General features: G+C 32.4%; 12 protein-coding genes and 1 pseudogene across 19 annotated transcripts; 5 read left to right on the top strand and 8 right to left on the bottom strand.

The window, feature by feature from the left end:
- Window positions 1–11: 11 nt before the first annotated feature.
- Window positions 12–1299, top strand: LOC128192053 (glycine-rich protein 3-like). The gene is made up of 2 exons (XM_052864463.1): window positions 12–98; window positions 820–1299. Exons 1-2 carry the CDS (start codon window positions 41–43, stop codon window positions 1026–1028), a joined length of 267 nt encoding a protein of 88 aa, XP_052720423.1. The 5' UTR covers window positions 12–40; the 3' UTR covers window positions 1029–1299.
- Window positions 1300–17970: 16671 nt separating this feature from the next.
- LOC128156577 (MAM domain-containing glycosylphosphatidylinositol anchor protein 2-like) lies at window positions 17971–31974 on the bottom strand. Of its 2 annotated transcripts, XM_052818751.1 has the most exons (16): window positions 31840–31974; window positions 30977–31187; window positions 30208–30324; window positions 29700–29978; window positions 29254–29571; window positions 28931–29100; window positions 25955–26099; window positions 25354–25479; window positions 24817–24930; window positions 23823–24101; window positions 22767–23051; window positions 22069–22230; window positions 21438–21614; window positions 20835–21152; window positions 20185–20385; window positions 17971–19615 (listed from the first exon to the last, which is right to left on the bottom strand). In XM_052818751.1, the coding sequence occupies exons 3-16, from the start codon at window positions 30296–30298 to the stop codon at window positions 19566–19568; spliced, it is 2715 nt and encodes a 904-aa protein (XP_052674711.1). In that variant the 5' UTR covers window positions 30299–30324; window positions 30977–31187; window positions 31840–31974; the 3' UTR covers window positions 17971–19565. The 2 variants fall into 2 exon arrangements, with proteins under 2 accessions (XP_052674711.1, XP_052674712.1); XM_052818752.1 differs by lacking the exon at window positions 30977–31187.
- A 16655-nt stretch (window positions 31975–48629) lies between these two features.
- On the top strand, window positions 48630–69770 carry LOC128192593 (proteoglycan 4-like). Of its 3 annotated transcripts, XM_052865385.1 has the most exons (11): window positions 48630–48781; window positions 53132–53329; window positions 53591–53750; window positions 54319–54454; window positions 57071–57193; window positions 64553–64630; window positions 65193–65268; window positions 65907–66046; window positions 66554–66656; window positions 67012–68639; window positions 69344–69770. In XM_052865385.1, the coding sequence occupies exons 2-11, from the start codon at window positions 53266–53268 to the stop codon at window positions 69464–69466; spliced, it is 2631 nt and encodes an 876-aa protein (XP_052721345.1). In that variant the 5' UTR covers window positions 48630–48781; window positions 53132–53265; the 3' UTR covers window positions 69467–69770. The 3 variants fall into 3 exon arrangements, with proteins under 3 accessions (XP_052721345.1, XP_052721346.1, XP_052721347.1); XM_052865386.1 differs by lacking the exon at window positions 57071–57193; XM_052865387.1 differs by lacking the exons at window positions 48630–48781; window positions 53132–53329; window positions 53591–53750; window positions 54319–54454; window positions 57071–57193 and adding an exon at window positions 58776–59181.
- Window positions 69771–77043: 7273 nt separating this feature from the next.
- On the bottom strand, window positions 77044–85384 carry LOC128156611 (glutaredoxin domain-containing cysteine-rich protein CG31559-like). Of its 2 annotated transcripts, XM_052818804.1 has the most exons (5): window positions 84529–85384; window positions 81678–81704; window positions 79203–79439; window positions 78811–78876; window positions 77044–78254 (listed from the first exon to the last, which is right to left on the bottom strand). In XM_052818804.1, exons 1-5 carry the CDS (start codon window positions 85042–85044, stop codon window positions 78066–78068), a joined length of 1035 nt encoding a protein of 344 aa, XP_052674764.1. In that variant the 5' UTR covers window positions 85045–85384; the 3' UTR covers window positions 77044–78065. The 2 variants fall into 2 exon arrangements, with proteins under 2 accessions (XP_052674764.1, XP_052674765.1); XM_052818805.1 differs by lacking the exon at window positions 81678–81704 and having other exon boundaries at window positions 84529–85376.
- A 1161-nt stretch (window positions 85385–86545) lies between these two features.
- On the top strand, window positions 86546–87233 carry LOC128155613 (keratin-associated protein 19-2-like). Its single transcript, XM_052817412.1, has 2 exons — window positions 86546–86703; window positions 86791–87233. The coding sequence occupies exons 1-2, from the start codon at window positions 86577–86579 to the stop codon at window positions 87057–87059; spliced, it is 396 nt and encodes a 131-aa protein (XP_052673372.1). The 5' UTR covers window positions 86546–86576; the 3' UTR covers window positions 87060–87233.
- Window positions 87222–95080, bottom strand: LOC128155612 (GA-binding protein alpha chain-like). 2 transcript variants are annotated; one of them, XM_052817410.1, is made up of 12 exons: window positions 94927–95080; window positions 93707–93783; window positions 92637–92826; window positions 92265–92436; window positions 91923–92007; window positions 91737–91811; window positions 91225–91377; window positions 90730–90942; window positions 90525–90590; window positions 90176–90259; window positions 89656–89879; window positions 87222–89164 (listed from the first exon to the last, which is right to left on the bottom strand). In XM_052817410.1, the coding sequence occupies exons 2-12, from the start codon at window positions 93765–93767 to the stop codon at window positions 88952–88954; spliced, it is 1536 nt and encodes a 511-aa protein (XP_052673370.1). In that variant the 5' UTR covers window positions 93768–93783; window positions 94927–95080; the 3' UTR covers window positions 87222–88951. The 2 variants fall into 2 exon arrangements, with proteins under 2 accessions (XP_052673370.1, XP_052673369.1); XM_052817409.1 differs by lacking the exon at window positions 94927–95080 and adding an exon at window positions 94596–94813.
- Window positions 95081–96704: 1624 nt separating this feature from the next.
- On the top strand, window positions 96705–101749 carry LOC128156815 (ATP synthase-coupling factor 6, mitochondrial-like). 2 transcript variants are annotated; one of them, XM_052819116.1, is made up of 4 exons: window positions 96705–96856; window positions 97686–97864; window positions 98236–98366; window positions 101406–101749. In XM_052819116.1, the coding sequence occupies exons 2-4, from the start codon at window positions 97692–97694 to the stop codon at window positions 101588–101590; spliced, it is 489 nt and encodes a 162-aa protein (XP_052675076.1). In that variant the 5' UTR covers window positions 96705–96856; window positions 97686–97691; the 3' UTR covers window positions 101591–101749. The 2 variants fall into 2 exon arrangements, with proteins under 2 accessions (XP_052675076.1, XP_052675077.1); XM_052819117.1 differs by having other exon boundaries at window positions 96813–96860.
- A 140-nt stretch (window positions 101750–101889) lies between these two features.
- LOC128156814 (PIH1 domain-containing protein 2-like) lies at window positions 101890–104561 on the bottom strand. The gene is made up of 6 exons (XM_052819115.1): window positions 104468–104561; window positions 104166–104379; window positions 103883–103975; window positions 103572–103692; window positions 102644–103227; window positions 101890–102482 (listed from the first exon to the last, which is right to left on the bottom strand). Exons 2-6 carry the CDS (start codon window positions 104259–104261, stop codon window positions 102345–102347), a joined length of 1032 nt encoding a protein of 343 aa, XP_052675075.1. The 5' UTR covers window positions 104262–104379; window positions 104468–104561; the 3' UTR covers window positions 101890–102344.
- Window positions 104562–105562: 1001 nt separating this feature from the next.
- Window positions 105563–106983, top strand: LOC128156482 (uncharacterized). Of its 2 annotated transcripts, none has more exons than XM_052818652.1 (2): window positions 105563–105819; window positions 106099–106983. In XM_052818652.1, exons 1-2 carry the CDS (start codon window positions 105691–105693, stop codon window positions 106966–106968), a joined length of 999 nt encoding a protein of 332 aa, XP_052674612.1. In that variant the 5' UTR covers window positions 105563–105690; the 3' UTR covers window positions 106969–106983. The 2 variants fall into 2 exon arrangements, with proteins under 2 accessions (XP_052674612.1, XP_052674610.1); XM_052818650.1 differs by having other exon boundaries at window positions 106096–106983.
- Window positions 106984–109204: 2221 nt separating this feature from the next.
- LOC128155860 (tripartite motif-containing protein 3-like) lies at window positions 109205–111183 on the bottom strand. The gene has a single exon (XM_052817738.1). The coding sequence runs from the start codon at window positions 111151–111153 to the stop codon at window positions 109483–109485; it is 1671 nt and encodes a 556-aa protein (XP_052673698.1). The 5' UTR covers window positions 111154–111183; the 3' UTR covers window positions 109205–109482.
- A 5359-nt stretch (window positions 111184–116542) lies between these two features.
- On the bottom strand, window positions 116543–123915 carry LOC128156337 (uncharacterized). The gene is made up of 15 exons (XM_052818434.1): window positions 123811–123915; window positions 123379–123711; window positions 122528–122809; window positions 122223–122342; window positions 121450–121468; window positions 120692–120765; window positions 120525–120552; window positions 120350–120411; window positions 119709–119736; window positions 119545–119609; window positions 118900–118927; window positions 118731–118798; window positions 117997–118024; window positions 117833–117891; window positions 116543–116663 (listed from the first exon to the last, which is right to left on the bottom strand). Exons 1-15 carry the CDS (start codon window positions 123869–123871, stop codon window positions 116656–116658), a joined length of 1263 nt encoding a protein of 420 aa, XP_052674394.1. The 5' UTR covers window positions 123872–123915; the 3' UTR covers window positions 116543–116655.
- A 3482-nt stretch (window positions 123916–127397) lies between these two features.
- LOC128191292 (netrin receptor DCC-like) lies at window positions 127398–134734 on the bottom strand. Its single transcript, XM_052863374.1, has 16 exons — window positions 134643–134734; window positions 134208–134540; window positions 132900–133202; window positions 132403–132666; window positions 131927–132202; window positions 131524–131829; window positions 130961–131242; window positions 130678–130785; window positions 130410–130431; window positions 129737–129813; window positions 129563–129590; window positions 129392–129442; window positions 128631–128707; window positions 128457–128484; window positions 128288–128338; window positions 127398–127419 (listed from the first exon to the last, which is right to left on the bottom strand). The coding sequence occupies exons 1-16, from the start codon at window positions 134701–134703 to the stop codon at window positions 127398–127400; spliced, it is 2289 nt and encodes a 762-aa protein (XP_052719334.1). The 5' UTR covers window positions 134704–134734.
- Window positions 134735–141952: 7218 nt separating this feature from the next.
- The window catches only part of LOC128191291 (uncharacterized), an 11763-nt pseudogene continuing 9536 nt past the window's right edge, over window positions 141953–144179 (bottom strand).

Here is a 144179-nt window from a genome sequence, read left to right as displayed (position 1 = left end):
ACATTTTTCACTGAGAGTACCTGTGTTCTTTAGAATCAAAATGAAGACCACTACTGGTGTATTGATTCTCATGATGTCTCTGGTAGCCATTGCGATGGGTAAGTTCAAACAGGGTTTTTGTATGATTTGGCCTTTTTTTTATTGCGTTTTTCAACAAAAACTTCAGTTTTTTCTGATTTAAAAATTGAACTTGTTAGCAAATTGATTAAACAAAAAAGTAACAAAGAATGCGTTTTGAACTTTCCCCCCAAAAGTATTCATTTTAATTAACACAGTTTAATAGTGTAAAAATGTTGATGGCAACAAATATAAACAGGTTTGTTTTTGCTTAAAACTATCATAACTGTCTTTTGTTGAAAGATAACTTCATAAAACAGCAAATATACATAATTTTCATTAATATATTAGCGAATGTATTTTTTAAACAAACGTGTATTTTTTTAAAAATTAGTTTATTCTTTAAGTGGTATATGACACCTGTAAAATATAATGGATAAAAGTACATTATAATCGAAATACTTTCATCGGTCAAGAATTTTAGAATTTCAATAAATTTGACCGATTCGAACGCATGACTTACATATCAGTAGGTAACGCCCTTACTCATTGCGCTTCGCTGTTAGGTTACTGATTTGGAAAAGAAGGAAATATTTAAAATGATAGCTGATTTTGTTGTTTATTTGTTTAAATTATTTGATTTGTTTGGCAACTTGACAATAAAATAAATTAAAACAAGAGTAGTTTAAAACGAGGAATGATGTAAACGCACTCGAAGATACTTTGGTGTGAAAAAAATAGTCGCCTCATAATTTTTTGTAGGGCGTGGCGGTGGATACGTCGACGATTATGACAGAGGATATGGCGGTGGATTGGGCGGTAGATATGGCGGTGTATACGGTAGATACGGCGGTAGATATGGCAGAGGATACGGCGGTGGATTCGGCGGTCATTTTGGCGGTAGATACGGCGGTGGATTAGGCGGTGTTTTTGGCGATGGATTAGGCGATAGATACGCCGGCGGTGGTTAGATCGGTGTTTATGGCGGTGGTATTGGTTAAATATCGATGCCTGTGGTGACTACAACTGCGGATATTGACTTGATTTTTACCGAACCAATGAATCAATAACGTATACTTTACATTACAACTTTTAAATCAATGATCAGTTTGTTAAAAAACACTACAGGTGTATATACTTTGGACAATTTTCTTTTATGTTATGAAACGTCAATAAGGTTAAAACTTTTAAGTATGCTTTTATCTATAATTTTAACAGCCTTTGTATGGAATAACATGTACAGAAATGTATCGACAATTTGAAAATAAAGTGAACAAATTATTGCATCTGCAAGTTACATAGTTCTTCCATAAGATGAGTCGATTGTTTGTGTTTTTCATTAAAAAAACAGACCATTTCAATCTTATGGTTCACTAGAATCATTAGCACCTTTAGAATTTTAAAATCAAACCTTTAGAAAAAGCAATACACATAAGAGGATTAATGTCACTTATGTATGCATTAGAAATACAAGTACAGTCAATCAATCTTGAATATAGTTTTTCCTAACAAGGCCAGGAATGCAATACCAATACAGTAATGTACTCCATATCTGTCTGGTGAAGAGGAAGTTTATAATTGCATCAATCTTCACCCAATTTACTTAACACATGATATATATCCAATCGAGGGTTGTTAATTAAACATAAATGTAATATACATGCTAGGAGCATTCCTCTTACTGATAATAATATTAAACATAGGTAATCACAGATTATAAAGCTCACCGAGACGAGGCATCAGCTTTATGAGACCACCTTTATCATTTTATATGAAAATCATACTTTATGATCTTGGATATTCATGTATACTGTTTTGATACAATATCGTATATCATCTTTAAAAAAATTGTATGATAATCATATGCTTATTTCATACGGTATTATAAGATACAATGTTTATCAATACAATAATATAAAATGCAATATTGCATCCTATCATACTTACAAATATATATCATATCATACAATGAAATACTGTAATAAACAATGATGAGATATGATATTGTAACATATGGTATGACATTGTATTGTGTTATGAATAATTGTATTTTATCACATAATACAATATCATAATATGTACTATATAATACATTGTTATATTCAGTAGTATATTCTCACTATATAACTCTATCTAGACAAATAGTCAATATTTGTAATATTAGCTCGTCCGAAAAATATTGACCGGTCAATATTTTTTGATATTGACCGGCTAGGAATAATATATAGACAACATTCCCTCTATTTGAAATCATCGACTCTGATTTGTAGTTTAGTGAACGATGACGTAAATAATTCTTTGCGACTCCAAAACAAGGTGACGTCATAAAAGTCAATCAAGGCAAGTAAATAACGGACGCGCAATGCGCCGGTTTGCTATCATAACGGATATAAGGATTTGCGAATTACTGTGAAGTAAAATCAGGTAGAATTCTTACGGTCGGAGGAATATCACCAGTGACCTTTTGATGCTGAGGATATTTTGGAAATGAACTTTGAACAAAATTGAATTTGTGAATTCTTTGTTGAGTTGAGAAAATTACGGCGATCTCTTTTCAATTACTTTCTTAAATTTTGGTTTGTTTCTTCATATAACAAAACAAATGTTGACTGTGTTTTCGGGCAACTTTGATTATATTGGCCCCCTTGGGACGAAAATATTGCCCTCCGATTCGTGTCGTGCAATATTTCGTCCCTCGGGGGCTAATATAATCAATATTGCCCTCAAACCCAGTCAATATTGTATAATATAGAGTTAATCAGATAAAACATCATAATATTGCAACATATGGTATTATATTGTATAATTTAGTATGATGCTGTATTGTATAATACTGTATCAAATTTGATACATAGTATTATATTGTATCATATGATACTATATAATTTGATACAACAACGTATCATATCAAATGATAAAATATCATGTGTGATGGTAACTAAAATATTAAATAATACAATATCATATTTTACATATTGGATCATATGATACAATAATATATATTAAAATATCATATTAAAGGGACTTAGATCCGCCGTGTTAACATTTTGAAAAAAGTTATACAACATTGAGAAGCGTAATGAATAGATAGGCGCTTAGCGAATGGTTCAATTGCTTATCGATTTGTTAATAAAAATCATTGCTGCTTTTAAACAATGTGGCCGGATAGCGTTGAGTTAGAAATCAACAGGCCAGGTCAAACTCTTGTCGCGAGGGGCTATTTGAAGATGTTGGAAGGCCATATCGGATGAACTGACACACTTTCTCCTGCTGATTTGAAATGCACGTGCTCAGAAATCTATTTACTGTCATGCATTTGTGGATTACAAGGACGGAAAATCGGAACTGAATTAAGGCTAATCATGTATTTCAGCCAAGTCGGGAAATAAAGAAACTGAAAGAAAATGTAAACTAAGTCATATAAAATCGGGGTCTGAGAAGGAAAAGTTATCGTTCGTAGAACTTCAACACACATCGTCACAGGTTGCTGATAGAAATGTAAACACAAATTTTCAGTGAAATTTGAGCATGAATGTATTAGATACAAATATCGAAGCGTTGAAATTTCGTTTCTCGGGATGATTGTTCGATGCCGCTGGAGTGGATAACTTTCTTCAATATGGTTCATTTTGTTTGAAATTTGGCAGGCAATTAGATTCAGGTGTGAGGAACAAACCCATAAATTTTCTTCAAGTTCTACAGAGTTTTACTGGGGTTGGAATTTTTATTTGGAGGCGTAGTCTTAAATGTAGTCTGGAGTCAAATCGCAGGCAGAGTTTCAGACTTATCTACAAAGGGGCAATAACCCATTTACCATTTCAAGGTGGGAGCTGAAGGGCTACATTTTGAAATGTTTTAAGAAGTCCTACTGCATTTTTGATAAACTTTGTCTATAACACCCTAAACAAAAGAGATACGAAAGCTCATGAATACACAGATTTTCAAATGACCTTGACCTTTGACCTTTATGTCATTTTGATCGGTCAAGGAAGATACTTCCATCCCAAGTGGTCCGAGATCTCTATGACAGATAGTAAAAAAGTTGGAAGTGATTTAATAGAAATTTAAATACTTTCAGGGGCAATAACTGATAGAAGGGGGTCTTGGACCCTTTCGATATGAATAGACTGAAGGAGCGTCTAAGTGAACTACAGACGTTAGTAAAGGTTTCAAGTCTCTATCTCTTATGGTTTCAGAGGAGTAGCGATAACAATCATTTCCTTCTCAAAGGGCAGTAACTCTGTAAGTTCTGGGAGTTTTTTGACACAAGGTCATAACTTTTAATGAGCAATTACATCAAGTTAAAATTATTTAGATAACCCTAAAAACAAAAAAGTGACTCCGAGGTAAATAGAAAAAAAGAAGAAGAAAATTAAAAAACATAAAGAAAACAAGAGGTCTTTAACCTGAAAGGTGGAAAGAGCTAAAAAGGAACCAAGGCAAGTATAGAATTCTTCGTTTGGATTCTGATAAGCTCTAATATTTTTGTTTAAAGTCAACACGTCCTATATATGCATTCTGTGTACAAGATTTCACCAATCAACGTGGACTAAAACTAAACATTTCCGCGTTAGTATTATAGCCACGCATGTGATGATGTCTTTTCATCTATTAGTAAATATCTTACATTTTCAATTATTTTATGGCTGTATTTAAACCATGTATTGATTCTAAGACATTTTTCAATAACGGAAATTGGCAGATCATAAAGATGCACTGTTTTAAAAATGTTGTAACTGATTTATGTAGAAATTTGAGTGCAGGGATATTTTTATACAAATTCATTGTTACTGATTGTTGTTGATGTAATCTATCTATATTTAAAAGTATTTTACATTATTTCATTTTATATTTAATTGAAATTCAATCTATCTATCAATTAGAATGATGTGAATATTTTATGGTACTGAGCTAGAGTGTAAAAGTTTGTCTTCATTACTACTAAAAATAATGTGTAGTACCGAAAACTACCAAACATTTAAATCTAAGTGCAAAAAGGATTTTATAGACATTAATTATCCATTTTGTTTCATGATTTATGCAAACACTAGCTCATGATTTGAATTCTAATTTCTTATCTTTGAATGAAATGGCTTATTTATTTTTAACCCGACAAACGCTTACACAATTATTTTAATTAAGTTTATTTCTTCGATGTCTGATATGTAAGCCTTGCATGTTTACAAAGCCATTAATACACTCAGACGCACTGAAATTTTATTACTAGTATCCAGTCTATCAATTGCATTTAGAATTTATTTGCAAAGAACCGAATCACGTTTCTTTTTGAAACAAAATGAATGTTTTGGAATCAAAGTTTACTTTATCGGCCATACAACGAACTTTTCTACTCATAATTTAAATCATAGCCAGTGCCATGATATTGAATATTGAAGCATACTACAAACAATTAACGTTTTCCTTTTTAACGTTTTGTTATAGAATTAGTATTAACGATGCTTCGTACTGTTTAATTCAAAATGTATGATAAGATCTAATATCACTGTTTGTGTAAATAAATATTTCTACAAATTAAATAGCCTTCCGTTTGTTGCCATGAATTATGTAGCAAAAGCTTTCGGGAAAAAAAATATATAATTTTTACAATATTTTAAACTTCTACTTTTAAGATTTAAATTTTATAAAAAAATATTAATTTATGAATTTTAGGTTCCTGCTGTCGAGAAACGGTTAGACCTAAAAGTGCCAGCCGTTTCTCGACAACATGAATCTAAAATTTAAAAATTTTAAAAATGTAAAATGCTTTATAATACAAACGAATTTAACATGGTTTTAGTTTTATCTCAAGAAACATTTTGATTAAAACCTTTCTTTTCCAACCCCCTACTTCCTTAAAAAATTAAAAATAAAAAACCGCAGCAATAAAAACCATAAAAATTACGTGCAAGGGTTCAACCGAAAGTAAAGTCAAGGTAAATGAGCTAAATGCGCTTGAATTTGTGTTCTGCTATTAAAACCAATACAACATACATCATGTATTAAGGATAACGTTTAGGGAAAATCCCACTGATACTCATAACAAAAAGCCTCTTATGTATGCAACAGAGCTTTGATTGTAGTGTTATCTTTTATTTTAGACAATTTGACGTTTTGTTTTCATATCAAAACAAAAAAAAGTCAGTTTGAAACAGTTTTTGTTTAATGTGTTCAATCATTTTTGTTATTAAGTTAGATTTTTTTAACCAGAAGAAAAACTAAAGTTTTTGTTGAAACAATGCGAAATCTTACAAAACAAACATACTTAAAAAGGTTGGCATCTACCTGAATTACTAGTGATGTCAATCATCCAAAAACATCTTGGATATAAAGATGGGGACCTAAGATGTTCATTTGTTTTATATGTGACCTATATCACATGCCATTTTTTTTTAAATATGGGGTCCCAAACATAAATGATAATGTTCCCGAAATTATTAATGGATCAAGGATATTTTCAAAATAAGTAAAGGAAAGGCATATTTATAGTTTGAACTATTATTAAGTCTCCCAAACTAAGTTTGGAGACTTAGTGTTTTTGTACGGTTCTTCTTCTTCTTCTTCTTTCCCGCTCTGAACTTGTCCGTCGCGTTTCTTAGAGATGGCTGAACAGAATTAATCAAAACTCTAGGATACGATAGCCCTGCATATCTAGATGTGCAATCTGGTTTGATTTTTCTCATTTGTGGTTGGCCAACCACTTTTCTGGGGGGTCAAAAGATTGTGGGGTCTAATATTGAACCTTATGGGAAAAATTGTAGACTCTATTTAAAGGGGCATGGTCACGATTTTGGTCAGATTTTATTTTTCTGTTTATATTATATGCAATGCTTTAGGAATGCATTTCTAATGATGAAATGAAATTAAGGTGTCATTCGTTGAGTTTTAAGCAAGATACAGGGCTCACAATTCTTCGTCATGTAAACAAGGCTCGTGCCCTGTTTTTGTTTACATACGTTCAATATACCAGTGAAATATCTTTTTAAAGCTGGTTTGTCTATCTTATTATTCATTTTAAGCATAAATAAACAGTTCCTACCGATTAACACATTCATTTTAGGTCTTTAACAGGAATTTTTACTTTAACATTCAAAATGTAAACAAACGCTTTGTTTACAAAGCGAAGAATTGTAAGCTCTGTAACTCACTTATGACTCATCAAATGACACTCAAATTTTGGTGGCCTATTAAAAATGTCTTACTGAAGCATTGCAAACATTAAAATCGAAAAAATGATTTTTGACAAAAATCGTGACGATGCCCCTTTAAATGGTTGTAACTTGAAAACGGATATAGGTAATAATATAGGGTTTTCAGAATCATGTATTGACTGTTACAGGCAATATATAGGGTTTATTAGATCTGACCCCTGGGCTCATCCCCACCCCTCGGGAATTGGAAATGACCACATATATTCGTGTTCCTCGTGTTAAGGGGAATCACATGGTATGTAGGTCATGGGCCCCCTGAGGTGGTCCTGACCCCCCCCCCCCTCAAACAGGAAGTGCACAAACAACTTGAAACGGTTACGTTAATGTTGTTGTATCAAGAATTTCTTTGGAGGTATACCGTTGAAATCTGAAATCTAGACAAAACATATTTTAAATAACAAAAAAATGGCTACCAGACATATCTTGGGAAGTTCTAGAAGAATTAAGTAACTATATATAAACAAGAAGACAAAAATATCACACATTTTTTCAAATTCTAACGACATGAACGACTAAACTAGTGAATAGAAGAAACCACAACCAACTGACTGAATACATGTATATCTTTTAGTGATATAATCTAAAAAGGTGTCAGTTACACCTACGATATATACACGATACCTTGAGTTTTGTGTCTATCTCCAATTTGATACAAATTCAAGAATGCTCTATCGCCTTCAATCAATTCAACAGTTTACTAACGGTCACAATGATTATTTATAAACTTAGTGCACATTTATTTATTCTTTTATCAATTTGTAATTTTCTATCTCCAAACTCACTAAAATTCTTCAAAAATGTTTAGATATTCAATGTAAAATGTTATATGTCCATGTTAAATCTCTTGATTGACATACTGCAAGATGGAGACTTAAATCATTTAAATATGATTGATAGATTAAAAAACATGACTTTGTAACCTCGTCAATGCTGACCCGGAAACTAACTGTTTAAAGCGACAATGATTGGTAAGACCATGGACATAGAATGCATATAAAAGGAACGACGACTTTCACAGAGAGTACCTTTAGAATCAAAATGAAGACCGCTACTGGTGTGTTGCTTTTTATGATGTCTCTGGTAGCCATTGCGATGGGTAAGTCTACGTAAGATTTTTCTAAGATTTGGCTTTTTTTTATTGCGTTTTCAACAAAATCTTTAAGTTTTCTTCCGATTTAAAAATCGAACTTGTTAGCTGAATGAAAAAACAAAAACCTACTAAAGAATGTGTTTAAAATTTTCCTCCAAAAATATGTAGTAGTTACCCCATATAAAATTGTTGGTTATATGCAGATACCCGATGGGCGTGGTCATAATGACACGAGGGAGCGTAGCTCCCGAGTGTCGTTATGACCACGCCCATCGGGTATCTGCACATAATCAACAATATTATATGGGGTAAGTTACTTGTACCATAGTTTACGATTATTCATTATATCTTATTAACACAATTTCATATGTACAAACCCTATATTATGTTTAACCCTAATTTGTGCAATGCTTCTGAAATTAAATTTAAATTAATGAAGGTGATTAGTTTTTAAAATCCTATTTTATACTCTGTATTAATAATATACATGCATGTTTTTAAAAAGTGGCTGAAAAAAACATGCACATGTACATATAAATATATATTGAACAAAATCAATCAATAGGCAAAAAAAAAATATTATTTGAGAAATGCATGTCGCGAAGCAGTGAATGGTTAATGTCAAATTCAATTGGATACCGCTATTCACTCTGTCCACAAAACAAGTTTTCTATTCAAACGCTCTCCTATCACGTGATTGACTTTCTATAAAACCTTCAAACAGGATACCCCTATTTCATTTAACACGCGTTTCTCTACTTGTCCGCACACATGGAGAGGAATATTAACATAGAGTCTTTCTGACAAAGCTATTACCGATATTGTTTGGCTCAAGCTAAAAATGAGATTTATTCGACGAATTTAGTTAGTCGAGTCATTTATCCGTGTTGAGTTTTGGCAATTTTGATCTGGAGGAAGCTCTTAGTGTGGATTATTATGGACGCGATAAAAACAACTTTGTTGATGTTTGTTTTACTCGAGAAAGTGGGCGGTGTTAAAAAAAGAAGTGTTGGGTATGTACATATAACCCATATTTTTAACAATAGAAAACTCGCCAAGATATGGTACAATCATTTTAAATAGCACAGTTTAATGGTGTAAAAATGTTAATGGTAACAAATACAAAAAGTTTTATTTTTGCTTGAAACTAGCAGAATTGTCTTTTGTTAAAGGATGATAAGTTAACTTAATAATACAGCAAATTAAATATATATAATTTTACACTATATTTTTTTTTATTTATATATTAGTATTTTGTTAACAAACGTATATTATAATCGAAATACTTTCACCGGTCGAGAATTTAAATATTTCACAAAATTGGACTAAAAATTAAGTTTAATTTTTTTTTAAAAAGTCCGAGTGGGATTACATATCCCTAGGTAACGCTCTTACTTATTGCTCTTTGCTGTTATGTTACTGATTTGGAAAAGAAAGAAATATTTAAAATGATAACTGATTTTGTTGTTTACTTGTTTATTTTTTTTTTTAAATTTCTTCCACTTGACAATAAAATAAATTAAAACAAGAGTAATTTAAAACGAGAAATGATGTAAAAGCGCTCAAAGATACTTTGATGTGAAAAAAAAAAAAGTCGCCTCATGAATTTTTTCAGGTACCTACCGAAGAGTTATATATAATCTCCACGGCCGCGGTGGTTATGGCGATAGCTATAGACACGGCAATGGTTATGGCGGTGGACTCGGTGGTGGTTATGTCGGTGGTCTCGGTGGACTCGGCGGTGGACTCGGCGGTGTACTAGGCGGGTTACCGTCGTGATTATGGTGGCCTTGGTTAAAGATTGATGTTCATGATGGCTACAACTGCGTATTTTGACTAATTTTTTTACAGAATCACAGAATCAACAATGTATACTTTACATTACAACGTTTAAAGCAATGATCAGTTAGATCATTAGAAAAAAGAAGAAGAAAATTAAAAAACATAAAGAAAACAAGAGGTCTTTAACCTGAAAGGTGGAAAGAGCTAAAAAGAACCAAGGCAATTATAGACTTCTTCATTTGGATTCTGATAAGCTCTAATATTCTTGTTTAAAGTCAACACGTCTTATATATGCATTCTGTGTACAAGATTTCGCCAATCAACGTGGACTAAACCCAAACATTTCCGCGTTAGAATTATAGCCACGCATGTGATGATGTCTTTTCATCTATTAGTAAATATCTTACATTTTCAATTATCTTATGGCTGTATTTAAACCATGTATTGATTCTAAGACATTTTTCAATAATGGTAATTGGCAGATCATAAAGATACACTGTTTTAAAAATGTTTTAACTGATTTATGTAGAAATCTGAGTGCAGGGATATTTTTATTCAAATTAATTGTTACTGATTGTTGTTGATGTAATCGATCTATATTTAAAAGTATTTTACATTATTTCATTTTATATTTAATTGGAATTCAATCTATTTATCAATTAGATTGGAGTGAATATCTTATGGTACTGAGCTAGAGTGTAAAAGTTTGTCTTCATTACTACTAAAAATAATGTGTAATACCGAATACTACCAAACATTTAAACCTAAGTGCAAAACGGATTTTTCAGACATTAATTATCCATTTTGTTTCATGATTTATGCAAACACTAGCTCATGATTTGAATTCTAATTTCTTATTTTTGAATGAAATGGCTTATTTATTTTTAACACGACAAACGCTTACACAATTATTTTAATTAAGTTTATTTCTTCGATGTCTGATATGTAAGCCTTGCATGTTTACAAAGCCATTAATACACTCAGACGCACTGAAATTTTATTACTAGTATCCAGTCTATCAATTGCATTTAGAATTTATTTGCAAAGAACCGAATCACGTTTCTTTTTGAAACAAAATGAATGTTTTGGAATCAAAGTTTACTTTATTGGCCATACAACGAATTTTTCTACTCATAATTTAAATCATAGCCAGTGCCATGATATTGTGGGAGGAATATTGAAGCATACTACAAACAATTAAAGTTTTCCTTTTTGACGATGCTTTGTACTGTTTAATTCAAAATGTATGATAAGATCTAATATCACTGTTTGTGTAAATAAATATTTCTACAAATTAAATAGCCGTCCGTTTGTTGCCATGAATTATGTAGCAAAAGCTTTCGGGAAAAAAAATATATAATTTTTACAATATTTTAAACTTCTACTTTTAAGATTTAAATTTTATAAAAAAATATTAATTTATGAATTTTAGGTTCCTGCTGTCGAGAAACGGTTAGACCTAAAAGTGCCAGCCGTTTCTCGACAACATGAGTCTAAAATTTGCATTCATATTGTAAATGTAAAATGTTTTATAATACAAACGAATTTAACATGGTTTCAGATTTTTTAGTTTTATCTCAAGAAACATTTTTGTTCATGACATGCATTTTGATTAAAACCTTTCTTTTCCAAGCCCCTACTTCCTTAAAAAATTAAAAATAAAAAACCGCAGCAATAAAAACCATAAAAATTACGTGCAAGGGTTCAACCGAAAGTAAAGTCAAGGTAAATGAGCTAAATGCGCTTGAATTTGTGTTCTGCTATTAAAACCAATACAACATACATCATGTATTAAGGATAACGTTTAGGGAAAATCCCACTGATACTGATAACAAAAAGCCTCTTATGTATGCAACAGAGCTTTGATTGTAGTGTTATTTTTTATTTTAGACAATTTGACGTTTTATTTTCATATCAAAACAAAAAAAAAGTCAGTTTAAAACAGTTTTTGTTTAATGTGTTCAATCATTTTTGTTATTAAGTTAGATTTTTTTAACCAGAAGAAAAACTAAAGTTTTTGTTGAAACAATGCAAAATCTTACAAAACAAACATACTTAAAAAGGTTGGCATCTACCTGAATTACTAGTGATGTCAATCATCCAAAAACATCTTGGATATAAAGATGGGGACCTAAGATATTCATTTGTTTTATATGTGACCTATATCACATGCCATTTTTTTTTTAAATATGGGGTCCCAAACATAAATGATAATGTTCCCGAAATTATTAATGGATCAAGGATATTTTCAAAATAAGTAAAGGAAAGGCATATTTATAGTTTGAACTATTATTAAGTCTCCCAAACTAAGTTTGGAGACTTAGTGTTTTTGTACGGTTCTTCTTCTTCTTCTTCTTTCCCGCCCTGAACTTGTCCGTCGCGTTTCTCAGAGATGGCTGAACAGAATTAATCAAAACTCTAGGATACGATAGCCCTGCATATCTAGATGTGCAATCTGGTTTGATTTTTCTCATTTGTGGTTGGCCAACCACTTTTCTGGGGGGTCAAAAGATTGTGGGGTCTAATATTGAACCTTATGGGAAAGATTGTAGACTCTAAATGGTTGTAACTTGAAAACGGACATAGGTAATAATATAGGGTTTTCAGAATCATATATTGACTGTTACAGGCAATATATAGGGTTTATTAGATCTGACCCCTGGGCTCATCCCCACCCCTCGGGAATTGGAAATGACCACATATATTCGTGTTCCTCGTGTTAAGGGGAATCACATGGTATGTAGGTCATGGGCCCCCTGAGGTGGTCCTGACCCCCCCCCCCCCCTCAAACAGGAAGTGCACAAACAACTTGAAACGGTTACGTTAATGTTGTTGTATCAAGAAATTCTTTGGAGGTATACCGTTGAAATCTGAAATCTAGACAAAACATATTTTGAATAAAAAAAAAATGGCTACCAGATATATCTTGGGAAGTTCTAGAAGAATTAAGTAACTATATATAAACAAGAAGACAAAAAAATCACACATTTTTTCAAATTCTAACGACATTGTGATATCACTCTGCACACAGTCTTTATGAACGACTAAACTAGCGAATAGAAGAAACCACAACCAACTGACTGAATACATGTATATCTTTTAGTGTTATAATCTAAAAAGGTGTCAGTTACACCTACGATATATACACGATACCTTGAATTTGTGTCTATCTCCAATTTGATACAAATTCAAGAATGCTCTATCGCCTTCAATCAATTTAACAGTTTACTAACGGTCACAATGATTATCTATAAACTTAGTGCACATTTATTTTATTTTTTTTTTATCAATTTGTAATTTTCTATCTCCAAACTCACTAAAATTCTTCAAAAATGTTTAGATATTCAATGTAAAAAGTTCTATGTCCATGTTAAATCTCTTGATTGACATACTGCAAGATGGAGACTTAAATCATTTAAATGTATTAAATGTATGATTGATAGATTAAAAAACATGACTTTGTAACCTCGTCAATGCTGACCCGGAAACTAACTGTTTAAGGCGACAATGATTGGTAAGACCATGGATATAGAATGCATATAAAAGGAACGACGACTTTCACTGAGAGTACCTTTAGAATCAAAATGAAGACCACTACTGGTGTGTTGCTTTTTATGATGTCTCTGGTAGCCATTGCGATGGGTAAGTCTACGTAAGATTTTTCTAAGATTTGGCTTTTTTTATTGCGTTTTCAACAAAAACCTACCAAAGAATGTGTTTAAAATTTTCCTCCAAAAATATTCATTTTAATTAGCACAGTTTAATGGTGTAAAAATGTTAATGGTAACAAATACAAAAAGTTTTATTTTTGCTTGAAACTAGCAGAATTGTCTTTTGTTAAAAGATGATGAGTTAACTTAATAATACAGCAAATTAAATATATATAATTTTACACTATATTTTTTTTTATTTATATATTAGTATTTTGTTAACAAACGTATATTATAATCGAAATACTTTCACCGGTCGAGAATTTAAATATTTCACAAAATTGGACTAAAAATTATGTTTAATTTTTTTGGGAAAGGCAAAAATTATAAAAGTCCGAGTGGGATTACATATCCCTAGGTAACGCTCTTACTTATTGCTCTTTGCTGTTATGTTACTGATTTGGAAAAGAAAGAAATATTTAAAATGATAACTGATTTTGTTTTTACTTGTTTAATTTTTTTTTTTAATTTCTTCCATTTGACAATAAAATAAATTAAAACAAGAGTAATTTAAAACGAGAAATGATGTAAAAGCGCTCAAAGATACTTTGATGTAAAAAAAAAAATTTAGCCGTCTCATGAATTTTTTCAGGTACCTACCGAAGAGTTATATATAATCTCCACGGCCTCGGTGGTTATGGCGATAGCTATAGACACGGCAATGGTTATGGCGGTGGACTCGGTGGTGGTTATGTTGGTAGACTCGGCGGTGGACTCGGCGGTGGTTATGTCGGTGGACTCGGCGGACTCGGCGGTGGTTTTGTCGGTGAACTCGGCGGTGGTTATGTCGGTGGACTCGGTGGTGGTTATGTCGGTGGACTCGGCGGACTCAGCGGTGGTTATGTTGGTGGACTCGGCGGTGGTTATGTCGGTGGACTCGGCGGTGGACTCAGCCTTGGTTAAAGATTGATGTTCATGATGGCTACAACTGCGTATTTTGACTAATTTTTTACAGAATCACGGAATCAACAACGTATACTTTACATTACAACGTTTAAAGCAATGATCAGTTAGTTGAAAAAAAAACCACTATATGTGTATATACTTTGGACAATATTCTCTTACATTTTGAAACGTCAAGAAGGTTAAAACTTTTAAGTATGCTTTGATCTATAATTTTTAACAGCCTTTTAACAATTTGAAAGTATGGAATAACATGCACAGAAATGTATCGACAGTTTGAAATTAAAGTGAACTTATTTTCATTGTGTTGATTAGATACTGTCAAACAAACTATTGGTCTTTGAATAGTATTTATTGAACTTGCTCGACTATGAAATATTGTGCTTTTGAAATTTACATGCAAAATGAACGTTTTTAAAATTGAGGTAAGTAGATGATGCAATACCAAACTAAATTGTGAAATACTAGAACCTGTCTTCAAATAAATTCGAACCGAATTCTTTTAATTTATTCAAATGTATTGATATTTAAGTTAACTTAAAATTCTGAATTTAACTATTCTATAGAATCTTAGTATCCATTCAAATTTTAAATCATTTTGAAGGTAGCGAACAAAAAGCAAAGGATCAGTTTGTGAAATATTTTCCCCCAGATTTATGTATTAATTTCTTGCATTTAAGGGTAACACGATCAAGTGTAAATTTTACAGATTAAAATGTAAAGTTTACAAAATAATTTTTCGTTGAAGTGTAAATTTTGGCAATTTGCACATTTGAGTTTAAAAAACCTAGACTCTTGTTGCTATAGCAACAAAAAGGTCTTCCGTTCTTCCTGTACAAATCTGTAAAACAAATTGCATTTCTTTCTTTTGTAAAAAAAGGAAAGTAAATATAATATATATTCCAAAAGACTTTTCCAGTAATTCTTTCTATGTAAAACAAAGCAAAAAGATAAAGTCAATTTTTTAAGTTTAATGAAAATTTTGCAATGTTGTTTATCATATTTTTAGTTTAAAATACTCATACGTAGATAGAAAGAGTTTTGGGGGGAGTTAATTCTTCTATGCAATTTCTCGGACCAAAAGAGTGATGGACTTGTACATTCATCAAATTATTGAATCCGCAAGTTACATAGCTCTTTATAAAGATGAGTCGATTGTTTGTGTTTTTGATAACAAACACACAGTTTCAATCTTATGGTTCACATCCAGAATCATTAGCACCTTTAGAATTTTAAAATCAAACATTTAGAAAAAGCAATAAACATAAGAGGATTAATGTCACATGTATGCATCACAAATACAAGTACAATCAATGCTGAATCTAGTTTTTTCCTAATAAGGCCATGCACTCCATATCTGTCTGGTGAAGAGAAAGTTTATAATTGCATCAATCTTCACCAATTTACTTAACACATGATATATATCCAATCGAGGTTTGTTTAAGAATTTCCTGGTAAAGATTTCCATTCCACCATTATAAATAAAATACTTTCATAACAACTGAAATATATGCCTTGTATTCTTAACAAGGCAATCATCATTAATGCTAATGTTTTGAAAATGATAAATATCTATTATTTCGCTTTTAAAACATACCAAGGAAACAAGAATAATAAATAAGTGCAAATAAATAAAAATAAATAATTTGTCAAAAGTGATATCGATGTACAGGGGACTATATTGCGTTTTGGATTAAACATAAATGTTATATATCTAGCGTAACTATGCTAGGAGCATTCCTTTTACGGATAATTTTATTAACAAAAAATTCAATTGAATACATTGTGGTTAAATTGAATTTCTTTTTTTATTCTTTTAAATATGAATCTGTAAAAAAAAAAAAATACTGAAAACTGTACTGTCAAAATGTACCTTCATCCAGTTTATATTTTCTTACTTGGAACGGAAAAAAATATCTGATCATGCACCTATGAACCGTCCCTCTACATTTTTTAGGTGTCTGTCATTGATATGCTTGGTGTCCTCATCCAACCAATTTCAATCAAGAGAAAAAGTTTTGATTAAAAAAACATTTTCTCGAGAAAATAAAGGAACCAAGTAACATGTACGTTTACAAGATCTATGTAAGCTTTCTGATGCAATTATCTCTAAGAAAGGGAATAATTTGAAAATTACGAAATAAAATAATATGAAATTTTCAACAATACGTAACCGATCTGTTTTATTCTTCCAGTAAGGATTTAGAGAGGGATTGTATTGGACACTTGTCATATTTGTATATATTCAAAATGTTCTCCTGTCTAGAATTACTAACTTTTACAATATTTGACCTAAAAATATATGACTTTTTGTTTTAAAAGTTTTTTGGAAAGTAAAAAATTATAAAATCCACAGCTGGTTTCACATTCATGACTTATTTATTCATTGCTAACATTTTAACCCATTGCGCTACGCTGTTAGGTACCAAAAATGGAAAGAAAAAAATATAAAGTTATACTTGATTTTATTCATTCTTCGTTAGGAGGAAAGTCATACGTACGTCATTTGTACATTGTAGGTGTCCCATACCACCATATATTAAACAATCTTCTTTTAATAATACAAAGCACAGAACAAATAAAACAACACTGATTATTATCAGTTATTTGTGACCAAGAAGAAATTATTATTATTTTAGCACGTGTTAAATATAATTAGCATTCTTTGCAATAGACATTTATTAAGTCTTAAGTAAAAGTCTGAAAATAAAAATAATTTTTCAAAAAGTGCAGAATGATCATTGAGAAAATAACCAGAGCGCTGTTTGTGTAGGATTTTTTCTTACGACAGGTTCTACTCGCTATAATAATTATTATTGCCTCGATATACTTTTAAATATCTGGTAATCCGTACAAAAATGTTTTTATATTCTTTTTCAACGCGATAAGTTTACTGTCATTTCCATCGACAACCAACAACATTCTGAAATCTCTGAGATAAACTGTTCAGCAAAAGTCAAGGTTTTTGGTCACAAGAGGTCAAGGTTGCTACATCGTTCTTAACCACTTGACTGTTGGGTAGAAATAGTCATCCCAACGGCAAAACAAACGGATGTGTTTATTTCGTATAATCAATACATTACATGGGTGAAACACCTATAAACTTTTTTCAGTGTAGGGTAGAATTCGAGTTTGTTCAAATCATGATCCTAATAGAGTTTATTTCATCATAGAAATGAAAAAAAAACAACTTTCCGTAACTTAACAAACAAGATCAATATTAACAAAACGTAACTTTTATTGATAAAAACCACTGTATATATATGTGATAATATGGTATGAGGTATTATGTGTATATTCATAGATTCTCTTTGTTAATTGAAAATATGAGTATAGGTTAAGATATGAGCACAACCAAAATTGACATTAAATTAAAGAATATGGTAATCAATTTCAAATTCCTATAAAACAATTTCAGATCAATAACGATATGTCAATTATTAAAAAAGTAAATTTAGAAACTGTGTACAGGCAATTTACAATTCATGTTCAACTTGAGGTAGGTAAAATCACAAATCATTGTAAATTGATACAAAACTTGGGGTATTGAACAACAATCATACATTCTGAGAAAAAGTTCAACAAGTGCCCTAGAAAAGTTTATGTCCACTCAACTTTTTTTCTTATATAAAAAAAAAATGGAAAAAGAGAAACAAATGTATTGAAACAACATATTATGAGAATTCTGGTAAATGGGGCTTGCACCTTGAAACATTGAAAAACTACAATTTATAATATAACAAAATTCACGATTTAAAAGAAAACTATAATGAAGACACAACTGACTATTGTTAATGAAAATATCTGCACAGTGTATGACAATAAATCAACCTATTACTGTAAAGCACCAGGAAATATAGAACATGTTCTTCAAAATTCAAAACAAATTTGCTCAAGTGACAGATTGACTTAAAATAAATTGACCATGAAAAAGTGGTGAGCAATTACATGTACCTCTAAAAAATGTTGACATGTTATACAATGTGAGTTTCTGTTACAACTTTTTCTATAAAATTACAACCATACTTGAATGTCTCTAAAACCTCTTTAAAAAATAATAAAATAACAATTTAACCTCTTAGTATTTAAAAGATCCACAATAATTATAGACACCTGATTTGTATTCCATATGTGTACTGGGTGGAAATAGAAAACATATTTCAAAACATGCCACAATTTATGACTAAAATTGTGCAAAAAGGCAAATAAAGCATAAATTAATATTTTTTTCTTTTCTTGTATATATTCAATTTTTCAAAAAAGTTCAAAATTCAACTTAGAAAAAGATGTAGTTAAAGTAAAAAATAAAAAAATTTAAATAAACACACTACATATGTACTTCAGATAAAGTGTATAAAGGGATCATAAGTAAACTTCATTCAACTCTATACTACATCAATACATGTGTTGCATATTATATCAACATTTATACACCTACTGAAAAAAACCTTACAAGTAAACAGGGGACTTTAAGGGGACTTTTAAAATTAACGCTTAGTGGAATAAGACTATGAAATTATGCAGTCTCCTACGATGGATATTGAAAACTAAAAAATCTATTGAAAAAAAACCTGCAACAAACAAACAGAAATTTATTTACAAAGATTGTTTCTGTTGAGCGCTAAAAATGCTCAAATTTTGCTGACATTTTAGATATTTTAGATGATTTTTTTTCTCATGGAAAGTACCAAATAATATGGTATCCCATATGAAGTAACAAAAGATTGTTTTAAAAACTCATATGATATGCATAAAACATGAACCTTGCATCACTTTTCTATGGATAATCATTATGCAGACAACTGTTAATCTCTGTCATGTCTTTCTGGTCATTCCTAGGTCAAACTGGTGAAGCTTTATATTTCCTGAAAATCAAAATATCATAAGACTAGTTTGGTCTAACGTTGCCAAATTTCAAGGCTTAATTTCTTTATTCCTTACAGGGTCCTATAGCAAGATCAATCCCAGATGGGGAAAAAAAAGTTTTCTCAGTGTAGTAGACTATTAAAGCCAATACCAAAATAAATCCCAATTTTGATAAATGTAAGGATTTAACTCAAAATTTCATCTCAATTTCAGTTCCATTTTCACTAAAAACATGATAATTTCTAAAAATGTAATAATTCTAAAGCATAAAAAAGACAACATCATATTTTTTTCTGATTTCACAATATAAAATTTTAAAGGTTATAAAGCCTCAAAGGCATATTCAAACAGGGACAACTTGCTTAAAACTGATGCATAGTACTTTTAAAAAAAAAATTTCATTACAGTAAGATAAACACAACCACTTTTCTAAAGATAAAGACGAAATACTCAATGGATCCGATGTAAATATCAAAAGATGATTCAAATGAAAATGAGCTTCTTACCAATGACTGTGTTAATACATAATATGTAGTATGATAATTGATTGAAAAATGATTTTTTATACCTTTTTGATTTTTGCGATGCCTCATAAAAACTATGGCTCCACCTACAATAATGGCTATCAACAGGAGGGACCCTATGACTGACCCCACAATGACCCCTGTCTGACCCGACCCCTGGGAGGGGGCCATGTTGCCAGCACTCAAAGTTGTAGACTGGACTGAGGTAGTGGTATGAGGTACTGAGAAAGTGGAATGCACATTACCTAGCCAATAGGAAAACTGAATGTGTTAGTAAATAAAGCAGAAAAACGATTGATGTTATACATGTGTACATATAAATATAAATGATTGTCATACAGAAACTAATTAAGGAGGAAAATATTTTTTAACTTTGCATTTTTTTATGCAAATCTAGAATTCCATGGGTCTAACAATGAGAGAACAGATGCAAAAGCTATTATACTGTAAGATATAGAATACAGGTATATACATATTAGTTATAAGGAAATTTTCATTCCATTGATAATAAATCACTTTCTAGATTTTCAATCCAGGTACTTGATCAATACATGTGCATGTACTTAAGTATCAGTGGGTAGGTTTTGATTAGTTTGACATAACATCTGCACAGGTATATAAAACAACAATTTATCATAAATAGCAAGTCAAAAAAAAAAGGAAAACAAATTTAAAGATAATCCCTATTCTGTACCTGAGCAGTTTGGATGCTGAACTACTTCAATGTAGGCCCTCCCAACTGGACCTCCTCCATAGTTCTCTGCCTCAACAATCCAGGCTCCAAACATATACTTATATACAAAGGGAATGTGGTAATTTGTGTGGTGTATAATACTACCAAATCCGCGTTCATCTGTGTAATACAGAGGTATACCACTTGTATCAGGAGACAGGTACCACCCCATCCAAGGTCCCGGATTAGACAGAAATGAGGCTGTCATGTTTAGCTCCTCCCCTTCACAGGTACTGTACGTCTGATTGGTCAGACTGCTGTTCAATGGACGAGGACTGCCTAGAAATGTTTGAAAAAATACATGTAATAAAATTGAATTCTGGTTTCATTACAAAATATGATTAGCTGAAACAAGTGAATTAAAGATATGTTTTTTCATGCATCACTACACATTGTGAAATGCTGTTGCATTTGTTCATTTCAGTGCTATTCCAAAAGGGGAACAACTGAAATTTTGAATGCAATCAAATTGAATTATTCCCCTTTTTCGATTATCATTGTTTAAATAAAAACTGAAAATTATTACCTTTAGTCATAACTTTAGAATTATTGTTTTGTACTCACATCCCACATAAATGCTATTTAATACAGATTGCACTGTCGAATTTCCTTTTTCATTTTCAGCATACACAGAGAATTTGTTTCCTGTATCAGTACAGGAGGCGGAGCTAAGAGTCAGCGTCTCTGTGACTTCACAGTCATATGAACACTCTACTGATTGGTTGACACTGTATCGAGAGTCTGGAAATAAAAGAAAGTTATCATTATGCATGCATATACAGAATGATTATGTCCTTGCATGGACTGATTTGATGAAAGTTCATTTAAGGTTTAGGAAAAGATCATATAAATTGATATTAGATGATTAATCATATAATTATTTTAAACTATTGTCTGTATTAAATGTAGGATCATTCATATATTTATTCAAAAAGTTCAAATTGAATGTCTTAATTCATTCATAAAAGATAATATGAATTTATATTAAATGATTTATCATAAAACTTTTTTTTAACTAGTATAAATATATTGTCTGTAAACGTATGATCACTGATATATTCATTTTAAATGTTTAAATTGAATGTCTTCATACATGTACAATATAGAACACCAACATCTTTTGCAAAATAGATATGCTTTAAATCATATGTATGTTTGAAGAGACTTCTGTATTTAATACATGTAATATATTTACCAAGTGGCAAAAATTGGTTGGTAAATTGGTCATTCCTGATGCCCCAGGTCAGTTTCGCAGCAGGATAGGCCCTGACCTTAGCTGTTGTTGTGATTGGGGTACCCTCACTGTACAGGTTTATGTTGAAGTCGTTAACAGCAACAGATTCTATCTTTGGTTTGTCTGAAAATCATAAAGTTAGAAATGTTAAGTTCTTTATTACAAATGCTGAATGCTTTTGATTCCGATAATAATCATAATATAGTTTATGGGGGGAGGGGGGCTGCAAGTCTAAATGCTAATGGTTCTTAAGCTTTGGCTTGCAGACGAATTCATTTATTTGAGATAAAAATCTATAATTTCACTTTCATCACAGTTTTTCTAGGACACAAAGGTGTTTTGATTAATAATGAAGCTATACTACACAGTGGCCAAGATTCTCTGCAACCAAAGATAGAACTAGGCTAAAATATTAATCCCTGCTTTTTAACAGCATCACTGTCAGTTCTGTGTTCATTCATTGCTTTAAGCAATTTGTTATTTAAATTAAGTTTTTTGAAAGATTATGTGTGATTAAAAAACAAAATTGTTGTACCTGTTTTAATGTACTTTGCAACTATAAGTGACATATACCACAATAGACACATACAATCACATCCAACTATAATTGACACCCTAAATATCTGATGTTTGTTCCAATTTAACCAGTCCATACTTACATTTCACCCGAAGTTCAAAGGTCACATTTCTCCTAATTCTATTTTGATCACCATTATAAATTGCTTCACACATGTAAATTCCGACCAGAGCAGAGGAAGCATTGCCGAGGTCAAGTACAGCATTAATTGAGCGGTGTCTCATGGTGTTCCTGTAGTATTGATTCCATTTGAAATCACACTCGGGCACACATTCTGCTAAACAGGTGATCTGGGGCACAGGATCCCCCTCATTGAATTCTATCATTGATATGTTGGGTGAAAGGCTCAATGTCTCTCCTAGTCCATCTAAATGATAAAAATTTTAACTTCATAAAATTATTATTATCAGGGGGGAAGACTTCCATATCAATTGTGCAGGTGTTGAATTTTGATATTCTGAAATACTGGGAATATTGAAGCATTTAGTTCCAACTACTGTTTCTTAATGTACTTTAGCCTCAGAGTCTGTATCTCATAGCTATTTGAGAGTCCAATAATGCTTCTGCGGCCATCTTGTATATCTGAGGTCAAGAAATGTAAATATTTCCTGAACTGGCTTGTTTTTGCATGAAACTGACCAAAACTGTTGCCAAAAGATAAAACAGCAATAAATATTAGGTTCTACCCGCTGTTTTGCAGGCAAAATATGCATACAAGAACTGAACAATGCATTTTTAATCACTTAGAACAGCTACAGACTTTTCATAGTAAGGTACCCTATTTTCATCAGTCGGCATGGAGTCTATTTTTGGAACAAGAAAAATCCAGTTTACACTTAGAACTCTTGTGTCTATGGAGACACATTCACGTGAGATTTTTATATTTATAGAAAAAAAAAATGTCAATTTAAAACAATTAATCTATTACACGTGACACACATTTATTTTATATACCAGTTATAAGAGGGTTTTTTTTTTCTTTTCTTCAAGTATAAATTTTAAAGTTAATTCTTTTTAAAAGAAGGGTAGTGGTCCAAATTTGTTTTAAATAAAAACATTCTTATCCTCTAATGTAAAAAATGGCCACACATCCCCCTTAAGTACAATATCTAGCTCTATATAAGTGAAATTCCCTTACATTTGACTTCTACAATGATAGAAGCATTCCCTGTGACTTCCTCGGTGGCATTGTTTTCTCGCTGTCTGACACTGGTGGCCTCAAAGATGTACACCCCAGCCTGCTCCCTGGTGGCATTTTCCAGCAAAAGATTCTTGTCTGTAGATACCACTGCATCACTTCCTTCTCTCTTCCATGTAAACTTTACAGGCTCTGGATTTCCTCTTATATAAGGTTGAATTGTCAGACTGGTTCCTTCATTTACTGTTCTTATCCATGAAAGATTTATATCTGGTCCATCTGTTATTATTTATAATAATAACCAGTAAATAATGGTAAAAAGTAAAATGGCTTAAAATTAAATGTCATGTTGAATACTTTGAAAATACATGACTGTATCATCATTACACATTGTATTTCTGATGCAAAAATTTCTCTGTAATGGATATATGCCATAGAGTTCTTGTGAAAAAAAATACATGAAAGTTTCGATGCGATACTGTGATAGGGCCGAAAACAATCTGATATTTTTCCATACAGAAGTGTTTGAGGCATTTATCATACCAGTACTTAAAACACTCCTATCGAAATTCATTGTTGATTTACCTGAGACAGTCTGATTTTGAAGGATATCAGCACTGTAACCACTAGTAATGATCTGATATTAAGAAGCACAGTAATATTAGACGGTCGCAGGTAAAATTTTAGACTGCCGGAACAAAGGAATGACATCACAGCAGTGTTTTTGTAATTGCATATACACCTAAGCTTCAGAACTCCCATAAACCTTCTTAAAAATTAACTGCTGAACTGTTCTTTTACAGGGCAAATTGATATAGTTTGACAAGGTTTTGGTTGGTAGATATAATTAAATACTGTAGATTAAGCAATTGACATGACATCGTATTTCACCAAACAACGTCAATATGCCCTGCAAAAGGGCAGTACAGAGGCTGCAGTGAAGGATCTTTTTTAATTCCATGCAAACTTTATTGCATATAATGTGAACACCTACACTGCACAGTAAGACGGACATCTTTATAGGACTTGCGTACCAAGTTCTCAGCAAAGCAATTGTAGTAATTTCCGTCTTGATTTCTTTGAACATTAGCTATTACTAATTCATCACCTATGAAAGACACACAAAAACATAAGGTATTATAAAGGAGCTTTCCCCATCAATTGACAATTAAGGATCAAATTACAATGGTTTTTACTCTGAAAATTTCATGTTTTTGAGCTAAAAATAAAATTAGTCGCTGATAGAGATGGTAATGTTCAAATGTGTACTGGTGTCATATGATATTTCTAAACTGTGAAATATTGAACCCAATTTCAATATATTATGCAATATTCGGAACCTGGTACAATATTTTGCTGTGAAAAACTGAACACCCCATGAAATGTTGAACCAGGGGTTTAAAATATTATTGCTGCAAAATATTGACCCCCACCCCCTCTGATCTTTTTATTCCCAATAAAGAGGCGGTTCACGATTTTACGGCTTTTCTCTTCTTGCATGACAATTATAGATTTTAAAATCTTATTTTACTTCCATCAGAAATTGGTCCCCATGATGCATTTGTCATAGGACTGGCTGCAATCACTTCACAGGTCAGATTCAAAGTGTCTCCTTCATCTATGATGGAGTTTCCCAAGATAACTAGCTCTGGAGCAACTGAAAAAAACAAAATTATGTACATTTCCATTTAGTCACTTTACTCTGGATAAATGTTTTTTGAAGTGAATACAGTGACTGAATGAGGATTGTTTGTTGTAAAATTTTTGTTTTTTCATGGCTAAATTGATTTAAAGGTATCTAAAGGTAGATAAAAATTAATATATGGTTTTTATATTTCCTAACAGACTTCTAATGTAAATGATGATACAAACATGCAGTACATTCATTTCTTTTTGCGTTGATCTATTTTACACTTTCTTTAATTATGTTATTTTTTTCTATTTTGCAAAAAAGTGCAAAAGTTCACAACCATTTAACTCTCTATTGATGCATTAACCCTACCAATTTACAATCTACTCTGATCTATACCCTGGGCCATTGTTCAAATGAAATATGAAATTTAAAACTCAGCCTTAGGGTGTGATTTTGATTCTGTACATTCATAAAGGTCAATATCAGCAAAGTTGCTTACAGTGTATAACTCCAAACTGCCTGGTTTTGATGACAGTTTTGTTTTGGTGTCCTGTGGCTACACAGCTGATATTGGATCCAGAGAAGTACCTACTGTATTTGAAATCCCACTCCTGGCGAGTTTCATAGTACCCATATGCACTATTCTGAATATTGACAAAAACACATTTATAAATATTTGTTGAGTCAATTTGTTGCAATGATAAAAAAAAATCAACACCCAATATTTTGTCATATTTGCTCTCTGTAAGTGTACAGAACACAACAATGATTTTCAATACTGGTTCATATTGGGAATAAAGAAGAACTGCTCATATTTCTTAACAGCTATCAAAACAAGAGGCCAATAAGCCTTAACAGTCACCTGAGTATCATAGCCCATACAAAAACTTATTGAAGAGTCTCATATAGGCATTTAATTAAGTTTCATTCTGGAGTAGAAAAATTATAATATTTAATGATGACCACTTCCCTGCCTGAAATCTTTCAAAAAGGACTATGAAACCTATAATTTTAGCGAAAAAAACAAGATCATAATAGAGTGCATTACCTAGCTAGCTGATATTGAGAAAATGTAAGACTCTGATAGAAAATAATTTTTCCATGTCTGTTAACTTTCAAGATAGGATTTATGTGTATATGTATTCATAAACTAAATCAAGGTGGCTAGTATACCGGTACATATTATAATTTAAAACAACCTCCCATCCCCCATCCCCAGGGGCAGACCGAAGCTCTCCATGTGCATGCCATATGAGCAACAACAACAAAAAAACAGCTTAAAAGCCATTATAATTAATTACTTACTTCTGTTCCAGCTTTTGAATATTCAACCTTCATTGAGAATTAATCACCATCTGCCATTTATACCAAAATCATTTTACATGTACTGCTTATCAGTGCTTTTGGTTAGCCATGCAATTACCATGCAGGTATTACTTTACTATTAACAAGTCTATTTGTTTGTTTAGAAAGTTCAAAAACTGGTTTTATTTCAAATGATAAAAAAACTTGCATAACTCTTTTGATCATACAACTTCTTAATTACATTATATTCAATCATTTCAATGATTAATTACTAAATATGAACAAGCAAAGGAAGATAATTCCATTATGAAGAAGAAAGGAAAGATAACTCCATTTACACCCCCACCCCTAAACTCTCTCTTAATCATAAATGCTTTCACAATATCTTAACTTTGACAGACAGCTTCATTCGTTCCCTCATCTAAATATTTGAATTTACTCATTTAATTCTTTCATTCAAATTCCTCAGTAGAATAAAATGATAAGACAAATATATATATTTACATTCTACTGTGTTTTTCCATTAAATTCAGTGATGGTTAAATGCCTCTAAATGCAACACCTATTCACTGCGTATGAATTTACGAGTAATTTACATAAGTAGTTCTCAAACAGTGATTTCTATGTTATCGGTTAAAAAATGTATTTTATGAATGTTGTCAAAACACCATGTTTTATAATTATTCGACAAAAAAGTTGACTTTATTGTAAAAAGCAACATTTCAAGAGTTATGTATCATGGATTATATTTCCATGCTCGTTGATCTCCTCTCAACAGTCTATGTGAAAACCAGTTTAAACCGGTTTTACAAAACAGCTGTTCTTGCTGTTACTTATTCACTCCCTCCGTGATCTGCACTTAATATCGATTTATTTACGTAAACAATTGATTTCTTCAGTAAGGGAATGTAAATATAAGTATTAAATGATTTATTTTTGACGTCGTCGTGTCAATAACTGCCGTCAGGTGAACAGACAAATTATCATAACGCGCTAACGCGCGTTATTCAATTTGTCTGCTCACCTGACGGCAGTTATTGACACGACGACGTCAAAAATAAATCATTTAATGCTATAAACCCCCCCCCCCCCTCCTCCAGCCATAACCCTTGCCTAATATGTAGGTGGCATGAAATATTATTAAAGACGATAGCAAAATAGGGTGGGTTTTTTTTGCATATTTGGCCCTGTCCATAGTGCCCCGGGGATGGTATAGCCATGAATTTCACACTTTAATAGTTTCTTCTCACCACAGAGATTCTTTACACCAAAAATGGCAACAATTAGCCTAATAGTTTTTATGTAGAAGTTAAAAATGTAAAATTGTTAACACACGACGACTGACAAAAACAGATAGCAATTAATAAAAAGAAAGGCACAAGCACGAAAGTCTTAGAGATTAAGATTTGACTATCGCTCGGTCACACCGATCATGGACTGAAATTTTTTAGTCGATTACTTGTAATAAAGGTGAATAGGATTTTTAAACAAATTTTATTTTTTCTCAATGAGGCATTTTTTTAATCTACAAATGTAGATAAAAGTTTTCTTTTTTCAACATGTTTGATCCGTATCAATTTACACTCTTTTCAATAAATGTCCCTGGTGTATTTTTGAAGCAGCTAATAATTGATCTCTTTTGATTTACTTATAGGTAGACATATACTTAATTGAGAATAATTTGTGTTTCTTCAAATCAGTAATTTAATGGAATAGATGTTTGTATAATCAAAAATTTAATCATATCAAAAATTCTTTCAAGGCGTTTGTTTTTATAATCATAATTCTTTGATTGTTGATTAGGCACGGACAATGACTGAGTATCATGGAACATTTGATTTTCCTAAGATGATATGGAGCACAATTATATTTAAGCATCATTAGAAAAAAAAAGGAAAAGCCAGGGCAATTTCTAACGTTCGATATTCAATTTATTTTAAATCAAATACATTTACAAATGTAGTATATGTTTTATAAGTTTTTAAATAATCTTTAGTTTAAAATAAGATGTTTGTGGCAGTAGCATTATTTGATTTATAAAAGACTCGCAGTTTCAAATAAATCATTGAGTACTCAACTATCGCTAAACTAAAGCCTCTGATTAATCAACTCAGCCAACCGAGTAAAATTGACATCCCTAGTTTGAAGGCTTCAGTGCATTAAGTCCTACCCTCTTTATAACAGACACAGGTGTGTCGGGACTGAATACGGTGGAGCCGTTGTACCAGGTGAGGGTCACTGCTGGGTTACTTAAGGTTGAATAACATGTTAATCCTCCAGGATATCCCTCATACCAATCTGAGGATCCGGTCAAATATACACTGTCCTGGTACGGTCCATCTGAAAAAACCCAGAGACCTTATCTATCTGATCTGATCACTATTTCCCTTTTTACCGGTAAATAAATTACCAGTAGCCACATAGTCTAGATAGAGTAAATATAAAATTCTTATTTGTTAGATAAATTAATTCATTATTAATTTGTATACTTACAAAACACAGACACATTGTCTCTACTAAATAGAACTGAACCATTTAAGGAGACAGGGCAAATTATCCACACTTCATTCAAATCGCTGGTCACTGAGAATGGAGCGGCCTGAAGAACTGTCGTGAATGTCTCTGATGCATTGTCATATACTGTGTTTATTGTCTGGGATGTCTGGTTCATAAGACTGGTACATGCAGAAGAAATACATACAAACATCACACTACTGGGCTCATACAGAGAGCCTGATACTGTACAGGAGATGTTTGCTGTATCACCTTCTGTAAGGTTCTTGACTCCGTTGAGGGTAATTTTCACATCAACTGTAAGAATATTCAACAAATCAAATCAAAAACTTCAGTAGAAAGTTATGTTTTTAAAAATGAATATTTTTTTTTCAAATCAAAATTTTGGAAGAAAAATTTTTTTTGCACAAAATTGCTATACTGACCTTGAACTCTGACCTTGGCTTCAATTTTCAAACTTTCACCTGTAGCATTGGTAGCTCTACATGTAACTATCTGGTTGTCATCATCCCTCACTGCTATTTTAGTGAAACTAACTGTGTAAGAACCATTAATCATTTTTGTGTCACTGTAAATGACAGATGCATATTCCAAGGTCAATGATTCAAGGTCACTTCTGCAAGTCAAGGTCAAATTTTCCCCTTTTTGCACATTGATTGTATTTGTATCATTAGTGGCTCCAACAACTTCCACGACTGACTGGGCTGTAAAATATATAGATATATATCATATCACACAATTCACTCAAAAAAATTGTCTAAAAGAGATTACATTGAATACATATTTGGAGAAACAAAAATATAATATTTAGTTTCTTTTGCCTGCATGTGTATAATATATCAAAATCATTTAGATAAATTAAAAGCTAATCTAAAACAATACTTTTCATGCACCCTAGCAAACAGCTTAATTACCCTCAGTTTGTGAACTTACATAATGTTGATTTCACTAACAGAACCAAAACAGCTGTGAGGTACAGGATCATTATGTCTCTGAATCTATAACTACAGTTCTGAATATTCATGACATCAGTATCTGCATGCACCAGTCCTGAAATATGAAATTTGCATGATTGGAGTACGGTAATGGATTATTTAGATACAAAACTCATATGTATCTGACTAGAATATTTTGAGCATGGATCCATCAGCATTAAAAGCACCATATGTACATGATGGCAAAACTACTTGGGTTAAAAGACTATCAAAATACAGATCTCTGCTTACCATGGTTCTGTTTACGATAATAGCTGCATGCTGACTATACAGAAATATTTACTGGTACATGTACCTTAATTACCTAACATTTTTTTCATGTTAAACTAGGTACATGTATATGGTAGAATTAAACATGCATTCTTTTTTAAAAAGAAGTTGTCATAAAAACATACAATATTTTTAATAAAGAATGCATATAATTTAAAAGAAACTTATACAAACTTTGAATACATGTTCTTTCCAATAGACCAAATGTCCCTTTGGAACTTTAAAAATTTCTTCATCATTGGCAATGCATTCAGTGACCTGTAACACTTCACAGGTGAATTATAAAGTGTGTCTGTGTCTGGTGATTTCAATGCCCCAGATAACGGACCAATCACTTTATTCATCCATGTTATACCACGTACCATATTATACTCAATTATAATCAGAAGATAAGCTAGCTAGCATCTATACCTTATAGTACCTTTAATTAAACTTACTAGTGTGAAAATCAACATCGATCAAAGCCCTCAGGTGCTTTCGTCTCTCGATCTAGATATTTTAGTATTACTGCATGTTCATGACCTTTTAACATGTAGAATGACCAATGCCCCATCTGATTGCTGGCTCAGTTGGTGACAAATCCTTTCAAGGGGAAAAATGCCTTCAAGGTGTTTTGAGCATTACAATGCCATTAAAGCATTCCATATCCTGTAATTAAAGTAAAATGTGTGTACATGTAGACACATACTGTATATCTACCAGGTAATCTATAAAAATGAATTTTAATTATTTAATGTATCATTGAAATGACGTAATATTCAGCGCACTGCCGAGGAATCGTCACGTACTATAGGCAAGAATTGGTCATAGGCCAGTAGAGAAAATTAAAGCAATTTAGGATATATTAATTTTTTTTTTTTTACTGAAAACAGTAACCAACTTACATGTAAATAAACTGGGTGGGAAGGATATCAAGAGGAGATGTTTAATTTTTATTTTTTATCTAAATCTCAGTTATTGCTGCATAAAATATAAGGCCCTATAGATCAGAGATTGCATTTAGGCCCTATTTGAACTTTTACAACACATGCAGCTTAAGGGACGCATGAGAGATATATTTTCAGTTTTTGTATTCACAAAAATTATGTTTAAGTTTCAGCTGTAGTATACACATCAATACACTTGTTTGTATTAGCTCTTATTTTGGGAATGTTTATATCACAGGGTACGAACAGTAGAACTGCTAAAATGGAAATGTTTGTATGTACAATGCATTGTACAATGTATATCTCATTACCTGATTACCTGTAGCATACAGAATTTATATAGATCGTTCAATACTCTGTTTTTCTCCTCTTACCTTGAAATTTCAGTTTTGTATCATTTGTATCGAATAGATAATATCCGTTCACAGCTGATCTTCTTCTTGTTTTGCAGTTTTACGATTTTTCACGAAATAAATCACATCAATGATCTTGATGATCGTGTTGAACTGTTGAACTGCAAGTCGTCTAAAAATAAATCGAGATCGGCCTTCCATAATTTTTAAATACCGGTATCAATCAGGGCGCGGATCAAAAAAAAAAAGGTTCTGTCTTTTTCACATAATGATAAAATGATTTACAGCCGATCATACATTCCTGAGATGTGATGAAAACAATTTAATGTCGAGACTCGTATCTTGATTACAAAGTATATATTGTAAAACTCTAAAGATTTATTTTTATTTGGTATTTAAAATACATAATTTTAAAGTTGCCAGAAATACAGAGGTACATGTACTGCATGCGCAGTAATGTCAGTTCAAAAACTCTTTAGATATGTTAATAGCTAAGTGACATCAAATCAGTTATATAACCGAATAAAGGTTTGTTTTCAAACGAAATATGTAAATTAAAAAAATATAAAAATTGCAGTACCACTGTTTTTCTCATCTTTTTTTTTTTTTGGGGGGGGGGGGTCGGTTTTGTCCTCAAGCACCTGCATGTGGTTTGATAGTTAGTGTACCTGACGCGACTGTTGTGGAAGATGTATGTACAACAACAGCATCACACATACATATATGCTCTTTTGAGAAAATTGAGTACTTCGTGTTCTAAATTGAAATATGTTTATCAATAAATTACATCATACATCCTTGTACCATAGCTTGGCGAGTTTTCTATTGTTAAAAGTGTGGGTTATATGTATATACCCCACACCTTTTTTTTAAGTCCGCACACTATCTCGAGTAAAAACAACATCAACAAAGTTGTTTTTAGCGCATCCATAATACTCCACAGTAAGAGGTTCCTTCAGATCAAATTGCCAAAAACTCAACACGGATAAATGACTCGACTAACTTAGTTCGTCGAATAAATCTCAAATTTAGCTCGAGACAAAACAACTCCCTCGTGTCATTAAGACCACGCCCACTGGGTATCTGCACATAAACAACAATATTATATGGGGTAACTACTACGTAATATGGGGGTGTCTCATGCCACCATAATTAAACAATGTTTTTAAGAATACCAAATAACAAGAAATTATTATTTAAGCACGTGTTTCATATTATAAGCAATTTTTTTTGCAATCGACATTTATTTAGTCTTTAGTAAAGTCTTAAAAACACCATTTTTAAATGTTATAAGTTTACTTTCGTTTCCATCGACAACCAACAACATTCTGAGATCTCTGAGATAAACTGTTCAGCATAAGTCAAGGTTTCGGGTCACAACAATTATAGGTCAAGGTCGCTACATCGTTCTTAACCTCATGATTGTTAGATAGAAATAGTCTTCCCAGCGGCAAGACAAACGAATGTGTTTATTTCGTATAGTCAATACATTATATTGGATGAAACACTGAACTTTGGTATATATATGGTAGAATTCAAGTTTGCTCAAATGATTACCCTAGCTATTAAACAGGGCTTCAAAACAAGTTCAATAATATAGCAACAAAATATAACGTTTTAATTAAAATTGATAAAAAATCACTGTAAATGATATATGTGATAATATGGTATGATGAATTATTTGTATATTCATAGAGTCTCTTTGTTACTTGGAAAGAAGAGTATAAATGTATATATAGGTTAAGGTATGAGTACAACCAAAATTGACATTAAATTAAAGAATATGGTAATCAATTTCATACAAACCAATCTCAGTTCAGTATAACGCCATGTCAAATGATAGAAAAGTAAATTTATATACTGTATACAGGCTAATAAAAAGTCATGTTCAACTTGAGGTAGGTGAAATCACAAATCATGGGATCGTCGGAACCCTCGGGTTTTCTGTGGGTTCCGACGATGAAATCATTGCAAATTGGTACAAAACTTGAGGTATTATAAACAACAATGATTCACTATAAAAGCTTATTTTTTCTTTAAACCATTTTTTCTTACATAAAACAAATGAAAAGGAGGAACAAATTTATAGAAACAAAATGTAAATGAGAATTCTGACAAAAGGGACTACCACTGTTGTATAGCAGTTTTCACTATATAGTAGCTTTTCCCCCATAGTAGGGTTTCTCCCTCATTTTTTGGGGTTCAGATTTTATAAAAAAAAGATTGATATATAGAAACCCAGTAAAGATTAAAGACAATGTTTCTACACTACCAGGTTCACATGTACAGGCTAAGTTTCGTTTTGCCGATTTATTTCTTTTTATAGACAACGCTGAAAATTGAACATGTGTTTAATGAAATTAGATACTTACATAGAACTTAATTAAGGTAATTTTATTGAAAAAGTACTTGGTTTTACAAGATATACACTTATATGCATAACTCTGTGTTCTGAATTTGTAAGTGAAAATGTTTTCAGAATTTTTTAGATAAAATTTAATGTTAGTTCGTCTATCAGTCCGTCTGTCTGTTTGTGCAAATGTTGTCCAGACTTAACCTCTGTATTAGAGAATTTATGGAAGAACTGAAGAATCGCTCATGAAGTAATAGTGTGTTCAGATCTTACCGAATTTTCAATATTTAAGCGTCCGTAATAACTATTATGGATGTAAAGTGAACGTATCATAGATGTAGCTGCGCCCAATAGAGCGTCCTTAATGACTATAGACTGAATGTGTTCGCTGCATAGATGTAGGTGCGCCCCAGTAGAGCGTCTTTAATGACTTTAGATGTAAAATGTATGCTGCCTACATGTAGCTGCGTCCCAATAGAACGTTCTTAATAACTATACATAAAAAAAGTATACAGTGCCTACAGCTGCATGCGTCCAATTAGAGCTTACGTGATATTTTTGGTTTATTTCCTTGATTTTGAAGATCTATTTTTTTGCAATTTTATATCAAAAGAACTACATCATTTTAAAAAAACACACTCACTCATATATTTTTTTTATTGAAGTGGTTGAAAATTACGTTTAATTCAGCCTTCTCATTTTGAATTTACGAACAAAAATTTAAAAAAGGTACGCGGGTAAATTCATTATTCTTCAAAATATCTATTCAATTTATAAGACTAATGATATAATTAATAATTAGATAAATAAATCAATAAATTCTTATTCATAAAAGTAGCAACCGAAATACAAACATAAATTACCGACAAAAGAGCACTTGATATGCAACATTTTTTACTTGCCAATTGATTAGAAGAACAATCTTATATTTAAAAAAAAAATAAGACAGCTCATCACAAAAAATGTGTTAATTTATTTAATTTTCAGTTACCTCTTTTTCATTGTTTGAAGAAATAATATGATAAACAAGTAATTCTTTATTGCAAAAATATGATTAAATAGTTAAATAGCATGATAAGATTTTTAGATAAGTGAATCGTATACATGTACATGCATCTTGTTTTAAATGGTATAATTTTCAAAATTGTATATTTCCAAATCACGTTGCAATATAAAAAAGCGGAAAAATTAGCACGCAGTGAATGCCGATAATATATACATAAGGTTAGTTTAGGCTCAATTTCACATTTTCCGAAGTAAACAGCAAAGATACCGACTTTGTTTGGTTGTGAAGCCATTTCATTTTTTTTTTAATTGTTTACATCATAAAACCTTGCGTTTCGTAAAATAACGTGCTTAAAAACATGAATATGTATATGCGTGACTTTAAAAAAATTGTTAATACTATCTTTGCACATGCCTTTAATACATAATTAAATATGATACCCCTTGCCCATGATTTAGAACCCCTCAATCAAAGTAAAACATTTCAGTTTCTCATCATATCATTGTACCCTGTCTAGATCTCTCGTTTGATATTTAGAAGTAGAAATATATGATTATATTTAAGATCGTCAATTCTAACGGTATTAGTTTAAAATTATTGGCCTTTTGGACAAGGGGTGTAATACATTTCCACTTCTTATTCCTCCCTCTACAAAATTAAATCAAGATTGGTCATGCAGTTAGTTTCCTGGGAAGAACTTAAACATAGATGATAATCGTGGCAAAATCAAAGTTCCAAGCCGGTGTAATGAAGAAAAATGACCCCCGTAGAATAATGACCGGGGTCATTTTTCGACGTAGAATAATGACCCCCCGGTCATTATTCTACGTAGAAATATGACCCTTTTGCCTGAAGAATAAGTGTCATTTTCATAAAAATGAGCACACTCCACATGAAGAAAAGTGACCCCTGTAGAATAATGTACGAAAGACGAATAGGGCCACATAAAAAAATATTTTTATCTCGTAATTACGAGAAAAGATCTCGTTATTACGAGTTAATTTTCTCGTAATTACGAGAAAAGATCTCGTTATTACGACTTAATTATCTCGTTATAACGAGAAAAGATCTCGTTATAACGAGTTAATTTTCTCTTAATTACGAGAAAAGATCTCGTTATTACGACTTAATTATCTCGTTATAACGAGAAAAGATCTCGTTATTATGAGTTAATCATCTCGTAATTACGAGAAAAGATCTCGTTATTACGAGTTAATTTTCCTGTAATTACGAGAAAAGATCTCGTTATTACGAGTTATTTATCTCGTAATTACGAGAAAAGATCTCGTTATTACGAGAAAAGATCTTTTCAAAATGGCGCGTTTCATTATTCTATTCTCTTTATGTCAAGTGTATGAAATACTGCAATGTCTTTTATTATACACATACTTAGCATTATCATCGCTTAGTAGCATAAACAGAATTTGATATAAAATCGGACCAATTAGTTTTAACGAAAGTTCAGAAGAAGGAGCAAAGCAGGTTGATTGATGAATTGATTGAACTATATATTGATTAGAAGGATACATGTAATTTGTTTTCAGACTCCAAAATGTTGATATACAAAATCAATGATTTTCAATATACATATAGGTTGTGTATGAACACAATTCAGGTTAATCCTGTATATCAATGATTGAAACTACATAGTCATTAAAGTCAACTGTAACAATAGAATTGTGTTTTTACGACAAGGGCTACCTGGTATTTACTTCGGAGTTGGATTATAGTATATAAGATGAAATGAGAATTACATGAAGATCTTTCCACTTATTCATATTAGTTAAATGTCAAATCCGATATTTTTATTTCAAAATTAATGAATAATGTCCGGTGTTATTTAATCATTAATCAGAATTGAACTAACGTTTATGGAAAGAAAAGGAGTGAACCAGTCGACTTGGAGGTGTTTTCAGAAATGCACCATTTATATAAATCTTTTTTCGTAATAACGAGATCTTTTCTCGTAATAACAAGATCTTTTCTCGTAATAACGAGATAATTAACTCGTAATAACGAGATCTTTTCTCGTAATAACGAGATAATTAACTCGTAATAACGAGATATTTTCTCGTTATTACGAGATCTTTTCTCGTTATTACGAGATCTTTTCTCGTTATTACGAGATCTTTTCTCGTAATTACGAGATAAATAACTCGTAATAACGAGATCTTTTCTCGTTATAACGAGATAATTAACTCGTAATAACGAGATCTTTTCTCGTAATTACGAGATAATTTACTCGTAATAACGAGATCTTTTCTCGTTAAAACGAGATAATTAACTCGTATTAACGAGATCATTTCTCGTAATTACGAGATAAAAATATTTTTTTATGTGGCCCTATCCGTCTTTCGTAATAATGACCCCTTTGTAGATTAAAGTTTTTCAGTATATTTTTTTATTATTTGTGAAATAGTCTTTACACTTTTGTAGTTTTTACTGCTGCAGTTTACAGAAAGTAACAGAAATTATAATTCATATTCAAATAAACTTAAAGTGAAAGAAGGGATATATCTTAGAAAATAAAAATCCTTCCGTTATAACAAGATATTGACGTATTGCATCGGGGTATGGTTGTCATCTTAAAAGGGCATGGTCATGATTTTAGTCAAAAATTATTTTCCCGATTTTAATGTTCACAATGCTTCAGTATGGCATTTTTAATAGGCAACCAAAATTTGAGTGTCATTCGTTGAGTAATATAAGCAATTTACAGAGCTTGCAATTCTTGCTTTTGTTTACATTTTGAATGTTGAAGTGAAAATTCCAATTTTAGACCTTATGATTGTGTTAAACGTAAGGAACTGTTTATTTATGCTTGTTAGACAAATCAGCTTGAAAAAGATTTTTTACCGGTGTTATATAGTGCCTTTTCCCCCTAGCCAACTTTCCCCCCGGAAAAATGGCTATATAGCAGTTTTTCCCCCCGGAAAAATGGCTATATAGCAGTTTTTCCCCCACGGAAAGCTGACTATATAGTGGGGTTTCCCCCTTTTTATAGCCAGATTACCCCCACGGAAAACCTACTATATAGTAGATTTTCCCCCTTTTTTACATTCCGGTCATGTTTATGGCGGACCATTCTTGGCAATAATTTACAATAACTGATATGATATTAATTTCTTATAGTAAAGGATAATTATGGCATTTATTAATACACAGAATAAAATACATGGTTTTTTTCACCCCTGATATAAACAAAGGGGTGTTATAATTGATATAGTATTAAAGGCATGTGTAAAGTTAGTATTTACAATTTTGTTTTAAAGTCACGCATATTCATATTCACGTTTTTAAGCACATTTTTAACGAAACGCGAGGTCTTATGATGTAAATATTTTTTCAAAAAATGAAATGGCTTAAAAAACAGAACAAAGTCGATATCTTTGCTGGTTACTTTGGAAAATGTGAAATGGAGCCCGAACTAACCTTATGTATATATCATAATTCACTACGTGCTAATTTTTCCGCTTTTTATTTTGCAACGTGATTTATGAATATACAATTTTGAAAACGATGCCATATAAAACAAGATATACAATTCACTTACCTAAAAATCGTATACTAGTACTTAATTTATTTATTTCATATTTTTGCAATAAAGATTTACTTGTGTACCATATTATTTCTTCGAACAATGAAGCAAGGGTAATTAGAAATAAAAACTAACACATTTTTTGCGATGAGCTGACTTATTCTTTTAAATATAAGCTTGTTCTTCTAATCAATTGGCAAGTAAAAAAAAGTCGTATATCAAGTGCGCTTTTGTTGGGTATTTATTTTTGTTTTTCGGTTGCTACTTTTATGAAAAAAAAGAAGATGGATGGATAAGGCGTGTAAAATGCCCATACACGGTCGGACAAGCTACTGAAAAATCAAAATATCAATTAATCGAGCTGATATTTTTTCAAACATTTTTTTAAAACAATATACGTTTTTCATATAATTGCTTTTTAACCTATAAACATTTTCAATACTTGGAATATGTTGACTCAAACAGGCGTATACTTATCACAGCCTGCAAATATTGCAATTCTTTATTACCTCAAGGCATTTTCTTTTATAGAGTGGGTCTGTGCTCCATATTTTTCTCATAGTGTAATTAAGGTCTATTGGAAAACAAACCGATTTCAATCAACAAAAATGTGGAGAGATGACCCACTATGCATTAAAAATATACTTTTGTATCCCAACAACTTACCGCTTTGAAAAAATAATAGAAGTCCGTAAATTCGTGGTCAAAGTCACACATAATATTTAAACAGCCCACTTTGTTGTGTCTGAAATGGTCAGTGGTTAGAGTACCTGACATAAGCTAACCTTATATATCTAGGGTTTTTATGTTATGGGTTCGATACCACAAACATTTCTGGCAATATTTTTTTCTTATCTTTTTGTTTTAAAATATATTTAAAACTGAATATAGTTAGAAATTGTGCTTTTGCAAACTTGTATTATAATATATATTAATCGATTTAATTGGGAAAAAATAAATTCAAAATTGTATTTCACTACTAAACCGAATGGGCATTTGCGCCATCTAATTCCCCCATCTTCTTATTGATTTATTTATCTAGTTATTTATTATATCATTAGTCATCTTATGAAATGATTAAATGTTTTGAAGAATAATGAATTTACCCGCGTACCTTTTTTAAAATTTTTGTTCGTAAATTTAAAAAGAAAAGCAGAATTAACCGGAATTTTCAACCATTTTGATAAAGAAATATGTGAGTGAGTGTGTATTTTTAAATGATGTTTTTACTTTCAAATGATTGTAAAAATATGGTGATGTGGTCATCTTTAGTGTTTGAGATAAGGGGCCCTAGAAAATACACTATTGATTATAATTGGATTTCAAACATCGGGTTCCGAAAGATCAAGGGCCCCTACCATGGGGGCTAAAATTTTCAGGGTCATCTACTAGTGGTTTACCACTACCACTGTAAAGATATGGTTAGTGGTCATCTCTAGAATTTGAGATTATGGCCCCCACTTACAGAACGCTTACTATTCAATCATTATAATAGGGTTTTAAACATCGGGCCTTGAAACATCGAGGGCCCCTATCCTGAGGGCTGAAATTTTCAAAGTCATCTACAAGTGGTAAACCACTGCCACTGTGAAAATATGGTGATGTGGTCATCTCTAGTTTATGAGATATAGGGCCCTAAAGAATATAATATAATTTTAAACATCGGGCTCTGAAAATCGGAAACAAAATTTCTCTACAACAGATCGATGTTTAGCCTGGATAAAATGTGCACAAACAGACAGACGGACTGATAGATTTACATTGTGTATCAAAAAATTCTCAAAACATTTTTCACTTACAAATTCAGAACACAGAATTATGCATATAAGTGTATATCTTGTAAAACCAAGTACTTTTTTTCAATTAATTACCTAAATTAAGTTCTATGTATAATTCTATTACACACATGTTCAATTTTCAGCATTGTCTATAAAAAATGATAAATCGGCAAAACGAAACTTAACCTGTACAGATGAATGCAGATATATGCAACCTGGGAGTGTAGAAACATTGATTTTAATCCTTTCTGGGTTTCCATAAATATTTTGTATAAAATCTGAACCAAAAACGTGAGGGAGAAACCCTACTATGGGGGAAAAGCTACTATATAGTGGCTTTTCCCCCCGAGGGGAAAGGCTACTATATAGTAGGTTTTCAGGGGGGAAAAGCTACTATGGGGGAAAAACTGCTATACAACACCGGTATATTGAACCTATGTAAACAACAACAGGGCACGAGCCTTGTTTACATGACAAAGAATTGTGAGCCCTGTATCTTGCTTATAACTTTACAACTGACCCTCAAATTTCAATTGATCAGTAGAGATGCTTTCCTAAAGCATTGTAAATAATGAAAACAGAAAAATAGAATTTGACCAAAATCGTTACCATGCCCCTTTAACAATTACATAAACATATATCTATGGTGTTCCGATAGGGACACTTCGACCTTAGGGCGAAGATGCGAAGTTGCAAAGGCGATAGTGCTAAGGCGAAGGAGCAAAAGTGCGAAGATGCGACGACGAAGCGCGAAGATGCGATGCCTAAAGTGCGAAGATGCAAAGGCAAAGGAGCGATACTACTATCGCTCCTTCCCAACTTCGCACTCTGGCTCTCTCATCTTCGTACTTTCGCCTTCGCCTTATTTATTGCATTCAGCAAGTCTCGGTCGATTACATAGAATTTAATGCAGGCACCGTACTCGCCAAGGTTTTCCGATTAATCCAGGCTATTATTGGTACGCATGCGCTAGGCCTTCGCGCTTACTATGAATGTTTATAAATATTTTAATGTGTACATCTGACATATGTTTACCAGTGCTGGCTATGCCTAATCATTATCTACTCCACACAAAATGTAATGTTCGCAATAATGTGTACATATGCACTTCCAGGCTCCTGTCACTTACCAGCCGTCTGTTTACCGTGGACCAAACACAGTAACATTCTAATTTTATTATGCGACACTCCTTGCTCATGCATGGATCTAGAGGAGGAGAGGGGTCTGTCCCCCCGGAAAATTCAATATTGATAATTCCACGCAGTAAAAGGGGAGAGGGGGTCCGGACCCTATTATGAACTATTATGAACTTGGATATTCATGGATTCTGTTTTGACACAATATCGTATATCATCTGTGAAAAAATTGTATGATAATCATATGTTCATATGTTAATCAATAAAATAATATAAAATTAAAATTGCACCCTATCATACTTACAATATATATCATATAATACCATAAAATACCGTAAAAAAAATTGTGAGATATGATATTGTAACATATGATATGACATTGTATTGAGTATACATTATTGTATTTGATCAAATAATACAATATCTTATAATACCGTAAAATACCGTAAAAAATTTGTGAGATATGATGTAGTACATGTAACGTATGATATGACATTGTATTGTGTTATACATTATTGTATTTGATCAAATAATACAATATCATAAAACATAATACAATATAGTATTATATGAAACATTATCTTATTGCAATAATATATCTTAACATTGAAACATATGATATTATATTGTATAATATAGTATGAAATTGTATGATACTGTATCATATTTGATACATAATATGATATTGTATTTCATGATACAATATAATTTGATACACCATTGTATCATATCAAATGATACAATATCATGGGGTAAATTTAAATATCATACAATACAATTATATTATACATATTGTATCACATGATTCAATAATATATATAACATCATAAAATACAATTTTATGTGATATGATAATATATCATATAAACCAATATCATATTATACAATATCGTATGATACGATATTTTACGATATTACAATATCATATTTACAATTTCATGTGATATAATTCTTTATTACAAAAATCAATATCTTATTATACAATATTGTACGATACAGTATCATAGAATATACAATATTATATCATAGGATGCAATATTATATATTGCAATATCATATGTAATAGTATCATGTGAGTAAATAATTAATCAATAATGCAATATAATATTATACAATACTGTATCATAATATACAATACTGTACATACCAATATCATGATACAATATCATAAAATATCAAAAAAGTTGATACAATATTATATCGTATCATATAACGTTTTACAATATAACATATGGTATTATATTCATGTTTCATATCATACAATACTAAATCATAGGAATCTTGTGATATCATTTAACAACAACCACATCTATCTATCAAGCAGGTTTGAGTAAGGAAGGAGATTTCTTTAGCATCCTTGATAATAGAGACCAGCCACTGCATCTGAAGCAACCTCTGCGTTTCATTTATAATATAGTTAAATCAACTATGCAAGCTATCATCTATAAAACATGTGACCTGTTCCAAAAAACTAAACCTCATCAAGCATCCGAAACCTATGGCTCAGATTCAGCATTCAAGCCTGTTGGGTGCATAAGACGCACCATCCATGCAAGTTTGGTGGAGTTAGGACCAGTAATAACTAAGATATCATCATCAGAGGGCACCAGCAATTAAAACCTTTACCTCCTCCAGCATCCCTAACCTATGGCTCTGATTCAGCATCCATGCCTGTCAGGTGCATCTGTATCATAAGACACATCATCCATTCAGGTTAAGTGAAGTTAAGATCTGCAATAACTAAGACATATTTTTTAGCATCCTTGATAATGGAGATCAAGCTCTGCATCTGAAGCTTCCTCTGCGATTCATTCATATTATAGTTAAATCAACTATGCAAGTTTGAAATAGTACTATTATCAATAAAACATGTGACCTGTACCAAAAAACTTAACATTATCCAGCATCCGAAACCTTTGGCTCAGACTCAGCATTCAAGCCTGTCAGGTGCATCAGTATCATAAGACGCACCATCCATGCATGTTTAATGAAGTTAGGATCAGTAGTAACTAAGATATAATCATCAGAGGGCACCTGCAACAAAAACTTTAACCAGCTCTTAAAACCTTAACCTCATCCAGCATCCGAAACCTATAGCTCATATTCAGCACTCAAGCCTGTCTGGTGCATCAGTATCATAAGACACACCATCCATGCAAGTTTGGTGAAGAACGGACCAGCAGTAACCTGGATATTGCTATAAAAAGGCACCTGCAACAAAAACTTTAACCTGCTCCAAAACCTTAAACTCATCCAGCATCTGAAAGTTAAGAACCAGATTCAATAGGTCCAGATGCATCATCCGTGCAAGTTTGGTGAAGATGGGACAAGTAAAAGCTTAGATACAGGACCTGCAACAAAACTTTTAACCAGCTCCGGACGCCGACGCCGCGGGTCTAGTATAAGCTCCCCTTGAATTCGTCTCGGTGAGCTAAAAAGGCGAAAGCGCGAAGATTCGAAGGCGAGAGTGCGAAGTTGCAAAGGCGAAGAAGCGATAGTAGTATCACTTCTTCCCCTTCGCAACATAGCACTTTCGTCTTCGCATCTTCGCGCTTCGCCGTCGCATCTTTTATATTCTTCATATTGTTCAAGAATTATACTTGCATTGAGGATTTCCACTATTACAAACTGCTGGGTATGCAAGTGCATCACCCATAAATAATGATGAAAACAAATTAAGTTTACTCCACTGTTAGGCATTGTAACCAAGCTGAAGTTAGTAGGCACTGACAGCAGCCATTACGCCAGTAGAGGTTAACGACCAATAAGGAAAATCGTCAAAGTACTGAGAGTACTCATGCAGAAAATATATTTTACTTTATCGTCGGCATACTTTAGTAAGTTTAATTAATATCAAGATGATTAATGCATCAATAGTTTGTATGAGCATTGGTAACTTTGGATACAATAAAGATCGTGTGATCAAAATCAAGGGGGATATAACATGGGCCCTAACCTCTTATCAACGCTTTAAGAAACAATCTTTTCTTATCATAATCGATCAGTGCTTATTATCTATTAAGATTTTTTATAGTCAGGTACTCTTCACACATTTGCTCTAAAAGAATAAAGTCTATTCATGATCACAAATACAATATTACAACAAATGTTTACAATATTGATGTTCATGTATTACGTAGAAGAAAACAAAACTAACGCAAAATGATTTTTCAAAAATCACTTTCCCCAAGAAATGTCCTACGCTACCTGCCCCCTTAGTCTTTTCCCATAAAGATATATACATGTATCCTTCTTCGATTGACAACTCATTCACCAATGAGTATTGCTTATATTATTACAACAATTATTCTTTCATGATTATTGTTCGTTAATTATTACACAATATCCTCATTGTGTATGAATTTTTCTTTATTTGCGTCTTTTCTCGCCGTATGTCGACGAGAGAAGTGACGTAACTGTTAACAATCAATTTGTGGCAATGTAAGAATGTTTTGTGTGTGCTTGCAACGGATATGAAAAACTATATACAGCGATTTATTTACGGTGTTTATAACTTCAAAATCAGTAGAACAGAGTGAAAAATTAAGAAATTTCAAAGTCATATCTTGTATACGGGGTAACCAATTTCTATTCATGTTTACGGGAGGGGGGGGGGGGTCATTTTTCTATGGATGTCATTTTTCTTCATGTTTAACATGAAGAAAAATAACCCCTGGGTCTTTTTTCTTCAGAAAAATCCAATCACTCTTCAGCTGGGGGGGGGGGGGTCATTATTCTACGTCGAAAATTGACCCCGGCAATTATTCTACGGGGGTCATTATTCTTCATTACTGCTATATATAGCCATTTTTTCCGGAGGGGGGGGGGAATTATGCTTCAGGGCTAGCTGCATTTAATGATATTATTACAAAATTCATAATAATTATTTCAAATACCGGTGTTATATAGTGCTTTTTCCCCCTAGCCATCTTTCCCCCCCGGAAAAATGGCTATATAGCAGTTCTTCCCCCCGGAAAAATGGCTATATAGCAGTTTTTCCCCCCGGAAAAATGGCTCTATAGCAATTTTCCCCCCACGGAAAGCTGACTATATAGTGGGCTTTCCCCCTTTTTATAGTCAGATTACCCCCACGGAAAGCCTACTATATAGTGGATTTTCCCCCATTTTTACTTTCCGGCCATGTTTATTGCGGACCATTCGTGACAAAAATTTGCAATAACTGATATGATCTCACAAAGAAGGATAATTATGGCATTTATTAATACATAGAATAAAATACATGGTTTTCCAACCCCAAATATGAACTAACGCATGCGCCTTCATAACTTGCATGTGTCAATATCGTTTATCTCACCTGTTCTCACCCCTTTTTGGAACACATTTTACACGGATTTCGGAATACCTCGAATCTTTTTCATCTAATCTATGCTTATCTACAGTTTTGACTTCGACGTTATGAACACGTGAGAACACATTTGAGTGAAAATACGCTGGTTTGGAAATTTAATTTTCCAATGTATTACCATCAATGTAAAAGCTTCTCCCAGGGTCAATTTAAACATCAAGGGCCCCTACCCTGAGAGCTGAAATTTTCAGAGTCATCTTCAAGTGGTAAACCACTGCCACTATAAAAGTATGGTGATATGGTCATCTCTAGTTTATGAGACATTGGACCCTAAAGAATATGCACTGTAATTATTATAATAGGATTTTAAAAATCGGGCTCTAAAACATCGGAAACAAAATTTCTCTAAAACAGAGGTTTAGCCTGGATGAAATTTTCACAAACAGACAAACAGTCTGATAAATTTATCAAGAAATTCTTAAAACATTCTCGTTTAATACAATTTCAGAACACAGAATTATGCATATAAGTGTATAACTTGTAAAACTTTTTTCAATATATAAATTACCTAAATTAAGTTCTATGTGTAATTCCATTACACACATGTTCAACTTTCAGCATTGTCTATAAAAATAATAAATCGGCAAAACGAAACTTAACCTGTACAGATGAATGCAGATATACATGCATGCAACCTGGGAGTGTAGAAACATTGATTTTAATCCTTACTGGATTTCCATAAATATTTTTTATAAAATCTGAACCAAAAACGTGAGGGAGAAACCCTACTATGGGGGAAAAGCTACTATATAGTAGCTTTTCCCCCCGGGGGGGGGGGGAAGTTTACTATATAGTAGGTTTTCCGGGGGGAAAAGCTACTATGGGGGAAAAACTGCTTTACAACACCGGTACTATAAAAACACAAATGATTATTTTCAATCTAAAAATTTGCACCTTGCATTTTAACAATAAAAACACATTATTACAACACCTGAAAATAAAGAATACGTATTTTTTCAAATGTCACTTGTGCAAATTCAAAACAAAGTTTGCTCAAGTGGCAAAAGGAATGAATATTGTGTCGATTTCAAAAAGCAATGACTGCGTAGCCAGCAATGAAATAGACAGGCTTACGTCACATTGCAGTTAATTTGACACAACTCCCCAAAGTCCAAGCTCTTGTTGAAATGGTTTTATATTAAGTACTGGCCATCTCCAGTCTCTCGATTCACCTTCCTCAAGATCAATTGAAATGGATGTCAGTCACGGCACTAAAATTCATTTTTAAACTAGTATATGTCATCGCAAAACATTAAAAAGATAGCCATTTTGGTTGGAAACATGTACATGTAAGTAATGCATTCCATCAGATCGTTTTAATCAATGCATGTCTTATATAAAGTCGCCCGTGGAATAGCATCATTTTAACAATATACAAGGAAAGCTTGTGACAATAAGGCACTATAAGTAAATCCGGAATACCGGTATATACACTTTGTTCAATTTCTTTATACCAAAGGTTATTCATGTGAACATACACATATTAAATACAGTAAGACATACAAAGTGTACATAATCAAATTTGATTATTCACATTAAGAGTTCGATGCTTGTTTGCATAATATAGATATATTTCCCTAAATTACACTTAAAGATCATGCACGCGAATGCAATTAAATTTTGACGGGCTTAGATTTAATATTTCTTTTAGATCTTAGATCTTAAAAATTTCGTCAGAATTGAATAAATAAGCTAAATTGAGAAAGTTTACATCAAATATTTTGTGTTTACGATTTAAATAAGATATAGCATGTACACTGGCTGGTAGATCCGCTCATTTGCAATACGCTATAAATCTATATAGTATAAAGTATGTTAACAACAAATGTATACAATTAACTCCAATTGTGTATTCTAATTTTGATCAATTTATAGCTTATCATATAGATCTAATTTTAAATATAGACTCACTTTTTATATCATATTTATTTTCATGTTCAAAACAGATCTAAACAAATTTTAAAAATCTTAAATTTGATACATGTGACACGTAAAATTAAAACAGGACTTTTTCATTTTTATGCATGCATGCACGCTGCGTTCAGTTTATTTTACCATCCATGAAAATCCACTGAAGTATACCGCTTACGGTTTCCTGTTATCGTGATATGAAACATGTACTTCGATCATTATTTCAAAGGTTTGTTTTTTTTTGTTTTTTTTTGTATTTTTTTTAATTTGATGATGATGATTTTGTTTTTACCTAACATTATCTTCAGACAACAAATATTGTGTGAGTTATGGCATGTACATGTATATATTGTGAGAGGGGGAAAATAATGAATAGGTGAGATATTATTAAAGAAATATTCGTATTTTATTTACCTTTTTACTGAGTGCAAATATACATCAATTTAATAACATGCACATATTCAGCCTTTGTAAGAATTTGGCCTAAGTACTCGAATGACGTTTCTTATTAGATCTATTTGTAAATTCGATTTATCTCTCTTTTATGCAACACTATAGACACAGTAGACACTCAAGTCATGCAAGAGGTTTTTTTAAAACATATTATTTACTAAACAATATGCATGTATCATAAAATATTAATAAGGCTATTTTGTGTATGTATTTTTAAATAAGCAGTCGTCTGCAAGCGTAGTTTGGTACCGAGTTTGAAAGTGGTCTGGTTCTACTTTATCGGGACACCGCCTACAGGTGCCCCTTTAAGTCACGTGACATCCACGAAAAATTCGCCATTTTTGTTGTGGTTCGCCAGAAAACAATAACCTGAGCATGATACGCTGACAGGAACGAGGGATCATGAAATCTGACATTCACTGGTGAGTGTTAGAACTTAATTCTCTAATTGACCGCTACTTTCGGTTTTAACTATGGTCACTTGCCCCCTGACAACTAATCGTACACCTGTCGCCTTGTGGTGTTTTGATAGTGATGTATACACACACACCTGTTGTTCGTTTAGCCTTTCATTGTGATCGATCGAATGAAGATGATACTCGTTTTGTTCTGGTTGATTTCTGTGATTTTGACCGATTATATAGGCCTATTTTTTTTTTTACTTTCTGTAGACAGAATTGATGGACAAAGTTGAATCCAAGGTGACATCCAAGACCTACATGTACATGTATAATTTTAATTATACGTATAAACACAAAAAAATTGCAATATTTTCACGTACAATAATTGCGATATGCATTGTATAAACATTGTAATTTTCTGTAGAATACATTATCATACAGTATTGTAGATTGCAAGCAACAAATTGAATCATATTACTCTGCAAAAATTCAATTAAAGGGTCCCAAACAGAAAAAATAGCCTACGGGATCATATCAATGGCTTGTATGTAAATCATGGTTTTGACATGATTTCGGTATAGGAAAATTTCACATGCAAATGAGCTAATGGATCATAATTCTCGGGTGATCTGTAAAACTAAACAAATTGCAAGAAAACCATGGTCCTGGTATGATCTGTTGTAACTAACAACTCATATCAAAACCATGATCCTGGTATGATCTGTTGTAACTAACAACTCATATCAAAACCATGATCCTGGTATGATCTGTTGTAACTAACAACTCGTATCAAAACCATGATCCTTATATGACCAAAAATTAGGGCAAAAAAGGGTAAATCCGAACAAATATCGTTTTCGATTTTAAAGCTTATTATATCTGCTACATTGATGACGCGTCTGAGTAGGGATCCACCTTAAAGGACAATTATACAATACTTTCTTAAAGAAAAAAATGACCACTTAATTTATAATTTGCAACAGACAATTATATACTTTTAATATTTGAAATACATTGTCAATTACCAAATATGAAAAATAGTATACATATATGTCACATGAACTGTATCGTTAAACCAATATAATCTGAATTAGAACACAGGATCAAAGTCTTCCATAATTTAGATGATAATTATACTGTTATTTCAAACTCTTCTAGCAATTATTACATGAATTGTACAAATTAAAATGTTACGTATGCATTTCAAAACCTAGCTGTGCAGGTCTGTAGCTCCCGGTCTGAACTTACGTACATGTACATCCATGCATTAGTTGCTTGCTTCACTTAATAAATCACTTGATAGTGTATTGTAAATTAGTCTTTATAAAATATTATTTACCTCAAGTGAATAAAAATATATTCCCCCAAAATACTTCCATAAATTCACTTTATAAATATGCCAAGATAGAGCAAGATGCCCAACAATAACAAATTTTCCTGACATGTACATCACATTTAGGCTCCAAGATGAACATTCAAAATTTGCAACTTAACTTCCTGTTATGCAGAAATCTTAATTCTTAGTGGTCAGTTTATCTGGCAATTAACGAATCATTTCAAACGCATGCTATGTTGCCTTCTAAGATAATAGCACATACCAGAATCACAAGAAAATCATAGCAGACTCAAAACCAAGAAACAAACCACATCTGGATCATACTTCCTTATTTGTCACCTATGATTTAGGTATGATTCATTTAATGGATCATGTCTAAATCATAGAACAAAATCATGAATTTGTGAGTTTGATATGATTTTTAAGTGATTTTAATATGATTTCTTAAGAAAAGTTTTTGTTTGGGGTAGTTTAAAAATGAACATAAAAAGTTCTCAATAAGCCAATACATATATGCATTTTGGTTACCATTATCAATCAGGTGCATCATCAAACTTTGATTCATATATAAAAACTTGTCTACATGATCTTGCTGATCATGATCAGGTACATTGTAGGCTCAATTTAATGTTGATTAGAAAAAAAGATTAACCATGCCATAAATGAGAATTATATTTTTTAACATCATATCAGCAGCTCATATTTTATTTGATGATAGTATATCATTAGACCATGTCATAGTAGTCTATGCAACAGATAAATAAATATTTACAAGAAAATTTAATCAACTTGATCGCTGGAGTTTGCTTGGGTCAGGGTTGGAGATAAAAAATATTTTGATATTCTGTATTAAATGAGTCATTATTATTCCCATGCAAAATTGAAAACATGCATACATATGAAAATTTGTTTTTCATCATTCAGATTGAATATTGAAGAATAATAATATATACACAGATATACAAGCTGTTCCCCCAAGTATATCGATTCCATAGGATGGAGTATGGCCCCTGTGGAGAAACTGTGTGAATATATTGAACATCTTGACAAAGCCTGTATCCCATTGTCTTCCCCCGTGAATTATTGATGAAATGACTAACATGTCCCTGGAAAAATCAAGCTTAAAGCTGATTAGTTGGTTAAAGCTAGCAATATTTGCTCGTAAAAGGATTTATTGACAGAAGTTAATTCCATAGGTTTAGTTTCCCGTTTTATATAATTATCTGCCCTGCAGAAACAGCAGTTCAATTATCGAAAATATAAAAAAAAAGAGGTTCTTGCAGTATCATGTACACATTTATGACAGTGAGAATTAATGTCTTTTTGAGTGATCATATTTGGGTTTTTTTAGTATTTTTCACTATATTACATGTATTTACCAGTCATTCAACAATGTTCAAATGGTAAACTCCCAAAGTTTGTTTAAAAAATTTAGTATTCTAACTACCGGTATCTGGGGTTTTTTTCTTATCAACTGAATGCCTATTAAAATATCTTACAATTTGAAATAAAATTTTTACATGTACTTTTAAAACACTAGGTAGTCTAATTGTCATACATGATTGTATGGAATATGCCTACTAGAATGTACGATGATATAATGGCTGGCAATGTACCAAACCTATCAAATAATGACTAGGAACGCCGCTATCGCCAAATATTGATGAATAATAGTAGGTTAGGTTGATCTTTAATTTCAAAATACTCAAAGCTGAGTCCTACGAGGTAAAGAATTTGACCGATGCAGTGAACCCGTTTGATGTTTTTGTGATTATCTGGAGAGACATTTGATTTACTGCCAGCTGGTGTAAATTGCTTGGGCGTATGATCCCTATTTAAAAGTCAAGTTTTTTCACCTCAATTTTTCATTAATGTCTTTTATCTGGTTTTACAATTAAAATGTCATTGCTTTTATGATGGAAGTGCATACCAAGGTAAATGTTTCCAAACTGGGCTTTTTAAGTACCGGTACGTAAACTTTTGAAATTTTTTTTTAATAATTTTAAGGGTCATGGACAATTTATTGAAAGAAAAAAGGAAATATTTTTCCAAACTTTTGAAAAATACAGATAACTTGTTCAAGTTAACTTGTTCTTTATCATTGTGATCAGGTCTTTCTATATTTTTTCTATTTAAATTAAGGAAAAACTATTTTGTTGATACATGTATCTGGCACATGCAGTCCAATATGACATGATATAATATTAAAAGAAAATACATATAACTTAAATAAAAGGAGAAATTATGTCCTTATAGCTCTTTATATGATAATTTGTTCAGCTCTATTTAAAGTTAAATCTCAGTCTATTCTATTGCTTTTTTTTTCTTAAAAAAAAAATTAAATGTTTATACAAACATGACCACACCCAGCTTTTGTTATTGCACACAAAAAAAATCGAAGGAAAAATGGGCCTCAGCTAGCTACTGATTCTCATTTAAAGTTGCCTTGTCATGTTGGTTTTTGTCGTTGTGTCGTTGATTGTGCAATAATTTAATTCTGTTTTCTCAATTTGTCAAAAGAGAGTAAAAACAGAGATTAGAAATTTGTGCCAATATTTTGCCATAGTGAGAGCACTGCTCTATGGGAGAAATTGAGAGTTGTATGAACTTGAAAGTATGGGGAGCTAAAAGGTTTAAACCAAACAAAAATTTTTTAAACCTTCAGTTGTGAGTTTCTGATGTGAAAGAAATTTACCATGCTGGAATTAAAAAAAAAAGGAAATGTACCTAGCAATTTCTTAGCAAGTTGTAAATACTTTTGTTTATTTTGCTTGTTGTATTGTATATTAGCTGCTTTTGCTGTATCTGGTATTATAAATATGTCAAACTGCTGGGTTGTTTCATTGAAACCCATGATCAAGATATTTTTTATGAAGATAAAATTATCATGCAAATATGTATGTGTATCAAGTGCAGAAAAAAATGGTAAACTAAATATTTAGTGTGAACATCTATTAATAGTGCTATTCATCAAGTTTATTTTGGAATTTATAAATATTTTAAATTTGCCATCCATTATTTTTTTTTTTTTGTAGAGAGTATACATGTATATCCTGAGCATAATTACTTCAGTGAGAGTACATAGCTCAGTGGATGCAGGATGACCGAGGAAAGCAGTCGGCACCATTTATAACAGTATTACATTATTTGAAGAAGAAAATTAAATGCCATGGCCTCCAGCTCTGAAGATATTTCTGGGGCCTCTGCCACACAAACAGCTGTGACAGAGGATGGTAATGAAATTTTAATATGGAGATTAGCTGATGATGACAGGAAATTGTTAAACTTTCATCATTTTCGAAAATAACTTGTTTAAAAATGACATACTTAACTGGTATTTACCTTCATTATTAATGTGTAATTTTATGGTAACTTGGTTCCATAGATTATAATGTTCAACTTCTATCCAGACAATTGAATTACGGTACTACATGTAATAGTTAATCGCAATTTGTATGATATCATATTTGATGAACATGAGTTTATAATTCTAGAGCAAAAAGACAAAAAGAAGAAATTTCGTCCCCTGGAAAAAATGAGAAAATTCTTCAAAAGCTCCAAAAAGTCATCAAAAACTAAGGACTCGGATAAAGCCAAATCTACAGGAGCTCTACACAAGGAGGCAGAGCAGAGTGAGGACGATGATGACGGAGGGTAAGAAATAAAGCTGTGAAAAGTCAAGTGGTCTCCATAACCACCCCCCCCCCACTCACCAAGTGAGTTATGAATTCAATAATGATAATGAGGGAGGGTAGTAAATAAAGCTTTGAAAAGTCAAGTGGTCTCCATAACCCCTAATTCACCAATATATGGACCAAGTGCAGTTATGAATAATGAAAATAAAGGAGTGCATGAGTAAGGAATAAAGCTATTCTAGGTCATATGGTCCCAATAACACCCCCCCCCCCCACACACACACACACACTCAACAATATATAAATGGAATACAGTCATTAATTTTATCCTTGAAAATGATAATGTATTTTTCTATTAAGCATGGTATTACATTAAGAATTTTTCTCTTCTTTTGTTGAAAACGGTGTCTCTTACTATAGAGAATACTAGTATATTAATTTTGGTATTTTTTTTCATTCAAACAAACTAAAAGATGGCTAGTACATGTAGGTTTTCAACTTCTGGGTTTGCAGTACATTACTTACCGGTACATGTACTTATGTAACATTTTTGGTTATCCTTTAATTCAAAATCTGTGTGGTTCCAGGTTTGCTCGGCTACCAATGGGAGGAACTCGCAGTATTTCAGAGGACAGTGTCTTCAAACCTGAGCAAAAGGAAGGGGGCCTGGATCCCTTGAGACAAACAGCAATATCCATGGAGCAAGTCAATCAACAGTTCAAGGTAAGGGGACTAGGCGTGTGTATGGATAGATATTGTACATATAATGTAACAAAAGATATCGATAGGGTTAAAAAAAAAGAGGATAATTTTCAGGGGGTTACTCTTTTAATATAGGTTGTTGAAATCACGAACGTGTGTGTTGGGGTTTTTATTCTGTCCAACTTTTACAACACACCCCAGTCCTACCTTCTCATACTAACAAGATTGAGAATGTGTTCATGCTAGACCATAAAAGGAATGAAATGCTGATAGAATCAGACAAAGCAGGGTTTACAGATCAGCTGTGTCTGAAAGATTGTTCTCCATGTATAGAGTCCTGCAAGCTTATGGCTTATTGTTTCACAGAAACTTTTTGCTCAAGATTTTATGTGATATTTGGGATATCTTGTCATTTAAGATGGGTATTTTACCTGTGTGGTTTAAAGCTTTGAGGTTGTAAAAAAGTCTTGGTTGAATCTTGAGCAGAATTAATGTGTCTGGACTGAAATAGATTACGTATCAGTACGGTTACTGCATTGATTGACAGCCTTCGGTTGTTTGATGAACACCAGTCAACATATACATGTATTCTGTTCAGGATGGTAAGAGTAAAAATTTAGAAATCCCCTTCGCAGTCTACCGTAGCATGAATCAATTAGCAGGTTCATATTATTCTTTAATTTCTCACCTACCAGTCATTTGAATACACGTTCACACTAGCATCCCAGCCAGCATTTAAAAGGATACACATACTCCTTCCATTGAAGCTAGGGGTTAGTACCCAATACGAGACATGAAAATTGTGAATATTCCATTTTGAAAGGCTCTTAATAACACCCAATATATGGAACAGACATGTATCATATTCTTTTTATTTGTAAAAAGTTACTGAACTTAAAAAAGCTCTAATTCATCTCAAAACATAAAAAAGTTTGTTCACACCTTCAAATCTGGTAACTACGTAAAGTGAGTTTAGAGAAACAGTTTTAAAAAAAAAATGTGTTCATTATTTTAAATAGATATTTCAAAGAAAGAAAACTTTTAATGTACTTTTACAAAATTAAGTTCTGTATGATGATTATAATTATAAAATGGTATTTTCTGGTAGGGCTTTCTTAAGGTGATTTTGCAAATGGGTTCTGTCAATTTTATTACAGTATATTTCTAACATTGAATGAATTGTTAACTACATTTTAAGGACACTTCAATCAACCTTTAGATATTTTTGTCTTCTTGTTGAAATAGATAAGCAGACTCAATAAACCTTTTTTATTTACTTCCTTTTTTCAATACAATTGCACACTGGTCAGTTAACTGTCATGGTACATTAAACTTTGTCTGAAAAAAAAACAACATGCAATGACAATTTTTAATGCTAGTTATTCAAATTCCTTGCAATTCAAATCTCATATAACATGCATATTTTTAACTAGGCTTTTGAAAGCTTGTACAATACCAAAGATAGCTTGATTTAAAACACCTGTATTTCGAGAATGATTTAGCTCAGTTTAGGTTGCAAGATCTTATCCCATTTTTGTTTTTAAATGTCATGTAGGCCAGGAAGAGATTGTTTTTAAATGAGATTTTAATCAAATTGTGTAGCTCACTTTCTACATACCGGTAGTTTGATTAATACAAAGTACTTTTTCGTGTCTTGGTTTGATCTGGACAGATAGATTTAGCCCTGGGAAAGGGGGGGGGGGCTCTTTTAAAAGTAAACAGCCTTTCCTGTCTTGCTTTTATTTGTTCGGTTAAGTACCCATATTGATCGCTGGTAAGATCATAGATCACTTTTGGGGTATGGTCATAATATTGGAAGGTATATAGGTATTCAGGATATGAAAGCGTTTATGACTTGGGTTCGTTGTTGACCAGTTGTGTAAAGATAAAAACTGATCTGCTGAATATAAATGTTGAAATTTAGGAGGAAGTTCAGATGGGTTGACAAATTTTATCTGTAAACAACAAGTGACTTGTCATCTGCTTGCAATGTACAACTGGAGAAATGTACACTCCAGCTATTGATAGCATGATGTTGCATGTTATTGACACCTGAAGACATGTAAAATGTATTGTATGATGAAAAAAATTATACTTGCTTAGCATGACTTTGATATGTATTATTTTATATAAAATATTTGATTATTATTGCACAGTTGTAAACACATATTTATTGGCTTTCTCTGACACTTAATTGCAATGCTTTGTACAAGATCATAACATTAGATTTTGTAAAATATTTATGCAGTATATTCAGTTTGTTTCCTGGCTAAAATTTAAAACAATAAAGAATTATTCATCTAAGACTATTAGATAGCTAATGACCAGGAAAACCATTACAGAGGCCTTTATATAATTCACTATTTACATGTACTTGCAGTTTTTCTTTGAATCAATATTAATGGGACTACCATAGATGGTTTTTACCTGATTACTGCATTACAGCTAATCATACTTAATATAGAAATTCTATCATAAGAAATACCGTAGTTAAAGTCTACTGTGATTAATAACATTATAGGCATTAAAATATTCTTTTTACAACATGAATATATCCTCAGTTTATGCATGTTATCTGTAGCTTAGCTAGCTTTCTATGTCTCACAGCACGTATAAAACTAACCCTGTTGTTTACAGAGCGAGTTGTTCAGTAAGCTTAAGCGGAGAACCCTGAGTCACTCAGACGAGGATGACGGCCTTCCACAGAGTCCAGCGCCACATGTCACCACAGCTGACCTTATTCTGGGTGGTGGTCTCAAGGTAGTGCTAATGTCAGAATGGTGTGCTTCATAACCTTATTTTGTCTGAAGGATTTAGAATTGATTAAAAATATTCAGCCTTTTGCCTAAGGCAATAACTTATTAAAAAAGCATAGATAAAAAAGCAAATACTGAATTCATATGAACTTGTAATATTAACCAAATATTCCAAGAGATTGGATATTTCTTTTCCTGCAATAAATAATTGTAAGGAATATTAAGCTAATGTCACTAAATTTTCATCTACCAAGCAGGTTATGAAGGTAGCGATCATTGCCAAAAAAATTTACATAACCCACTAACGCCACCTTCATATCCGGCATGAATCACCAAAGAAAGCATTTTATTGTTTAAATATATACACTATAACCCTGAGGTTTTCACATTCAGAAAATTACTTGTTGGTGTATGAAAATTTATCAGTACAGTATTAAGCTTCTACTGTATCTAAATTCTATATCAAAAAGTAATTTTGTGAATTCTGATTACTTTTTATTGAGAATAGACTAAGTATTGATTTAAAGTGAGCAATTACCGTACACCTGCGCCCTGCCATTGGTTTCATTAATAAGATGAAATGCCTAAGCAAATGGAGTTTTTGCCTTTGGATCAGTTAATAAATTTTCATTACCAGTGATATTCTGTACGGTTTTTAATAAATACAGGGAGACTAGTAATCATTTTTGGTTGAACAATAGAATTGCGGAGAATGTTGCTCGAAAAGCGATGTATATAACGTAATTTGAAAAGGATAAGTCCCTATCATGGTTTATTTTAATTTATACTGTACTATTTATCAAGTTGCACATGCAGCATGCATATATATATTATCACATATATCCAAACACCTTGCATTTGCATGTACCGATATAGTGTGTAATTCGGTTATGACTAATTCCAAAACAAATCAACAAGGATGATATCTTTGTGGTTACATAGATATAAAAAATTGAATGTCTGCACTGATGTAAATGTCAATTAATTAGCATGTAAAGTCCTAGTACATGTAATTACACCTGCCCATGGATTTATCAGAATGACAGATATATGATTGTATTGACTTAAGTCACCAAGTCAGTGTAAGACCAGTCCATTCCCTGGGAAATGGAATTCTTTATTTACCAGTAATTAATACCAACCCTGCATTCCAACCGATACATGTTTTTTGGGGTCTGAGAATTTAGTTGTGATTAGGGAAACATCAAAAAACATGAAATGTCAGAGATAAGCGGAGGGATTAATTCTATCCAGTCATTACTGAACATCCTTGCTTCTTTACTTCCTAGGAAGGAAATTACTATGGGTTTTTGGGTTTTTTTTATAGTCCATCTTGTTTTTAATCAGTTTTTAATGAATCAGACATTCTCAATGATAACAGTTTAGTAATGAAGGTAAAATTTATGCATTTGTAATTTTAGTTTAATGAATTTAAAAGTGTATATAATGATACTATGTTTTTCTTTTGAATTTAATTGGTCTTTGCACGATTCATTGGGGCCAATAATATGATATTGGATTCTACCATTTGGGACTAAGAGAAAAATAATGGAGAAAAAAAATAATTGAAAATGAGAAACATTAAAAAAAAATAAGTTGGATCAGATTTCCTCATGATAGATATTACAAGTATATTTTATACACATGAAAAAATGAGAGATACATATTGTCATGGCAACAGGTTGGTGTGTTGTCAGGTTTTATTGATCCATGTTAGGTATCGGAGACGATCTCCCGCTATCTCTGGGGACTCACCACAATGTCTTGGGGTTGGCTTTTTGCATTATGATAATGATACCGAGTAATGTCCATCTTGTAGGGTCATCAAACAACATTTTGGTGGTCAGTGATTTTACCTGTTGATATCTGGTGCAAGTTTTTCTCCACTGCTTTGGACATTTGGCTGTTTTAAAATTTGGCAATTGAGAGGATTTTTAAATGACTGTGAAATAAGAAACTTTTAAATTTTGTGTGTTATTTTGCATTTCAATGGTAAGTGAAAATTATGCAGCATCAATTTATGTACAACACTGGTGTATTTGTTTAATGTTTTTTAGGGCATCTACTTCAAAAATCAGTTTTTTAAACTTTTTTATTTTTATTTTTTTACGTCTATAATTTCAAAGGTCTCTGATTTGATTTCTTTTCTTCATTTGGTGAAAAGGTTGTTTTAAGAAAAGGTGACAAGACTTTCCTTGAAAGAACTGAGCTCTTAACAATTAATTACTTGTAGAACAGATTCGTTTGCCCAGTACATCCGAGCTTGTCTCTGAGTTGTAAGTTACAGGAAAAGGTTGTTGTTTGGCAACGGAATGGACTGGATAGCAGGCCTGGCCTTCAAGTCATACGTAGTAGACTGTGTATTGATAATTGCATACTGATATACTACTCTGTTTACCAGTAATTGTGGTATGCATTGCTATCTCTATAATTATAGTGAAAGTCCATTAAACTACAAAAAGCTATTCCGTGTCAGTGTGCTGAGGTACTGTTTCATCTCTAATTAGTTGACCTACAGTGTATAATCCCCCCACCACATTGATTATGAAAAAGCAAGTGCACCATATCATTATCTGCAAATGTATCAAATTAATAGTTCTTGTGGCTCTTGATATGATGTTATATAATTATACCAATAGGGTTTTTGCAAGAGATGATGTAAACAGTTATAAAGTTGACTATCTACTGGTAATCACAAATCATGGGTAGTTCTAAATTTGTTTAACAAAATAATAATTTCCATTTTTATATTCATTATAATTTAATTTGAACGGATCTTTCTAGGTTATCATACATGCAGTAAAATTAGTTTAACCTGTATAAATATTTTGGTAGTTTTTGAATCACTTACTGTTGAGTCATATAAATAATGATTCCTACTAAGTCAAGATAACTATAACTTAATTGAAGGTCCATGTAAATTTGGTCTTTTGAAAGTCTAATTATGTAACATGACAAATTTCAGAAATATGTCAGCTTGATATAATCTTTGCAGTGATAAAATGTTACATTCAACAAATGGAGAAACAATTGAAAATTTGAATGGCATCTTAGGGCATGAAGATAATTTAACTAGAATGAAATGGGGTTTTATCTTAATTTTTCTGCTGTATTATATTTTTGATCTGTGCAGTATATATGTAGAGGCAGAGGTACAAGCCTTTGTTCCACTGATTAACATGGAATAATGGTACAACTGATGTAACTCGCGTGTGCTTGTGCACATCAAATTTAAATATTGGGAACATTTAGGCACTTTAATTTTCTGATCAATTCTGACCCACATGATTTTGGGAGTTTTATAAGGTCTTGAATATATCAAACCTCCCACAGTTTCAGATGTTAGATTGTTGTTTGCGAACATTTCATTTCCTCAGGAGGTAAATCTAGCAGGCATCAAAAATGTCACAGTTTGATATTCAAAATATTTTGAAGTCATCCACATTATTACGGATTCCGCAGGATTCAAAACAATGAGATTTAAGTTTAATCTGTCCACAAATCAGTGTTAATGTTGGTGACCTGTATAGATCTAGAGAACACACCTGAGGGCCAGTCTCAGGTAAGGTAAGTAACACACAGGTACCATTAGTACATGTACACAGTCAACATAGCTCTCATGATCGAGTGATATCTACTTGGTTAGTACTTGGATCAACTGATGACTATTTTCTGAAAATGTAGTTTAGAAGGGGTTAAAGCTTCTACATTTAAGAACTACATTGTTTATAGATAGCACATTGTGAATAGCAGTGGAAAAGACATTCATTGTAAGTTTTCTTGATTCTTTTTAAAGACAATATTCTTTTAAAAACAGTTTTGGAATTGTGATTTGGCTCCTTTGAGGAGTTTTTGCATTGTTGTTCAAAAAAAGGAAGGGTTTTTTGGCAGTTTATCCTAAGGAGGTATAAGATTTGATTGGTAAATAATAGTCCTATACCAGAAGTAGTTTTTTCAAAAGATTTTTGAAATTGTACACATCTTTTGAAATTAGATGTATTTTTGTGTCGTCATCAAACCAGTGAATTACTGCAGGGTAAGTTGCATCTTTTGATAGGTCAGAGAATACGATTGTAATTTTATAGCTTCAGCTTTATACACCTCTTTGTTCTTCATTTCGCTCTTTTTTTATAAATCTCGTCATGAACTTGTTATAGGAGAGTCTCAAATTGCACAAAGGAAATTGATCAATATTTGTAATTCTTGTGAAAAATTGTGGCCTATAAAGATACAATAAACTGTGTATCCAGGGAACAAATTCCTTTGTGATGTCATATAATTTTTGTGATATATATGGAAAAGAAGTCCTTTGTGCTAGCATTTATGTAGATACTTTTTACCGATACTGAAGAGGCAAAATTTACATGTTGATATGAAACACATTAAAATGCTTTTGCAGGTAAGATTGTTTATTTAATATTATAAAGGCATTTTCAAGCTTTAAAGATTTTCTCAAGCCACTATGAAATCTAGGTAATGGTTAATAAAGTAGGAAAATTGTTTAATATGAAATATAAACTACGAGTAGGATGCCATGTTGATCATAACAAAATTAGCTTTTTGTTTATATTTTCACATAATGCCAGGTTCAGAGAAACTAACAAAAATTAAGGCTTGAAAGCTTTTCAATCTTACAAGAATTTTATGGTATTTGAGCTAAATAATAACAAAGTAGGGAGATTTCGCTTGCTGACAAGTGTAATTTTGCTCTTCTGTGTAAGTCAAGCATATGAATACAACAATCTAGTGAATAATGTTTGGTTCAGCGGGCTTCTTTCCCCTAAAGGAAATTACAACAAGGCTTTGTGGTTGAAAGGGGACAAGATAATCATCCAAAGAACATGTTGGAAGTGAAACCAAGCTATCGGCATTTGACAAAGTGTCGTTACATCATGTAAACACCGCGGTGAATGGTGAGGAAGACCATTCCTAGAAACCTTGGCAACATTGAATTCTCTCCTTACAGGGAAGTCTCCGACTAATTACTCAGTGTATGCTTAAGAAATAGCTAATTACACCTACCAGAACTGTGTACAGGGGTAATGTTAGAGCTCTAATCAAAGCAAGAAGGAGTTACATGTATATCACTGTAGGTGGAATTTGATTCAGTCAACCCCCCCCCCCCCCCCTTATTTTTAATGGTTTGTATTTTCTCATCACATAAGCAGGGAAGCCTTTATTTGATTTATTTTAATATTTGGGAAATATAGTCTTTTTGTATATAAGTATGATCCACACATAATTGTTGACTTTGCAGAAAGTATTTATTGACCAAGCATGAAATGTGTGGTTCATATGCTTTTCTGTGATATACATTTATATATATATATGTTTTTTTCTCAATAATACAATGTAATCAATTTGCATTTCTATGAAAATCAAATTAATGGCTTGATAAAAAGTAGGCCGCCAAAGTCAAATTTCAGTAAAAAACACTGTTGTTCATCAGTATTTGGTCACAACAACACAAACTCTTAGTTATCTATAGAATAATGACATTGTGATGAAAATGGGTTTAAATTTATACTATAAGTAAAATTTGAACCTTAAACTGCAATTATTTTTGGAAACTTATCAATGACTTATCAATGTACATTTGATGTATGTGTTGTTTGTGTCTGTATATAGTGTGAAATAGTGTAAACATCTACATTCTACACACAGATGTACATACGAGTACCGACGTGTGGGACCAAAAACCCCTTACAGCCATAAATATATATATGTGTATATGTTTCAGTCTTCAGAAGATTAGATTGAATTGCAGTTATTTGTTTAAGGTATTGGATTAGGAGAGTAAATAAGGTCAGCCTGATTGAACCATCAGGTGACTACCTGGCTCAAGTGATATTAATCGCCTTTAATCTATTGTTACACACTTTTGGCAGATCAACAAAATAGTAATATATATTTGAGGTTCAGTTGACATTGAGGTCACCCGTATTCTGTTGATAGCTAGCTGCTGTAGACTTGCTCATATTTGTGAATGTGTGTGGAATTTTAAAAATTTTACTCTGAAGGTAGTTGAATATTTAACGAGATGCGACGTAGTTTAGAATGAAGGGAGGGGTGTATGATTTATTACTATAATATGAGCATATTAGAGTCTCAATATTGTCTGTATCACAAGGTGGAAACAAAATTTTTAATACAAATTCATGTTGGAGGGTTTCTGTCAAAACATTAAACAAATAGACTTACTTTGAGCCATTCAGACACAGGGGTTATTATATCATTCAATTTCAGGATTATTTCAAGTGTTCAAATATTGGTTTAAGGTAAAACACTATTTTAACAACAAGAGCAAGTTAAAGTTTGTAGCATTTGACGGTCTCATTTTACTTTTAAACTAATTAAAGGTAAAAAAAAAAATTTTCATGATGGGGTTTTTGCCATGCACAAAAAGTAAAATGAAATGATGTCATGAGATTGCAATGATTTGCAATGATTTGCAAATGAAAATCAAGTGTTCATGACCTATTTATAGATGAACATCTTCAGAACCATCCGCAGATTCAATGATTCATGTTTTCCATATCATCATGTCTACCTGATTATTTAGTTTTGCCTAATACCCAGGTGGAAGCAGCTAGTTTAAGGATGTGATAATTATAATGTTAGTGTTAAAGTAGTGCTTGTATGATGGAAGTCTGCAATGTATGTCATTCATGCTCGTAAAGTAATATGTATAAATATAAATATGTATAAATTGTCCTGCAGTGACTGCGTAATATACATGTACATGTAGATTAAATACAAATATATCTCCTTTTTATTTCCCATGTTTATTCATGATTTGCTAGCTGTCACAGAGAGAAACAATGTCTGAGAAATGGATATCGAGTCTCCACCGTGAGGGAATAAATGACAGAATCTAATGCGGTTACGGCATTCATTGACAGATTTCTCAGGGGACAATAATTGTTCATTATCAACTTATCTGTATCATAGTGGCTTACTTTTGTATCCATTTCCAGTCTCTGAAGGGAAGAAAAAAATCAATACTGGTGCAGTCAGTCATTGTTCAATTGTCCGTTCCCATGCTATCTTTATGATAATGGCAATTTTGCTAAATTCCTAGAATTTTCATCATATTAAAAACATACTACAAAGTCTACATGTATGTATTGCATGTAAACTTGTCAAATAGATCAGGGGTTCTATTAATACCCAAAGTGATTGTTTTATGTTGATTCAATGTGTTGGCTCTACGTTTCGAGACTATTGCTTTAGAGATATGGCTATTTAGGGGGCAAAAGTGTCATTCATGTTGGTAAAATCAGTCCAGAAGAGAGAGACTGACGAGGAATGTTGTGATGCTTTTACGATTAGAGAAAGTGATTGCGTTTGTTATTAATTTCAGTCCACCTCCACGGGGAAATCTACAAGTCGTGAAAGTGACAAGAGTCTACTCAGCGTGGACGGGTCCGAAAATGAAGAGGTGAGTTATCGCGGGAGGCAAGTGGTATCGCACCATCTAGTAAGCTGGTACCACTTAATGCAGTAACATGAATGTAAAGACAGATATGTCATATAAAACTGATGTTTCTCAAGACAGTAAATACATCAGCCAAATTTATCATATCTATGTACTGGTACAGATTATATTTTGATGGATTTGGGTGACGTGTTGCATTTATATATGAATTTTGCAAAATCATTTTGTATATTTTGTTTGTTTTGTGTGTGTGTCAGATTTTGTTGTTTATGAGGAGAGGTGAGGACTGCATACTGTGGTTTCACCAATTTTCGTTGAATACCAATTTTTATGGATTTCGTTTTTAAGTTGATCCATGAAATTGAATGTTCATTGAAATGCAATTTCTATTACCAGTAACATTTTGTATTGATGGGGACATTGGCCACGAATTTACATATCCTTGAAACTGTGATTTTCACTCTATCCACGAAAATTGATACCCTTGAATATTAATGAAACCACAGTAGATACTTATTTTTTACAATTGGAAATAGAATATGAAGATCACATCCTATTTTTATAGGAGGATTTGTTTGCATCAGACTGGAAATCTTCTGTAGCATCAGTGAAAAGTCCTGACGACAATTCCACTTCAAAAGGTATGGAATAAATCCACATCTATCAGTATGGATTTATTTTTTTGCTTTAAATTTCCGTTTAATGTGAGAAGTTTGTAATGGTTACCATAACCTTGACCTATGGAAGAACAGTTTTGACCCAGATATGATAAATCTGTTATTAAGGACGCTATATATTGACCTCCGTATTATTGCCGTCTTAGATGAGTTATTCACAGACAAACACAAATGGATTCCATGTCCTATGTCCAGTATACAGTGTATATGTGTATAGATAAAACAGTATTAACAGAAGTCATACAACAAAAACAGAGTCGCTGATCTTAACCACAAATTTCTTGGTGTGGAAAAAAACCCACACAACATGTAAGAGCATATTGGCTGTAATGCCAGAACATTGCATCTTACTAAACTATGGTTTGATTTGTTCAGAGGAAGGTAAAGACCATAGTTGTGATGAAATTAATTGATTTATCAAAGCTTACTCCTTGAAACATATAATAGTGTTATGATTAATTGTGGGTATAGATACAAATAAGTTTTTGGAAATCATTTTATCAGAGTCAATTCATTTTAAATGATAATACACTTATTTTCCTCCGAATGTTGAGCAGTATATCTGAAATCTGTTGTTGAGAAATTGTTTTTGTAATTTGTAGAACCCAGCAGTATGGATTTTGATTTTGCCGCCGTCAAAAGAGATACGCAAACTTTAACAAGTGACGCAGCTAAACACAGGATTTCTGTGAAACCCAAGTCTCGGAAGAGTTCTATGGTACAGTCTCGGAGGGTGGCAGATGTAAGATAATATTGCATTATGTATTCTGTATTTTTCTAAGCAAAATCTATGTTGTAACCATGCAAGATAGATTAAAACACACTTTTAAGTACAGCAGTAGTTAAAAAACTAAGTAACAGGAAACATTTAGTGCAGATATGTAAATATACCTGGTTAGAGTGAATACATGTAATTGGTCAACTGTTCATGAACAAATACATGTACCGGTAGTTGTACATGTTTAAGTACATTGAAGTCAATATTTGAACAGTAAGGTGACATAGGTACAGGGTACTTTAATGTTTGTCTTGTTCAAGTTGTTTCTGTTTTCTTTTTATTAGGTAAAGGTAATTAAAAATGTTTAACATTTTTCAATTCATACATTTATTGATTGAAGTATAAAGTTGCTTGAATTGTTCATGAATTCAATGCCTTGCATATGAATAAAAACCCAAAAGATGATGTTATGCAGAAGTTTTTGATAAATTGGGCAGAGAGAAATCTTTGATAATTTTGCTTACTTCACAGAGAGCTACAGTACCTCACCTCCCCAGAGTTACGGAGGAGCCTACAAAACAATCTGAAGACTCTATTCCCCCTCAGGACCACAGGACCAGTATAAAAGTCACTGGTAATTACAGTAGTACATCAGTACTTCAGTGATAAACTTAGTGTCTACACTTCAGTCGTCTGTTATTATTTGAGTGCATATTGCAATGCACTTGACTCTGAATGTTGTTTCATAAAATATTAGGTCCGCTTATTATCTTAAATACTTTTATACCAGTATGTACTTTGTTTGTATACCTTCAGTTGAAGAGTCATGAAGAAAGAATCTTTTACTTTTTCTCTTGTTTGTTTCCCCACAACTTTAAGAGTATCACACAAGAGAATCTGTCAATGAACTTTCAGAAATTAGAATTTCTTTTTTCAAATTTAGTTTTAGAACAAGAAAAATAACTCTGTCAATATTCCTATTTTAACAGCTCAACCAATAGTAGACGAATTGCCTAAAGACACTAAAGTTGAGTCCACTACAGCAACAGGGAGAGAGAGGAAGTCCTCTGTGGGAAAGAGTGAGCCCCAAAAGTCTGTGGATAAAGATAATGGTAACAAGGAGAAATCCCAGTTGTTCACTAGAAACATTTCTGTGAAGGATAAAGACTCTGAAAAAATAGCAGAGAGAAAGAGTGACCCTGTGTTAAATGTGGAAGAAGTCAAAACTGTGAAACCGAGACCGAAGAGTCTCGTGGATGTAGAGCCGGTCGAGAGTAGGGGAGAGGCTAATGAGTTGTCCAAGGCATTCAAGAGAATGTCCCTTAGGAGGGAGGTTGTTTCCCCTGTGGAGACCTTTGGTAAGACAGCAGTGGAGCCAGTAAAAGAGGTGAAAGAGATCAATGTTAGTGGTGCTGCAACTTCTGAGCCAAAAACAGCCAAGGTGCCAGTTAAAACAGAACAGCAGACAACGAAAGCAGTAGAGACAAAATCTCCGACATCACCAACATCAAAGAATGTGCCTACAACAGGAAAGACAACTTATGTCCTGAAGAAAGAACCCTTAAGAGCCTCGTCATCTACGTCAAGAACATCTGACTATGAAAATTTACAGAATGTGAAATTTAATAAAATTGAAACATCTCCATCCTCAGATTATGAGAACTTCCCGCTAGGGGGACTGAAATCTGAGAAGTCTGAGTTGTCTTCTCCTGAGCCCGACTATGACAATTTACCTCCTACAGCCTACCTTGTTTCGCCAACTGCAGAGAAAATCTTGCCAAAGGAAGTCGACAGTGCTTCCAAACCGAAAACCTCCAGCATGCCTCAAAAGCTGTCTTCTCCTCGGGAGGAATACAAATTGAAGAGACAGCCAAGAAGTAGAACATTGCCAGAACAGCCAGTTTCTAGAGAGATTTTAGATTCTAAATCAACGGGAGCTCCAAAGGAAATTATGGATTCTAAGGCTTTTAATGTCGGTGATACTTCAGTTACTCCTAGTAAGAGAACTCCTAGTAAAACAAACTCTTTCAAAGAGAACAATAACAGTGTACTAAATAGATTCTCTGGAAGCTTAAATTCTTCACTCTCGGAAAAAACTGCTGAAAACAAGATTGATATTGAATCCACTGCCAAAAAAGTAGAACCACAACGCACGTCTTTAAAAGCTGGATCTGGTGTGTCTACGACTCCTAGCTGGGTGAAATCACAACCGAGCGAGGAGGTAAATAAACACACTGGTAGTGAACAAACAACACCGAGTGTGGTTAAGTCTGATTCCCAAGACAAGCCGAAGTTTGGACAGCTGAGACCTGTGAGTACCAACAAGCCTAAAGAAAAAGAAACACCAGAACCAAGCACGAAAAAACCTACTCAAGAGATGAAGAAAGAGCCGGATCTTTCACAGAAACCTCCACTGGCAACCAAACCTGCAGAATTAAGATCTTCCACTCTGGACAGGAAGGCTGTGTTTGAGAATTCTTCCTCCTCAACGCCATCTCCCACTGTTCCCGCATGGAAAGCAAACTTGCCACCAAAGCGAGGGTCCGTTATTAAGGATAAAGAAGTCAAGATAGAGATTATTGAGAAAGACAAGATACCTGCAAAGGTAGAGGAACAGGTAAGAATTTGGGATGGTGTAATTTATTGACATGTTATTAAAATGCCATATCTATACAAGTATTGAAGGTGAAGATCAAATCATTAGATATACATGTATTTTGTTTTCACATTTTGCACCAAAAAAAAAAATGATTCATTTTTGCATATTAAAGCTAAATACCTAAAAAAAATCTGTTTTTATTATGTGTACTGTAAACTTTTTATTTGAGTATAAATAGTCCTCGCTAGAAAGAGAATTAAATTTTTGTTGTCGCAAATACTGTAAACCAACTTTCTTCGCGAAATTTTTATTTTGCGAAGAACCTGAGATAAACTTGGTCACGTTTTTAAGATCGTACCTTATTTACAACCATGTTGTTATAACACCCATAGGGCAAGGAATGGTTTGCAGCGAGAAAACTTCGCAACAAAGAGGCTCTCTTTCTGTATTCTTGTGAACCTCGCGAAAATTTCTCGCATGCAAATAAGCTAGTTTAGAGTGTGTTTTTCCACTAACGAGTACTTCAATGTCTCTTGTAGTTACATGTATATTTAAATTGTATGTATACCTGTAGTTCTTTTATGAAAATTAGTTTTCATGAACCAATTTATCATTTATAGATCACAAAATAAAGTCATGTACCACATGTAAGAGTTGGTTAACAGTGTTGAGAAGTGATAATTGTGAAATGTTCCATGCTAAATCCTTAAACTGTATTTCAGAAGAAGACTCCATCCGTGCAGTTGAGAGGAAAACCTCCTTGTGCAGAGGAGTCAAAAGCGGGCCGAAAGTCTGGCAATGTCTTGGATATGGTGAAGAACTTTCAGAGCATGCAGGCCACGTAGAAAAGCAGAACAGTTAGAAATCTGCGTCCTGTTCACTTAGTGCCAACTCTACAGCAAGAGACCAAGCATTTAGTGGGTTGATATGTGCCTTGTGTAGACAGATTGCAATGACACAACAAGCTAAATTGTGAATCGACTCAAAAAAGTTTTACATTTGCTTTGTACAGAAAAATATGTTTATTAGCTAAGGGTTAGCTATTTTTTTTAGAGCAAGAGAAAGAGGGTGAGAATGCAAAAAGCTAATCAAAAGAGTTGCTTGCTGGAAGGTTTTTAACAACAGCTAGGGCAATTTCCCCCCCCCCCCCCCCCCCCCCCCCCCCCCCCATTTGCAGACACACAAACTTATTCTTTAGTGCTACCTGATTTCTTCGGTGTTATCCTTCGTGATTTATTGTATATTTTTTAGTGAACAGTGATAGATTTCAGAGTTAGTTTGATTGTGTTTTCTATTTATGGCTGACTGTAACAAGGTTGCACCAGACTTATTCTAGATGCTGCGAGTTCGTTGATTAATTTTAACAATTTCATTGGTTTGTGTTTAGGAAAATGCTCAGATTTAAAGGAGTTTAAAACTTTGTTTCAATTTCATTTGATAATTCAGCTAGGTAAAGCTCACTTTATGGCATTCCCATAACTATGGATAAAATGTTTGCTTCAATTTTCTGTGATATTGTTTCTCCTGTCATTTTGTTATATTGTTTTAAAACATTTCAAGCATAGATATTTTGTCACATTGTTTAACACTTCAAGCATAGATATTGTAACATATTGCATCAGATGATTTTTAGAAATGTACATTATTCACTCAGGACCATCCCATTTTGTTTTTTTTTTCATTCAAACATAAATGTAGAGCATTATTGAATTGCCAGTCTTGAAACTTGAAAGTTTATTTGCATACAAACACCGAGAGTATTTATTGACCAATTTGTTTGTATATCTGCGAAATGTGATGATTAGGTTGTGAACAGATGAACAGAACTCTATTTTATATGTTGATGTATGTACCAGTTGTTTTTTTTTTTTCATACATGTACTAGTATGTTAAATATACAACGTGCAATGTTGTGATGTGGATTTTGTTGTGATAAAGTATATCATCTACAATTGTTTGTAAGACTTTAAATTATATACTGGAATGTGTTAAATATTTAGCCATGAGAAAGAGTCACAATGTATATATGTAAATTACAAATAATATAGTAGGAAGCATATCCTAGCATGTATTATGAATTCAACATTTGTGCAATAATTGTGAAATTGTGAAGGCATATACATGTACCATTATTACATGCAGTGAATGATGATTTTTATGATTTGTTTGTGTACCATTTGTCATCTTTACTCAGCTTTATATGTCGATCTTGATTTTAAAGGGAAAAATTAAGAAAAGGTGCTTTTATTGAAAATCAAATGCTAGCTTTGTATTTGTATAAGTGGTTGTTAATGTTACAGTGTCAATTAGATCAATTGGACATGGGTTTTTTTTCCTACGACATTGGGAAAAAAATATACAGGCCACCATCCATGATGTATGATGCATACATGTATATTCATTGGTTATAAAATAAATATTTCTGTTTATTTCCTTCATAAGAGAAAAAGAGTTATCTCTCTTGGGTCAAAGAATGAAATGTGCTTTATCATTTTGCATCATTGCCAAATTAGGGGTTCTCCACGCCCCATGACTTTTACATTTGACTTTTACACAAGGTGTGCACAACAAAAAAGTTAAGTGAAATTATCCATTTTTATTCAAATTTCTTTCTTCAATTCTCTTTGTAGATCTGTAGTTAAAACATCAGACAATTGAACAGCAGATCATGAGTTTGACAGGGATATTTGTTTGCAGGGGTTGTAATTTGCATTAAACTTTAAAATTATATATCTAATAAGCACAGAATTGCAAATTTTTTTCCTTCAATTTGTAATTTTACAAGAATATTAACATCTTTAAAATGATTTGAGAGAACCTTTTCTCAAATGGTGTGGAGGGCCCAAACATTTTCAAAAAGTCTTTGATCTCATATATGATGCTTTAGCGCCTCATTAAACATTCATCTTTTTTGTCACCTTTCATAGATGGATAGGTAAGAAATGTCGCAATTTTCGTTTTTTTTTTTTTAAAGAGTACTTTCTTTTCATATGACCTGGTTACTTGTTACAAGAGGGAGGCTCAACCCTTTGATATGAAGCATATTAAAAGCAAACTGATAAATTATTAGTCATTTATTGCATGATTTATACCTACACAAGATGTGTATGCCTACAGTATGATCATGTTATGTATGTGAACGTGTATATATACAAATGTTTAAACCAGTAAAGAGCTATTATGCATTTACAGAATTTCTTTTTGTATTTTTCTGTCTCTCTCTTTTTTCCCACAAAGATGTGGACGCCATACAGACTGCAAAATTAATGATCCATGCATAGAAGTATCAAATAGATGTAAGAGAAAAAGTCAATTTTCTTTTTGGTATGGCTCAATACTTTATAGATAATGTGCACTGTAATCGCATAACAAACTTACTGATGATTCATTTTTTATCTCTTAAGTTGCAGTAATCTGTGTAGTTTAGACTTATTGGAGAGATGACCATACATTTCGTACAAGTTCAGTGCACTATGCCAGCAAGCAGTTAATAATTGTTAACACACTTAATGATCGAGATCCTACAATAACATGTTGTCAAAATTAACATACAGTGCATCCAGAGAGCTCTAGTCGGGGTAATATTATTACTAGGAGAGTTATTCTGGAGGTTATTCAACTTGAAATCAAATTAAATCATTAATATAACACGGTCGCATGTATACATGCACTAGGTCAAGGGGGACAACTCGCTTGTGCTTCAAGTACTCCGCCGATTTTATTACATTGAGTACGAGGCATAATGAGGTTTTCCATGTACTTGTTTGCGATTTGACGTACACATTTTTAGCTCACCGAGACGAAGTCAAGGAGAGCTTATGCTATACCCTCGGCGTCGGCGTCGGCGGTGGCGTCGGCGTCGGCGTCCGGACCTGGTTAAAGTTTTTGTTGCAGGTCCTGTATCTAAGCTATTACTTGTCCTGTCTTCACCAAACTTGCATGGATGATGCATCTGGACCTACTTATGGACTTGAAAGACTTGGATGCTGAATCTGGGTCCTAAATTTCAGATGCTGGAGGAGGTTAAGGTTGTTGGACCAGGTTAAAGTTTTTGTTGCAGGTGCCCTTTGATAGCAATATCTTAGTTACTGCTGGTCCGTACTTCACCAAACTTGCATGGATGGTGTGTCTTATGATACTGATGCATCAGACAGGTTTGAGTGCTGAATCTGAGCTATAGGTTTCGGATGCTGGAGGAGGTTAAGGTTTTTGGAGCAGGTTAAAGTTTTTGTTGCAGGTGCCCATTGATAGCAATATCTAAGTTACTACTGGTCCTAACTTCACCAAACTTGTATGGATGATGCGTCTTATGATACTGATGCACTGACAAGCTTGAATGCTGAATATGAGCAATAGATTTCGGATGCTGGAAGAGGTTAAGGTTTTTATAGCTGGTTAAAGTTTTTGTTGCCGGTGCCCTCTGATGATTATATCTTAGTTACTACTGGTCCTAACTTCACCAAACTTGTATGGATGGTGCATCTTATGATACTGATGCACCTGATAAGCTTGAATGCTGAATCTGAGCAATAGGATTCGGATGCTGGAGGAGGTTAAGGTTTTAAGAGCTGGTTAAATAAAGTTTTTGAAACAGGTGCCCTCTGATGATGATATCTTAGTTATTACTTGTCCTTACTTCACCAGACTTCCATGGATGGTGTGTCTTATGATACTGATGCACCTGACAGGCTTAAATGCTGAGTGTGAGCCATAGGTTTCGGATGCTGGATAAAGTTAAGTTTTTTGGAACAGGTCACATGTTTAATAGATGATAGTACTATTTCAAACTTGCATAGTTGATTTAACTGTAATATGAATGAATTGCAGAGGTAGCTTCAGATGCAGAGCTTGATCTCCATTATCAAGGATGCTAAAAAATTAATCTCAGTTATTACAGGTCCTAACTTCACCAAACTTGAATGGATGGTGTGTCTTATGATACAGATGCACCTGACAGGCATGGATGCTGAATCTGAGCCATACATGTAGGTTGCGGATGCTGGAGGAAGTAAAGGTTTTAATTGCTAGTGCCCTCTGATGAAGATATCTTAGTTATTACTGGTCCAAACTTCACCAAACTTGCATGGATGATGCGTCTTATGATACCAATGCACCTGATGGGCTTGAATGCTGAATCTGAGTCATAGGTTTCGGATGCTGGATGAGGTTTAGTTTTTTGGAACAGGTCACATGTTTTATAGATGAAAGCTTGCATAGTTGATTTAACTTTATCATAAATTAAACGCAGAGGTTGCTTCAGATGCAGAGCCTGATCTCCATTATCAAGGATGCTAAAGAAATCTCCTACCTCACTCAAACCAGATCGATAGATAGATGTGTTTGTTGATAAATGATATAACATGATTCCTATGATATAGTTTTGTATGATATGAAACAATATTGTTTGATATGATACAATATGATATCATATGTTATATTATAAAAAGTTATACGATACGATATGATATTGTATCAATTTTTTTGATATTTTATGGTATGATATTGTATCATGATATTGTTATGTAAAGTATTGTATATTATGATACAATATTGTATAATATTATATTGTATTTTTAATTTATTATTTTATCAAATGATACAATTACATAAGATATTGCAAAATATTATATTGTATCCTATGATACAATATTGTATATTCTATAATATTGTATCATACAATATTTATGATATGATATTGCATGGTTTCAGTAATATAGAATTATATCACATGAAATTGTATTATATGATATTGTAATATTATATTATATTTTATCATACGATATTGTATGATATGATATTGGTTTATTATCATATCACATGAAATTGTATTATATGATATTGTAATATATATTATTGTGTCATATGATACAATATGTATCATATAATAATGTATTTTATAATATTTTACTTTATCACATGATATTGTATCATTTGATAAGATACAATGTTGGAATCAAATTATATTGTATTATATGATATAATATCATATAATGTATCAAATATGTTTCAGTGTCATTCAATACAATATCATACTATATTATACAATAGAATATCATGTTTCAATGTTATGATGTATTATGTAATATGATATTGTAATATAATAGTATATTGTATGATATTGTAATATAATAGTATATTGTATTATATTTTATATTTTATATAATATTGTATTATGTGATCAAATACAATAAGGTATAACACAATACAATGTCATATCATACGTTACAATATCATATCTCATTATTGTTTATTACGGTATTTTATTGTATTATATGATATATATTATAAATATGACATGATGCAATATTTAATTTTATATCATTGAATTGATAAACATATGAACATATGATTATCATAAAAAAATTTATCAGATGATATACAATATTTTGTCAAAACAGAATCCATGAATATCCAAGATCATAAAGTATGATTTTCATATAAAATGATAAAGGTGGTCTTATGAAGGTGATGTCTCATAAGGGTGATGCTCCGTCTCGGTGAGCTTAGTAATCAATGATTACCTATGTTTTTTTTTAAATATTTGATTTTTAGCAACGCAGCAAAAGGGGTTCCAAACATCTTTCTTAAATTAACATATAGAAAAATTAATGTAGAAAGATCTCCCGCCCCCTCCCCAACTTTTTTGAGACTGTTAAAATAATTAGAAGATGGGGGAATAAGATGGCGCAAATGCCCATTCGGTTTAGTAGTGAAATACAATTTCAAATTTATTTTCCCCCAATTAAATCTATTCAAATATATTATAATACAACTTTGCAAAAGCAAAATTTCTAACTATAGTCAGTTTTTAATATATTTAACAAAAAATAAGAAAAAAAAATATTGTCGGAAATTTTGGTGGTATCGAACCCGTAACATAAAAACCCTAGATATATACAGTTAGCTTATGCAAGGTGCTCTAACCACTGAGCCATTTCAGACACAACAAAGACGGCTTTTTAAATATTATGTGTGACTAAGGTCACGAATTACCGGACTTGTATTATTTTTTCAATACGTTCAGTTGTTGGGATACAAAATGATATTTTTAATGTATAGTGGGTCATCTCTCCACGTTTTTCTTGATTGAAATCGGTTTGTTTTCCATTAGACCTTAATTAGACTATGAGAAAAATATGGAGCACAGACCCACTCTTTAAAAGAAAATGCCTTGAAGTTCTAAAAAATGACAATATTTGCAGGTTTTGATACGTATACGCCAGTTTGAGTCAACATATTCCAAGTATTGAACATACCTACAGGTTACAAATCAATGATTCATTAAATATATATTGTTTTAAATGATTTAAAAAAAAAACAACAGATTTGTTGATACTTTAATTTTTTAGTAGCCTGTCCGACCGCGTATGGGCATTTTACACGCCTTATCCACCCATCTTCTTTAAAAAAAATTAGCTTCGAAGCCCCCCCCCCCTCCCCTAATTACCAATGGATTAGGATTTTGATGATTGACAAAGATATATTTTTTTTTTGATTTTCAAGATGTTGGAATACTTTCAAAAATGCTACGTGCATGCCTGCATGTCTTTTACAATAAATTAATGCCTGTAGATACTTTCAGGCAGCTTACTTTAAGTAAAATACATGTAGTAGTTGACTTATTACGTGTCCCTTACTTAAAACCTTAAATAGATTATGAAAATAGAAATCTTTGTGATGTAAAATGGGAATTCCAATATTTTCGGAATGATCGAGTGTACAATGACAATAGCACTTCAGGGTAACACGATTTCACCCTGAAAACGTAACCTCCTTTATTCTTTATACAGACACTATTCAGAATCAGGGACTTGAATGAATCAATATTCGAGATTAAATTGTTATGAATAGCCGCAGAGGGGGTTTTGATTTGACTTTTTTTTTTTTTTTTTTTTTTTTTTTTTAAATCGTCCCGTTTACAAGGATCTGTAAAGTTCTCTTAGAGGTAGAAGAATGAAAATGAAAGAAAATGTTGTAATGTTACACAATTGAAAATATGTTATATAACTCTTCCTGGTTGAATTTATAGGTGAGAGCTGGTTGAATTTGTAGGTGAGCAAGATCTGGCTGGTATGTGGTTATTGAAATAGTTCGCTCCTTTATCATATCTCATTGTTCATAAAATCGATTCACAAAACTGAAGATTTTTTCCCCAATTAAACAGATACAATAACATTTTGAAAAATTGCCAGGTTTGAACGAATCAGGAAGTCTAAATTTAAATATAAAAAAGATGGTCTGATGTGATTTGTATCTGGTGGTTTAGTATTACAGGAATTCAAACATATTTTTACGTAATTCACGCAGCGATTCAGAACTTCTGTTTAATTTGATTTCGCAATGTTTTTGTGTAGAAACAGGAAAGGAATGACAAGATTTTAGTCAAACCTATTAATAAAACGTAAGCAGACGACATCATATATACATGTTTTGAAATCACAAGAACGTATCAATTTATTTCATCGTAATACATCAATCATTGCACACATTGGCGACTAGATAAATATTTAAAACAATCATACAATGAAATTAAAAAAAGAAATAAACAAATGCGTATATTTTTGTAGATATGTTCATGACGAACAAACATTGACTCAGAATTCTATAAGAAGTTTGAATGATTAAACATGGGGTAGCAATGTAAACGCGGAAATGTTGGATGGGTGGAAATTTTTGCGAATCCAGGAGACCTATTTTTTTAAAATTAATTATTCGCAGGGAAAAGACTTTGCCAACGTTCCAGAAAATTGATACTGTTGGTACTACTTCACATTTGCAAAACTTATTCAAACGTGACCACTTGGTCGCAATTCGCAAAAATTCTTTCCCACCAAAAATTATAACGTTTCTTAAGTTTACATTTTGTTACCCGATTTTTGTATTTTGTGTGGGAGTGTTGACTGTTCATGAAATAATGTGTACCGTTTCATTCATTCATTAAATAAATATATGCAGTCATTCCTCTCAATATTTTGAACAATAAAATGCAATAATACAGGTATAACAAGATATTATTTGTACAGATATTTGCGACATCTTTTAACAAGTCAATTCACTTTTGGATATATAGCAGTCTATGCAATGCACATATAGCAAACAATATTTGTAAACCATTTTCTTCATAATTTCTACAATTATTTTCAAATAGTACATTGAATATATGCTAACCATGTGGCAGGTTGACATAGACAACGATTTTATAACATTAACATGAAGGATTTTAAAGTCATCCACAAACACATTTTCTCATAATGACGTGTAGAAAGACATGCGTAAAATCGAAGCACGTTCATGATCAATTTGTTCACAGTAATATTTCCAACTGTGAATTATAAAAATAAATGAACCTTCACAAAATAACAAATCTTTGGCATAAAGGGACTTCTTACTGTCCTATTTAATAATATATATCGCGAAAAGGACGAATTTTAAAAACTCGTGACGTCACTCCTGTTGGTCAAGACACAAGTCGCATCGTAGCAGTCCATTTTCGTCACACTGCATGCATCGAAGAGCACAGAATTCATCCGTGAAATTGTTACGTCGGAGGGATTTTTTGCTTCCATGGCAAAAGTTACAGGGCATATACCGATAGCCACCACATTTTTCACATGACGATTTCACATCAATTTTCTGGAAAATAAATCAAACAGACTTCGTGATTTACAAATTCATTCATCATAATTCATATTTATTATGACTAACCATGATGAACATTAACAAAATGAAAAAAAAAAATCCTTTTTTTTTTTTAAATTACCAAAAAAAATTACGACCAACATAAATTCCAAAAGATAATGCGTGTAATAAATGAAATAAGCGCCAATTAAGGAGAGGGAATGAGTTTAGTTCGACTGGTGTAATTGGGTTATTTATATACTACTGTTTAATTAATTATCATATACTGTTTTCTTAGAACGGAAGCACAATTCTGAAAAGCATGGGGAAGAAATGTGATTTCTAAAAATATCTTATAACAATTATTTAATTCAAACACACACACCTTAAAGAATACAGGGAAAAACACCATGTAAATTTTTCCTGGTTGCTCTATAAAAATTTAATTTAGAAAATTCTTATCAAACAAAAATTATCCAAAAAAAAAAAAAAAGAGGCGGGAATCTTTTTTATGTAATCCCCCCTCTCGCCGTTCTACGGGTCCGATTTTTTTCCCTTCTTTGGTACTTACAGTAAAATTGGCAAGAATATGGCGTAACTCTCCAGATTCGTTGAGTCTTTCCAAGTTTTCAAGTGTCTGCAAAAAGAAGCAATAGCAATTTACAAAAAGTAAGAAACCTAACAACAGGAAGTAGTTGTCATCTGAAAGGAGCTAGCGTCTCCATGAAATTAATGGCCAGTCTTAGAAACGGAAAGAAAACATGTAATTACAACAAAAAATTGTGAAATCAACAAGAGATGTGAAATTTACATTGAACTTGACGAGTTAAATTAGTGGACCTGAGTTTGCAAAATTGATTTAATGTCACCCGGTAAAAATACACGAGAGAGAGAGAGAGAGAGAGAGAGAGAGAGAGAGAGAGAGAGAGAGAGAGAGAGAGAGAGAGAGAGAGAGAGACCTACCCCCAAGGAGGCACCATCAGCGAAGACTTGTGGTAGAACTATTTCGTTCGTATTTAACCTCTCCATCAACTCCTTTTGATTTTCCTTGCTCATGAACAAATCTTTTTCTTCGTATCGCACCATGTGAGTTTGAAGCATCTTCTGCAGTTTTTTGCATCGGGCGTGTGTCGGCCTAACAACGGTCATACTGGTAGTATAGATGATGATTTTGCCCTTTTCGAGGTGTTTGTAATTTCGCTACAATATAATCAAGAAATAAAGCATTATAATAAGGCATTACATACATTATTTTATGTGTAAAAAGGGGGAGGGGGGGGGTAAAAAGATACTTAGTTCAGAGCCCTTACAAGTCCAAAAAAGATATTCGCAATCGGAGCATACAAACCTATTAAAAAGATATTGTATCTATAAAACACGTTTTACTTTGTTTGCAAAGCAGCAAATAACAGAAAGCAAAGAAGGGCAAATTGCACTTTTTAAAGTTTCAAGGGTATAAGAGCCAAGTTGACAATTTGGGTGTAAATGGCTCGAACAAACAGACTTAGGTCTTCGGCGATACGTCAACCTGTCATGGCTTTAGAGACACTGTTTGCTGTATACTTGTATTAAGGGAGTTGAAAGTTTTGTTTTACAAATGATCAACAACTTTTAACGAGTTAAAACCTTAACCATTTTCGGGGGTTATACAACGTACGCATGCGTAAAGCAAACTGTACGAAGAGCTTCATCATTCGTGCATAATAAAATCTAGATCGTTTATTGATTGGGGAATGTTACAAAACCTTTTCAGAGAATACTCAGTACACTGTATTCACTAAATTCATTTATCTTAACAAAATCAGCGTGTCGTAAATCATTTTTGTCAAATCCGTTAACAACATCAGAGCATTGATCATTCGGAGTATATACAACCATGCTATCAAACATGTTACTACTGAAACATTTCAGTTTTTCCTGTAAATAAATTTCACTGAGGCGTAACTATATACAAAAAGCTTTGTAGAGAATTCATACGTGTCAATCATGATTTCATCAATGAAAATGCACAAAAAAAAATTTTATGATAAAAAAAGGATGAAAGAATTTTTACATCATCAGTATGTAAGTAAAAAAAATTGGGAATAGAAAAAAAGACATACACAGTATATGTATCACAAATGGTCTCCATCTTTGAATAATTCAGTATAATCTTTCTCATTTATGTCAGAATTTTGAAAGCAAGGGAAGCATTCAGCCCAGAAGACGTGGCTGATCAATTATTAATGAAAATTGCTTCGCAGTAAAGCTCTGAAGTGTAAAACAGTGTATGTACATACATACATGGAAGATACACGATCGTCTGCGACTTCATTTGTAATCAGTTGATGGATGAAATCCATATATACGCAAACATTTAGATTAAATAGAACAGAAAAACAAAATTGCAACACAAACAAGCAGGAATTACACACATTGTTAATTTTCCCAAGGTACCACTAATCACAAAGGCTGTACGTTTATTAACAAAAACCAAAACACTGTTCTTAATGTTTTTGAGAGGATATTCGATCATGGACAGTCCATCAACAATATATTGTCTATTTTGGAGTGGCCCCAGTAGAGATAAACGCCATTATGAAATTTCGTAGGATGGTTAACAGATTTTATGCGTGTTATTTTGTGTCCCTTCGGGGTTATTTCTCTCTAATCGAGATACACCAATGTCGGTAAAGGTCGTTAAAAATTGACCTTTGTTGTAAAAACGTGCAAGACAGCGGGCTAAATTTAACGGGATAGCTAACATCACAACCGCCTTAAAACACTTTAATTATACTTATAGCACATCTGACCTAAAATAAATTTTCTTTTTCTTTTTTTTCTAATGATGGGCGCAGATTGATGAGACAAAAATAATGCAATCATGTGGACATACAGAAATACCCAGTCAAAGTGATGATGACTCTTTAGGCTAAATGACAAAATAATACAATCATGTGGCCATACAAAAAAGAAAATCTGGCAAAATGATGATAATTTTTGGGGCTTAAAAGACCCTCGAATCGTGAGAAGGATGACATAAACCCTTCCTCACGTGACCCTTCTCTTTTAATCTCAATCTTCAAGTTTTACTACAGGTATTTCAAACAAGACTTCTAGACTGTAAAAACCAAGTCCTTTTATCTTTTGGTTTACAACATCGTACATCCGCCGAAAATACACCCCCCCCCCTTCCTAAAAAAACACACTTTAAAAATTAACAACATAAAAAACACATTTACCACCACAACAAAAAAGTCAATGTCAACTCCACAACTTGTTATCTTTTCCCAAACATTCATCACATTCCATTAATCAAACCACATTTGGGTACATTAGATGGAGAGGGGGGGGGGGGGGTCAAGGAACTTGTGATGGTTTATCAGTTTTTGTATGGGGCATGGCCGTGAGGAACGTATAAACACATCAAACACATAACCATTTAATTTCTCCTCATACCTTTTCTAAACTCGGTTCATCCTCCTCCTAAAGAATTGATTTGTAAAATGATATTTTTTAATCAAACCTTTACCAGTGAAAGGTATTATATGGCGTTAATATACAAATGCAGTGATACAATCTTACAACGCTGACGGGGGAAAGCACATTATACATGTACAATATTGCAAAATTACGGGTCGATTTCTGCAACTGCAACTAAATACTTGTTTCATCTCTTGAATAACTTGTGCTTTAGCGATTCAGAGGTGATTTTTTTGTGGAAAATAGGAAAATTTACATATATTTGCAAATATCGAGCTATTTCAAATAAGGAAAGGTAAAATTATTCGAGACGCTTGCATGCATAAATCGGAATTCGTGTTGTTGGTTTTTTAATTTTTTTTTTCGCACATTTCTTTCATTTATTATATTATGCACTATGCATTATTATTTAATCTGCCTTAAGGTCTCAATCATATTTGCACAGAACCAACATACCAAATTTCGTCTTATTTTCAATAGGTTCCTTTCCTCGGCTGACTCATGCAACTGCGATATTATGTTTCATTTCAGTGTACACTTCAAAGTTTACATAATAGAACTCGTGACAAAATACATGTATAAGATCTCTCTCTCTCTCTCTCTCTCTCTCTCTCTCTCTCTCTCTCTCTCTCTCTCTCTCTCTCTCTCTCATATCTATAAAACTATCCAAACTGCAATTTATGCAAAAGCATATATTTATCTGGGGGCTGATATACATGTAGTGCAAACAAAAGCAGACTAGATATCTGGGGACGGTTGAAATATTCGGCAGTGATACCTATACATAAGCATATGCAAGATTAAGTTTAGTTTATACAGGTAAATTAATTTTATATATACAATGTAGTTCTAATTTGATAGCCTAGCTATCCCTAAACAACTGCACTGAACTGTAATGAGACCTGCACTTTTGAGATAAAACCAATTTGTTCAATAAATCATATATTTCGGGTCCCTGTGTATATCATATATATTCAACGCGAAGCCGCGTAATGGATTTATAATCTGTCAAAACTTTTAAAATGACTCGGTGCTGGGACAATAAAAACTAGATGATTACAGCGCTTGTGCCCATTCTTTTTCCTCAAATGCTGTAAAGTTAGGAGTTACAACAGGGTTAAGGCAATCGTGATAGGGGGCTAGAATTAGAGGACTAAACATTCTGAAAGATAGCATTGTATGGAAGTTTAACCTCCAGATAAAACTTTGTGAGATAACAAGATCATCGTGATAATATAGGATAAAAGAAGGAGACATCTTTTTAATTTGTACGTGTATTCATAACAAAATAACAAACTACCTTTCTTGTTTAACAGACAGCGCATTCCTACACCCCGGCCAAAAATGTGACCCCTCCGTGCATGCACGTGTTGTGAAAAGTTTGTTTGATTTTTTTTATGGAGGGGATTTCTCATAAATCTTTTTGAAACGTCTTTATTGCTGTAGTCGACGAAACGTTCTATTTAACAATTTCTGGTATGTCAGAGAGAGAGAGAGAGAGAGAGAGAGAGAGAGAGAGAGAGAGAGAGAGAGAGAGAGAGAGTTTAATTTGGTATAATGTAAAAACGATGTCAGAATGAAGCAAACATTTCCTTGTTGATACATTGTATTTTTTTCTAATTTTTTTTTTTTTAGAAAAGCCCCACTTGAACAGTGTCAAGAATCCAAGGACCAGGAAGAGAATTTTAAACCCAATGTGTATGGCTGTTATAGATTTTATGTTTTTTCTTGCTTAGAGATCAATTTTTACCTTGGGCTTGACACTTAATACTTACTGTCATTCATATATCTGCGATTTCCTTGTATATATAGGTACTTGAGAGTGAGTTGAGACATAATTTTTGACACGGGTATGTACCTGAAGAATTTCTGTGCAGCCCACCTACAGCTTTTGTTACTACTTTGGCAAAAGGAAAACATCGAAGTAGAAGAAAAGAAGGAAAAGAAACAATGCCCCATATTTTTATACACTGTCCCAGGTCACGCCGATGCAATGTAAATACCCTCATTGTTTGACTTGAATATCATATTTCCTTTTTTCAAAACCTCCACCCTGTATCGCTTTCTATTTTAAGGAGAATTTTGATGACTCAAAAAAATTAATTTGGGTAAATTTTCATCCTTGTGTCACGAAGTCTCAACATTTTTCCATCATCAATGAAAGTTTTTATTTAATAAAACGCCATGGAAACTTGCGGATTTTGTTAATCTCTTGTTTGAAGATGTCTTGGATTAACTTGAACGGTTCAAACATGACGGCCTAAATCTATGACTAGCTAGCTATTGGGTTTCCCTGGCGCTGCTACATTGATTTTGAATCTAGTCGGGTACGAGAAGAATATATAATCTTCGGTACAGAACTGTACTATATCGATTGATCAAATATGCACGATAGCATTTTCGTCCCTGGAATCAATACTAACGCAATTAGAGCCTAATTTGAGATAATTATCTAAACAGGCTCGGTCATAGTATGTGAAAGACGACGTATCAAAAATCCCTATGAATCTATAAGCTTCAGCAAATCCAATTAAGGTCAAAACCTGTATATAATCCAATTAAACCAGTTTCTAATTAAAAGTTAACGTTTTCTTACATGTCGCGACACCAACATGTTGATACGTATTCCGCTAATTAGTTTGACGCAACGGAAATATCGTAATAAATTGAAACATACAAAAAACATATATTTTTATCCTAATTAATCAGACAATGAATTGTGTTTCTTGTGACACGCTATAACGTAGGATTAAATTAGCGAGGGACGTGTGTTTACACCTTTTTGTCTAATTTATGCCCATTATATTTTCTGCTTGAGGAAACTTACCAAGGTCTCGCCGGCTTGATGCTGTAGGAACGTGGCAATTCCAGCCCTCACCCTGTTCCGGAATCCCCGGACCGTCCCACGGGAACTGACGATCTGCTTCTCTTGGAGAGTGCTGGGGTCGGAAACATCCCGCCTCCCGGCATACGTGTTACTCCTCACTACATTAGCCTGAGGCTCACTTGTCCCCCCACCACTACCACTCACATTAGTACTCTCAAAATTCGAATCAACAGACAAATGTCTTAAATGTTCTGCCAACTCTTTCCTGCTGTAGCCATTCCTTCCAATTTTGTTGTACTTTTTCTCTAAATTCCCCCAGTTCATCGCCGGCTCTGAGTCTACACGGCGAGGCACCCTTCTCTCCGGTTGGGCGTGGCCATTATGTAGTCGTGCCTCGTACTCCGACCTTACCTCGGTTTTCATTCCATCCGTGTTGTTATTTTTATCCTGAAAGTCTGCCTCTGAAGCGAATATTGGTTTTTTCTTCAGCAGACCACCCGATCGCACACCTGGCATCTCTGCTCGTAGTAAACCTTTACCAATTCACCTTTTCCATTCTCAAATCCAAGAAAAATCACAAATTCCTTTCCTTTTTTTTTAAATCGATAAAAATTATACAAAGGCAATTCGCACAAATCTTCATTCAAACACTCCACATGTTGACAATATAGCGATCACGAATAATAATGCACAATCAGCTGTCATGTCCCTTACCTGTATCACGTGACCTTTACGTCACGATTAGAGAAGATACACCTGAGCGTGGAAGTATAAACTGTACCGTATACTAAGTACATCCATTGAATATATTATTGTATTAAGATAATCTTTATGAATTTGAATTAAAATTGTGGTAAATAAAGTGTACTTTCCAAAAGGTCATGGTGAATCTATATAAGAATCATTTTTACGCCTGGTCTAATCTATTAAAATATAAAACATCTCCTGCTAAGCCAACCTTCGAGTGTAGGTCTTTGAGATTTAAATACAAATACTTTGAAGACAAAATATTTATTCAAAAAACGGTTCAATAAAATCGATATCGTTAATTCCTAAATCCTACAGCTGCTTTATTTTTCTTCTTACTAGACAGTCAATACATATATTACTAGATTTGGGAGAGAGAGAGAGAGAGAGAGAGAGAGAGAGAGAGAGAGAGAGAGAGAGAGAGAGAGAGAGAGAGAGAGAATTATATATGTTTAAATGAGATAGCCGCAGAGGGAGGGGTGATAGAGAGTTGAGATGTTTTAACTGCAGAGGAGGAGGACGGGGATGAGAGGAACTCTTCTCAAAGTAAGGCAAGCGATGATGGACTATGATGTTTTCAGTTACACACTGTATTTTCTTTTGAGAAGTGGACAGGCATAGCCTACATCCACGGGACAGGCATAGCCTACATCCGTGGATGTAGGCTATATGCCTGTCCACTTCTCAAAAGAGAATATTACACACTGCATTTCATGGTCTCGCAGAACAGTTATCATTTTAGTCCCCTTCTTCCAATGTACGGTCATGACACTGTTATACATGCATAAATAATACATTCATGTACTTCAGTAATCGAATTATCAAACCTGTTCTACCGCACGCGCTGTAATCTGTGCATCCCCCGACGTTGTGTACTGCCTCGTGGATTACCCGTATTATTATAATACAATATATCTTGAAGGTATCTTCAGTTCTTCTGCACGTTAGCGTTCACGTAACATACAAGGTCATTACCAATATTTTGTAGTAATCAGGTAGAAAATGCAAAAAAAGAGTACATAACTTACAGGGTCAGATCTGGGTCACCCCTGCGGCTGGTCAGGGAGATGAAGTGAAAGGTCACGGCCTCCAAACATGCATGTTACGTGTACCCACGGGTATATAATGGGGAGATCAGGATGGACCAAGCATAAACCACTGTGAAGGTGAGTAGTAGCAACACACGCTCTATATTGATAAATTTTCGGTTTGGTTTTTAGGCGATTCCGAGTACTTTACGCTTTCTGTAAAAGCACATTGTAATTTTATATGCTTAGAACTATTCTTCTGTTTTGTTGCAGATGATGCGATTCAACTTTGTTCTGTTTTTGGTCTGTGCTATTGTGGCTCTCTGTCACGCAGGCGGTTATGGAAAACGCCCCATGCATTACCGAGGATACGGAAAGAAAGCTATGATGGGCGGTAGTTGTAAGTACATTATACTCTACTCATGTACATTTACAAGTTTAAGACAGTTACTTCTCCAGACATTGCTTTAATGGTGATATTTTTCAGATGGAATGTGGAACACGCCATCCTACTATGATCAAGGATACAATTACGGAGGAATGTCCTCAGGATATCCATATGGATATAACCAGGGAGTGTCCAGTCTCGGATATGCCAGTTCTGGATACGCTCCTTCTGTTGGATCCAGCTGGTCCAGTGTAGGATATGCCCCCTCTGTCGGACTGAATGACGCTATTTCCAGCATCGGCTACCAGTCCGGATCCAGTGGATACTACCAAGGCGGATCCGGTGGATACTACCAAGGGATATATTGATCCATATATCCAGGGATCTAATCAGAGGATATATGATGTAGGGTTAATCCAGTAACCTTGCTGATTAAACAATCTAGACATTTTGACAATGTGTTGTGTTCTCGTAAGGAATATACTTGATATGGTTCTAAGGTTCTAACAATTAAAACAAATAAAACATAGTTCATATTACAATTTTTTAATTTTTAATGTTTTTTTTTTTCTTTGATCGTTTCTATTTACAACTGCAAATAAAGTGTAAAATATATGGTACTGACGTGAAAAAAAAATGATTATAAAATATAACATTATGTACATGTATATACACCTTACAGTTAATACAGAACAACAAGTTTCTCTCTCTCTGAATGGAGTTGCTGTCTGAAAATATGAAACCAAAGAGAGAGAGAGAGAGAATAGACATCACAGTTTAAGTGAAGAATATGGACAACCCATTTTACACCCCCTTTCTTTCTCCATCCAATTTAAATAATTACACCAGTTTGTAAATTAGAACAGGGCACATTTCTGTAGATGCTTTTCCATATAGCATATAATCATATGAGTTACAGTATATAAAAAATCCCAGCACTGATTCAAGTACTTAAGGAAAACATACACAAATTTCAAAGCAATGATGATACAAGGTAGATAACTCAATATACAATGTAAGTATATGTATTTGCACCGAATAAATAACCTACTGTGCATCATTACATTCACAGATAATGAATGACTTATGTATCTTTTTCATCAATGAATACTTCTTTACCACAGGTAATTGAGGTAGATCCAAAATTTAAAGAATTATTGAAGGGATAAAAGTCTTTCAAATAAAGTCACAGCATTATTTTTTAGCTTTTATACCAAAGAAAAAAAAAACCTCCAAAAATAAAAATCAAACAATTTATCAGTGCTACAGTGATGCTTTTAAAGCTTAAATTTGAGAAACAGAGGCAAATATATACTGTACATCATTATTCAGTCATAAGTTAATTATTTTAAGGGAAAATAATCTGATTCGGAACTTCTCCTTGCAAGGCTACTTTGAGAACATAAAAATGTTGATTGATTGAAAAATAAATAAAACTGGAATGAGGATATCAACAAAAAACTTAAAACATTTAAATTTTGAATGTGTTACTTTCTGGATGCTTTGGTAGAGAAGTGAAATGTGTGGTGACATCAATTTAAATGTGATGATACATCACATCATAATAGTACAAAAAGTGTAATGAAGGGCAACCGAAACCACTATCGCACAATGTAAATGATGGGTCGGATCTATGTACATTCAATAAAATGCTTGATGATTATTTACAAATTAAAATAAACAAGTCTCATACATGTTATGATAATTATAAAAAATATCAACACACAAAGTTTTAATCAAGTCATTTTGAGCAAAGAACTCAGATGAGATACATAATAAAACATATGAATTCAAACATCTTCCAACAGGGTAGAAATGCATGCCAAAACAAAAATTAGAATTTAACATAAAGTGTTACTGCTAATGATACAAGTATAAACAAACGTTTAATTTTCAATTTATCAAAATATGTAATTTTTTTAGGTTAACAACCAAAATTGGACACACAAAAATTTAAGAAAATTTACATGGTATTCAAAAGCAAAACTTCAAATGATGCACAGAATTCAAATAAAAATCAATAAAGCTTCCATGGAAATGAACACCAGTGAACAGTTCATGTATAAAAGAATTACCGTAGGCACTTTTGTCGTGAACCAGGATGGAAAAAAATATTTGGTACAAACAAATGAAAAAAAAAATTACTTAGACTTTTGTAAATTCAACAAATGTGATAATAATGTTGCATATATATAATAGTTTTGGTCAACCCTGATGGAGATAAATATGCAGCAATCACAGATAAATCCCTTTGTGGAATCTATTCCATTGTCTGTACCACCTGTGTCGTTGTGAGAATGGTCGGCTTATGATGATCCAGCCTCTTTGTGACTCCGGGGCGCAGCGACTCTCGCACCCTCTGGAGTTTTCGCTCTGCACAGTGAGTAACGAGTCTATTGAGCTCACCGGCTGAGTACCCTAATAACATTTTCAAGTCACACACAAATTTGTACACAAATCTCTTTCCATGCACCTGAAAGAAAATATTAAAATATATATTAAAATGAAATCTCAGTAAAGGAAATAGTTTCTTTTTTATTTACAAATTTTATTACATTTTTACATATAATTTACAGGTATCTTTATCAAGAATAATGGTAGTATTGGTTAGCCTCTCACATTGAATAATTCATTGATAAAAGTTCTGTATTACATATCAAATTCCCTATCTTCTTCTTGTTCTTGGATTTAAAAGTGTAAATGATCAGTCAGAAAAATGCATACTTCTAAAGCAGAACTGTTTGAGGAGATAAAACATCTTTGATTTGTGATCTAAAATGGTTTGGCAGGGATTTTATTTAGTTATTCTAAATAATTATACTTACCGGTAATATATGATAATAAATAAATTTTTTTTACGGGACTTGTGACCATGATATAAAATGGTTTCAAAGAAATAATGTTACCAAAATTTTTAAAACATTTCTGCTTCTACAGAACATAAGATTAATGCGTAATTCTAACCTTCGCAATCATGTCTCCATCGTAGTAGTATCGCAGTGCCCTGCTGAGTTTCTCGTAGTTCATGGTGGGCTTGTTTTTCCTCTGTCCCCACATCTGAGCCACCATTTCGGGGTTGTTCAGTTTGAACTCTCCCTCCTCTCCTATCCACTGAATCACCTCCCTACAGTCCTTGTCAGTCAGTAAATCCAGCAGGAACTGCCACAGCTGTATCTGACCATTGTTTCCTATCGATTAGCAAAAAGGAAAACAAGTATTGGATCAGTTAATATATAGCCAGCTTAAATAAAAATATTTGTGATGTTGTGAATTACAGTGTACAAAGTTATGACACATACAAGACTATTTTTAAATTGTATAGTTTTTTTTTTAATTAAAGTGCACCACTGTGGGGACATATTAATATTATTATTGTGTTTTCTGTTTTAAAATTCATTTCCCTGAGCTATTTCCTAGGAAGTGCTACATGCATTGTGTATACCATACAGACTATTTGTGACTGACTTAATTTAAGCTCATTTACCTGTTCTATTTCCTGGTGACAACCTCTCATCCCCTGTAATTCTGGGAGATCTTGGACGATTCTGTTTGTACTGCTTAGCTCTACCTAAAAAACAAAAACACATGTGCTTTTTACATTTAATTATTTCTTAATTTCAAAATTCATCAAATGGATTTTATTGTAGAATATTTTGAGATATCAATCACTTTTTTCTGTACTATATTTTATTCAAATTTAATTAGTTTATTATTTTATGCCTCAAACAGCCTACAACTGAACCCACAACCTACTACTGAACCCAGAAGGTAGCTAGTCTATACTCTTGGGGGTACATAGTTTATTCTAAATGCAATTCACTTGGTATTCTCACCATCTTGTCCTGAAGTTGAGACTGTGATAGTTGTAATAGCATGAGGAGTTGGTGTCTGCATTACAGCTACAAACAAAACAGAGGAATCAATCAAAACAGATTCAATTACACCAAAAAAAAATTCCTCTAATAAATGATCAGTATTTTTTACCTGCATACTAAAACTCTGAATGAAACAGCTTATTTGGACTTTTGAGAGTCTTACCCACAAATTTACACTTCCTAAGGAGTTCCAAGTGGGTCCAGAAGATGTCTCCCTTGTCGTTAGGAATCAGCTTCACAAACTCGGGGTGAGTTAATTCACACAGCTGTTTCCCCGAGATTTTGAAGTTGTTTGGATTGACCCCGACGAGTTTGAATTCTTTGATGGCCCAGTCTATCCAGTGTTTAACATGTATCTCATTCCACTGGACAGGATCTAAACGACATGGGAAGATAAAATAATGAGTCACCACATATCAATAATCAAATGTTGTGTGCACTGAAAATGAAATAAATGATTAACTCACAGTGGCAAATCTATAAAAAATTATTTACTTTAAATAGTTATAAATCAAATGAATAGTCAAACTTGATTATAGTGGCTTTTTTTGTAAAAAAAATACTCTAACTTTCATTAAATAACGATATACCAGAAGTCCAGAAGATCAAATTTTATGGGAAATCTTAATGCATCTTTCATGTGCATCCTTGTTCTCACCGAAGGGTATTTTGAGTCGATCCTGTTCTCGTCTGAAGTGCTGATCAACAATCCATCGTGTGACATTCTCTGACTCCTCAGGGAGAGGAATGACCACTTTCTGTTGAGTTTTGGTGTGTGTTGCTGGAGCTGGCTGAGGTACAGGGACTGTCTCTAAATGGATGGAATGTCAAAACCATAACACAGAGGGTGTACATTATGCAATGTTATGTTTAGAACAAGTGGTCAAAGTACTTCCACTCAAACCAAGTGGTGATTGCAGTCACCATTGTCTATGCTAAGAAAAACAGGCATGTTATATGTTTCAAGTGATCCTTCCACATGATTTTAAACATTGGGAAGGAAATGCAAACTTCAAATATTTGTATTTTTTAATGAAAAGTTGCTCAACTTGAGAGATTATTTTGATTGATAGTAAACAGCTGAAAGTAAAAAAAGCACAACACAGCTCAGTAAATCCATTGTTTAGTCATCGCTGTGTGATCTGTATTTACTTCCTTTGTGACACATACCTTGTTCTATCTGCTGAGCTTCCACTTCATCTGCTGGCTTCAATATGTCAACAATGTTTATCTTGGGTTTAACACCTGAAAATTTGAAGATAAATATTGAACACCTTCAACATTTCCTATTTTGGTTTATCTTATTATTTCATAGATACACAGGGGGAGGGCTTTTCATGAAAATGATTTGATTACCTGGCTGAGATTTGACTTCCAGGTTGATCTGTACCATTCCCTCTCCTTGAACACATTGCTCCACCAAGCTCTTACTGGTGTCCAACTGTAGAATAATAGTAAGAACAGATTTAGAATAAAACAGAAGATACTGTGTAGGGTATAAATACTTTTCAAAGTAGCAACACACCTAAAAATTGATGCTCTCAAAATGCCATAAATCTTCTTAATACATTGAAACTCTGGGTGAAATAGATTAATACATACAGTCTACACTGCTAACGTGACTCTCTGTATCAAGTGACTGTTTGTCTTATGCGAAAAGACTACAATGATATGCAAGTGGTCTGCTATAAACTGTACCTCTATTGTGTCCTGAAGGTAGAACTGATGGTCACTGAGTGTACACTGTAGCCTCAGCTCCAGCAGTGACTTTAGTGTAGACAAGGGCTCTGCTATGTCCATGTGTTGAATTATCAAATTCTGATAGGATGGAGCTGCATGTTGTGAAATATTTTCTTCTTCATAAACAATGCTACAAAAAACAGAAGAAATTAAGTAAACATGTTTTTCTCTTGACACCTTAATTAAAACTACTCTTTTTTTTTCAAGTAGTACAGATAGTCAAATTTCGAATGATTCATTTCAGGCAGGAACTATGTGTCTTACAATTGTAACAAATATGTATTTATGCATACAGCAAATTTCATTCCATATGATATTAAATAAAGTTACCCCTCTGAGGACACCACTTGTTCACCAGACTCTGGTATTTCATTTGTAAAGTCTTGTGCGATCTGGACCTCCTGCACTTGCACGTCTTGTGCACCATCTTGTGCTACCAGTTCCTGTGCTGCCTCGCTGTCCGGATCCAGACGCAGTCGCTTCTCTGCTGGCTCATCCTGCTCATCTGTTTGTGTGGTCGCTGCAAGTATTATTAAAACAGTGGTACATCAACAATCCAGTTTATTAACACTTCAACTAACAAACAATGACCAAATATTGGTAACTTACTATGGTAATGGCTTAACATGTGCAATTATTTCAAGATTGTCATCACTGATTTTTATTGAAGTAGATTGGGATTGATCAAGCCTAAGAAAAAAAATTGTTTGTTTCCGCTTTCCCGACCGACCCTAGCTTTTACTCCCGACTCTCAACTTTTTTAAAGGATTTTTGATGGAAAAACATTTATTTATCCGATTTGGAAAAAAATTACTCAAAATTTTGGTCACAAAAACGCTTGAAGCAGTTACTCTTCTCACCTTAGTGTAACTCAAATGTTTTGTTTCAAAATGGCTGTAGGTTTCCATATGTTGTATATTTTAATAATGCTCTCATCGTCGGCAGAGGAAGTATCTGATATATAATATCATTTTTGTGTTTTCTTAAGACCAGCTTAATTGTCAGGAATGATATCAAAAGTATTTTTCATTTTATACCATTCAGCAGTGTCAATATCTAACCGGCATGCATGGATACTGCAATATTAAAGGGAAAAGAAAATATTTGAAAAAATAAAAAAAAATTCCGACCGACCGACCCTACTTTTTTTCAGCATGAAAGCGGAAACAAACCATTTTTATTGTTAGGCCTCAGTCGGTTGGTTTAAAAGATTTATATATCTTTACTATATGTACATGTATTACATGTAGATTTCTTAGTTTTTGAAGAAATAAAATTGTAAAAGATTCCATAAGAAAGACCAGACTTACTAATGCATGTATTAAATGAGTTATCTACTTTTTAGAAAATCATTACATTACAATTAATGTAGAATGACTCCTTCTAACTAAGTAACTTACTCATGGACAGATAGCCCTCTTCAGTCATGGTAACTGTAATTGTATCATCTCCATTCTCCATGTTAAAAAATTGATTTCTGTAATTAAATATTAAACAAAACTGAATGTGTATATTTATGCTGGTATATCTCATTTTTATCACAGCTGCATCCATATCCTGTTGTCTCCAGTGAACCCTTGGATGACCCTGGACCTGGCAAATATCATTCATGTGCATAAAAATAATGGTATCATCTGTTTTTAGAGTGTGTGAGAGATCTTTTTATTGTTTAACTTTTGAGATTTCTTATGGAATGCAACTTCTGTAAACATGCAAGCTGCAACTGCAATTATTGGAAAAACTTTAAACCTTACGATGGGGATGGAAAATGTGGGAAGGGGGAAGTGTGGTGTTCGTTATTTGTTATGGCTAGTGGTTTAAGCTTATAGTGGTGGTTTTGTAAGCCAGGGGACAGGGATACAAACCCTATGTGAAGCAATATATGCGATTTGGATAATATTTTATGCTTAAACTAATGCAGGGTTTTCTCTGTAGCTTAATGTTCATAACATTTGTGTATTTATGCCAGAAGACCAAAATTTGATAGTATCGGTTAAAATTTGAATTAAATATCTCTTTAGTGTTTATATAAAACTAATTTCTTCTTATATGAATAAAATTGATTAAAGTATAAAATGCTTTATGGGATTACTTTTGAACTTTTGAAAAAAATGATAAATAATGTTAAAAGGTATAGTATTATTGCAATTCATATATATTTATATATAATAAAGGTTTCAAAATTTTCACATATAAATAATATATTCATAACAAAATAATCATCATTAATTTTTTTAAACGTTAGCTCTTTTATAATTCATCCGAAGAAAAATATCTGTTGTTTTTCACTTCATGCTTCGTTTCGTGCACTCCAAACTCGGTCACGACGGCAGACATCTTGGATTTCAAACCAAAATGTATTTATCGTTACCATTGCCATTTGCAGATTTAATCGAAAAATTCAAAAAATATATTCATTGTTTTTCAATGAGGAAATGAATGTCTGCTCCAGAGACAACTTTGTAATCAAAACTTCCGGCTGAGAAAGCACGCATAACATCCTGTTTGCGATACCACTGCATTGAAATGTGCGAGAACGCGCGCTTCACAGATGGGCGCATTGTCTTTGCGTATTACAGGACAAAATAGAATATACAAGTTATTCTAAAGCAATACTTACAAAGAAATTGATGTGTCCTCATTCACTTTTTGAAGAAAACCTTCGTTTTAGTCTTAAATTTGACCGGAAATTTCCTGTGAACGGAAATGGCAGACAAAGCAGGATCTTCCTTTTTGCTATGAACACGTGACCTGAATGGAAAGGTTGAATGATATTTGGGAATAAATTTTACAAAACGAATTCTACGCCAGGTGCTTTTGGACATTGTGACGCACTTTCTATCGAGATAGGCAATAAAATATGATTTTAATTTGTTTTAACCAAAATTATTGCATAACAGCGTAGCACAATGGGTAAGGGCATTGATTAAGATACTGTTAGTCATTAAATTTTTTTTTTTACCTTTCCAAAAAGTATTTAAAAATATTTTTGGTCAAATATTGTAAAATTTGAAAATTCAAAGACCGCAAAAGTATTTTGATAATACAATTAATATGGACAGCGATATAAACTTGGGTCGATTTTATTTCATTTTTTTTAGTACGTTGTAATACGTACGTTGGTTCTGTTTAGTATAAGTTTAATTATAATATAAGGCAATCCAGTAATTTTCCTGACCAATTTATCGATATTTCTATGGAAAATATGAAGTTCATAACAAAATTTGTTAACAAAATTTAAGAGGGTGATGTAATAGTAATAAATAGAACCATTTAGCAGCATTAATGATGTTTTTTTTTTTAAGTTTTAGATTTAATATCACTTTAAGAATTGTTGACTGAATTGAAATGCGTAATAAAACCTAATGCCAGATGGTATGTAATTTCGCCCGATACAACCATGAAGCAACGCACAGTTAGCACACGATCGAATTTGTCATCTTATATAAAATTAAATTTCGTCTTCTGTTTTTTAAACTATAACGCGTTTAACAAATACCTCAAGCATGTATAAATTTCTGCATGATATTAGCAGCATACGAGGGTTCTCTGGAAAATATTGAGACATTTACTCTTACTCCTTCGAGAAAAAAGATAAATCACTGAAATTTCACCAGAAAGTAAACCAGGATATCTTTTATTAACGTAAAAAAAAAATTAAGTTAATGAAATCATTTGTTCATTCCTGGTATTAAGCTAACAAACTTGCCTACATCCATTGATCCGGAGCAACCACAAACTCCTCGCAACGTCATTCTAACATTTCTCCGTGGTCCTATATTTTAACAATTTTCAAACGAACGAAAAACATGAACTATTCTTCGTTTTATCTTTTCTTTTTATTTCAAAATGGCAACAGTTAAACTTATTCTCTCCATTCTTGATTTTTTGTGAGAAAATCAAGTTATTTCTTCCCGAAAGTAAACTCATGCGCGGATCTAGAGGGGGGGGGGTCGGGGGGGTCCCGACCCCCCCTGGAAAATGAAAATTTATTAAATTTACATAGTAAAATTATCGCGAAAATATGCCTCGGACCCCCCCTGGCAAACACAATTATCCTTCGGACCCCCCCTGGAAAAATTTTCTGGATCCGCGCATGAAACTTACTATGAAACATCTCTATCCATCCACTCTTTATATATCTTAGAACTTTTAAAATCAGTTTGTGTGTAAAAAAAAAAAAAAAAAAAACAACCTTGATACCTAGTCCCTTTATTTTAATTCTAGTTAAACCAATTAGCATATAGACCTCGATTAACTAAAGCTTGTTTATTTTATATGTAGCAATTTCTTGGCAAAAAAGGCCTTCTTACGAGATTCGCGCCAATTACAATACCAGATTGCAATCGAACTACTCAGCCATTCCCGCTCGCAAAAAAAAATACATGTACTTTAATATTTAGCGAGTGGAAAAAGCCGAGAAGTAACGATTGAACATATTGATGTGTTTATTGGATCGGGGTCGGAATATTTAAGTTTTCGTTTTGTATTACCTTGACTCTAAATATTACTTCATCTGTCTGCAAGGTGATTTCGATAGAAAAGTCGAAGTAGGTCGAGTATTTTTCTGCATTTATTTTAATACTTTTTTCATCATTACCAATTCTGCATTTGCTCTTTTATAAACAATATGCTTTGATCACTTCTATGACTTTTGTAACAGTAGAGGAATGCAAATAAATGACGATAGTCCGAGGATTCTCTGTCACAAGAAAACCAAGAAAACTTAAAAAATGTTATAGGTCTTGTCAATAAAGGTTCTTTATGTTTACCTATGATTCTTTCTATGCTCGGTATACAATGTTATGAGAGATACAAAAAAGAAATCTCCAGGTTGTTCAACATTTTTAAGCATCATTCATTCATTTGGTCGTGCATTGCTAAGATTGGCATTTGCAATAGACATCTTTTCTTCAAAAGAATACAAAAATCTGCATTAATACAGGTAAAATTTAACAACATAAGGAGCTTTTGTAACCCTTCTGGTTCAGGGCCAAATCTCAACAAGTACAGTTCTCTTCATTGCATTATTACCCACTGAGTTGATTGGTCTCTTACTGGTCTAAGACCAATTCTCACCAAGTACCAATTCTCGCCAACTCGTAATTTTATGTCTTAATATTGTAATGCTTCAATGCATTGGTGAGTAATTGTACTTGGCGAGAAATGGTCCAACTCCAGTTTTGTGTTTTGTTAATCAATTTAGCCTTGTAACTTTAGGTCATTTTTACCACTGGTAGATTCATCGCTCACTCTGTGTCTCATTTTCAATAATCAGTTGAAATATATATATCTTAATTGACAATGCACATTAGTTAATTTCCACAAATATTGATTCTCTTATAAAAAATGTGTTCATTTCTCAATATAAAATTTTAGGTCAAGATGTTTGGCAGACAATTGGTCACCAAAGGGTCATGCCAATGGAGGAACATTGCAGCTAGAAACCTTCACCTCTCAGGGGCAGTTTATCAAGCACAGCAAAAAGCCACTGACCCAATCCAGCAGCTGTTTGTGACCAAAATTAGAGAATATGCCCAGAAGAAAAAACAGCTAAAGTAAGAATGGGTTTAGACCTCTTTCAGTTAGAAATTAAAACAAAATCATCAATGATTATGATATTAAACATGTACTGGTATTAATATTTTAACTATTGCATCATCACAGACAACCTAATAGGGTCAATTTAAGCATTTTACAGTGGAAGGAATTTTGTCACACATCACACTTGTTATTATATAGTAATCAAAATCATTGCAGATAACTCTAAAATAATTTTTTAAAAAATGGTAAAAACAAAAGAAAATATTATTGCTACTTGATATGGAATAAAAAAAAAGTATATGATATAAGGAAAATAAGTTTGTTCTTAATAATATGAAACAATGCATGTACATTTGTCAATATAACTAAATATTTGATGTTTTAGGTCTGGAGAGGTGCTGGTTGATGCTTCACCAGAAGTGGTACAGAACTACAGTGATAGCTTAAACAGAATTTATAAAATGTACAACTTAACGGAAGCCAACTCAAGAAATGTACCAGAACTCAAATTTGAAGGTTTGTATCATATTGGAAAGTCACTGAATCAGTACAGCAATGAGCATACTTTAAAAAATAAAATAACATTTGCTATGTTATACATGTAATTTTACATGAAAAAAATACATTGGAAGTGTTCACCCATTGATACAACTTGTTGAATTAATATGCAAGCTAAAAAACCAGAATCTTTTATACCTTTTGTATGCGTCCAATCCACAGTTTACAAAAGTTGTTTCCTTTTGCGCTGTCAACTCAAAGATCAAAAGGGGAAAAAACAATTTTCCCCTTCTTTATGCTACCAAATATTTGGGCTTCCTGTGATGGAATCTGTCTGAATTAAATTTATTTCTTAGATCTGTGGGTCGCCCCAACCTGTGGCAATCAATATACACAAAAAACCCAGACTTTAACTTCAATGACAGATAACAAGCCACTAAACTACAAAGGCCAAACTACAAAGGCTGTTGTGACATACTTGCCAACTGACCCGATTTCGTCGGGTCACACCCGATTTTTCGACCCTTCACCCGATGATTTTTTATGACCCAGCGGGTCATGCTTTTTACCTGATTTTTGTCGAACAACCCGAAAATCTCCCGATTTGGTTCGTAAATTGCGTTGCGCGTTTGACTTCCAGTTATGAATCCAAGCTGAGTAAACAATGCCGATGGCTATAACAAACATGCAGACACATTAAGTGTTAATGATTATACCCCCCCCCCCCCCCCAAACAAAGTTTGGGGGGGTATATAGGAATCACCTTGTCCGTCCGTCTGTCCGTTCAATTCGTATCTGGTCCATATCTTTCTTATGGAGAAACATTGGAAGTTCTTACTTCACACAAAGATTGCTTATGACCTAAGGGTATGTAATGACCTTGAACCAAGGTCATAAGGGCAAGGGCAAGGTCACTGACAGAAAAAGTGCAAATTTCGTGTCCGGTCCATATCTTTTTAATGGAGAAACATTGAAAATTGTTACTTCAAACAAAGATTCCTTATGACCTAAGGTAGTGTCATGACCTTGACCGACAGAAAAAGTGCAAAATGCGTGTCAGGTCCATATCTTTTTAATGGAGAAACATTGAAAATTGTTACTTCACACAAAGATTCCTTATGACCTAAGGGTGTGTCATGATCTTGACCAAGGTCATTTGGGCAAGGTCAAGGTCACTGGCAGAAAAAGTGCAAAATTCTTGTCCGGTCCATATCTTTCTTATGGAGAAACCTTGGAAGTTCTTAATTCACATCAGGATTGCTTTTAACCTGAGGGTGTGTCATGACCTTGACCCAAGGTCAATTGAGGAAGTTCAAGGTCATTGTTTAAAAAAAATCGGGCCCAGTTTATCAATAATTCAAAATGTTTATATATTAAATGGCTGCTTGACATTTGGTATTTTGTTTGATTCAAGTCATGTTTGTTAACATAAGGATGCAAATGTCCTCGTGCATTATTAACAGATAACTTTAACTAAAATGGAATTTAAAGAGTAGAAATTGGTTTGTGTACTTATATTAGCATTAACAGTTTCAAGAAATAGAGCAGTTGTTATTTATAAAAAATGGACTGTGAAATAGATTCATCCAATATTTTCTATAATAGAAAAAATACATGAGTTATGATTTTTCTTAGCAGGGGTTATCAGTTGTGAGCTTGCTCACAGTGCCTCTAGTTATTGTGAGTTGTTTTGACAAACCGAAGGTTTAAATCATTAAGTGTTATGGCTTCCAATAAGAAAAGGTCTTCATCGGGGCCAGCGGAATCAAAACCAACAAAAAGAAAATGATATTTTTGTACCTATCAACATATCTGGGAAAATGAATTCCCATGGGTAAAACAAAGTAATCGAGTACAAAACGAGGGTTCTTGTGATCTATGTAATGCACATTTGAATATTGGATTTTGTGCCCAAAACGATCTGACTAAACATTCAAAAACACTAAGTCATGTCTAAAATGCTTTTTAATACACAAAAGTCTTCCAAGTCACTTACAACTTTCATACCATCATTTACAGAGTTCAAAAGCAAGGTTAATGTAGCAGAAACTATTTTTGCATTTTTTTTAGCTGAACACAACCTACCATTTTCTGTGTCAGATCACTTTACAAAATTCAAAGTCAGCAACTGTTAGTTAAAATGCTTCTTTGCAATAAAGTATTACACATCAGTTTTAACACATATTTCTATTGTATATACCTACGAAATGCATGGTAAATATGTCGTGAATGTCTTTACGCGCTATGACCAGATTTTTTACTTTCGAAATCTGGTCATGACCAGATTTTCACATGTGGGAGGTTGGCAAGTATGCGTTGTGAGTTTTCTATGGGTTTTTTTTCCCCAAAAATGGTGCCAAAGGGACATAACTTTTGTAAAGTGAGAATTGGTCTATTTAAAATGTTGAAAATGATATCATATTTCTGTTCTCATGTTGATTGTAACTATAAGGTACATTCTTTACAAAAGGCATGTGAAATATTACAAGACAATGAGGTACTAATGATCAGGTCCCCCAAATAGGGAAATTCATTCAAATACCGTAGTATATATATAATATACATGTATTAAAGTAATTCAGTTATTTTATCTTGGTTGAAAATACTCTCACTTTTCATCAAAGGGCAGATCACTCTAGATGTACAAAATTATAAATCTTTAGTGTGCAGTTTGGAGAGGGTGTATCCTTCCCGAGTCAAAGTGCAAGATAAATTCAATCTCTTGTTAATTACAAGAGTAATGACTCTTGGTTAATACTAATATTGTAACTGTTACATGTACATGTGCTATTCATTTTATCTTTAAAGTGCTAAATTTGTCATCACTTGGGTCTTTTGGATTTTGCATATATTACAATATTTATAAATTATTGTATTTATCATGCATGTTATTTACAATAATTTTAAACATATGGATAATGGAAATTGGAAAGGTGAAAATTTTCAGGTCTAGTTTATTTATAAACAAAATGTTATTTCTTATTTTGAAACAGAAGTACAAGATAAATCATTTAATAGTTTTGCCTATATTTTTAACTTTCTTTTCTCCTCTTTCAGATAAGGCAGTGGAAATTACTGCACTTGAAGGTATAGAGATGAAAAATTTCACCACTGAACTTCCTGAGGATAAAATTGAACTTGCTGAGGATAATCCTCATAATCTGGAGTTTAACCAGAGAGTATTTGGATACAGTCCTGAAAGAAGTACTGATGTTGATGTACCATCTAAGATCAAGGCATGATCTAATGCCAGAGTGTAGTGAAAACCTCACACAGATTCATATTGACTTTATAAAGAGACCTTAAAGTGCTGAGGACGATATATTCTTTTCTTTAATTTTATGGTTGACCTCGAGTTGATAGTTGCACAGAACATAAATAAAACATCAGATTTGTTCAGAGCCTTTTGTTTTATTTTTTTTCCTGTGAAATAAGAGAAACTTTCAGTATAAATGTATTCATTTCATTCTTCTTCAATTGCAAATAAATGCTGCTCTATTTATATACAAATGCAGCATGAAGTGACAGAGAAATGCTTGGACACAATTTTTTCTTTCACAAGAACTGTTCATGGACATCATACAAGTACATGCACATCATGTATTTTTCTAATGGAAAAAAAATGAAATATTGAGGAAAACATTATACAGTCAAACTTTGTTATCTCGAACTAAATGGGACTGTTTAAAAACTTTGAGATATTAGAGATATTAAAGGTAAAATACTTGAAAAATAAGTGGTTGGGACTTACAAATCACTCCGACATATCCATTGTTTTCCAGATATCGAAGTTCAGCTGTATATATTTCATTAAATGGGTATATATACTGATTACAGAATGAATGGAAAAAATAGGTCAATAAATGGTGTTCTCAGTTTTTTAATTTATTTGTAAACATGTACAAACTGAAACATTCGGAAAAAAATGATGAAAATAATAATGACTGACAAATATTCAATGAAATTTGTACACATTGGTGTACTCTTGTCTCTTCCTCATGTCTGCACTGGTAAAGTTATAATAAGGGAGGAATTGTTCTTGTTAAATTTTGCTGATGCTTTCGTGTCGTTAATGAGGTACGGAAAAGAAAGGTTTAAATGGTAACGATCCTCCACAGTCAAATCTATGTCATCCTGAAAATACAGAAAATTGACATCATTTTGTACAGTAAGTAAAAAGAAAAAATATTTTCATTTTATATGAAGCGATTGTGAATGAGTTAAAACAAAATACGTGGTATAATTGTTGGGTTTGTTTTGTTGGTTTTTTTTTTTGGGGGGGGGGGGGGTCATACCTCAGAAATATCCAATTCACACTCAGATACTTTGTTGACCCCAGGTAATTTTATTGTCAATGTCAATTTCTCCAAATCCTCTCCATTAAACTTTTCTTCCATTTTGTAATCAGGTTCTTCAGTCTCACAGACTTGTTCTGAATTGCCAGAATTCATTTCCTGAATGAGATTCTGTTTCTTGGTTTCTTCCTTTCCTAATCCTGGTAGTTGAATATTTGGTGCATTTTTATCCTGTACACTTTCTTCTGTAGACAAGTTTGCTAACTTGTTCAAAAGGGAATCCTTGGCACCAAGTCCTTGTAAACCAAAAGTCTTCTCCATCTCTGACAAATGGTCATCAAATTCATCATCTGCATTTTTGTTCTTTCCTTGAAATGCCTTCATTAAAACTTGAAGATTGCCTTTAGATAATGATGTAGATGGTAAAATTGAAAAGCTTCTAGAAAGAGCAGTTTTGTTTTGATGAAGAATATAGTCAATAGCCAAATTTATGAGAGTATTTCGATCTAACGAGTTTTTACAATCAATTCCAAATTCCTCCAAAATCTTGGGATTGAATGCAACTCCTGAATATGAAAAATCACCTGCAAAAAAAATATATTAAAAAATTGATGGCATTTATAAATTGTGAATGAAAAAATATATTTTACATGAACAGGCATGGTTAAATTGAATTATTTTACTAAATGCTTTAAGATTTCAAGTGCATTGTTGATTTTTAATGAATTCAAATGCAAGTACCAATGCATTAGTGTATCAACTATTTTTTTTTTTAATCCAAAAATTTTTTGTAGCACACAATAGCTAACATAAAATTGAGTGTGTTTTATTCTTTGTGCTACTATAAACATTCCAAAAACAGCAATAGATAGATAATCATCATAAAATTATGGTTAACAGAATTTCTTTGTGGTCATAAGTTTCATACCATTTTCATCCTTGTCTTGCAGTACTGGTGTACCAATGACTGGTATGGCATCCTCTGGAGTCTTTGGTTCGGGGACTTTATTCCATGAACAAAAATTAATAAAATACCTTCCTTTCGTGTTCTGAAAAATTGATGAAATATATAATTACGTACAAAATTACACCCCCCCCCCCCAACTACAGCTCAGATTCAATCTTCAAAAGAGATGTTTGTCAATATGTCTCAGTCTCATCGAATGCACATGAACATAATGCTGTTTTGTTTACAGTCTGTATGAAAATTATTTTTAGTCGTTTAAGTGAAAAACTTACTGTGGTCATTGTCATGACACACATGTGGGGTTCTGGTGGCTTCATGTATTCTTTTCCCTCCTTCATGTGTTTATCAATGAACTTTTTATAGGCCTACAAAATAATGTGCAAGATATCAAACATGCTGTGAATTGACTGTATATATTTAAAACACAAACTTTCACAAATTCTACCAACTTATAGTGGCTTCTGAATTCAAAGCATATCATATGGTAGTGTTAAGTTTCATTTAAACAAAACTATACTCCAAAAAAACATAAGAAACATTAATATTAGTCAATACCTGAGGATCTCTCTCAGACATTTCGTCAAGCATGGTCCAGATATTCTGTGCTTGTGTCATCATGGAATCTCTGTCGACGCCTTCGGGAATAGACATTTTGGATGTATTGACTTATTAAGCGAAATTTCGGAGCGTTACAATCCAACAGCGACTTTCTTGAACGGGGAATAGGCCTAACGAACGCTAGCGAGATAACGACAGGATACCCAGATATCTGTTAAAAAATGTCAAAATTTAAAGAACATATTCATAATTTTACCTGTTTATCTAATTCATATAGAAAAAATTGAAGTTTTATATACCTGTAATGAGATTCCCTGATTTCTTTTCCTTTTATTGGTTATTTCATTAGACAACAAAAATTCGGCATGTCACATCGCGTCCATAACGATAAACCAATAATTTATGTATACCGAACCCGATTCAATTGGCCACAGTATGTGCGAAACATTTCAGGCACGCAGCGGTAAAAAAAAAAATCTTAAATGTACACATAGAAAATTGATTTACCATGAAGTTGCCCTCCAAAATGAAAGTGAACTAGAAAGTAATACCCCCCCCCCGAAGTTTGTGAACACCTTTTGCTTGTCAAGATTTTTTGAACGAGTCTCCCACCCCTTTCATAAACGATGTTAACTGATTTGCTCACTTTTCCACACAATTTTTAGCGTTTGCAATAATTTATCGCAGTATTCATTAAACTTTTTTTCTTAAATTTACAATGTACATGTACCTATAGAATCTTGTAACTTGAAGAAGTTGCCCCTCTCTCCTTTTTGGGAGTAAACCAAAGTAACATTAAAAATTAAAATAACACTTTTAGCGCCACCACTCCCGTGATGGACTGGGATTCTTGCAGATGGGCACATTAGGTTTTGCTTTCTTTTCCTTTTTCTTTCGAATAAGACTGTCCCCATCATATTACAAAACGATGCTACGAGACTGCTTTAATATATGATTATAGATAATAATACAGATCTTTATCAAAATTCGAGAGCGTGGCGGATCTAAGTTTTAGTTATAATGATAATGATACAGTGTTTTTAAGAATGTCAATGTTTAATTTCAGTATTTCACTCAGAAATATTCAACATTGGATATAAAAAAAAATTATCAAACCATTTTCGCCTATATAATTAGATCTTTTGGCACACGCGTAATTTATATATACCGAGGAAACATTGTGTGTATATAAATAAATCAGCTTTGCAAGATTAATGTTCGACATACACTCAGTCTGACCCAGTCCTATTTAAAACGTACTTAGTTAAATCATCTATAAAAACAAAAAGTCACAGAGGGTCGATAAACATAATGAGACTTCTACAATGAACATAATCCACTTTAAAAGAAAAATATTTAAACTTAAAATCAACACTTATTTTGCTGTCCTCTTATGGCCATATCTATTGAACACCGTTATACTTCAACAGCTTGTGTTGTGTTGCTTTTTTGAGCAAAGAGAAAAGATAAGATTATGTGCGTTCCTTTATGTTGTTTGCATTGTGCGTGAAATGAATGGGTAATGCATTTAAAAAACTTGACAGTTGTTTTGTCATTTGGACGGATAATTCACAGTTTCCTAGGACGTGTTCACTCTCTACGCGATTTAGTTCACAGTAGTTTATGTCAGAACAAAATTCTCGACGATCAGGTACGTACAATATCTCTCTCTCTCTCTCTCTCTCTCTCTCTCTCTCTCTCTCTCTCATTCTCATTCTCTCTCTCTCTCTCTCTCTCTCTCTCTCTCTCTCTCTCTCTCTCTCTCTCTCTCTCTCTCTCTCTCTCTCTCTCGTTTTAAATTTCAATCTGTATGCTTTTTTAAAGGCACAATTTATTATTTTCACCATGCATCGAAATTGCTCGGATATTTTTAACTTGAAAGTGCCACACAATTTTTCAACTAACATTGGTTTAATTCTATTGATAGCAGGGTTGCAGATGTGCTCACAGTACACATTTCATGAAAATGGAAACAATTAGCTCAAAGGTACCTTTTTGTGCGGATATCAAAAAATGCGACGATAGCAAAGATAAATCGGCCTTCATTAACTTCCGTGGAAAATACACATCCTCTCTATCATCTGATTGCAAACCTTGGAAAATAAAGGACATCGCCTTGCTTTCTGTTGGATACTTTGCTATTCTTGATTCTGCTAACACCAGACTAAAAATTTTCGATCACGAATTCGTTCACGTGACCAGTAAAATCGTTCAAGACAGTTCCCATTGTCTAGCTAGCCTCCAAGGCGAGAGGATCTATGTGATGGATAATACAACCGTTCATTATTATCGGTTCCGAGAGAAGAGATTAAGTTTTGAGGACAAATTTGACTTAACTGGCATGCACTACGATATTTGCAGTAATGGTGTAATTTTGTGTCTAACAAAACTTACTTCTTTGGAATTCAAAGATCATAATTTTAACACGTTGAATACTGTCAATTTTAAATCTACTCTTGGATATGCTCCTGATCATATTGCATTTGACCAGGACAACAATTTAGTGTTCTTCAACGGCGATTCAAAATATGTCGTCTGCTGTGACAAATTTCAGGAGGAAAACTGGCGGGTGAATGACGTAGACACTTGCGTTGGAATTCAAAGATATGGAAATGGCTGGATGTTTGTTGGAAACAGAGAATTAACGTTTGTAGACAGAGGAGGAAAAACGTTTGTCCACCGCTTAAAGGAACCGGAGCTAGAGGAATGTATTTGTATAGTTGTTGACGTTGAAAGACGCAAGCTGTATTTGTCGGACCGTACCTATGTTTATGAGTATGATATATGTACATCTACTTAAAAAAATAAAGCTTCAAAAAGTTATTGGTCATATTAACTAGGCATAATTATATAGATTGCTATTAGGCACCCTTTCGGTATTTTAGCATTGTTATCAACTGATATCAGCTATTCAAATAAGTGACACCATCTATTCAAATTAGTGATATCATTTATTTGAATAGGTGATATTACGTATTTAAAACAAATAGGTAGTACATGTATAACCTATTCGATAAGTATTATCACGTATTTCAGTTGAAAAGATAACCACCTTCTGAAATAATTTAGTGAAACCACCTATTTGAATAAGTCAATTCATCAATTTAGGAAGAAAAGGCAACAAGAATTATTCAAATACATTTTTGTGATATCACTTTCTGGAATAAGTAATATCACTTATTCAAATAGGTCATATTACCTATTTGGATAGTTATATAGATGACATTACCTATTCGGATGGTTAAATAGAAGATGTCAGCTATTAGAATAGGTGATATCAAGTATTAAATAAGTTATATTACTAGTATGTATTCAAATTTGTGTTATCACTTTTAGCCTATAAATACCGAAACGGCTCAAGCCACTGACAGCAATTCCTTAACACCGTAAATGTAACTGACAATTAATATACGTGAAAAATAAATTGGTATTCAATGCAGAGTATTACCACACAAAACCATTACAATATATATATATTCAATAAATCCTTTTTCTTGGTACCGGGTATGAATAAACACAAAAAATAAGTCCAATGCTCAAACAACTTTTATCTATAGCGCTTTCGCCCTACCGGGCTCTTCAGTAAACAAATAGTTTACAATCTTCCACAAAAAATGGCTAATATGTTCAATTAATCTTCTGAAGAGCCCGGTAGGGCGAACGCGCTATAGATAAAAGTTGTTTGAGCATTGGACTTATTTTGTGTATATATATATATATATATATATATATATATATATATATATATATATATATATATATATATATATATATATATATATATATATATATATATCACATTCTGAATAACAGAATGTATCACGTACAAAGAAATAAATCAGTTTTAATACTATTTAAACAAAATTTATTTAAAACTGGATGCGAAGTCTCAGAGACACATCATCATATGGAATATTCGTCATAAATGTCGATTTGAACACGATAAATTCCTCCTAAATTTCAATTCAAACATCCACCTGCAGACACGTTCATCTGATTTTGAATGACTGATTTGTTTGATCAAGCTCTCACTGCACATTTTTGTTCAAGCTCTTTGAAAAATTACGCACTTTGAACAAAATTTTAAAAGTGCGTTGATTTGGTCCAAAATTTAACACACCATGAAAAAACTTTCAAAGTGCGTAATTTTTTCAAAGTGCGTTGCCACAAAGATCATATCGCAAGCCGGACACTACAGGCTTCCTCAATAAAGCACCTGTCTCTGGTATTACCGGCCCGTAACTATGGATGCCACGTCTTCATATACACGAACATCCCACATCGCAACTTCTTCGGCTTTTCCGACAAGCAAAAAAACCAACATTGAACACACACACACACACACACACACACACACACACACACACACATATATATATATATATATATATATATATATATATATATATAGTAAGCGTCGATGACAACCCTCATTTTCCATAAATCTTGATAGAATTATTGGATATTGTACAATCTGTTGGTATTCGAGCTAAGCTTCATTAAATTCAATAATATAACCTAAAATATACTACAGAGGAAACATTGAAGGCTGTCTAGCGAATATTTGAATTAATGAGAAGCAACTCCATTTTGTATAAAATTCGATGATACCACATTCTAGGTGTTTGTTTTCCTAGCTTTGGGACCCTAGAAGATGACGAACATCCCATACGATCAATTAAAGTATCGAAGACTGCAGGGAAGTATGGAATAAGATAATGATTCATGCAGCACCATCATTGCTCTAGACAGGACACTTGAAACTTAAAAATGTACAACTATGAATATCTGTGTCAAAAGAAACAGTCTATCAATTAAGAAACCGGTTGAAAAACTTTAACAATCTAAACGTTACACAATGTAAAAAATGGCTAATATGTTCAAATACACATGGGGCGAGCCTGAATATGAATAAAATTGATCATAACAAGGGTGAAAATATGTCGCATTATAACATTCGTAGTAAAGGTCAGACATATTGATTCTACGAAATACCCTTCAGTCTGTAAAAAATGTTAACAAACACTATTCATACCAGATGAGACACGACTATATTCTTACTAATGACTTTATATGTAAGCAAAAATATCAACAACCCTTTGTTTATGGTTTGAAAATTGATTTTGCTGTGAAAATCTTTCTAGTGCTTTAATATTCTAGTTGTGCTTGAACTGGATATTATTGATATTAACTTGCTTTTCGGGTGTTGCTAAATTTTGAATTTACTGGGTGGGATAAAAAAAAAACTGGATACATGCAAAATCCGCAATATAATAACTTGTTGTGTCTGATTCATACATTATGATCAGTTCGATTACTTGTAATATTGGATTTTCTTTACTTTCGCTGTTTTTAATTCAGTCACATAAAGGTTATCTCTGGTGTCTACACATAAACCCCATGGATTGTGTAAATGACAGTTGTCAATATAGCGAAGGAACTGTCCGTCCTGATCCAGGATGTGGATGCGGTTGTTGTTAAAGTCTGCTGTCAGGATCCGACTCTTGCTGTCTGTAGTAATACCGAAGGGTCGAAATTGTTTCTTAGTAGTAGAGGGAGGACCGATGTAAGTAAACCGGAGTTTTCCGACCTGATTCACCACCACTACTGCATGGGCTGTAGAGTCAGCTACACAGATATCTAGATTCCTGTTCTCACTGATGTATTTTGGGCAATAACCAGCTGAATAAAGTGGTTGTCCTTTCTCGTCGAACTGAATAACTTGTTTCTCTGTAGAGCCAGAATAACGCACAACCTTTTCTTGTTCCTTATCATCACTGACCATTATAACCAAGAGGTCATCAGATGAAGTACTACAGACACGGCGAGGTCTCCATCCCCGTAATCTGACCAATGTCTGTATCTGTGTATTCTTTTCTATATTCACCGTTCTATCATGGTAATCAGTGTAAACCAATTCACCATTTTGTGTTACCGTTATATCCCCTGGTATCTGCCCTGACTTGGTTTGGATTGACTTTACTAGTTTTCCGTCTAGGTTGTAGAGTCTCATGATTCTGTCCTTACCGCACGTCCACACTTCGTCATCATTCGGACATGACATATTGCCTAACATATGAGAGTCTCCAAACTCGGTGTTTATTTCTGTGATGACTTGTGGTTCATCAAGAAGCGGTCTTTCCTGGGGAGAAGACATAGCACCTGGAGCATCCATTGTGTAGCCATGTTCTTCTATTTTGATAGATAAAGATGGTAGAGAACCAAACTGCTGATAAATCTGTTCTTTGTTAATTTCCTGAGGGGTGAATATTGGTAAGGGAACTATGAGTTTTGGAGGTAGTCTTTTGAATTCAGCGTTCCTAGATTTGTAGGCAGAGACAAGGCTGACATCATTTGAGTTCAGTAGTTTCGTAAGATTAGCAATGTTCTGTGTAATTTCAAATATACAGCTTTTTATTTCATTTTCCTGCTTATTTAGAATAACAAGATTTTTGGAATCTATTTCATCCATGTCGGATTTCAGTTTTTGAATGGCATTATCTATTTCCCTGTGGAAATTTTCTCCATATTTGCTGATATCTGTTGTTAACTTCAGGGAGTTTTCATTCAGATTAGCTTTTTGAACTAGAATGTTCGATGCAATTTCTTGGTATTTAGGATAGATGGATTTTTCTAGTTCCTGTAAATCTCTCTGTAAAATTTCCTTCTTGGTTTCTAGAGTTTTCAAAATTTGAACTGATTTGTGGCCTAAATGTTCACCAGAGGAAACACACGCCAAGCAAATAGGAATGTCACATTGTTCACAATGAAGTTCACATAATTTTGTACAATGTTTTGGACACTTAGGATTAAGACCCCGCTTTTTTATTGACACCACTTTGTGTTCTGAGGATTCATCTAAGAGATGTTTACCCACACAGGCCACACACAAATGTATGTGACAAATATCACAGTGCATAGGGGGGACAGAAGCCTCACAGAGATGACATTCTAACACATCCTGAGCTCTACGACGGGTGTCCATGGACTGATGCTTTGGTGGGATTTGTAGCTAAATTCTGGGGAAAAATACATTCATTTGGTCAATAACTGGTATCAATTTTTATAGAATACCTTAAATGATTTATTATTAAATCATTTTGAAGTTATTTTATCGGTATTTAACTCAGAGGAAATACTGTAAGTTTGAGTTTTGTCAATGCAAGTGAGTGTACTCGATTATGACTTTCATTAAGGCGTTTTTCGCCTCATTTAACCAAATTTAGCATACACAAATAAAAGAGAATTCTTTTGACAAAATCTACATATAAATTGTAACATTTAATCTCTTGTACACTTGTTTCTTATTAGTAAACAAACAACAAACCTGCGTGGGATTTTTCTTCCTGGTTTATTTGCCCGTGTGATTTTCACGTGATTTTATGCAGTTGTGGATCAATAAAAGGGATCGATGCGTAACAGGTAAAGGTGCAAAATCAATGCCGGTTGTTGCTACCTGATGACACTTTCACAACGAAATTTTATTTCAATGAGTGGGTTTTTTTTTTTAACTTTTATTCATTTTGAGTCATTTTTTTCTTCAATATCAGACATATACATGTATCTGTATTAAGTCAGCAGACAGTACACATGTCAATCAAAACCAACCCTATATACAATCCATCGTTTCGCCTTCCACAAACACTAGATAACATATCTTTTTTGAAGGAAATATTTCCATTTTCCAGTGTCTTTGTCGTTGACAACATTACTGTCTTTTACTAATTGTCAATGAGTCCATGACTATTCACGGACTCAATGACAATTAAAAATTGTTAATTAGTAAAAGACATTACGAATCGATATTGTCGTTAACGTATCGTCCAATACCGTTAACCAAAGACGCGGTTGGGGTGCAAGACTGAGTTTGCATAATTATACAAAATAAAAGTAACGTAATAATGTTTATAATTTTTAAAATTCTTCATGGTTGCTGATAATTATATAAATAAAAGTAAAAACTAACGTCTTTGAATATTATGAGGTGCTCAAATACGGTCGGGCGCGATCAAATCTATCGTTAAGTTGGAATAACACATCATCACAAAATGGCTGACCGCTAATCGAAACGACATTTCGTTTTATTAAAAGGATTTTATCGATTCCAACATGTAACTTACTCCATAGCCGAGTGGATTAAGTGGCGGACTTATCATCTGTAAATCTCGAGTTCAAATCCCGCAAGGGCTTTTGTTGTTACTTACTGAAATAATTATTTTAGAAATTCATTTTTTATCCCCAAACTGCAAATTTCTCGTTTATTTGACACATGTACAGGCCTTTATTCAATTGGATTTGATCATCCCCGACCGTACTTGATCTGAAAACCTCATAAGACTCAAAGAATGATTCCTTATTCCTTAATCAATAAAAGTTTAAGACAGTATCATTACGCAGTGTTAAATTTACCATAACAACATTAACTGTTTTAATCCATTACCCCCCCCCCCCCCAATCTAATCGTCTTGGCACTCGTACATTGAATTCTTTAAAGTTTAAAGCTATCGTATGCAATTACAGCGAGTAATTTACAATCCAATCATCTAGTAAAATTTCTTCTCAGGATGAAAAGTTATTCCCCCATCTTGTCAATACCAATGTCGACAAATATTATTCTGTGGGGTCCTTTGACCTCTGAGCACAGTGCTAAATTTTTATGGGGGGAAAGTGGTTTCAAACTAACAAACGCGAATCGCACATACGGTCACTCTCGGGGGGGGGGGGGGGGGGGGTCGTGTATTGAAATAGGCAGGTTTGTAAAAGACAAAAATTTAACGCTTAATTTATTAATAGGGAAATGCTTTATTTCAATTTTGTCGATGGCTCTTCAAATTTGTATCCATATTGAAACTTTTGAGAGGAAGCGGTTCAGAATCAAGATGAGTATAGCAGAGCAGTTCTCATTCCAGGATATTTTGTTGACATCGATAATTGTCCGTACACAGAAATAATTCAGAGAGAGAGAGAGAGAAAGAGAGAGAGAGTTCTTCGTCAGTATTTCGGAACGCATGGTGAGCAGAACGAATTTTACCACTCTAACCCTGTATGAAATTGTTTTCTGAAACTAAAAAAATATTGTCGCAAGAAAAATACTTGCCATATTTACACGTAAGTCTGAAATTTGGCATAACGCAAGATTTGAATGGAAATTTCACCAAATGATATCAGGCAGTTTTACCGACAAAAAAGATATCACAATATGTGAAAATGCAATTTGAATGCGTAATTCAGGTACATGAACGTGTATATCGGTATATCCATATTTTTATTTTAAATGCATTGAAAAGAAGATTGGGGGGGGGGGGTGATAAGATTAGTCGCAAAATACAATTTTGAATTTATTTTTTCCCAATTACATCTATTCAAATATATTTTAAAAAGGTTTCCTTAAATTACTGTGGTATCGAACCCATAACATAAAAACCCTAGATATTATAGAAGGTTAGCTTAATATGTCGGGTGCTCTAACCACTGAGCCATTTCAGACACAACAAAGTAGGCTGTATGGATACTATGTGTCACTTTGGCGTCGAATTTACGGACGTATTATTTTTTTTTCAAAACGTTCAATTGTTGGGATACAAAATGCTATTTTTAATGCATAGGGGGTCACCTCTCCAAGTTTTTGTTGATTGAAATCGGTTTGGTTTCAATTAGGCCTTATTTAGGCTTTAACTTATTTACGTTAATTAACTTCAAAAACTTGCACACTTGTTCCTGTCTTTAACATACAGGATATATTCGCCCTCGCCGCGAGCATTGCACAAAAATTACGTTACTGATGTTCTGAGTCTGAAGTCATAGCAAACACGTTTTGGTCGTGTTCTCAATGTAGCTACAGTTTAGCTCTACTGTAAACCGTGTTATTTTCGCTCCGAGTAATTTTCGCCCTTCTACAAACAGTTTCGCCCCGTCTTCAATGCCCAGTCACATTGGTGTTCGTTATATTTGAATTGAGATATTGGAATTCGCACAGTCTAAATTTGCCCGTTGACAGCGAGGGCGAAAGGGGCGAAAATAAAACGGGGCGAATATTTCCCTTTTTACAGTATTTTAAAAACACACTGCCTTCGTCAAAAGTATTTAGACACCAAAGTAAGATGTAAACAGTTTTATTATAGATATTTGTATAAACTTTGAGACTCATTGAACTAAATAATTCAAACAGTTTCAATATGTAAAAGGAAGTATGTACTATGTATGTATAAAAGCACGTACAAATTGAGTTTTAAAAAAGTGTAAATAGTTATATGGTCTGTACATGGATCTATAAGTGAGGTTCACCATACGAGCTAAGCATAAGCTTTTTGTACGTAAATGCATACATCATCATGTACTCAATCCTTGGTGCATTTCAACCCCTCTTTCACACGTTTTTACGATTCTCACTGACGCTGATCTTTATTTTCTGTAGCTGTTATGTGATGCAATTCGATGACATCAAATTTATCCGAGAAGTTGCGGGAGAGGGGTGATACGATGTACTACTTGGTGCGTCTGTAAATGACATAATTGTAAAGCAATGCCAATGCACGGAAGTCATTAATAAGAGGTTGATTTACGTTCTATGCAATGCAGCGAGTAGCTAAGGAAGTATTTTGTGTCACAGTGGACCTTGACCTGCTCCGATTTGATTAAAACACAGCGTAAAATATTTAGCTGAATACGCTAGATGATGCTTACTGTTATTCATTTATTAATTCTTCAATTCATTAATTAGTATAGTAATTACAAGGTGAAAAACGAAAGATAACAAGTTTGATTAAATAAAAGACTTTTCAAGAGGACTCTTTGCCACATGAAAACTTTCAAATATTACCCAACAAAAAAAACGTTCACACTCATGTTGACCAATCTATAACAAAAATATGATGTTGTGGAGGCAAAAAAAAAATTCACTTTGAACAAATGACTTAAGTTCAATCGGTTCACTTTGTTTATCCGATGACTCCATGTATAAGCTCGCACGTTTTGTGTTTTCTTTACTAAAGATACAGTGGTATTTAACTTATAATGGAAACGTATATAAAGACTAAATTTATGGGAACATCTCACAGATGTTTCTTTAAAAATTTGTACCGAATAAGCAATGTTCACACAACAAAGTCATCAAAAACATGCGATTGTATATATAAATACGGTATTTACATAAACCCGTACATATTTTTTTTTTAATGTGATGAAACATATCTCTTAAAATAAATTTAAGTTATATAATTTGCCTATATTTTTTACACACAATTCCCATAAAATTAATACCAGCACATGTATAGCGTTGTAAATTAATATCTAATATACAATATTCTATAGAACTAATTTGTAATTCCACTACTTAACTTTGTTTTTAGGGGAGGTTTGATCATGTAGTAACTGGAAGCTTTTTAAATAAATACTCTAATATTTGGCCATAGATGCACAATAACTTTAGGAGTTAATAACAGTGTTAAGGAAGGAGTCGTTTCTGGTTTTCGACTTGTCAAACGTAAATTTGATTAATTGTTCATTAAATCAAGATGAAAGGAAATTAAAATAGTATATTTTTCTTTCTTTTTTACTATCATACAACTTGGCATAGAAAAATGTAATCAATGTTTAGAATGGAACAAGGACTATATTTTTGGCGTAATATTGGCGTAGGAAAATATCACATGTTGCGCAATTCAGAATTGCTGCAGATTATATATATAATGAGTCTGTTTTAGCATTTTAAAAACAATAACAATAATGTTGGATTTTTTTTTACTTATGTGAACTAATAATATGATACTTGGGTTTCAGAATATGTTTTTAAAATATGATTTGCCTATCAAATAACATTTTTATAAGCTTTTTAAAGCGCCCATTCTATACATTGATTTTTGTGAAAAAATCACTAAAATCAATTTTTCTCTCTTATGAAATGGTCAATATATTAGCTTTTCGGTCAATTTATATCTTTATATAAAGTCTTCATAATACATAAAAATTAGAAATATTTCATTATTGGAAGCATAAAAAAATTATCAAAATTTCTTCAAAATTTAAGAAAATTAGAGGAAATGCGGGCTACGCAATATCAATTTTAGTATAAATATTTATTCCAATTTAGTAGTATAAGCTGATAGACACTCTCATGGTCTATGATTTCATTAAAGATTTGAATATTCAAATCTTAAACAAATGTCTACAGAACTATAGAGAGCTACACTTATTTTTATCATTCTTTACGTTGAGGAAAAAGATAGTGACCTTGACCTGACCTTTATCCGAAAACAAAAAGGTCAAATTTAATTAAACTGATAGAATCATTAAGTAATATGATTCGTTTGACTGTGTCAAAATTTCATGCATTTCTTATTATAAGAAGCATGTTTGATAATGAAAAGACTCCTTCCTTAATAACAATTTCCTACACTGATATACAAGCACAATTTTTTAACTACTACAATTGAAAATGCTACGTTTCAGCATCATAAAATTTCCGTGCACAAAAGCTCAGACATCATTCCTATTTACCTGTTAAAATCAAAAAAAATAATTACATGTACAAATCGATGTCATTCCTTCAAGTATTTTTCACTTATTGCATTCTTTTGAAAGGTATCGCATTATTGTACAAAAAAGTTATTTATATACATGTACAATTCCTTGCTTTTTGATGATACTATGATGTTGCAAAAAAAGAAAACAATCTGGCACTATAAAATACAAATGTTACATTTTGAAGTTTAAAATCGAAGATTTCTAAACGTTATCCTTAAAAAAACTTTGATTTTGAAATTTTAATGAAAAAGTTGGACATGTAGAGGGATTGTCCAGTTGATTTTTTCAAGAATTGTATAATAAAAAAATTCGACTAAAGGAGGCCGACTTTAGTTTTCATTGCACGTGTTTTTGCGCATTCTAGTATAATACAGTGGATTGATATTCTTATGAAATTTTTACGATGTCATTTATAAAATTGAACACAATAAACAAAATACAGATAAAAATATTTAGATTTTTAAAGAAAATTTTTGTTTTTTAAACGATTTTTTCCGTTGTGCGGTAGGGGAGAATTGCCATTGCGCTTTTATGACGTAATGATAAAATGAAGCTTTGTAGGAGTACGTTATAAGAAATAACATAAAAAAGAAAAAGAAAATTTGTACACCGTTGAAATTTTATACACAGAATAATGCTAACCTCAGGGACATTTTTCTTATTTTTTGAATAAATCCATTTTTGGAATGCTCCAAATGTATAGCAAAATTTGGTGCATTTTAATATTTTGAGATAGCCCCCACTAAAAACAAGACAGTAGAATTTAGTTTTTTTTACATGTAAGGCAGGAAATTATATCACCAATCATATATATCAATTTGAAGTAAAAAAGCTATTGCAGTATTTTTTTAAACTGCTTCGAAGTGCGGAAAATGACAGTTTCCTATATATTTCTATAATAAATGTACCTCTATTTTGAGATGGTCTCTTAAAAGAACAAGACTGTCGATTTTCTTGAAACTTTGCAATGTAACTAGAATTGGTGTAAATGACATATGGTTAAAAAATGAAGAGTTTTGCTATTGTAGTTTTGCCGCAAAAAAAACCCCAAATCGGCCTACTTAATTATTGGAGCAGCAATCAAAACCATGCATAAATTTTGTTAATGGGCATAAACTGTTTTGAGGAAAAAAATAACATACACAAATCGTAAACATTTTCCGAGCCAGCAACATCTACATTCCCATAGGTACACGAGGGTCTGAAACAAAATACAAATCAACGATATGATCATGGCGATATCAATCACAGTAAAAATATAATAATCATCAGAAATCACCCAATTAAGATTGATGTTTTTTTCTACCTTATGGCCTCCATCTGATTTTCCGTATCTAAAGGAAAAAAAATTGTTAGACTAGTACAAATTCGTTGTTTGTAAATGTATGCACGACTTTAATATAACATTTTTATAAAGGTCAATTTGTAGAATTAATTTTAAATATGAGACTTTCAATATTTTAGTATAATATGTGTTTTTGTGTTTTTAGAGAAGTGGTTTAAAGGCAGACATATTTCAGAAACATCCAATAAATCTTGAACCTCATATCGAATATTCGTTTTTTTCCCCACAAAATATTGTACATGTAAAAAAGGTATTTCTTTTTTTTTGCGATTGTATTTTATGCAACGAGAAAATAATTGCGATAAAAGCGAAAATTAGATAATCGCAAAAGTACCGAATATAAGTTCCGTTATCAAGGATACTCTGTGTACAGTCTGATTAAAATTTAACAAGTAATTTTGAGAAAGATGAAAAAAAATGAAGTCCAGGGACACTGAGAACGCTGATATACGCCGCACAAAATTTAAGCAGAAAAGCTCTACCTAGCTTGGTAAACCGTTGTTGGCAATGTCAATCTTTTTTTATTCAAACTTTTCCTGATTTCGGTTATATTGTTTCATTTTATTTTAATCCAAAATCTCAAAGTAAGAATTTCTTCTCCATGGTATAAATCAGCTTTATTTGTTGTAGTAGACCCAGTGCAATGTACAAATGTAGTTGCATGATAAGCAGTTTAGTGTTTAGAGAAATCTTACCATGAATGCACATTTCGTAAACAAATGCCTGTTCAGAAATAGCAACATCTTCATGTGAACTCGTCGATCTGAAATATATTTTCATACCAAGATTTAAAAAATAACAATATAAAATCATTTATCATTAAAAAGTATCAAACTAAATCATTTTTTTTTCTTTATTTTTTACCTTGATGCCTCCATCTGATTGTCCGTACCTCAGAAAGAAAATTGTTGCCAAATTATTGATTGCAAATAAATGCACGCATTAAAAATATCATTATATTGCATGAGTAATTCTATACTTTATAAATTAACTTTTAAGATAAAAACAAAAATTGTAAAACTTTGATAATAGATTTCTAAAGAAGAGACTGTCAACATAAAATTATAAGATATCGTTTCGCAACGTCTGGTCCACTATTTCATGGATAGAAGATTTTAAAGACAACCAATATACAGGTTATTTTTTTTAAAATGGTAACTTTTCTTTAAATGTACTAACACTCTTGAACCCTTTTACTCCGAGGGATACTTTGTGTCAAGTTTGACTGAAGCTTTTCCAATAGTTCTCAGACAGAAAAAGGATTGAAAACTAAATATCGGATTCCGCTTAGCCTTTAAATCAGACGAGTTAATATCATTGTTGAAAGTTTGAATTTTTATGCATTTAAAGTTGACTCAAAGTACATGTATAATCATTTTTAGGACACTTATTTTATCAGAGTAAGTATTTTTCTTTTTGCCATATAATGAATGATTTTATTTATTGTGGTGATAAAATTTATATAATAAAAAATGCTGCTGAAAAACATTTGTTTTGAAGAAAATTTACCAGTAGCATTTTCGTAAAGATTTATTTGTTCAGCAATATGTAGGTCGTCGTAGGGAGTCGCGATTCTGAAATCAAATTGAACAGTACGTTATCATCATGAAAACAAAAACCAATATTCAATGTTATCAAAACAAATTATGAATTGTAGAGTTGTGTTTTTCTACCTTGATTCCTCCATCCGGTTGTCCTTACCTCCAAACAAACAAAAAATAGTTTATACAAATTCATCGTTGGTAAATTCATGCAGGGATGAAAATTATTAATATATATTATATAAGCTAAACATGAATTGTAATAATTATGATAAATTCTTTAAAAAGTCTTTCAACATCATATCATATGTTTTGCAAATACTATTGGTCTTTTGGAATAAAAGGTTTTTTTTAATGGCATTAAAAACTCTTCTTTTCTTTTAACTTGACAACTTTGCTTTCTTTTTATCGACAATCGGAAATCCTGTACTTTTTGAAAAGAAGATGAAAATATTACAAAAAAGTTCATTCAATGTACATTGACAACGATGTCGAAAGTCGCCGGACAAAGCCGATAGTTGCCGGACATAGTTTGAACAGAAAAGTTCTCTTTAGCTTTCAGTTCAGATAAGCTAAAAGTGGATAGTTTCACTTTCATACATTAGGTTTACCTTAATCACATCTTAAAGAAACTTGCTTAGTTTGAATTTCAATTTGAAATAAGATAACTTTATTACATCTGTGATCATAATCATTTCCATTTGAAATTAAGTTTACTTAATACAATACTCGGATGCAAATTAAGGGAAAATAACTGCTTTAAAGGAAATTACCATAACTTTCGTAAAAATTTTCCTGTTCAGATATATTTACGCCCTCATAGGAACTCGTAAGTCTGAAATCAAATTATACATGGAAAATATAATCACAATGATTAATGGTTCTTGCATCTCAGTTAAAGTATTTTCACAAGGAAGTGTCAAACTTATAATTTCTAAATTGTTTTACCTCGAGGCTTCCATTTGATGTTCCGTGCCTAAAATTGTTTTATTAATCTTTTTACTTAAAAGATATCATATTGAACTCGAATTTGTTACAAAAATATCAGTAGGTTGTTTGAAGAGAAAATTAATTCATTTCATAATTTCTAAAGAGAAAACAAGCAGTTATCTTACTTGTAGAGTTTCTGGAACCCATCACATTTTGAAACTCATAAGTACAAGAGACGTTTTCCGATTTAGAATTTTGCCTGGAATTAATGTATATCAAGTTTAATGAGTTTCTCTTAAAGACTGTTAACTTGTAATATATAGGATTCTTCAAAGTTTTTTTTTTACACTTGCACTTCACAATACTTACAACAGAAAGCTAAACTGTTGATTTTTTTTATGATAACTGGTATACAAAGTAATTAAATAGATTTGGTTAAATTTAATACAAAAGTTTTAACAACTGATTTAAAATAGACCGACCAACGGTTAAACTTTGTAACATTGATGTAGAACGAATTACATAAGGAAAAAATACCATATTACAACTGATTTTAAATTGTACACCGAAATAGTTTTATGATATCAAAGTGTGACACCGCAATGCTAAACACAAAGGCAATTAAATTATGAAAAAAGACGGAAGAAAACGACAAATTAATGGGTTTTTTTTTTAAATATCTACCTATCTTAATACATTTCAGTTTAATCGAATTTTTAATACACATTCAAATTATTGTTGGAAAGTCTTTACACAAATATTTCATAATATATCATATTTCTATAACAAGACTTGCCTGTGAGAAGCGTGATGCATATGATATGACATTACCTTTGGATCAATAGTTTTTGTACTTGTACATCGATTTAACTTTTTAAATTGACACTTCAAATGTATTTTCACGAGAGAATGTCAACTCATTTGCAAATTAAAAGCTACTTACGTATCTTTCAGATGACAGCCTGCAAAAATAAACGATTAAGTTAGGCTTAAAAAAAATCACATACACACCGCACTTGTTCCTTGATTTGTTGATTTATTAACGTACAAGTATTAATTTCATGAAAATGAAACATGTATATACTTCGAGACAATATTTTGAAAAGAACTATATATGATGAGAGTTAAATTTGGCCCCCATAATTCGCCATTTTTTAAGTGTTTCGGGTACAATAAAATGTTAACTAATTTTTTAGAAGAGTTGATATAAAATATATTTTTCATCGATTTATTTGATTTATTTGCACTCACTGGTAGTATATGACGTCAGAAGTGACGCCATTTCTATAATTCAATCAAAATCAGCCAAAAATTGACATTTTTCTTATCTATTTACGAATGGGAAATATAGAGTGCATGCTTGAACAAGGAAAATATTTTTGTCACTTATTAGTCTTGGCTAGATAAATCTCTGATTAAAATATTTTATTTTTTTCAAGAATGCACTTTATATTTTCGGAAGGTAAAACTGCTTGAAAACAAGCTGTTTTACGCTAAAATGCCAAAATGGCCGGAAAAGGTTGTCTTTACAATGTCATATTTCTAAATTGTGGGCACTTGAACCAAAATGAATATCATGTAAACATATCACATACATATCTGTACAAAGAAAACAAATAATGATAGGAAAATGATTATGTTCATTTTAGGGGGCCATTTTAGGCCCTAATCATATATAGTCCTTTGCCATCTATTATTTTAAGTGCGTTTATTTACATTTATAGATGATTATTTGTTTGCGCTTTATGGCTACAACTATGAATGAAAAGAGTCCAACAGAGATCAGCAAAAACAATCCAAACAAGGACCCAAAGAACCGGCTGAGTAGACAGCTTTCTAAAAGAGAAAATAGTTGAAACTGAAACGCTAAATGAGCATGATAAACATATTTTGTAATATTTGTTTTACAAATTACAGTCAAAATTAAAGTTAGACAGATAATCATCAGATCAAGTGTGCCGGTTGAGCAGACGTTAGAAATTCATAGTTTTGATATTACATATTATAGATAAACATATCACCTTCGTCCAAATCTCCGATGGTGCATCTGGCTTGAACAGGCTTAGATTCTCCAATCGCGTTAATAGCAGTAAGAGAAAACACGTACTGTCGCCTTTCCAAGTTCGAGATCATCAAACTGTTGCCCCAAACAGTGTGATTGTTTTGCGCTCGCTGGTTTGGTATATTGTAAGTCACTACAAAGTTTTGATGAGCTCCTCTATCAGAACCTGGTATCCAGAAAAGAGCTGCATTTCTTGCATCTGAGCATATAACTGACAGGTTTTGAGGTGGTTCTGGCTTATCTTTAAGCAAAGAACGAGAAGAAATTAAGTTAGACACGAGTCAATGAGAAAGGCTAGAAATAACTTTGAATGTATCATTACTAATATCTAAGGGGTAAACGTTTTAAAGTCAGTGTTTATTCTTATCCCTGATCAAAAAAATTTGAAATTTAGAGAAAAGGAAGTAAATGTTTCTACGTTTTGCATTCATATATTTGTTTTACACAAATGTTAAAAATATTTTTAATAACGAATTCAACTTTGATTCCGGAAACAAATGCATACGAAGTCGTTGGAGTCAGGCAAAAATATCAGGAAAAATCTTAAATAAACCTTAATAAAAATATTCATATATATATATTCAAGGGTTATTGAAATAACTAGAAGTCATTGACATATTTATATTAACGTTTGGTTATCGATTCTCCAAGTATTTGGTTAACATGCGATAATTTAATTTATTTTTATAAATATGTAAACTTTAATTATAAAATAAAGAAACGCAAGAGTGCTTAATTAAGAGTTAATATTTGTATAGTTGTAAATTACTTCATTATGATTCTTATCAAATGAAAGTGATTAAACTTTACCTTTGACATACAATGTATTGTTTGTGATGAATTCATCTGAATCTTTGAATAATCTTGCATCATAAACTCCGGCATCAGATGTTTTGACGCCCATCGTGAAACAAATGCTTGCTTTGTTGTAAGATTCTGTTACTGAACATTGTATTCTTCCATTGTAGTTTGCATTTATGTCAACAGATGGATCAGGATTGTGAAAATTAGTGAGGTTACATAAAAACACTTCATTGAACATTATCCATAAAGAAGAATTCTCATTAACGTTTTCAGATATTGATATATTGAGACATCCTGTGCTGTTTTTAACAATATAGGCAGGTGGTATCTGCAACTGAACTAGAATTACAACGAATTTATTACATGTATATTCAATTGCACAAATAAATTTAAATTGATCAATTGAAAACGATGAAGTTAAAAAAGTATTATACTTGCCTTGAGCGAAAGCCAGTGCGTACAATATAAATAGTTGGTGCTGAAAGCTTTTATTCTCCATTTAAAGCACGGATGTTGAAGCAACTCTTTCGTCCACAGAATTTCAATCGAATAGGAAGTAATATATAAATATGCATGTAATAATTTGGTTGTATTTGATTTGTGGATTTAGTCTTCCTTTGATAAAATCAGAGCATCACAAGTTTTTTTTGTTATCTTTGCAATTTTATTTATGAATTATTTTTTTTCGCCAATGCCATATAATTTTACTTAATTAGAATTTACAGAAATCAAGAAAGGAAAAGTAAGTTACACTTATTAATAGGTTTTAGTTTTTTATAAAAATTCATCTAAAATTGATTTGTTACTGAGAGTACACATCTTTAAAAGGTAACTTGATTGGTTGATGAAAAAATAAGCAGCCAGGTATGGATCTGTAAAATAAAATATCACGTTAAAGGTTTTCAAAATTTTAAAATTAATGTTTACAACAATATTTAGCTTAATATGAACATCTTTTATAATTCGTTTGGATTTAAAGTTCAGTGGAGTTCAAGCCTTGAATACAATCACACAGTAAAGGTATTCTTAGGAAATGCATTATAATCAAGACCGAGAATAATTGATATAACTCATTAAAAATCTGGTGGTCCACATTTTTTTTTGCATAATTTTGTTACTTTAGACAATGATTTTATATACATGGTAAAAAAATCACTAAGGAAGAAAAGCTAAAAAATCATCGATAAAATGTGAAAATTGGCGTATTTCCAGCAAAAGGCTATTGAGGAACATTAGGAACTTTTAAGATGATTTCTAGGAAACCAGACTGATAAATGTTTAGTTTTATGTATATAGTAGTTAAACTTAAGGCAAGATATTTCAACAAAATATCTATATAGAAATAAATAAACTCAATATCTTTCAATCAAGAGTTTTTTTGTATCATTGGTCGTTTGCTTTGCATCGGTTTCTGTTGACTTTGATTTAAGCTGGTCTGTTTCGTATTTTAGCATGTTTTTAAAAATTGGTTTTGCATTCTTTCCGCCGCCCATGTGTCCGCTAATACATGTCAGTACTCTTTAGAGAAATTTATTAACATATTTTGAAGCTGCCTTACTATAACACCTGATTAACTATAACATCAATTGATTTCAAATTGATTGATTATTTAATCAACAAGTTGTTATACAATAAAAAATCAACAAAGGTTAAATAAACGTTCTTTTCAAGAAACGAGAGACGTTTCACTTTACCGAGAAAACTCGAAATGTTTAGCAGAAAAAATCTCACTGAATTTTGTTCTTGTACATTCTTTATCAAGCGTCATTTAAAAAAGCGTGTTTGTGATATTCATGTAGAATTTCTTTCGAAATTGTTTAATCCATTTGTTCAAAATATGTTACATAACAAAATATGTTACATAACATAGATTCAATACTCATCTATGCGAAAATAGATGAGCATTGAATATATAGCGACAAACTGACAGGAGGCATAATAATGCATGATAAATCCAGAATTATAGTTATACTATTTGACGGTGTTAAAGTTTAAGAGTCTTGATTGTTGTGGACAAGTTAGACCACCTTAATCTTTTGTAGACGAAGAGTTCTGTATCAAGATATATAACATTATTTAATATTTAATATGGGTTATTTGGAAATTATTGCTAATGTGTGATACATGGTCAAAAAATTAATTATAATCAAAATCTAAGCCAAATGTAACGGGTTATTGTTAACCATTTCTTAAAGCATATTATTTGTTGACAGACAAAGTTCGTTAATACTTTTCCTCATTAAATTAGAAAAAAAACACCTGATAGTTTGAAAATCTCGGCTGTTGAATCATCAACGGTTGATACAAGTTATACTTGAAACTTTTGTACTTTTTTGTACTTTATAGAGGAATCAAAAACGTGAATAGGAAATTTTGCTATGAAAGATATTTTTCCTTAATGTACCCTGGCGGGTGAAAGAACACAAGTGAGGTGTCTTATAATCAATTTATTCAATATATGCAAAAAACTTGAAAAATACAACATTGATTCATTTGACAGTTATCTCAAAATACGGTACAATTACATGTATTTAGATGTAGGTTATTTGTTATGTAACATGGAATTGTTAATTTATAAACAAGAAAATCATAGAATATATTTATATAAATGAGTACTGAATTACACAAGCAATACCAGAAACCAGCAGCTATCATCCCAGCGCAAGCTTACGCTTAATCTTGATATAGGTATATCCCCTCTCAATGTAAGATGATGTGTGCGCGGGCTTGGTAAGTTAGGCGGGAAAATTGGTTAGTAGAAGTTAAATTTAGAATGTTGTCAAACAGGTCAAACTGGTAGTCGAATGGTCAAATAAAGATAAACAATTACATGTGGACAATCTCACCTGGAGATGTAAATAAAACATACACATATGCATACAGAAAAACAAACATTTAATATTAATTATTTACACTGGTTACATTTACATTCGGAGAAAATAAAATGTTTTTTTAACCATGGAACATGTACATGCTTTATTCGTAACGACGTATCATATAAACGGGGACATCAATTATCAGATTTAAATAAAAATTGCTTAGGACAAATCTTTGTTGAGATTTAGTTCGTTAATAGGAGTATCGATGTTTTTCTCATTTTGTTGGAGGGAAAAAGAAAATATCATTCTTAATTCTAAAACTTAATTAGTTGAATCACCGTTGATTCACACAGATATCGATGAAGTAATGCTTGATGCATCTTTACATGCATTATTTAGAGGAATCTGAATAAATCATGAATAGAAAAACTGACATGAATATTTTACTTATACAATCTAAAAATGTAAACACCTCGGTGTTTCTTCGTTAAAGTACGGTGCAATTAAATGTTATATGCGCCGCATCATGAAACGTTGAGTCCATATGCGGCGTAATTTACTTCAAACAGATAGCATGTTTTAACAAGTCGCTGATTTTTTCCCTTTATCTGTTTCACCTAACAAAAGACAATTGTACCTAAAATAATCATGTAAAATAAAACATATATGTCTCAGTATATTGAATTTCTTATTTGCTTAAAAAAGGAAATAAAAGTGAATTAGCTGACATATTTATCTTTCTTTTCATTAACGTCACTTCCACTGTTTATTTACATGTTAACTATTTTGCTGATCGTAAAAATGTCCACAAAGCAGCGTTTAGTTGCATGCCAGTAAAATTTCCGCAACAAATAAAGACCAGGTCGACGATGATTTTAACGTGGAACAGTCCCATGTGAATTATTTGTTTCTTGCCATAATGGTACATGTATATTATCTTAAAAATGTTGAAAAACGTCAAACGTGCATAGATTATGAATCAACAATCTATCGTTACTTGATGGATCAAACAGCAATGATTTACAAATGATCAAATATAACTTTCGAAAGCTATTCATATTTAACGAAAAATTTTGGGAAAATCCAAATATAGAGTTAAATAGATAAAATTTTGAACCCTTTGGCTTTCCATAAGAAACAGGCATATATGAACTACAATTGTAAATGCTACTTTTTGCTCATCATGAAGTTTGCGGGCACCAAAGGCTAAGACGTCATTCCTAAGAACCTGTAAAACAAATTAATAAGGAATAAGGAATCATTCTGTGAGTATCATGAGGTGATAATTTTGGTCAGGGCGTGATCAAACCTAATCAAGCCCGAAGGGCTTTTTGATATATTTGATTACGCTTCCACCGAAATCATCACCTCATAATATTCAAAGAATGATTCCTTATAACTTATATTTATACAATTTTCAGCAATTGTACGATAAAGAATTAAATCCAAAATTTTTTTCGTAGTGTTAACCTAGACAAAGATACTGGAAAATGTAAATATATACGTGCATGAATCAATTACACTGCTATTTAAAACTTATTTCATTACTTTTGAAAAGGATTAAATTATTGCACACAGAAGTAACTTTAAATTTCACTACGTTATACTTCTATTGCTGTATGCTTATGATATCTGTGTAATAGTGCAAAGGTATCGTAAAATGTGAAAAAAAAAAAAAAAAAAAAAACACACCAAAAAAACAGAGTAGAATACAGAGCTATTTCTCATATTTTTGTTTAAAATGTTTCAATTTGTTAACCTAATTGCATCTTTTGAAGATTCGTGGAGATACCAAGAGTGTTATGGGCATTGGTTACACGAGTTACATAATTCAATTGCAAATAACTTCCCTTTTCTGTAAATTTTGTTATATATCTGTGCTTTCTCATCACGGCCACATCCCGGCTTTCGGGGTCAAATTGTGAATTTGTAGAATTCATGATAACATTCCTGTGTACTGATAAGTTTAAACTATACAATTCAGAGATACTGATTTTATAGATGTTCCCAGCGCGATATATGTCTATGAAGTACTTTGCGTAGGAGAGGGATGTGTCACGGTTTTAACAATCTTAAGGAAGTTTACCATAACTTACGTTGAATGTGCCTGCCCTGAAATATCTACGTCCTCATAGGTGCACGAGAGGCTGAAATCAAATTACACATCAATGTTATTATCATGGTTACAGATATTGCACAGAACAATGTATCAATGAAATAAAATCACAAAAAGTTATACAACTTGTAATTTTTATTTTTTTTTACCGTGAAGCCTCCATCTGATTGTCAGTTCCTGAAAAAGAACATGTTCGATAAAACACAAATAAAGTGAATACAATATATATAGTGCAATAAGCTTGTTCGTTATCAATGAACTTTTCATAGTAAGATTTTTCAAAACAAATTTTTAACGAAGAAATTTACATGAAGGCATCTTACTGGATGACATGGAAGCATGGACATTTTCGAGGTCATACGCATGTGTAATGTTTACCAAAGCAGTTTCTGCATTTTGCCTGAAGCACATGAATATGTTTTCAGTAGAAATATCTTACAGTAAGAACAAATAAAAAGGTGGTTTATGACACATTGCAAATTTTAATTTTAAAATTTCTGGTTGTGATTACAAAATTTTCAAAATGAGACAGGTAAGAAAGATGCAACACAACTGTATATTCGTTCAAAATGCGCAGAAAGATGTTAAAGTACTGACATAGACTTCAAAAGAGCTTCAAAGTCTGTAAAGGATTTAACACCGAGCACAAAAGTTTTTCGTTTGTTTCCAAAGTGTTAGGATTTTAAATGGAAACGTTTCCGACCGATCATTATTTTTTTCAAATAATGTGCACTTTAAATTTGTTAACCTAATTGCATCTTTTGAAGATTCGTGGAGAGACCAGAGTGTTATGGGCATTGGTTACACGAGTTACATAATTCAATTGCAAATAACTTCCCTTTTCTGTAAATTTTGTTATAAATCTGTGCCCTCTCATCACGGCCACATCCCGGCTTTCGGGGTCAAATTGTGAATTTGTAGAATTCATGATAACATTCCTGTGTACTGATAAGTTTAAACTATACAATTCAGAGATACTGATTTTATAGATGTTCCCAGCGCGATATATGTCTATGAAGTACTTTGCGTAGGAGAGGGATGTGTTACGGTTTTAACAATCTTAAGGAAGTTTACCATAACTTACGTTGAATGTGCCTGCCCTGAAATATCTACGTCCTCATAGGTGCACGAGAGGCTGAAATCAAATTACACATCAATGTTATTATCATGGTTACAGATATTGCACAGAACAATGTATCAATGAAATAAAATCACAAAAAGTTATACAACTTGTTATTTTCTTTTTTTTTTTTACCGTGAAGCCTCCATCTGATTGTCAGTTCCTGAAAAAGAACATGTTCGACAAAACACAAATAAAGTGAATACAATATATATAGTGCAATAAGCTTGTTCGTTATCAATGAACTTTTCATAGTAAGATTTTTCAAAACAAATTTTTAACGAAGAAATTTACATGAAGGCATCTTACTGGATGACATGGAAGCATGGACATTTTCGAGGTCATACGCATGTGTAATGTTTACCAAAGCAGTTTCTGCATTTTGCCTGAAGCACATGAATATGTTTTCAGTAGAAATATCTTACAGTAAGAACAAATAAAAAGATGGTTTATGACACATTGCAAATTTTAATTTTAAAATTTCTGGTTGTGATTACAAAATTTTCAAAATGAGACAGGTAAGAAAGATGCAACACAACTGTATATTCGTTCAAAATGCGCAGAAAGATGTTAAAGTACTGACATAGACTTCAAAAGAGCTTCAAAGTCTGTAAAGGATTTAACACCGAGCACAACAGTTTTTCGTTTGTTTCCAAAGTGTTAGGATTTTAAATGGAAACGTTTCCGACCGATCATTATTTTTTTCAAATAATGTGCACTTTAAATTATGTTGAAAATACACAGTATGCATTCTTCGAATTCGTTGCTATTATTCAGAGCTTGACACATTCTCTTCTTTCCGCAGTGAGACATATACATGTAGAAGATAATATTTTCCAACTTCATTAAATAAATTGGTGGTCAAATAATCATAAGATAGAATACTAGTAATAATTTTAATTGTCATTCAAAATATCAATTAAGCACTGAAAATGTTATATGTATTCTGAAACAATGAGGTACATACAAAGAAGATACTTACGTATATATATGAGATCTGTTTACTGATAAACGATAAAACTATATCCAAAAGAGTTCACAAAGAGTTTTCGTACAAAGAATGCTTGTTGTCTTGATAATTTAAAATTTCAATTACAGGAAACATGGCTGCTTTCTTTCTATGTCCTTGAATATATGAAAATACCAACTACTACTGCAATCAGTTTTTTTGTATATATTCATTCGTATTTTTAATGACGGTTATAATACATTTCATTTTACTGCATATTTTGACGATATTTAACACATACCGTATCGTTGGCGAAATTTGGTTAAAAGTATGAATGTAATCTGTCCAACAGATATAAGCAAAAACAGCGCAAATAAGAACCCAAATACTGTTTTGAGTGGGCAGCTTTCTATAAAAGATATAGTTAGAACGATGAATGATTATGCATCTTTCTGAGGTTTACTTTTTCAATAGTGCAAACACAAAAAGTGTTTAAAATCATCACAAGGTTAAGTGTCTAGATTGTATTTGTGGATGAGAAAACAGTATTATGAAGAGTTTTCTATGATTGATTAAAATATTACCTTTTTCCAAATCTCTAACGGTGCAACTGTCTTGAATTGACTGAGATTGGCCAATCATATTTATGGCAGTAATGGTAAATATGTAGCGTCGACTTTTCAAGTTTGATATGACCAAACTGTTTCCAAATACAGTATGATTGTCTTGCGCTCTTTTATTAGGTGTATTATAACTGACCAAAAACGTTTGCTGGGCTCCTCTTTCAGACCCAGGTATCCAACTTAAAATTGCAGTTCTCGCGACTGAACACATCACCGAGATGTTGTGGGGTGGCTCTGGCTTATCTTCAGGTAAAATTGAAATATAATTAGGCCAGATGCATTAACAAAGATAAAATATAACATTAAAGTTAAAATATCAGACTAGATATTCAGTTACATGTATTCATAAATGCATTATGTTAAAATATCAGACTAGATATTCAATTACATGTATTCATAAATGCATTACGTATGCATACATATAAAAGATAACTATTGGTGTATATATGCCGATATTTATTTTTTTGTTTGAAATGTTTTGCTTATGCGGAGAAATCATATTTTAAAATTACATGTTCTTGTACCTCTCGGTCGGATAAAAAGTGTTGCAGCGAAAAATCCCTGGTCATTGCTGACGTTTACAGTGTAAAATCCAAACTGTTCCGAAGTGAGAAAGTCCCTCTTAATGTTTATAGAAAACGCCGAGATGTTTTTTGGTTTTATAGCTATGTCCCAGAGAGCAGTGGACACAGAAACATCTGGTGCAGTGCTGAATTTCCGAAACGTCATTGCAATAGAAGGCCTTGGGTATGCCAAATACATAGCCGAGAATGTTATATGTTTACCCCATAATGTTTGGAAGTATAGATCATCCATCGATCTCGGTCTGCCTGTATGACAAAAAAATTAAATGTTCATTATGGTATTCTGGCGCTCTATAATTAATGCCAAAGCATGCAAAATAATTGGGATGTTGTTTTCCATTACATTTTACGTATAAATCCAAAGGATGTGATTGTGTTCTTCCTATGTTATTCCCTGCTAAGCACACAAAGGAAGCTGTCTGGTAGCATTGGGCTGAATTCTCGATGAAATTTACTGAATAAACGTTATATCCTATTTTGACAGTTTCGTTTGTATTTTGATTATGTATGGTTATATTTCCCGGTCGTGGACTTCTGATGGAACAGACGATAACAAAGGAATCTAATTCATTCACTATTTGTCCACCGATCAACGTGAACGTTTGTATTTCAGGAGCGTCTGTAATGTAATGTTTATCAAAACAATAATTTTATCATGATTGAAAATATGTAAGAGCTTAATTTCTTTTAATTGTAAGGTAATCATTGTTATATCGATAGCAAAATTACAGAAAATTTAAATTACTTTATCATGAATGTTGAAAGGCAATAAACATATATTTCATTTACTTAATCGTAAAAACCGAATATTTGTCTTACATAAAACATCTACAAAAACAGTTGCCGGAAGTGAGGTTCCTGCGGCATTGCTAGCTAAACATTGGTACACCCCTTGGTCTGACCTCTTTATTGTTTTTAATGTGAGGTTCTGACTTGAACCAATTTTGAGACCGTCTTTGGTCCAAGAGTACACTAATTTACTGGCTGGATTGGCATCAATTAGAGAACATACAAGTTGGAGGTTTGAGTCGTTGAGATAAACCGATACATTCTTTGAAGGCATGATGACTATCTCCGGAGCATCTAAAATATATACGTAAATATAAAAGTACATATTGTCTTTAAAATTTAATATTTACAAATAAAATTTCGCTTGAAATCATGATTTTTTAAAATTAAAAGACACCCTTTTTCCATTAACCCAGCTTCCAGCCAAATTAGTTAGGAATTTAAACATTACTTTATATTTCATATAAAAATTTAGTGAAAACAGTAGTCAACTTGGCGAAATTACAATGATGTTATTCATTTCTTACATAATACATTCAAAACAATTTCGTCGCTCGGTTCTGAGGAAATTCCTTCATCCTCTGTTGCTAAGCAGTGGATTTTCTTCCCCCTATCTTGTTTTAGAACTGAGTTTATGGTCAGTTCGTTCCCTCCTTGCTCAGATACTGTATACCTATGGCCACTGACCAGATGCTTGTTTACAAACCATGTATAGAACAAATCGTGCCCCGTTGATAGAGTTGATGATGAAACACTTGAACAGTTAATGGTAGACACATCACCAGCAATAACACTGCTTTGAGCACTAATGATAGGTTTCGTTGGTTGACCTTCCATTGAAAGAGTAACGTTTTTTTAATTAGTATTAAACATTGAAACTGATGATGGCTTTTTAGGTCTAGGACAAGGAGAAATAAATAAGCATTGCGTTTTTTAAGGATTTGTTTGTGAAGTCAATAAATTTATTTTCAATTATAAGTGTATATTGAATAAATATTTAAGGTTATTCAATTTTGATTCCGGAAACAAATGCAAAAGTAGGAGACATTGAAACCAGAGTAACAGGCAAAAATATCTCTGCTACACTATAATGTTATTCAGGAAATGAAAAAATAACTGTTACAAAAAAGCCATCTCAAATTAATATCAACGATAAGAGTCATCGTAAGTGAACAGTCCCCATTAATGTATGCTTTTAATATTGTCTTCACATAATGATTGAACAGATTTTAAATGTAAGAGCTCTATTAACTTCGTTTACAAAAAATAAATTATTAAGTAAATAGATAATTTCCTAACATACATGGTTAAGGTCAAGATCTAGTAAATGAAAGGTACCTACAAGTTTTTGAAATTCAAGATATAATTTATGTTAATGATGCTTCACAACAATATCTTTGTTTCATAGGGTGTACCGGGGCTTAATTTGTTTATAAACACGATGAAAAATCATGTTTTAAACGACAATTTTCCATGAAATATGAAGGGTAGAAGTAAAAAAATCTTAAAGTTTTGTCCATTTTTGACTAATGAAATATATCTCATATGCCTACAGTCTCTTCAAAAACGGCATTAAACAAGCTCTTGACCTCCTCTTTAAAATGATGTCAAATTGAATATAGGTACTTTTCCCGTGATTAAATATACAATGTCAAAATATTGTTTTATTTTCTAAATAATTCCTTTAAAGCCGTAAAATACGGGAAAAGATTCATCAAAACAATTATGACGTCATAATGGTTCTAGCACCAAAAAGACACTCTGTAATCATTTACTAGATCTTGACCTTAAAACGTATTGTAGTTTAAATTTGAACAAAACTTAAAATAACATACCAATTACATGCAATGTATTGTTTGTGATGAATTCGCCTGGAGGTTTGAACAGTCTTACAGCATAAACTCCGGCATCAGAAGGTTGGATGCCCGTCGTGAAACAAATGCTTGCTTGGTTGTAAGGTTCAGCTACGGAACACTGAATTCTCCCCTTGTAGTTTTGATCTATGTCAACAAGTGGGATAGTTTTGTGGAGATCAGCAAGGATACATAATGGTTCTTTGTTGAATAAAATCCATAAAGAACAATTGTCAGTAATACTTTCAGATAACGATATGAAGAGACATCCTGTGGTGTTTTGGACAATATAAGCTGGTGGTATCTGCAACTGAACTAGAGTTGGACAGATTTTTTTACATGATTTTTTTTAAGGCACGAAAAATTTCTAAATTTTTCAATTTGACATTTTAAAGCTGAATAGAGTATTATACTTACCTTGAGCGAAAGCTAGTGTGAAAAATATAAATATTTGGCACTGAAAGCTTTTATTCTTCATTTTTGTCACTAAAAATGAAACCACTTTTTCATCCACGGAATTTTAAAGGAAGAGGAAGTTTGATACATGTATTTATTTATTTGTATTTGTTTCGGGGTTTTAGCGTTCCTCTGATTGAAATCAATATAGCACAGATTTTTTTGTTGTTGCTAACTTTCAATTGCAATTTCACATGTATTTATTTCGAAATCAAAGCCAAAACTTTTCTTTACACAATTTGCCGTAAGTATCCATCGCATGATTATTGATAAAAATCGGCACATCTTACGCATTCATACCAAGTATAACATCGACAAGAAAGAAAAAGAAAGATAGCAAAACAAGAAATACTTATTGTTATGGATGAATTAGATACAATTTGATTTCAAAATCGGCATGATACTGTCAGCACCATCTATTCGATGGATAACTTGATAGGTCGATGGAACAAAGAAGTAAAAGGTCAAATACGGATCTGTAAAATAAGATATAAAATTTAATTGACAACTTTTACCATCATCATCATTGCAAAGAGTTTCAAAATCCCATTCAATTCTCTTAATAAAATATCAAACTGATCCTTTATCAATAAATAATATATGCCATGTACAAAGAAGTATTCGTTTACATTTTGTTAAATAAGTAGCTAGCACAAATACAATTAAACATGTTTAGTAGGTTAAATGTGTAAAATGTTATTCGTTATTATAAGGTCTGGTGTTTCAAAATTAATAATAATGGCCTTTTAAAATAATATTTTAATTTTCTTAATTCGTTCTTATTCTTTGGACGTGGTCAATACAACATTCGTCTCGACACGCATCGTGTGATATTAAGGTTTTATTCTGCCTATTTTTGCTCATTCTTCTGTTATCAGGTTTCATATTCTTGATCTAATAGGTACAAGAATAACGAGTTTTTTTCACTATTTTTCACTATTTCTCAACTCGGGAAATCAGGATATCAAAAAATTATATCAGTTATGTATTAAAATTCTAGACTTTCAAAAGGTATTGTTAAAAAAATTGGAGGAAAAATCTGTTCATGACCTGTTCAAAAAGGTTAAAACAAAATAAAGATGATTAAATCAAAATTATTACCAATACTTTCTTCATATTCATCGTCAGAAATCAACCCATAATCCGGGGTTTCACCATCGTGACTGTAATTAATTTGAAGTTTTTAAGGATAGTTTTCTCAGTAATGATTTAAAATAGCTTTGTCTTACCTGAAGCCTTCCTTTTCCGTATTACCTGTAAACATTGAAGGCATCGTGTTCATTGTTTACAAAAGTTTTCTTTATAATTTGAAGTATGACATTTATATTCTAATATCTAATTGCAGCAGTCGAATAATTTGATACTATTAGATTCCAAAATAGTAAGTTTTTATTGTCTTTTACAAAGGGTGCATTTGCTATCATGCATACATACTTAGGAGTGGTCGTGGGGGAATGCATAAATGTTCACAAAATAATGCAGCTTAATTTATACACAATAAATATCAATTTAAGATACATAATAATGATATCAAAATTAATAAATTTACCAGGAATCACTTCATATAAATAATCAGAAATACCCACAACATACTCTGGAAGGGCATCTCCATGGTTGTGTCATTAAAAAAGTAAAGAAATATAGAAAATGTCTCTTACTAGACCCTAATATTTGATAAATTATAAAAGTTGGCTTCCTAGAACCATTGTTTTGAATGTTACCTACAAATAATAATAAATTTTAATTAGGCTTAACAAAAAAAATTGTTTGTTTACGGTTACCCGACCGACCCTATATTTAATCGCCGACCCTAATTGTTTTTATCCATCGTTAAAAATGCAGAAGTCACACGTGGGTACGTTTAACTTTTATATTCATCTTAATTGGTCAAGCGTTTGAAATCGAAATCGAAAGTGAAAAAAAACCATAGTGTCAATATCTACGTCCACATGATTGAAGAATGCGCACACATAAAGCAAATGCAGTTGATATCGGCATTGCCGAATAACATGACAAAGTTTTCTTATTTGACTGATGGATCAGGGAAGTTAACACTTTATTTTTTATGTGACCTACTAACATTCATCACAATTATAGAACATAATTATTGCTTCTGACCTATATATTCAATTCAATTTCTTTATTAACCATTTTATCCAGGTGTTCGATCGGTAACATTGGGGAAATGAAAAGGTTCCCGATTTTGAAGTACGAGGCAAACAACATGGAGGCAGGATAGTTTTGACCACAGGAGTCGGCGATTTTATCAATTTCTTGAAAATAAATGAGAAATAGGCAAACTCCTACCAGGAGCTTCGTGAGCGTAGCGAGCGAAGCGACAGGATGCGACGAGTTTTCTAGATTTTCTTTATTTCGCTATCCAACCGATATTAAACACCAGACATCCTTGGTGTTATCTTATCAATTTCTTGCATTTATTTCTTTAAAATTATCCTCCAAAATCATTTTAAATCCATTTTTGCACATCTCGATCATGGCCATGTTAGATGCTTGTGATGTGCAATATCATGTTTTTTGGGTTTTTTTTAAATAATGGGTGTCTGTTTTGTATAAAAACTTAGCGTATCGAGCCATTTTCAAGGATCATTCTGCATAAAAATATATATAGTCTGTCCCAAGATATCTAGGATTCACATTTTGCTTAATTGCTTGATATTTATAAATACCTCAGGGTTCAAACGATGTTCATTCAAAAGTATAAAAATTCCCAAGATATCTCAGTCGAAACGCCCCTGTTAGCGTATCGGGTTTCAATACAATGCTAAAAATGTGATGTCTACGGAGATTTTGTATTGCAGCCAGCCCGGATGATAACGTTGAAAAATTGCGCGATGTATTCCGAGTGTATTCCGAATAGAGTAAAGATGTAAACATTCCCCATTATAAATCTCCGTAAGGAATCTGTTTTCGTTCCTGTGAATTTTTCTGAGTGACAGTTGATAATGTGTCAATGAAATTATCTTGAAAATTATCCCTTTCAACTATTACAAGTGCACTTCTTTCACAGGTATGTGTATTTTTTTTTTAAAAAATCGTCCAAATGTGCTGCATAAATATCTTGGGAAAGACTATAGTCTGTTGCACTATTGATACTATTACTACGTCAGGCGCAAATCGAAAGTTAATCCTCAGGGGGGATCTCTACTAAGCATGTTAATTGTTGCAACAGCAGACATAAACTATTATTTGTATTGTCTTATTTATTTCTAGAACACATTTTATCCACCAATTAATGAAGATAAAGTTTAAAATCAATAAACCTCTAGATTTTATATTTGATTACAAGTACCTAGATTCTATAAAATAGACTATGAACACGAGGCACGCTTTTTACTGCGAAACTGAAAGGGTCAAATAAAACCACGTGGTCTAAAATTTAAATGACAATAACATTCACAGGGGTGCATATGGGCTTATGGCAAACAAAAGTAAGCATGACACAATGGCAAAACAATTTTGTATTATCAGTTTACGAGGGTTGTTAGGAAATTATTGAGACATTTTCTCTTATTCTTTTAGGAAAAGAGATAAACCCTTGAAATTTCACCAAAATGTAAATCAAAATAGAGTTTATCAATGTAAAAAGTTTCTTTTCATGGCATGAATAGATCATTATTGGTAAGTGGATCAACGTGTCTGCGTCCAGTGACCTAGCGTAACAGCAAACTTTCCGCAACATCATTTTAACGCTTCTCATTGCTCCTGTGTTTAAACACCTTGCAAACGACCGGAAATAAGAATTATTTCTCATCTTTTGTTTGGATTTCAAGATGTCATCATTTACATTTTCTCTCATTCTTGATTTTTATTTTGAGTTCTGTTTAAACAATGTAGCTGTGTCACACAATCATCCACTACAAGTTCTTTTGGACTTTATTCAATTTGTTATGTTACTAGGGAAAAGCTGTGTATTAGTGGCACACAATAACAAATGTTTTGATTCTATTGTACTGTATAATCAGCTGAAATATTATAAAATATGGAACCACTTTTGTAAATATGTAGTGGGGTTTTGTGATACCTTGCCTTTTTTAAAGTTGTGTATCCTGGTTTTGATTGTTATAAGCAAGAATATCTTGCTCAGAAAGTGTTGAATGAGTCTTATTCAGCTCATAATTCATTAGCTGATTCTGAAATGCTTCAGACCCTTGTGAAAAGTAGTGGAAAAGTTGATGTTTTACTCGCTAATTTTTTTTATAGTACAGTTCAAGTGACTAGTCATGGTGTTCAACCATCTGTAGAGTCCTAAGAGTATTTACAGAAGCAAAATGTCATTTCAAAAGCAACTTTGAAAAAGATCAAATGTTCGTCACTATCATACAACCATTTGAAACTTGCATTTGAAAGAAAAGGTTTTGGTGGTGTGTTTTTCTTGCTTAGTGAAAAGACAAGTGATGGTAAAGCTAGAATAAGCAGCAATTATAAAGTTGCAAAAAAGGTTGCTGAATTTTTTTCAAGTTTACAATAAATATATATCATCATGTTGTATTTGTTAAAACATTTTGTGTTATTACATTTAATGGATATCAATCTTGTAATATATCTACATGTGTATTACATTAATTAGAATGTTGTCACTGTTATATCATCTCAATTCTGCCTTACTAACATGTTGTGTTTGAATGCAATCCAACCACACTATAAATAAAAATTTTCAAATGACTCGATCATTATTCTCCTTGATTGTGAATTTTATCCTAATATGCAATATTAGCTCTCTACATGGGGTAAATAAAGGTAAATGATTTGAATGTAATATACAAATCATTGAATTTCCATCCTCCAAAGTTTGAAAAATATCACAAGAATGGCTAAAGATGACCATTCATTTTTACCTTTATATTGAATTTTGAGATGCTCCTTCTTTGTATTTTCAAGGGAAAATACCCCATTTCATTTTCTTCATCAGTTTTGAAAGAGGGAGAAATGTTCTATGTTAATATGAAGCATTGAATCTTCCATTTTATAATATTTAGCTTAGAATACGCATAAAACGTTCTGCAAAAGATGACCATTTTCACCTATATATTGGGTTTTGAGACGCCCCCCTCTTCACTTTTTTTTAGGGAAACACCACATTATCTTCATCAATTTTGAAAGAGGAAGAATTGATGTGTGTTATGTACGCAGCATTGAATCTCCAATCTTCTAAAGTTCTAAAAAGTCTTGCTAAAGATGACCATTTTCACCTATATATTGGGTTTTGAGATGCCCCCTCTTCATTTTTTTTGGGAAACACCTCATTGCCTTCATCAATTTTGAAAAAAGAAAAATTGATGTGTGTTATATATGCAGCATTGAATCTTCCATCTTCTAAAGTTTAGCCTAGCATAAACCGTTCTGCAAAAGATGACCATTTTCACCTATATATTGGGTTTTTGAGACGCCCCCTCTTCATTTTTTTTGGGAAACACCACATTATTTTCATCAATTGTGAAAGAGGAAGAATTTATGTGTGTTATATATGTAGCATTGAATATTCCACCCTCTGAAATTTAACCAAGCATAAAAAGTCTTACAAAATATGACCATTTTCACCTATATATTGGGTTTTGAGACGTTCCCTCTTTACATTTTAAAGGGAAACACCCCGCATTTTATATTTATTTTCAAAGACGGAAGTAAAAGTGTTCATATTGTATCAATTGTTCGATTTTCTACCCTCTAGAATTTTTTCTACATCAAAAGAAAGATACAAAATTTCCATTTTCCCTATATGCATACAATTTTCCAACAAAATGAATACATATTTTGAGACTCCCCCTATTCACCACAATAAGAGAAACATAGTGATTTTTTTACATCACTTAATTGAAAATGAGATTTAATGTATCTACCATAGAAATCAGCAAATTCCACCCTACAGTATTTTAATTATTCAACTAGAATTGGCCTCGTTAAAGTTTAAAATACAATTTATGGAAAATGCAGCACAACTCTTTCTTATTTTTAGGGAAGATCTTGCAGAAATTGAGCAAATTTAACTTATTTCCTCTTTATATTTTTAACTTGAGCTTTTCTTGTCCTGTCAGGTTGAATGTCTTTTGTCTAAATGACACCTCCTACCTCATCAAAAAATATTTCCTGCTAATTTCAAATTATCATAAACATATATTTGTATCATTTATGCTCGTAACAACCTGGCAGTTTTGTATTTAAATGAAAAATGTTGACAAGATTATTTTACCTTCTGAATTAGGGTGAAAAAAATCAATAAAAGCGATAACCTTGCATATGAAAATGACAGCTAGATAATTTAAAGTTCCAGACATTAATAGCAAACCTAAAGTTACTGTAATCGCTATCTGAGCAAGATTAATCGAAGAAGGTTAATTATCCAATTTTTAACAAAAAGTTTAATTGTAATATTGAACTGTGCATTTACAAAAATTGATAGTAATAATTTAAGGTTGTAAAAATATAATCAAATTGTTTTATGACTTCCTCCCTGCAGTATCAAGCGTGTGTGTCCTAGTTCAATTTTGTTGTATGTGTGTATTTTACAAATGTACCTCGAATACCTTGGACATAACTTACAATATTTCAATATTTATTTCTCTGCAACAGATTCCAAAAATGTCCAATATGTTTGTTATTCATCTTTGAATATATTCTTTTTATTTACCAGTCCTTTGCATTTTATCTAGAGGCTTTATATAAAAAGGTTGAACATTCGTATATCATAAACTACGACATCTGACATCGTGAAACAAATGCTTGCTTTGTTATAAGATTCAGTTACTGAACACTGAGTTCTCCCATTGTAGTTCTGATAAATGTAAACAGATGGGATAGTATTGAGGAGATCAGCAGAGTTACATAGTTTTACTTTGTTTAATACGTTACATAAAGAACAATAATTACTAATACGTTCAGATAATGTTATATTAATTGATACATCCTTTGGTATTTTGGACAATATGAGCTGGTGGTATCTGCAATTGAACCAGAGTTAAACATAATTTTTTACATGAGTTGTTTTATTGCAGGAGAATTTTGAATTTTATCAATTTAATGTGTTAGAACTAAATACGAATAGTATACTCGCCTTGAGCGAAAGCCAGTGTGAAAATATAAACATTTTGTACTGAGAGCTTTTATTCTATATTTTTATCCCAGATGTTAAAAATACTCTTTCCTCTACGGAATTTCAATCCAGGAGGAAGTTAAGACATGTACTTAATAATTTGTATTTATTTTGGGGTTTAGCCGTCCTTTGATTAAAACAAAATAACACATGTACACGTTCTCTTTGTTGTTAATATTCCATTGCAATTTTACATACATTTGTTTAAAAACCATCGCCACCATTTACTTCATCCACTTGCCGAAAAGATCCATCACATAATTATTGTTAGAAATTGGCATATCTTACTTATTCATACAAAGTATTACACAAAACAAGAAAGAAAAAAGGTCACAAAAACAAGAAAAACTTATTAGTTCCAGTTATAGTTCAGTTTGATACAATTTTATTTCAAAGTCGTCATGATACTGCTAGTACCCTCTATTTGATTGGGTTACTTGATTGGTTGATGAAAAAAAATTAGTAAGCAGTCAGGTATGGATCTGTAAAGTAAAATATCAAATCATTTCGATAACTTTTACATTACATCATCATCATTGCAAACAGTTTGTAAATCACATTCAATTTTCATAATAAATTATCAAACTGATTCTTTATCGATCATTAATACACGTACTGTGGTTTTATCAATATTCGTTGTATACCAATTTTCGTTGATTTCGTTGTTAAGTTTATCCTTGAAATTAAATATTCATTGAACTGCAACTTCTACTAATATTTTGTATTGAAAGGGTCATTGGCCACGAATTTACGTATCCTTGAAACTGTGATTTTCACTTTATCCACGAAAATTGATACCCTTGAATATTAATGAAACCACAGTATTTGCTATATACAAAGCTATTCTTTGTATATCGCAAATCCTTTTTTTCAAAAAGGAATATATTCTTGTACCTATTGTACAAGAATATATTCCTTTTTTTTTAAAAAATAGATATGTAAGTAACTAGAATAAACTAGGTTAAACATGTTCAGTAGGATGCATGTGGAAGTTGTTATGCGTTATTACAAAGTCTGGTTTATCAATATTAATAACCTTGACTTTTTAGATAATTGTTTTATTTTCTTAACTCGTTCTTATTCTTTGGTCATGGCCAATACAACATCCGTTCCGAGACGCAGTATTCGCTATTCAGGTTGTATTCTGCCTATTTTTGTTTATTCTATTGTCATCATGTTTCATCAATATTTTGATTGTATTAGGTACAAGAATAACGAGGTTTTTTCCATAATTCCTTAAATCAGCAAATCAGGGAATCAAGAAAATTATATCAGTTATGTATTAAAATTTCAGACTTTAAAAAGATATTGTTGGAAGCATTAAGTCTATCCATATGTTAATGGCCTGTTTTAAAAGTAAAAAAAAGATGATATATCATAATAATTACCAAGACTTTCTTCATATATATCGTCAGAAATCACCACATATTCCGGGGTTTCACCGTCATTGCTGTAATTAATTTGATTTTAAGAATCATACAATAACGTCTTTTAACTTGAAGAATTGTTACGATAATTTTTCTGTAATATTTTAAAACAGATTTGTCTTACCTAAAGCCTTCATTTTGTGTATTACCTGTAAACATTAAAGGCATTGTTTACAAAAGTATTATTTCTTTATTTTCTTCAAGTATGAAATTTCTCATTAGCATCAAATTGCAGCATTGATATAATTTGCTACTAGCTTATAACTTCAAAAATACTAAGTTTTTATTGTCTTTTACTTAGGATATTTGCTATCATGCATACATGCTTAAGAGTGGTTGTGTAGGAAAGCATGAAAGTTAAAAATGATTAAATATATTTACATATAATTAACATTAACGTCAGACACATAATGATGATGACATAAATTTTACCATGACTTTCTTCATAGACATCGTCAGATATCACCACCACATAATCTGGAAGAGCTTCTTCATTGCTGTGTTATGAAAAAAGTTACGAACTGTATATAGTATGTCCTTCACTAGACCCCAACCTCAGTATTTGATAAGATATAAACTTTGTCTTACCTAGAATTATCTCTTTGAGTGTCAACTGTAATTATTCATCAAATCATTATCATTGTAATATAAAGTCCCAGTACTTCTTTTTAATCATGAAAACTTACAACAAACATTTAACTTTTTACAAAAAATTTGATTGGTATCAAAGTTCAATGGAGTTCAAGTAATTCAAGTCATTTCAATATAAACTCGGCTTAAAACTTATAACCTACATGCTGATATGGATAATAAACAAGACCGAGGCACGTGTTACATACATATATATATATATATATATATATATATATATATATATATATATATATATATATATATATATATATATATATATATATATATACAAAACCAGTCCACATTTATTAAATTTCAAAATATTTCGTT

The sequence above is a fragment of the Crassostrea angulata genome, chromosome 7 (assembly GCF_025612915.1).
Source record: "Crassostrea angulata isolate pt1a10 chromosome 7, ASM2561291v2, whole genome shotgun sequence".
Lineage (NCBI taxonomy): Eukaryota > Metazoa > Mollusca > Bivalvia > Ostreida > Ostreidae > Magallana > Magallana angulata.
This window is presented reverse-complemented; position numbering and strand designations above follow the sequence as displayed.

Bases quoted from the DNA above. Each gene is read 5' to 3' on its own strand.
- LOC128192053 (XM_052864463.1), top strand. From the start codon at position 41: ATGAAGACCACTACTGGTGTATTGATTCTCATGATGTCTCTGGTAGCC. The intron at 99-819 runs GTAAGTTCAAAC...AATTTTTTGTAG, and splicing joins TCTGGTAGCCATTGCGATGG to GGCGTGGCGGTGGATACGTC.
- LOC128156577 (XM_052818751.1), bottom strand. From the start codon at position 30,298: ATGAATATTCAGAACTGTAGTTATAGATTCAGAGACATAATGATCCTG. The intron at 25,480-25,954 runs GTAAGCAACTTT...TGTTTTTTTCAG, and splicing joins GCAGTTTGGAGTTATACACT to TTGCTCCAGAGCTAGTTATC. The intron at 22,231-22,766 runs GTAAGTATGGAC...TATGATTTTCAG, and splicing joins CTTTGAACTTCGGGTGAAAT to ACAAACCAAAGATAGAATCT.
- LOC128192593 (XM_052865385.1), top strand. From the start codon at position 53,266: ATGGCCTCCAGCTCTGAAGATATTTCTGGGGCCTCTGCCACACAAACA. The intron at 53,330-53,590 runs GTAATGAAATTT...TTATAATTCTAG, and splicing joins AACAGCTGTGACAGAGGATG to AGCAAAAAGACAAAAAGAAG. The intron at 68,640-69,343 runs GTAAGAATTTGG...ACTGTATTTCAG, and splicing joins CTGCAAAGGTAGAGGAACAG to AAGAAGACTCCATCCGTGCA.
- LOC128156611 (XM_052818804.1), bottom strand. From the start codon at position 85,044: ATGCCAGGTGTGCGATCGGGTGGTCTGCTGAAGAAAAAACCAATATTC. The intron at 81,705-84,528 runs GTAAGTTTCCTC...TCAATTCTTTAG, and splicing joins ATCAAGCCGGCGAGACCTTG to GAGGAGGATGAACCGAGTTT. The intron at 78,877-79,202 runs GTAGGTCTCTCT...TTCTTTTTGCAG, and splicing joins CTGATGGTGCCTCCTTGGGG to ACACTTGAAAACTTGGAAAG.
- LOC128155613 (XM_052817412.1), top strand. From the start codon at position 86,577: ATGATGCGATTCAACTTTGTTCTGTTTTTGGTCTGTGCTATTGTGGCT. The intron at 86,704-86,790 runs GTAAGTACATTA...GATATTTTTCAG, and splicing joins AGCTATGATGGGCGGTAGTT to ATGGAATGTGGAACACGCCA.
- LOC128155612 (XM_052817409.1), bottom strand. The intron at 92,008-92,264 runs GTACAGTTTATA...ATTATTCTACAG, and splicing joins ACCTTCAGGACACAATAGAG to TTGGACACCAGTAAGAGCTT. The intron at 90,591-90,729 runs GTAAGACTCTCA...TTTTGTTTGTAG, and splicing joins TAGGAAGTGTAAATTTGTGG to CTGTAATGCAGACACCAACT.
- LOC128156815 (XM_052819116.1), top strand. From the start codon at position 97,692: ATGTTTGGCAGACAATTGGTCACCAAAGGGTCATGCCAATGGAGGAAC. The intron at 97,865-98,235 runs GTAAGAATGGGT...TTGATGTTTTAG, and splicing joins CAGAAGAAAAAACAGCTAAA to GTCTGGAGAGGTGCTGGTTG. The intron at 98,367-101,405 runs GTTTGTATCATA...CTCCTCTTTCAG, and splicing joins ACCAGAACTCAAATTTGAAG to ATAAGGCAGTGGAAATTACT.
- LOC128156814 (XM_052819115.1), bottom strand. From the start codon at position 104,261: ATGTCTATTCCCGAAGGCGTCGACAGAGATTCCATGATGACACAAGCA. The intron at 103,976-104,165 runs GTATTGACTAAT...ATTATTTTGTAG, and splicing joins TGTCTGAGAGAGATCCTCAG to GCCTATAAAAAGTTCATTGA. The intron at 102,483-102,643 runs GTATGACCCCCC...CTGTATTTTCAG, and splicing joins GTGAATTGGATATTTCTGAG to GATGACATAGATTTGACTGT.
- LOC128156482 (XM_052818650.1), top strand. From the start codon at position 105,691: ATGCATTTAAAAAACTTGACAGTTGTTTTGTCATTTGGACGGATAATT. The intron at 105,820-106,095 runs GTACGTACAATA...TTCTATTGATAG, and splicing joins ACAAAATTCTCGACGATCAG to CAGGGTTGCAGATGTGCTCA.
- LOC128155860 (XM_052817738.1), bottom strand. From the start codon at position 111,153: ATGGACACCCGTCGTAGAGCTCAGGATGTGTTAGAATGTCATCTCTGT.
- LOC128156337 (XM_052818434.1), bottom strand. From the start codon at position 123,871: ATGGAGAATAAAAGCTTTCAGCACCAACTATTTATATTGTACGCACTG. The intron at 120,553-120,691 runs GTAAGATAACTG...AAACAATTTTAG, and splicing joins GGGTTCCAGAAACTCTACAA to GCACGGAACATCAAATGGAA. The intron at 118,928-119,544 runs GTAAATTTTCTT...TTTCTTTCTGAG, and splicing joins TCTTTACGAAAATGCTACTG to GTACGGACAATCAGATGGAG.
- LOC128191292 (XM_052863374.1), bottom strand. From the start codon at position 134,703: ATGAAGAATAAAAGCTTTCAGTGCCAAATATTTATATTTTTCACACTA. The intron at 131,830-131,926 runs GTAATGGAAAAC...TTTGTCATACAG, and splicing joins TTTGGATTTATACGTAAAAT to GCAGACCGAGATCGATGGAT. The intron at 129,814-130,409 runs GTAAGTATCTTC...CATGTGCTTCAG, and splicing joins AACAGATCTCATATATATAC to GCAAAATGCAGAAACTGCTT.